Source organism: Nelumbo lutea, chromosome 2 (genome assembly GCF_056320005.1).
Source record: "Nelumbo lutea isolate HS-2025 chromosome 2, American lotus-T2T, whole genome shotgun sequence".
Lineage (NCBI taxonomy): Eukaryota > Viridiplantae > Streptophyta > Magnoliopsida > Proteales > Nelumbonaceae > Nelumbo > Nelumbo lutea.
In genome coordinates, this window is record NC_142685.1 from 47,078,377 (window position 1) to 47,222,555 (window position 144,179).

The window sequence follows — 144,179 nt, forward strand, 5'->3', positions numbered from 1 at the left end:
GAGCTACTGTGCAAAGTCCGGCACCCCCATCTGATTAGCATGACCGGAGCCTACGCCGAGCGGAGATGGCAGCGGTCCCCTCCCGATGACCAAGATTTCGCGGCGACCAAGATTTGCGGTGGTGATAGCAGCGGTCACCTCCCGATGACCAGGATTTCGCGGCGACCAGGATTTGTGTCGGTGATAGCAACGGTCCCCTCCTGGCAACCAAATTTTTGCAGCGATCAGAATCTGAGGCGGTGATAGCAATGGTCACCTCCCGACGACCAAGTTTTCGCAGCGATCAGAATCTGCAGCGGGGATAGCAGCGGTCACCTCCGATGACCAAGATTTCATAGCGACAAGGATTTGCAGCGGTAATAGCAGTGGGTGGAGCCTCGTACCGGCGACCAAGATTTCACAGCGATCATATCGTCAAGTTTATCACAGATCGGTATGCTCTGATACCATGATAACTCGAGTAGACTTAGAAACTCTTCCTCTTTTTTCCTTCTTATTTATTCTATAGGGTTAAAAATATATATACAAATATCTCCTAATTCTACATAAATTCTTGTTGTACCTCTCCTAATTACATACAAGTTAGGATGAAATTTATCCTGAATTTAAGGGATATCCCATATATTTACAGCTCACGCAAATAATTCCAACAAAGCAGAGGGGTCGCATCAGTTGAAGGTTTTTCAGGGGTTTTGTATTTGCTTTTTGACACTATGTGAGATTAAGCTTTCGTCAATTCGTTGTAAGTTTGTAAACCGAAGCTCACAGAGAAACGCTGACCCAAGTTTTATCGGCAGCTCTTCTGTGATGATATCTCAGCTTACCAGAGGTTGGTTGTAACATGAACAAAGCTACAACTTGTTGGGTGCGCATTGTACACCTTCTGCTCTGAATCTAGAACTCCCCCAGCCCAACTGTCTCTCCACCTGCGATCGTTATCCCGACCAAACCGTCACTGGCTTCTGCCCTCATGTTTATGCGAATCTTGCTTGTTTGGATCCAGCAACCTGCCAGAAGAGCAGCCCCTCCTCCTCCACTTCCACAACCGCCTCCACCTTCAAAGCCATCTTCAATCGCTCCAGCGTTGTTGGAGACACTAGCACCGCCACTACTAACTACAGTAACAGCATTCGGAACAAAGCCTCCTCTTCTTCCTCTTTATTCCCCGAGCTCCGCCGAAGCAAGTCCTCCGGTCCGAGAGGCAGGGTTTCCCCGGCGTGTTCGAGCCGCAGAGGAAATCCTGCGACGTTCGAGTACGGAACACTCTCTGGTCTCTGTTTAGCCTCGACGACGAACATAAGGCTGAGAGAAAAGAGGTCCGGGGTGACGTTGGGGCCGAAATCAGGACCTTAGGGTTTCCCAGGGTTGGAGGTCTCGTTTTCGAGTCCAGAGAAGAGGAGGAAAATGAAGAGGAAATTAAGGTTCTGGAGGATGCTGCCACCGTTTCTAGCAATTTGAACGCTGTCGTTGTTGAAGAGACAGACGAGGAGATCGAGAAGGAGGACGACGAAGAGGAGGAGGAGGAGGTGGTGGTGGTGGTGGTGGTAGTGGAGGAAGAGAAAGCGAAGAAAATGAAGGATCACATAGATATCGATTCGCATGGTAAGAAGCCTCCAGGGAAGGATTTAAAGGAGATTGCAGGCAGTTTTTGCTTGGCCGCCTCGGTTTTTAGCAAGAAATTGCAGAAGTGGAGGAGAAAGCAGAAGATGAAGAAACGCGGGGCGATGGCGACGGTGCCTCGACTACAATGCAGGCCGAAAAGCCGTCGCGTAGGCAGTTCATGGAGACGCAGTTGGAAATTGCAGATTACGGGTGTGGACGGAGATCCTGCGATACTGATCTCAGATTCTCCCTTGATGCTGGTCAGATGTCTTGATGATTCACGATACTCATGGGACGAGTCCAGGGCTTATTGGGATGGTTATCTCATTGGAAGAACGTTTCCACGGCTCCCCCCGATGCTTTCAGTTGTGGAAGATGTTCCTGCTCCGATTAAACGATTTGATAATCACATTCCTTCACATTTCTCTCTTTTCTAAAAAATCTTCTGTTATTCGTGTATCGTGAGGTCGGGGAACAAAAAAAAAGGAAAAAGAAAAAAAAAAAAAAAGAATCCATTAACTAATGTTGATCCCAACTATCTGTCTAAGTTACAAGTAGGGATGAAATGGATACGATCCTAACCTTTAACAAATTTTTGCACACAGTGTGCCTTTCAAACTTGAACTTCCATTTTCACACTTCACAACCAGAGATTTTACCATTACACCACGTAATGGGCCTTTAGTAAATATTTGCCATGACTCCTCTAATCTTTGGGTTAGAACTTCGAAAGCTAAGTACCATTCTTATGAGCATTTTCTAAAGGTTAAGAGTAGGAATGGGCACCCTTGGGGGTAGGAAAGTGTACTAGAAGTTTGAAAAGTGCTGGAGAAAGGTATTTTTTGAAAAGTTAACAAAGGTGCAAATATTTTGGTGCGAGATGATCGCTAATGTTTGGTCCTAGTAGCCCGGATCTTATAAATCAGGACATCAGAAAGCTAATTCTATTTTCTCTCCCTTTATTGTGGAGAAAATTAAAGAGATGGATATTTCTAATAATTTGTGGGAAGAAAAATTACTTTGGGCTTTTAATGATAAATGTCTATTTACTGTGAAATCTGTTTATAAAGTTGCTTATGACAGGGTTACTAAGGTTGATATTGTGAGCTCTCCATCTATGATTCCCCAAAAGGTCTGCAAATTTTATTTGGAAGATTACTGTAGAGCAGAAAATTTTCAATTTTCTTTGGAAATGTTGTTTAAACAGCATTGCTATAAAGAACACATTTATTAGTAAAATCTCTCCATCCCCTACCTGTGAAAGGTTTAACTCATGGTCTGAATCCAATCTCCATACATTGGTTTACTGTGATAAAGTTAGGTGCATTTGATTGGGGTCTGGCATTAGCACTGATTTGAACTCTCAACCATTTTAATCGTTTTGACAGCTGGTTTGTGCACTTGTTAAAAGATCTTTAGTTAAAAAAAAAATCAGATAACATAGCCAATTGTGCAATTTGATTATGGGAGATATGGAAGGATCAAAATACTATCTATTATGAAAAGGTTGATACCAATCCCCTTGCTATCATTTCATCTATTTCAAAGTCTATAGTGGAGAGATCCCAGATCTTGACTCAGATGGAAAAGCTCTGTAAAGGCTGATGGTATCAGTTCATCCTTTTGGATGCTACCTGACAAAGGTTAAAAAATATCGTACAAACCCGAAACAAATCGAATCATCTTCTTCCATTAATTTGGTTAATTTATATTTAATATCAAATCCCACTCATTAATGTCATTTGTTACTTCTATAGTTATGTCTAACTTCTTCTTCATTAATTAGTTAATTAGTCCTATATGTAAGACAATTTTAAATTCAAATTCGAATTTTAACGCCTAATTTCAATTCTTTCATTAATTCGATTAATTAATGATTCTCTCTCTCATTAATTTCTCTTGTAAAAACTTCAAATGCTAACAATAGCAAGACTTAAACCTTGGTTAATTTGGTTAATTTATATTTAATATCAAATCTTACTCATTAATGTCATTTGTTACTTCTATAGTTATGTCTAACTTCTTCTTCATTAATTAGTTAATTAGTCCTATATTTAAGACAATTTTAAATTCAAATTCGAATTTTAACGCCTAATTTCAATTCTTTCATTAATTCGATTAGTTAATGATCATCTCTCATTATTTTCGCTTCATTAGTGTAAAAACTTCAAATGTTAACAATAGCAAGACTTGAACCTTGGTTAGATTTTAACACCCATAACTTCGCCACTAAGACACTCTAATTTGCTTGTTATAATTATATACATCTTTAGTTTTAAGAAAATTTTATCTTTTCTTAGTAGTGCTTATTAATAAGTGCTGAAATTAATTATTAAAATTTATATACTAATAAATATTAAGATAAATTATATTGGTTATTTGAAAATTGATGTGTATATATATATATATATATATATATATATATATATATATATATATATATATATATATATATATATATTCACATTTTAGTTTTTTTTTTGCTTTTTTCAATGATTACTAATTATATCTTGATATGTCATATTTTAAATTAATATTAAAATATGTTTTTTACATTTAAATGACTTATTTACAATAATATAAAACTTGTAATTATTATTACTAATATATTTTTTATAATTTATTTGAATTTTTTATCATATTTATGTGTATTTTGATTTTTCATCCGTATTTATATGTATCTAAAATGCATCCCGATATATTTCTTAAAATTACATTTCCGATACTTTAAATCTTACTACCTGAGAATTAATTTCGTCAAAGCAAATGTGAATGGTGACTGTTAATTCAAATGAGGCTTCTTTTAGTTATGTTTAGTTATGTGTTCAGAGACACTATGGGAGTATGTTTGGTGGCCAAGTTTTGGTCCAGTGCAGGCTTCCTCATCGCTAACTGATGAAGTAAAGGCCTTTTTAGAAGCGGGGAAAAAGAAACAAACCATTTAAATATCCATACGATCAAAGAAACAAACAAAGCATTTAAATATCCTTTTCACCCAAAGGATATGAAGACTCGAGGTTAAAAGGAGAGCCTGTCAGTCCAACTCAACTAGTCTTGTTCAGGATATGAATGTCGAGTAGGAATGACAACGGGGAGATTCAGGGCAGGATCATATTCCCCGTTTCTGACCCAAATCTCTGTCTAGGATAAAAGTCGTCCTTTCATCCCCTATCCTCAACAGGGATAGGTTCCTGTGGGGACGTGAATTCCCGAAATTTTTTAGTTAATAACATTTTTTGAATAATAAATTTATTTAAAATAAATAGCATTTTTAAAATATAAATAATATCATATATATAATAGCATATATTTAATATGGATAAATTGGGATTAAGGCAGGGACCTCAATCCCTATCCCCCATCTCGACTCCGATTGATGAATTCTATTAATCCCCAACCCTACTCTGTCAAAGCAATTCCCATCCCCAATGGAGTAAGATAAGTACACGTCACGAATGGAAAAAATTGTAATCTCCATGTTGGAGAATATCAGAAGGGAAATTTACAAATTGGTGCCTTGTACTTAGGCAGTTGTGATGCTAAAAGGGTGTCAGTTTTAAAGTGCGACAACCAAGTTTCTTAAACTTACAAAAAAAAAAAAAGAAAAAAAAATCAATTCTAAAGTCCAACCATGAGCATTTCATTAGTTGTTTATAGCACATGATGTTATGAGTCGCCTTAAAAGAGACCGAATCAGTAGGTTTTAATTTTTTTCAAAAGAGGTTTTAATTTTTTTTTTCAAGGATAGGATGGAGTATTTTAAGGTACAGGTGTCAAAATATTTTCTACTAGCTTATAAAATTGTGACTACCTGATCCAAACAGGCCTTAAAACATTTTGCATTTCAAAAATCTCCAAACTACCCTTTACATAATTTATGAGATTTCACAAAGGCTATTTTGAATCCTATCAAAGTGACCATTAAAAGTGTAAATAGATTGAATTCGAATTAAATCAAGCAATATCAGAATTTGAATCTAATTAGAAAATTTGACATCCAAATTCAATTCGATATTCAACAGATATCGAAAAATAACATTCAAGTTTGTTTAAATATTCAAATATTCAATTTGATTAAAACTCAAGCAATTAATTATTTTAAGTAATTAATAAATATTTCATATATTATACATAAGAATTAAATAATCAATTAAATTCAAATATTTATCAAATCAAATCAGGTCATATCTAAATTCAGTCGATTAGATATTTAAATTATGTAAGTTTGATTAGATTATATCAAATCTCGAATTCAAAATCGAATTTTCAAATACAAACGACACCCCTAGTGACCTTACATCCAAATTGATCATTAAAAAATTCACTTTCAAGACTACCTAAAAGAAATTTAAAATGAGTAATTTGCTAGTTGTACTGCTCACCATGATGTTGGTTGACAGTGCTGGATTTAAGTATCGATTTTTGAAACCAGGCACTTGGTGGTCCCACTTAGGGGTCATAAATCCTAAATAACTTTCCCTTACCAAATTCCCAAATCCATTACATTAGTTGTCCCATCATCTTACTCTATCGAGTGAAATTTACTTTAACACCCCAAGCTTATCTATCTATCTATATATATTAAAATTAGTCCTGCCAGGTCAGAATAATAGCTCTCCTTTGTGAGAATTTATTTATCGGTTTTTTCATTTTTTTGAATTTTTTATTTTTTTAATTATATATCATTTTTGAAACAACTAATGAGATGCACTTTCCCAATAACCTAATTAATCTCTTCTCCTAAAATTACTCCTAAACTATCCCCCACTATCCCTCACTTTCTCCAAAATTATCTCTAATTCCTATTTATCTTCTAAATTATCTTTAATTCCTATTTATCTCCAAAATTATCTCTAATTCCTATTTATCCTCTAAATTAGCTTTAATTCCTATTTATCTCCAAAATAATCTCTAATTTAGTAGAGATTTTCTCTCCTAAATTATCCTCTCCCCTACTTTTTATCTACATCTATCTAAACAAAATTTGGATTAAAAATTTAAGAATTATTTAAATATTCTAACAAAATTAAAATAACTTTAAAATATTTACTAAAAACACAAAATAATTTTATATTTTTACAAAATGTATCACAAAATTATGTACTAACAATTTAAATTACATTTTCATTGATTATCAATTTAAATGTTTTGTAAATATTTAATAATATGTAATAGCTTAAAATAAATAAAATTCAAATAACAAAATTTTTTATAGATTATTTAAATAACTAAATATTTATCATAACTATATTTCAAATAGTTAAAATAACAAAATTATGTAGTCAATTTAAAAAATTTCTCCAAAGTAGAAAATTTATATAATCATAGTATAGTATAATTATAACATAATAGTTAAATTAATAATAATTTAATATATTACAAATTTAATAATGAAATTATGTAATCATACTATAAATTATGATTTTATGGATAATTAAATTCAATAAATAATTAATATTTTAAAATTTAAATATTTTACATATTTACTTAGTATTTAAATAACTAAATATTTTAAATAACTAATATAAATAAATTATGTAATAAATATAAAAAATCTAAAAAGTAAAAAAAAATTATGACATAATATTGAAAATAATAATTTAATATTTTTACATAATATTGTAAATAATTAATTTCACTTATATCAAGTAATAATTCGAGAAAACAACTTTCAAAAAAATAATATTTATTAATAATAATTTTAAAATCTTAATATATATTTATTATATAATTATATATACTAAAATTAATAATTATTGCTTTTGTGATAAATGTGTTTTCAATAACTATGTATAAATTTATTTTGTTTAGTTATTTAATAGAAAACTTTCAATAATTATTGGAGATTAAATTACTATTATTGAAATTTTTAAATTTAATTTATTATACTTTTTGTATTTATTGTTTTTTGTTATAAGTTATTGATTAATATTTAGTAGAGATTAAACTATTATTTGAGATTATATTATTTATTGACTAAGTTAATATATTTTTATTACTTATTGTATAGACTATTAATTTGGCTGAAATTATGAGTGTTCATAAGTTGGTTCCGTGTGGTTGTAGGATATTTAGCCCACCAAATTGACATGATCAGGTTAGGGAGTTGGTAAATTAAAACCGACTAACCTTTTGTGAAAACCGATCCACTCAAAGTGTATTGGTTTGGGTTGATGTTTTGGTTTGGTCATTTTGTTCAAAATATTTAAACATAAAAATTTAATTTAATTTTAAAAATTATAGTGTGATTATTAAATGATAAATTTAAAAATTAGATTTATGATATAAAACATTTTAGACTAAGAAATATGAGAAAATTCTCACTTTTTCATACTAAAAATTATATTTAAAATATAAAATATTAATATATATCCATGGTTAGGTCATTCGATTTTTGTCGGTTTACAAATGGCCAAAGTGAAACTAATCCAACTTAGTCGAATTGGGATATTTTTTAACCAAAGTCAACTTAAAATACTAGAAAACCGACCAACTTGGGTCGAGTTAATTGGGTTGTTTGGTTTCATTAGTTTGATAAATAAACCAAACTGAAATTAATAATTGTTATTTTTGTATTATAAAAAATTTATTAAAAGTTGTATATAAAATATGAATAATTATTAATTATTTAAAAAGTTGAAAATATAAAATAATTGTATACTCTTATGTGTTTCTATTAGGGTCATTTATTAGAACACACTTTTAGAGATGTCAATTTTCCCCATCCCCAATAGGGACCTAATTTCCCCAACCCAATGGGGCTGGGGATGGGGATTGTTTTGGTAGGGTAGGGGCGGGGACGAGGATAAATAGGAATCCCTGGTTGAGGTTGGAGTTGAAGATGGGGATTGAGGTCCGATTGAATGGAAATTTATTAAATCTTTCAATTAACAATAATAGAAATTTACCATGTGATTGATGCTCAATATATCCTTTTGATAATTTCTAACATCAAATTGAATATTGGATTAACGTAGACAACATTTACAAAACTAGATCAAACCAGATGGTTAGACCAAAAAAATTGGAAATCGGACACCGTTTCACCTCAAAACGGCTTTTTGTCCAAAAATTGTTTATTTGATTAGCGAATTGTTGACCTGGGTAATCGAACCATCAACCCGGATAACAGTTTTTGTCCTTTTTTTGTTTTTCTAATTTTTTTTGTTAGAGCGAGTCATCCGTTTGGACCAAACAATCAGACCATTCAACCCTAGAACGGTTCCCTATCCAGTCCAATTTTAAAAACCTTGGATGGGGAGTGGATGCCTTGCCTTGAGCTTGGCTTGGTGTGTGGCATACATGACTCGGGATGCCTTGTGGGCCAACATGGCATGACTTGCACTTTGTGCAAGACCAATGTGGATCGTGTTGTGCCGACCCAGCATGTCCCAATTTACACCTCAACTTGAACCCACCCAATACTAGGGACGAAGTAAGAAAATTCAAAGATTCTCCATCCTTCATGAGGAGTGGGTACCTTGCCCCTGAACTCATCCGACATTGAGGAGTGGTTACATTGCCCTAAACCCACATAACACTGGGGACAAGGTGGGGATGGGGTAGAGTGTCTTGACAATGAGGTAGGGATGGGGTGCCCTATCCTGAACCCACTCCATTGTCATTCCTATATAATTGTTAATTATTAGTGAAATTAATAAAAATGTTAATTTTTATAATTATTTCCATTTATCTAAAGTTAATCAAAAATTTATTCAAAAATAATAAAAATTATTAAAAAAACTAAATTTATTAAATCTTTAATCTTTAAGATTTCTCATGCATCACTCGAGTCCCTACTAATATATATATATTAAGAATGACAATTTCTATCCTACAGCCCTATCTACATCAATGGAGAACGTTTATTTGCGGATAGATTTTACGAGTATTAGGCTAAAGACATGAACTTATGTATCAAATGTTAAATTTAATAATATTTTGAACTTGAAGATGATTGATAGTTTGTATTTTTACACGTTTTAATCAAATAATTAAAATTTTTTTTTATGTTTATAAGAAATTTAGATGCAAGTTCTGCACCAAACCTAGCCACTTCGATATTTTTCCATTCCATACCGAATCTAGATTCAGGAGGGGGGGGGGGGGGGGCAAGACCAATAAGCTAGAGGTTTTTGCTTAAAATTCTTTATGGCTTTTATGATTTTTCTGCATTTCAAAAAAAAATATTAAATATGATACTTAAACTAACCCACAACCATTTCAATGTCCTTTTTTATCAGGAACCCGAACCTAATTACAATGGCCATTTTAATACCAAATTACCAATCCGTGCATATCACCTGTATTACTTTTAGCAGAGTATGAAAAAAACTAATTGACAAGATTGGAAACGAGATCATCCATGCGACAAGGCAAGAGTTATAGCCACTAAACCATAATACAAGGTGCTAAATAGATTAGTTTTAATTTTTTTTAACACCTTTGTTCTACTACTTTTTTCCAACCTTTTTTCAAGAATTTAGGTATTTCCCAATATTTCACACTTCACAAAAACTACCCGAAGATGTATTTCTTATGATGAGCTTACAATTATTAATAAGGTTCAACATATCAACAAAACCATATTTAGATTTCAAAAGCATGTGTGCATTTAATAATTTGAACGAATAAGGGTCTATTCCTATTTGATCCAATTATCAGCTGAAGTGGCTGGACTGAATGGCTTGCTTCTTTGCCACTTAAAGCATATTAACAGTTACCAGCTGATATGTCCCAAAGACTGTTTAGTGTTAACCTTAATTCGGCAATAACATGAGAAGAGTTCTGAAGACAATGCTAAATATAACAGGTCTTGAACCTGAGTTCCACAATGAGGTTAAAGGTGTATTGTAAAACAATTTGACAGGGGGCATGGAACCTGATGGAATACAATAGAAGAACAAGATTCTTTTATATAGTGGGAACAAGGATTTGTTGAGTTGTGTAGGTGAGGTGAGGTCACGCAATCTATGAAAAGTGCTCTAAGAGAACAAAGATGGGTTGCATGTTCAAACCCATTCTTACACCGACGTTCACAAATTATACATCAAGCATCTATAGTTCTTCCTAAAATGTGGATTCAAATAGACTGTATGTTGGAATATAAAATTCGCAAACTGTGGGTTAAGGCTTAAGAATAACTTTGTTATTGCAGTACCTAATTTAGGTACCATATGAGCAAATATAAATCTCATGAGGTAGACACCGCCCTCTAAATAGATAGTTCAAAGTTTAGCAGTCATTTCCAATCATCAGCCCTTTCTCACAGAAAACATAATTTAGAGTAACAAAATAGAAGTATGCACGAACTAAATCAAGCAAAAAGGTGATAATAATTACTAATCAGAGCACGAAAATCCCGAAAATATAAATCGCTAATCGTAAGACAAGCCTAAATTACTAAATTCATTAACAACATCATGAGGAAGCATTACTAGAAAAGTGAAGTTAAGCAATAATAAAATCACATTTCCAACTGTCAGCATCTTGAACAGGCAAATTGGGGGTGGGGGGCACGACTCCAAACTCTGAAGACAAAAACCGCCATGAGCCGAACTCAAGTTCTACTTGGATCGCTGCCTCATCTTTCGGCGCTTCCTCTTCAACCTCCTCATGCGCTTCTTCTTCCACTGTTAAATGAAACACGAGAAACGAATAAATAACATGAATCAATCACTATCTCAACCGAATAACAGATAATTTCTTTTTGGTAAGAAAAACGAAAAAGCAAATATAGCACAGTTCATACCTTAGCTCTCATGGTAGGTGTCTGGAAACCCAACCAGTCCCTTCTTCAGATCTCAGAACCCTAGTCGGCCGAAAACAACTGGGATGAAAGGAAGGGGTGCCTCGGGTTCTAAGATACTAGGGGGAGGTGTAATAATTTATACTATCGAACCCTAATTTTCTGTGGATGGTCGCCGGTTCGAATCTCCGGATCTGTTTTATTAGAGTTAACATCGGCGTCCCACAGGCGCGCCTCACAATCTGGTTCAGTTAAGACTTAAGAGAAGCTATAGTGCTAAACTCTGAAATCTAATTGGTTTCTCCTGCCAATAAAACGATTTCCAGCACCCTATCAACTATCAACTCGATCTGACACCGCACATCGCACTATCAAATTGGGTCCATCATAAAAGTTAGACGACATCACATTTCCACCACACAGAGAGTCTCCCCACAGAACATTTCCGTCGTGTATTGAGAATATCTCCTGATGATGACATCATCAAGACTGAATTCTCATGATGTTCTTAATACACGGCCCGGATGTACCGTGGGGTGTTGTGGGCAGAGATGTCAACTCGAGTGAGACCTGCAATGTATGAGATGTATGGTATCAAATGATGTGATAGGGTGTTGGAAGGTATCTTGCTTCTCTGGCCATGGGCTCGTGGGCTGGCAATACTTTGACACATCATCCTAAATTTGTCATGAGTGTGGCCCAATTGGCTTCCCCGCAAAAAGGGAAATTTGGGTGTAATTCATCTTGTTTAAGAATCTTGTTTTTGAGGACTAGATATATGAATAAGACAATTTTCTATGGGCATTTTAAGCCGTGTTTGGTCAATTCTAATTTTTTTTTATTCTTATTTAAGATAAAATTATAAAATCAATAAGAATGGATAAAAATTGGTAGAATGAGAAAATATTGCTATGAACCAAATGTTTTTTCCTAACAAATGATTTATTCCAGACTGACAATTACCCTTTGTTGCTCACTTTCATTCTAAGAAAAATAAAAACTCTGTGTTGGCAATCATACACTACCGGCCTAGGTTTCCAAAATGGTTGGTATAGATGTTTATTGGCCAGTGGCCAATGGTTAATGTCTGTTGGTGTAAGTTTTCAAAGAAGTCTGCTAATAAACATTTATGACAACAATTTTGTACACATAAGCCAACGGCTTATGATTGTTGACATAGAGTTTCTTTAACAAATGAAAATGAGCAAGATGGGGCATGATCGTTTTTCATGTGACTAACAACTTGAATGTCTTCATCGGAAAATCTACAGCACAGCACCTTCAATACTCTTCACTAGCACACACCGATGGAAGCAGAGATATCTCCCTCTTCCCATGTTGATTCCCATCGTCATTTTCACCTCCATCAAATAACCTGAAATATAGTGCTTTCATGGGGAAATCTACAGTGCCTCTGATTCTCCCCATTGGTGCACACTAACGGAAACAGAGATATATCACTTCATTCCTTTGTCGTGTCTTCTTCGTCATACTTATAAAATTGTGAGCTGCTATAACTCGAAAAAAAAAATAGGTATTTTAAATGTCGGTTGCATAGGGTTTTTTTCGAATTCATTTAACATATTAGTTGGATTCGAATATATGTTCTATGTTGGGTATTTTTTGTGGTGGATTGTGGATTTGGTCTTCAATGAAATGTATTGGTTGTTTAACCAAGTGGTGTTCACTCAACATATATTGTTTATCTCTTTGATATTAAGCATTAGAGATGCATTTGCTTTCCCTATTGAATTCTTATTCATCTAATCTAATCCTTTATTGGTTGTTGAGTGTTTTTTTAAATGTTTATGAATCTTTTCTTTGATCTTGAATTTGTTTAAATCTTCCATTGCTTTCCCTAGAATCGCATTGATTCCATATGCAATTTGGAAAAAGTAAATTGGTCTTATTTTTCAACGGAAAGAGAAATAAATAACCCACCAAAGCAGTAAGTTCAACCATTCAATATATACAACCAAATTAAAGGAATTATACTATACATTATATTATTTGGTTGTAATGTTGTATGGATCTATATTATCTATGTGCATCAGGGAAATACTTTCAAACAATGGCATCTAGGGAAATTGGCACGAGATGTTCCCAGAAACAGTTTAGGAAACTTACTGCAAGGTTGCTCTTGAGAGTAGAGCATATAGAAGCAATGGAAGCCACTCCGTTCGGATACTTCCTGCATATTCTACATATCATATTTGATAAGACATTTATTCTTGAACTAGTTCAATGTTGGGATTCGGACAATTGCTTGTTCAATCTAGGTGGTGAATTCATGCCTTTTATGGAGCATGACAATTTATTCATATTGGGTCTGAGACTACATGGGCAACCCGTGGATACAAAGATGGATACTATGAACTCTGACTTCATTATTCACTTGTTTGATGGTAGTGTTAATGTTTTAACACAATTGTTGTAGACTTTGGTGGAGGAGAAGGTTTTGGATATAGTGCATAAGGAGTCACATGAAGCCATTGAAGATGTGGTGAAATTGCTTATTTTGCATCTTTCTAGTTCGGTATTGTTCCCTCAAGGTGTCCCTAAGTGAACCCTATTTGGGTGGAATATGTTAATGACCTAATCCACATTTGAGATTATTCATGGGCACAATGTGTGTATCAATTCCTAATACATGCCCTTGATAGAGTTGCTAATGATGCCTGCCAGTCTAGTATCGATGGTCGAACATTATATTCGGACAATGTGTTTGGTTGTGTTGTTGCTTTCACAGTGTGTGTTAGTCTCTCTCATATATATTTCAGTTTAACTTCTCATATTATATGGCATGGAACAATTTTGTTTTTGTTGTTATTGAAAGAGTAAAATCTTTAATTCTCTTCACTTGTGGGCATGGTTGTACGAGCATTGTACAACGTTCAAGGCCACAGACCCACTGCCATGTTACGATTATTTAAATGGGGCAATATGGTTATTCCTTTGCCATGATAGAGGAATCGAATTAAGTGGAAAGGGGATCGATAAACGTCAAATTTTGCATCGCCGTCCTTGTGTGTCTTGCCATAGTAGAGGATTAAGTGGAAAGGGGAACTAGATCTACATAAAATTTTGTACTGCTAATCTAATTCTATGAGTGTAGTTCATCACCATCTATGCATATCCCATTGTGGGTTCTGATGAATAAAATCAACTAAACCCCCTTGCCATCCCAATATCCTCTTAGAAATATTGGAAGTGAATCCATGTCATATAAATCAAATTAAGTAGAAAGGGGAACTAGAGGTACGTTAAATTTTACACCGTTTAATATGATTTTGTGAGCATCATCCGCAAGGGGCTACGACGAATGGGTCACATAAACCCCACTTACCATCCTAATATCCACTTGGAAGCATTGGTGTTGAAATAATGTCAGGGGAATCAAATTAAATTGAAGGAAAAACTCATTGCACATCAAATTTTGCACAATAATATGATTTTGTAAGCATCGTCTATCACCATTCATGTGTATCCTATCACAGGGTTATAACAAATTGGTCACGTAAATCTAAATTACCATTATGTTATATTTTTAGAAGCATTGTAAGTGAATTCATAACATATGAGAGGAATAAGTGGAAAGGGGAACTAGATGTTTGCCAATTTTTGCATCGATAGTCTTATTTTGTAAGTATCTTTTGTCGCCGTTTGTGTGTGTCTCACCACGGTGTTGTAACGAACAAGTCAAGTAAACACCCCTTACCATCCCAATATCTTTTTGGAAGCATTGGAAGTGAATAAATGTCAAAGAAGAGGATTAATTTGAAGCAAGATGTATGTAAAGTTCTATATGGGAATCTGATTATGCGAACGTTGTTCGTCATCTTCCTTGCTTCCATTGTTGTGAATTGCGGCGACCGAGTTAGGTAAACCCCACCTACCAGAGGAAATGATTAAGTGGAAGGGGAACTAGATTTATGTAAAATTTTAACTGAAAATATGATTCTATGACTATTGTTCACTGCCCTATGTGCTTGAATCGACTTACGTTTCTACCTATATGGTGGAGTAAGTCTTGCATTGCCAACTTTAACCCCACTAAGAGTGTAAGGCGAAAGTTGAGGTCACTCGCTCAAAGACAACTACATCAATTAACCTCATTATCATCCATAGGATCAAGGACAACAACGAACACAGATGACATATTGCTATGTGCTGGGGCAAGATCATTGTTCACTAGTTATCGGTGTTACTGACCTAAAGGGCGCCTCTTCCACCATCCCGACATTCAAAGGGTATGCATTTGCAGAAGCCCATGCAAATGTATGTCTCAGTCCTACAAAATTGACATTTTCCCAATCTCATCTTCTTACATAAACCTGACTTTCACTTTTAATTATGGCATCAATTAATCCTATTCTCTTATTTACAAGATGCTAAATGGAAGATATGAATTAGAGGTACGTGGCATCGTCAATAGAGAATGTATTATTACCATATATTTGTTTTTTACAAAAAGAAAAAAGGAATAAAACAAAATGCATTACTCATATTTCTATCTAAAGCTTATTATAATGTTCAAAATTTAAGTTTAACAAAATAAATGCATAAATACTACATGAATAATTGGTTATGCATAGATAATATATGCATTACGATTCACCTTCTAAAAAACATGATGATTTACTGGTGGCTTTTAAATGTATATAAAAATAGAATTAAAACGACAAAGGAAATAACTATAAACCTAATTATCTTCATCCTTTTCAATAATAGGTTTTGAGATGACACCATGGAATCCATCTGTTTGTGACACTAAGGGTCTGTTTGTTTCCTCTTAACTCTTAAGAGGAATATTTTAACTTTAAGAGAAAAATTGTTGTTTGTTTCATACAATATTTTATCTCTTAAAGTGTAATCATACAATTTTTTGTTTTCCAATGATACCCCCAAAAAGATAAAAAAAATTCTCATATATGGGGTCAAAATGGATATTTGATAATTTTCATAATTCAGAATTCAAAGTTCAGAACAACATTCTTTGTATTCAAAGTTCAGAAAAAAATAAAAGTTCACCAATATCAATATACCTCTTAATATAATTATTGCACTTTTAGATGTCAGACTTCAGAGCAAACGAATAGGCCCTAAGACACCACTCTCTCTAGCTCAAGAATGTGGTAGCCAATATTCCCGCCAATGTTCATTGGATAAGTAATTTCATCTACAAAGCTATTGAAAATTACCCAACAAAAAAAATTGTAATGACCATTGATGTGTTCTTTTATCTAACTCGCATTTCAATTGCCTATGAACTGGCAGATTCCCTTACTCACATTCAAAGAAAAAAATATCAATATGAATATTGAAGCTCTAAATATCTAAGCAATGAACAATATTAGGTGGCAATATTAGTTACATCAAGATTGTTAGGGTACGAGTAAAAGATCCTATTGGGATTTTACGGTGTTTCGACACACGAATAATATATTTCCTTTGGCACTTGAAATACTTCACCTTGTACTTTAATTAGTTGTGGAGGAGGGGATAATATACTTTTGAGTAAATTTCTTAAACTACCCTTATGGTTTAGCTAATTGACTAAGTGTATCCTTAGTGTTTCTAACAATTGACTAAGTGTAGTCTTAGCCATTAAACATGGATGGAAAAGGCCAAGTACCCGTTTTACCCCTATGTGAAGTTACATTTTTGTCCTTCATTTTAATTAACTCATAATCCCTCTCAGACACTCACCCCATATGTCGAAAGAGAAGAGGGAGGAACACCATCCAGCCACACGACCATCACCAACTACGATGGTCGCTGCAAATACCGAACGATGGAGGTCCGGTGGAGGTCGATGAGTTTTTTTCACCAAAAATAGATCCACGCTTGTTATCTCGCTGATGCAAGTCAAGCTAAAGGACTTGGGGTCAGGTTCAGCTCCACCATCATCATCTACGTCGACTCCCTCTCACACTAGCACCTTCGTGGCAAGATCGGCGGTAGGTTGGAGATTATTTGAAGGAGCTGGGCTTGATCTTCATCACCAGCAGAAATGCCACAATGCCTTGGGCAAAAAGACAACTCTTCAAGCGATTCCTCTCGTATGCAAATCCTGGTGGGAAGTCGCTGCCAGACCCTATTGTTGGACTGACATTAACGTCGAGTAATTGTGCTATCGATGTAATTGCTACAATCTCATCAACTCTCAACTTATAGTGTAACTATTTTTTTTCCCTCTATTTCATCTCTTGTTCAAAGGGGTTACCATTGCCATCACTGAGAGCAAGAAGAAAGAAAGAAAGAGAGATGGGATTTTAGAAGGGGGTTGTTGATGCCATCGTCGTCGCCCAGAGGAAGACGAGAGAGAAAGAGAGATGGGAGTTCTAAGGGGGTTGTCGCCACTGCCGCTATCACCGTCGTCGTCATCTAGAAGAAGAAGAGAGAGAGATTGGACTTCAGAGGGGGTTGCCGCCGCTGTCGCCCTTGTTCAGTTCGCTCATACCGCTTCAGTTGTCGCTGCCGCCACCGTCGTCGCCCAGAGGAAGAAGAGAGAGAGATCGGACTTCAGAGGGAGTTGCAGTCGTCGCCCCAGTTTGCTCATACCGCTTCAGTTGCCACCGCCGCTGCCCTTATTCGGTTCACTCATTCTCTGCTTCCTCAACAGAGCACCCCACTTTTGAAGAAGATGAAGGGTGTGCTGGTTCACTTGTTCATTCTCTACTTTAATTTTTTTTTATTCTTTTTTGTTCTTGACTGTAAAAAGATCGACATATGCTTTACTATTTTTTTGGGTTTTTTAGTTGATACCGTGTAGTTTTCTTGGTGATCTAGTGTTGGTGGAGAATGTGGGAGGAAGATAGAGGGAAGAGAGAGAGGCCAGAGGAGGAAAGGTGTGCCCAGTCGAGAGGAAGGGGATAAGGGTAGAATTGGGTTTTAAAAATTTTAAATGTCATGTGGTGTCACATGTTTATGGGTTTTGACAGAAAGTTAACGGAGGTTAACGGTAAGGATAGATTTAGTCAATTGTTAGAAACAATAAGATAGCATTAGCCAATTTTCAAAGTAAGGGTATACTTGGTCAATTAGCTAAACCATAAGGATAGTTTAAAAAATTTGCCCTATACTTTTCACTAATAACTCATAGTTTTAACATAAACAACATGTCAATTGACTATAACTTACGTACTATTAAAAAAACTTCAGTGCATAGTTTACTTTGGATCGGCATCATGCAGATAGCATATCTGAAATAAATACTTAAAATGCACGAGTCACCTTCCGTCGTATAACTCAAGCCGCATAACATTTGCGCACCATGAATACATAAAAAAGTACCCACAATGTTAATCAATCAACTATGCATTAAATATTATAAACAGAAATATACAAAATAAATTCACACTAATAAACATTACCATTAACCATAGCAACCAAACTCTGCCTATATTATCATTTGTTATAACTTGGAATAAAAATAATATACATTCAATTATAGAGATGGTTTTTACTGTTGGACAAATTCTTATTATGTATAAGGCACATAAAACTTTCAAACAATTAGTGGCTTTCATTAACTTCAATGTACAATTTGGCTTAAATTTAATAATTCATGTGCTTAGGATCACATGGTCAATAGAAATTTCAGAATTCATTTATAATTTCATAATTCATTTGAGCCACCTAAATTTGTCATTGAAATTGCTATAGACATTTTTGCCTATTTGGCATTAGCTTTCCTGGACCAGAATTCAATAGAGAAAACATAGATAAACAATATGCATTGGGCAAACACCACTTTGGTTGATCAACAAATTCATTTCATTGATGATCGGATGCATAATCCACGCCAAAAATCAAATGTAGAACATATAATCGTATCCAATTGATATTTTAAATGAATTCTACATAAGCCTATGTGGCACAAAAATTTCAAATACCTTGACTTCGAGTTTCAACAGGTCATACTTCTACGCTCATTGTCTAACTGGGGTCCGGCATAGAAGACAACAAAGCAAAGAAGGGATATATCTCTGCTTTCGTTAGTGTGCAACTGTGCACCAGTGAAGAAGACCAAATGCGTGAAAACGAAGATGAGAATCAATGGGAGGAAGAAGGAGATGCCTTCGCTTTTGTCGATGTGCACTCATGAAGAGAATTGAAGGCGCTACGACCACGATTGCATTCAAGCTGTGTTCGAAGGAGGTGAAAATGAAGAGGAAAGGAAAATTACCGCACACGTGTGAAATGGACATTTTGGAGATGAGGTGGCATTTCTTGATGTACATTTTAGGTATTCCTGAAAATATGAATGACGTGGGATTTATATAGGTGGCCAATGGTGTGAATTGAGTTTTAATCTCGTTCTAGGGTTTCAACGATAAATTTTTCTGCGGGGCCTACTGCGTAAATTTCCCTGATTTTAAGGTTTTAGCGACAATAGGAGGCGAACACGTCACCTATTTAAAACCCATCTTAACGTTAACGGGCTTTTGGGCGTTAGTCAATTGAATTCGGTTGAACCGGACAAAAAAAAGGCAAAAAGGCAAAAAAGTATTCCTTCATTTGAATTATTTGGGTTTTGGGAGCTCATTCGAACTCCCTCCCATTTTCTCCTCCGAGCCCTAACCTTGAAGCAAACCACAGGCGATTTCACTGTACAGCCGATGCCCGTGAGCGTGAAGTACACCGGTAGTCATCAGTCTTCAGAACGAAGGTCCACCGGGGAAATGAGTACTATTGCTAATTAGACCCAGTCTTAGAGTTTTGTACTGCATTGGCTGGCTTACCATCATGATCTTGTGCAATAGAAACATCCTCAAGCAAAGTTTCATTTATTTTGGGTTGCCTTCATGAATGCAATATCTGGGTAAACTCTATGAAAGATCATGGTTCATGTTTGTTACACTGAGTTATCATCTTTGCTATGGCTTTGTTGTGTGCTGGTGACAACAACCACTTATTCCTTCATGATTTGATTCTCTTCTTCAATGTCTGCAGTCCAATACTTACCGGCCGGCGTGGATCACATAAATGAAATTATCTTTTCTACTCGCACTTTTGTGGCATCACTTCTTGGGTTACTGGTAGTACAGAGGGCCATAGTGAAATATGGTAGGGCCTCCATTGTATTCTCAGTCTGTACAGTTATGGCTATAAGTATTGTTTTGATTACTAGCTTTGGAGCCTTTGGATTCCATGGAGTATTCTACTCTTGTTTTTATTATGCCCCTGTTCTTATTTTCTCAGTAACTTATAACTATGTTACCTCTATGAAGTTTCTTTGTATTTACATTACCATAATGAATTTGTGTGTGAGTTAAATGTCAACTAATGGAGCGCAATCCGGTCGGTCTTAACTGTCAACGATTTCGCCTCTGACTGGAGCGACGGGGAGCCTGAAACGGAAGAGATGAGGGAACTCCGGGGGGAACCCGATGAGATAACTCCGAAGCTCAAGTTAGTACTCTCAAAGGCAAAGTATAGACCAGATGGCGCAAAGTTCACATACCTTGTTGTTGGGGGTAGGGGCTTTTTATAACCACTTCGCGCACCCGCTCCGAAGCCCTTGTCAGGTCGGGTATGATTACCCTTGCTTCTGTCAGTTCGGGCGTCGTCCTTTCTACTGGGACAGAACCGTCACTGCTTTTTGTCAGAACCGTCTCTGTAACTGGAAATGGCGGTGTCAGGAGGCGGTGGCAGGTGGCCGTTTGGAGTGCGGCCGTCAAGCGTCAGATCCCAAGTCGGTCAGGTGCGCCGCCCTTGGGTACGGACTTCCTCGGTGTCAGGCATGGTACGGTTTGTTTGGTTTTGGTGTCTTGAGGGCGATGCGGTGGAGTGGTGAGCGAGGCGAAGTCTTGAGTTCGGAGGTATGCCCTATATTGATATAGGGTAGGCCAGTTCGGCGATGTGTGTCCCGAATTGCTAAGGCAGGCCAGTCCGGCGAGGTGTGTTCTGAACTGTTACAAGGCAGGCCAGTTCGGTGAGGTATGTTCCGAACTGTTACATGCAGGTCAGTTCGGATTACTGTCTGGTTTGGGGCTGCAGGGTGAGTTCGGGCTCCTAATAGGGAGTTCGGACCGCTGGTAGGGGAGTTCGGTCAGTCGGTTTCTCCCCTTGGTGCTTCGCGCCTTAGGCGTGCTTTTGTGCCGAGCTATTGCCTTTGCCACGTGTTGCGTAACTGTGAGGTCGGGCCAAATCTTCCTTCATCAATTGCCCCCCCACTCCTCGCGCCAAGGGTCTTGCCTTGGCGCGGGGAATTTTGCGAGGTGGTAGGTGGATTTGTCCCGTTCTTCGAATCTTGACTGCGTGAAGTGCTTTGCCAGGGTTCTCCAGTTTTCTGGAGCGTCCGAAAAGGTGGGAGATGTGCCTACTGCTTGTGAATGTTGACGGACGTGGCAGCGTGCGTTTATTTTAAATTTCAAAAAATCGCGCCGCTGGGACGTGACAGCGGGTCTTTTAATTTTGAAAAAAGCACGCCACTGCCATTTTGAGGAGACGTGCGTTGGTAGTTGTCAGTTGCAGAGACGTGTACGGCATGTTGTTAGTTTCCAAAAGACATGCGCCGACGCGTCGTCGGTTTCAAAAAGACGTGCGCTGATGTTTCACTCTTTTTGATAGCTCAGACGATTCTTCAAGTAGGACTGATGTAGGTTCTACGAACCGAGCCGTATCCCCCGACTGCTTTAATGATCCTAAGGTGAAACTTGAGGATGACTTTGAACCTGTAGGCCGAGCCGCTTCAGGCAGTTTGGCGTCTACCTCTCGTCAAGGTCGGATGCTAGACAGGTTTGGTCCTTCGACCATGACGCCTGAGGGCCTCCAATCTCTACTTATTTCTTACAATCTGCCTAGGGGGTATACCTATTTCATTCCTTCGGGTAGTTTTCCTTGGGAACACGGTCCTAATGAGATCGTGATTTTTCGAGAGCAGCTCACTGCGGGGCTGCGACTGCCTTTCCACCCACTTCTCGTCGAGGTCATAAACCACTTCGGCATTACCATTGGCCAGCTTCATCCAAACTCTATTCGGAACCTAGTGGGGACAGTCTCCCTTTTTTGCGAACATAACTTCCCTATAGACTTTGAGATATTCTCCTCTATCTTAATGCTCAAGAAACAAGCGGGTTCTCTTCTTGGGGAAAGACGAGCGTATTACATATCTCCTCGCCTGGGCTTTAAGCTTCTGCACGAACTTCCTAACAAGGTCCCGGCGTAGAAGCGGGACTATTTCGGGGTGCGAAGTGCACAAGAGTGGCCTTTTCAGACCGAGTGGGGTGAGGCCGCTCCTAATTCTGGTGTCACTCTCGATAAAGAGACGGTGAAGGGCCTCCGACAATGGGCACGACAAGGTTTAAAGTGCCATCAGTACTTAATGGAGGCCAAGCTTATTGCGGCCGGCCTGAGTTCGGATAGGTTTCTAGATCAGAGGTTTCTCGTTTGCTTTGTTCCTTCGTTTTTTCTGATGTCGAACTCTTTTCTACAGGTGTGATGGACGCAGAGAGGACTTGTGGGGGGCGCCTGTTCCAAGGCATGAAGAGGAGGAAGTGGGTCGCCAAGCGAACTCGTACCGAGCTGCCCCCGGATGAGGAGCCTCAAGTTCCAGGCCACACGACAGAGGATCTGCCCAAGGAGCCCAAGGTGGCTCATCTGATGCATGAAGCGGCCGGAGCGCCTTATGTTGAGACCACTCACACGGGTGCTCTTGCTTACTCCAATGCTCCTGCTCACTTTGGGTTTGCTCATACGCGGGCTGGGCCCTCGGGTTCGGGAGCTCAAGGGGAGTTCAGGAGCGTATTGTCGCTGAACTACACTCTTCAGAAGAGTAGGGAGGCTATTTTCCCCGAGGAGATCGCGACGTGGACCAATCTTCCTTTGAATCAGGTCGCCTGCCGTGCCGTAACTCATGCTATGGTGGTAAGTCAGATTTCGTCTGCCTTCTTCATTTTCTATCCTTCTTGTTGTTGTCGCTCACTTGTTTCTTTTGGTAGGTGAATTCTTCTATTCACGCCTTAGCAGCCCAGGTGGAGAGGAGCTCGCGATAGGTGCGGGCTGCTGAGGCGGCCGCTCATGCTGCCGAAGAGGCTTTCCGTGCCGCTGGGGCGAATACCCGAGCTGCTAAGGCGGCCGCTTATGCTGCCGAAGAGGCTGCTCGCGTCGCTATTGCCAGGCAGGCGATGTCTCAGTGGGATGCCGAGGCCATGGGGGTAGTCGTCAAGCACATGGTGGACTTGAGGTTGGACCTGCAGCATCAGGTCGAATATCTTCAGGAGGACATCAGGGAGAAAACGTAGATCTTTTCCCAAGGTATTGAAGACACCAAGAAGAAGGTTGTTGAAGACTACATTGCCTCTCCGTGTTTTGACGACCTGATGGTGGATTCTTACATAAGGGGATTCAAGCTGAGCAGATGGATAATCCAGAACACGTACCCTGACCTCGATGTTAGTGACATATCCACTTCGCGTATAACTCAGGAGATGGCCAATGCTGTCGTTGGCGAGCCGGATTCTAAAGGAGAGGCAGGGCTTTCGGGTGTTGTTGAAGTGCCTTCTGATGGGGAAGAATTAGCTCCGGGCATGTAAAATTTATTTATTTATTTATTTATTTTTGAAGTGCCTTCTTATGGCCAATGTACTCTCCTTTTTCTTGCAACAGAATAGACAATCTTTTCGGTTAAAGTGTTCTTTTTCCCGAACTGATTTTTTGTCGAACTGGTAATATGCCAATCTGTTTCTTGTCCGGGTTATTGTACTCACGCGACCTGTTTCGGCCCTAAGGCTCTTGTAGCGAACTGATTTTTTGCCGAGCTAATAATATGCCTGACTTTTCTTTGCTTGCTTATGCTGAGGTTCCTCTTGTTTGCTCTGCATCATGGCCCTAAGGCTCTTGTAGCGGTTTCGTCCACTTCGCTTGGCGGTTTATAGGTAGTATCACCTTAAGTTAACAATGTTCCATGCTCGGAGTACTTGTTTGCCTTCTAAAGTTTCGAGCTCGTATGCCCCCCCGAGCGCTCTCTTTACTTTATAGGGCCCTTCCTGATAAATGAAGATTTGGCCCGACCTCATAGTTATGCGACACATGGCAAAAGCAACAGCTCGGCACAAAAGCAAGCCTAAGGCGCAAGCACCAAGGGGAGAAACCAGCGGTCCAAACTCCCTACTAGGGGCCCGAACTCACCTTTGCCCCAAACCAGAAAGTAATCCGAACTGGCCTGCCTTGTAACAGCTCGGGATACCCCTCGCCGAACTGGCCTGCCTTGTAACAGCTCAGGATGCACCTCACCGAACTGGCCTGCCTTGTAACAGTTCGGGATGCACCTCGCTGAACTGACCTGCCCTATACATACCTCCGAACTTAAGACTTCGCCTCGCTCACCACTCCACTACATCACCTTCAGGGCACCAAAACCAAACAAACTGTACTATGCCTGACACTGAGGAAGTCTTTACCCGAGGGCGCCGCACCTGACTGACTTGGGATCTGACGCCTGACGGCCGCACTCCAAATGGCCACCTGCCACCGCCATCTCTAGTTGGAGAGGCGGTTAGGCAGTGACGGTTCCGTCCCAACAGAAAGGACGACGGCCGAATTGACAGACGCAAGGGAAATCATACCCGACCTGACAAGGGCCTCAGAGCAAGTGCACGAAGTGATTATAAAAGCCCCCTGCCCCCAACAAATAAGGTATGTGAACTTTGCGCTATCTGGTCTACACTTTGCCTTTGAGAGATTACTGACTTGAGCTTCGGACCTATCCCACCGAGTTCCCCCCGAAGTTCTCCCATCTTTTCGGTTTCAGGCTTCCCGACGCTCCAGCACAGAGGCGAGTTCATTGACAGATAAGACCGGCCGGATTGCGCTCCATCAATTGGCGCCGTCTGTGGGAAAACTTCCAAAAGCCTCCCTCTAAATCTCTTTTACCTACCCTTCTTTCAAAAACTCCAACACCCACTCCAACACTGAAATGGCCTCCTCCAGCAGTGCCGGGTGTGGAACCGAAACAGTCACTACTGGAGAACAACTTCATGTTCCAGCGGTGTGCATTGAGCAGTTCACCATCCCCCTTTCAGTGGATGGGATCCAAAGTCTGAATGTGCCACAGGCGGTGGCACCTCTAAACACTCCCTCGCTGAACATTCCCCTTCCACCCCCCATCAAAACGAAATTCGCGGAACCAACTGTTGTCCCACTAGCAGCCCGCCAAAACCAGCTAGATGACCTCATGCAATGCATGCGGGCAATGCAGCAATTCCAGCAGCACCAACTCCAGCAACACCAGGTGTTGCACCACCTCTCCCAACACCATTATCAACAACAGTTCCCTCAGCTACCCTTGAACCAACCACTGCTTCCACCCCGGCACCCCGTTTCAAAGCCGGTCAAGGCCTCCCCTCAAAGTGGACGACCTCACCAAGGAGAGGCTTCCTGACCACAGAACTCCCCTAATAGTCAGGCCTCATCCCCGGGCCGAAAGCAAAGAAAGATCACCCCCACCTCGCAGCCCGTGAGTGGGTCAAGAACCTCGCCAACAAAGTCACCTCGGCCCTCCAAGCCCGAGTTCCCACTCACGAAGAACCGCTTCAGCGCCTTAGCAGCAGGCCAGCATTCCGGGCCCATCGAGCTCGGCAACACGGAGGAAAGCAGCGCCAGCACCAGGCCCACTCAAAGAAGGCACCGGCGAAGTCGTCGAACTGCTACCCGCGTGCTACCCGAGCTCAGAGGCAAGGAAGAAACGAGCTCGGGCGAGGTAAAAACCGTCCCCATTCTCTCAGTTCCTTCCCCCCTTTCAGCAAAACTTTTGGCAGTCCCCTTGCCTAGAGATTTCAAACTCCCTTCTCTGGACAAGTATGATGGGTCCTTTGACCCCAACGACCACGTCGACGCGTTTCAGTCGCAAATGCACCTTGCTAGGGCAAGCGAGTCGTGCATGTGCATGGCCTTTACCACCACCTTTAGAGGGGTGGTCCGCACCTGGTACCGGAACCTAGCTTCTGGGTCAATAAGAAGCTGGCCCCAGTTCGTGCAGATCTTCACTGTGCACTTTGTTATCAACAAAAGGTGTCCCAGAACCAAGGAAAGTATCTTCGGGGTAATCCAAAGAGAGGGAAAACCCATCCGGAGCTACATCAAACGGTTCAATGAGGCATGTTTGCAGATCCCTCGGTTAGACCCCGCGGTAAAGCTCTCCGCGGCCAAAAGAGGGGTGATGCACAAAGAGTTCAAGTGGCACATGGTGGCTAGCCAGCCAGCAACCGTGGCCGACTTCCTCAAGCTCGCGGACAAGTTTATGAGAATAGAGGAAGAGATAACCAGAGAAACGAAGGCGGGGTTGAAAAAAGAAAAAGAGAAGGCGAGCCCTCCGGTAGGCTGACGAAGTGGGCCATCGAACTCAACGAGTACGATCTCCAGTACAAACCACGGACTGCAATTAAGGCCCAAGCTTTGGTAGATTTTATCGCCGAGTGCAATTTCAGCCACGAAGCCCTACAGGTTGAGCCCGAGGTCCCTAGTTCGGGCGAACCCGAAGCTCCCGAGCCAATGGAGTCTGAACCCCGTGAAATAGCAGCCAGTGTAGCATCTCTCCTGGTCAGGCGAAACGCGAACTGGGATGAGGAGCCCTGGATCCTTTACGTGGATGGTCCTCGAACAAGCAAGGCAGCGGGGCTGGAATAGTCTTATGCGGCCCGGGCGGCACAAAATTAGAATATGCACTACGCTTCGAGTTCGCGGCATCCAACAATGAGGCAGAGTACGAAGCACTGATAGCCGGGCTGAACCTTGCGAAAAAGGTAAAGGCAAAGCACTTAGTCATCTGTAGCGATTCCCAGCTCATGGTAAACCAAGTTATAGGCGAGTATGAAGCACGCGAGCTCTCCATGATCGTATATTTGGCGAAAGTAAAAGAGGCCCTACTCAACTTCCAGTCACACTTCATCAGGCAAATCCCGAGGTCAGAGAACACTGAGGCCGACGCTCTGTCCCAGTTAGCCAGCACAAGTCACAACAACATGAGAACCGTGTACATAGAGGATTTACCTTGGCCTAGTATTCTCGGGGGGCAGAGGAGGTCGCTCCCGTCCTCGAAACAGAGCCGAGCTGGATTGACTCACTTGCGAGCTTCTTGATAGACGGAACCCTTCCTACAAAACGCAATGCGGCCAAGAGGGTGCAGCGCTAGGCAGCCAAATACGTCATAATAGACGAACGGTTATACCGACGGTCCTACATGCTCCCCTACTTGCATTGCCTACGACCTGCCGATGCCGAGTTCGTACTCCGCGACACTCATGAAGGCTTGTGCCGCGGACACTTGGGGGGCAGAGCACTCGCCCAAAAAGCACTTCGACAAGGATATTACTGACCAATGATGAGGGCAGAAGCTGTCGAGCTCGTCAGAAAATGCGACAAGTGTCAGAAGCACGCCAATATCCACCATCAGCCTGCTTTCGACCTTAAATACCTCGTCAGCCCGTGGCCCTTTGCAAAATGGGGCATCGACCTCCTGGGGCCATTCCCGCCAGCAACAGGTGGAAGAAAATTCCTAGTTGTTGTAGTAGATTACTTCACGAAGTGGATAGAAGCCGAACCTCTGGCAACTATTACGGCACAAAACATACAGAACTTCTTTTGGAAGAACATAGTATGTTGTTTCGGGTTACCTCGGGTACTAATTTCCGACAACGGCAAGCAGTTCGAGTATATCAAGTTCCAAGATTGGTGCCAGGACATGGAGATTCAACAAAACTTCACATCAGTCGCGCACCCGCAGGCAAATGGTCAGACGGAAGTAATGAACAGAGCTATCCTGCGCGGACTGAAAGCACGTCTAGATCGAGCTAAGGGATTGTGGGCCAAAGAGCTACCAAGTGTCTTATGGGCTCACCGAACTACAAAAAAAACTGCCATGGGAGAAACCCCCTTCAACCTCACCTACGGCACTGAAGTAGTGATCCCTGTAGAAATCGAAGTACCAACATTGCGACTAGAAACATACGACGATCGAACAAACGGAGAGGAATTACGTACCAACCTTGACCTACTTGATGAGGTAAGGGACCTCGCGCACATCCGGATAGTGGCCTACCAGCAGCAGGTAGCTCGCTACTACAATGCCAGAGTAAAGCAACGAAGCTTCCGAGTCGGTGACATGGTCCTTCGTAAGATTATGGTGCCCGAACCCGGCGTGGGCAAAGTTGGACCAAATTGGGAAGGGCCCTACAAAGTAAAGAGAGCGCTCAGGGGGGGCATACGAGCTCGAAACCTTAGAAGACAAACAAGTAACTCGAGCGTGGAACATCGTGAATTTAAGGCGATACTACCTATAAACCGCCAAGCGAAGTGGACGAAATCGCTATAAGGTCCTATGGGCCACGATGCAGAGCCAAGAGGAACCTCGGCGTAAACAAGCAAAGAAAAGTCGGGCATATTATCAGCTCGGCAAAAAATCAATTCGCTTCAAAAGCCTTAGCGGCAAAACAGGTCGCGAAAGTATAATAACCCGGACAAGAAACAGTGGCATATTATCAGTTCGACCAAGAGTCAGTTCGGAAAAAGGAACACTTGGGCAAAAAGATTATCTATTCCGTTGCAAGAAACAGGAGTACATTGGCCATCAGAAGGCACTTAAAAAAATATGTCTTTACATGCCCGAAGCTATTTCTTCGCCATCAGAAGGCACTTCAACAACACCCGAAGGCCCTGCCTCTCCTTCAGAATCCGGCTCGCCATCGGCAGCATTAGCCATCTCCTGAGTTATACACGAAGTGGATATGGCACTGACATCGAGGTCGGGGTACGTGTTCCGGATCATCCACCGGCTCAGCTTGAACCCCCTTCTGTAAGAATCCACCATCAGATCGTCAAAACGCGGAGAGGCAATATAGTCTTCAACAACCTTCTTCTTGGCGTCTTCAATGCCTTGGGAAAAAATCTGCGTTTTCTCCCTGATGTCCTCCTGAAGATATTCGACTTGATGCTGCAAGTCCAAATTCAAATCCGCCATGTGTTTGACGACTACCCCCATGGCCTCGGCATCACGCAGAGACATTGCCTGCCTGGCCATGGCGACACGAGCAGCTTCTTCAGCAGCATAAGCGGTCGCCTCTGCGGCTCGGGTATTCGCCTCGGCGGCACGGAAAGCCTCTTCAGTAGCATGGGCGGTAGCCTCAGCAGCTCGCGCCTATCGCAAACTCCTCTCCACTTGGGCTGCTAAGGCGTGAATTGAAGAATTGACCTACCAAAAGAAATAAGTGAGCAACAACAGCAAAAGCGATAGAAAATGAAGGCGGACAAAATCTGACTTACCACCATAGCGTGTGTTACGGCGCGGCAGGCGACCTGATTTAAAGGAAAATCGGTCCACGCTGCGATCTCCTCGGGGAAAGTAGCCTCCCTACTCTTCTGAAGAGCATAGTTCGGCGTCAACACGCTCCTGGACTCCCCTTGAGCTCCCGAGCCCGAGGGCCTAGCTTGCGTATGAGTGGACTCAGAGTGAGCAGGAGCACTGGAGTATGCAGGAGCACCCATATGAGTGGTCTCAGCGTAAGGCGCCCCGGTAGTTTCATACATCGGTGGAGTCACCTCGGGCTCCCTCGGTAGATCCTCCGGCGTGTGGCCTGGAACTTGAGGCTCCTCATTCGGGGGCAGCTCGGTACGAGTTCGCTTGGCGACCCGCTTCTTCCTCTTCATGCCCTAGAACAGGCACCCCCCACGAGTTCTCTCCGCATCCATCACAACTGTAGAAACGAGTTCGACATCAGAAAAAATGAAGGAAAAAAGCAAGCAAGAAATCGCAAAACTAGAAACCTACCCGAACTCAGGCCGACCGCAATAAGCTTGGCCTCCGTCAAGTACTCATGACACGTTAAACCTTGTCGTGCCCATTGTCGGAGGCCCTTCACCATCTCTTTGTTGAGATTGACACCAGAATCAGGAGTGGCCTCACCCCACCCGGTCTGAAAGGGCCATCCTTGCGCACTTCGCACGCCGAAGTAGTCCCGCTTCCATGCCGGGACCTTATTAGGAAGATCGTGCAGAAGCTTAAAGCCCGGGCGAGGAGAAAGGTAATACGCCCGTCTTCCCCCAGGAAGAGAACCCGCTTGTCTCTTAAGCATCAAGATGGAGGAGAATATCTCCAAGTCTAAAGGGAAATTCTGCTCGCAGAAAAGGGAGACTGTCCCCACTAGGTTCCGAATAGAGTTCGGGTGAAGCTGGCCAATGGTAACGCCAAAGTGGTTTATGACTTCGACTAAAAGGGGGTGGAAAGGCAGTCGCAGCCCCGCGGTGAGCTGCTCTCGAAAAATCACGATCTCGTCAGGACCGTGTACCAAGGAAAACTACCCGAGGGAATGAAATATGTATACCCCCCATGCAGATTGTAAGACATGAGTATAGATTGGAGCCCCTCGGGCGTCATGGTTGAGGGACCAAACCTATCTAGCATCTGACCTTGGCGAGAGGTAGACGCCAAACTGCCCGAAGCGGCTCGGCCTACGAGTTCATAGTCATCCTCAAGTTCCACCTCGGGATCACTAAGGCAGTCGGGGGATACGGCTCGGTTTGTAGAACCTACATCAGTCCTACTTGAAGAGTTGTTTGAGCTATCAAAGCTAGACATCAAGGAAAATAGGTGGATTCAGGAAGGTACTCACTGGAAGAAAGTTTTGAAGTCTCCGGAGACGGGAACAAGCCAAAAAACCTTGGAGGCTAAGTAACCAGCCTAGACGCGAGCTGAAAAAACTTGGATGCGAGCTGAAAAACTTGGATGCAAGCTGAAAAGTTGGATGCGAGCTGAATAGGCAAACCGCAGAAGTGACAAATCGACTGGGGTCCCCCACTATTTATAGCTACAGTAACCAAGAACCGACCGTACAGATCAAAGACGATCCGGTGACCCACATTCGCGCTGACCACACGTCCCCTGAGGTCGAGACGTGATTGGCACACGTTTTTCCGAAAAGAGCGAAACGTCAGCGCACATCTTTTGAAACCGGTGTCGTGCCGGCGCACGTCTTTCTGAAACTGACCGCGCCGCACGTCTCCCTGCAACTGACAAAAACCGCCAGGCCACGTCCCTTCAAAACGGTAGTGGTGCACTTTTTTCAAATTTAAATGACCCGCTGTCACATCCCAGCGGCACGAATTTTTGAAATTTAAACGCGTGCTGTCACGACCGTCAACATTTATGAGCAGTAGGCACGCTTCCTGTCTTCTCGGAACCGAAGAACCCTGGCAAAAGCAACTCACGCAGTCAAGATTCGAAGAACGAGACAAATCCACCTACCACCTCGCAAAACTCCATGCACCTAGGCAAGACCCTTGGCGCAAGGAGTGGGGGTCAATTGATGAAGGAAGATTTGGCCCGACCTCACAGTTATGCGACACGTGGCAAAAGCAATAGCTCGACACAAAAGTAAGCCTAAGGCGCAAGCACCAAGGGGAGAAACCAGCGGTCCGAACTCCCTACTAGGGGCCCGAACTCACCTTTGCCCCAAACCAGAAAGTAATCCGAGCTGGCTTACCTTGTAACAGCTTGGGATACCCCTCGCCAAACTGGCTTGCCTTGTAACAGCTTGGGAAGTACCTTGCCAAACTGGCCTGCCTTGTAACAGTTCGGGATGCACCTCACCGAACTAACCTGCCCTATACATACATCCGAACTCAAGACTTTGCCTCGCTCATCACTCCACCACATCACCTTTAGAGCACCAAAACCAAACAAACCGTACTATGCCTGACACTAAGGAAGTCTTTACCCGAGGGCGCTGCACCTGACTGACTTGGGATCTGATGCCTGACGGCCGCACTCTAAACGACCACCTGCCACCACCTCCTGACACTGCCATCTCTAGTTGGAGAGGCGGTTAGGCAGTGACGGTTCTGTCCCAACAGAAAGGACGACTGCCGAATTGACAGACGTAAGGGTAATCATACCCGACCTGACAAGGGCCTCAGAGCAAATGCGCGAAGTGATTATAAAAGCCCACTGCCCCCAACAAACAAGGTATGTGAACTTTGCGCTATCTGGTCTACACTTCGCCTTTGAGAGATTACTAACTTGAGCTTCGAAGCTATCCCACCGGGTTCCCCCCGGAGTTCTCCCATCTTTCCCGTTTCAGGCTCCCCGACGCTCCAGCCCAAGGGCGAGTTCGTTGACAGCTAAGACCGGCTGGATTGCGCTCCATCAATTGGTGCCGTCTGTGGGAAAGCTTCCAAAAGCCTCCCTCTAAATCTCTTTTACTTACCATTTTTTCAAAAACTCCAACACCCACTCTTGTTTGCTCTGCATCATGGCCCTAAGGCTCTTGTAGCGATTTCGTCCACTTCACTTGGCGGCTTATAGGTAGTATCGCCTTATGTTAAGAATGTTCCATGCTCGGGGTACTTGTTTGTCTTCTAAGGTTTCAAGCTCGTATGCCCCCCCGAGCGCTCTTTTTACTTTATAGGGCCCTTCCCAATTTGGTCCAAGTTTGCCCGCACTGGGTTCGGGCACCATAATCTTACGAAGGACCAGGTCGCCGACCCGGAAGCTTCGGTGCTTTACTCTGGCGTTGTAGTACCGAGCTACCTGCTGCTGATAGGCCGCTATCCGGATGTGTGCGAGGTCCCTTACCTCGTCCAGTAGGTCAAGGTTGGTACGTAACTCATCTTCGTTCGTCTGATCGTCATATGTTTCTAATCACAATGTTGGTATTTCGATTTCCGCCGGGATTACTGCTTCAGTGCCGTAGGTGAGGTTGAAGGTGGTTTCTCCCATGATGGTTTTTTCTGTAGTTCGGTGAGCTCATAAAACACTTGGTAGCTCGATCTAGGCGTGCTTTCAGTCCGCGCAGGATGGCTCTATTCATTACTTCTGTCTGACCGTTTGCCTGCGGGTGCGCGATTGATGTGAAGTTATGTCGAATCCCCATCTTCTGGCACCACTCTTGGAACTTGATATCCTCGAACTGTTTACCGTTGTCGGAGATCAGTACCTGAGGTAACCCGAAGCGACATACTATGTTCTTCCAAAAGAAGTTCTGTATGTTTCGGGCTGTAACTGTTGCTAGAGGTTCGACTTCTATCCACTTTGTGAAGTAATCTACTGCCACCACTAGGAATTTTCTCCCACCTGTTGCTTGCGGGAATGGCTGCAGGAGGTCGATGCCCCATTGTGCAAAGGGCCATGGGCTGGCGAGGTATTTGAGCTCGGAAGCAGGCTGATGGTGGATATTGGCGTGCTTCTAACACTTGTCGCAATTTCTGACAAGCTCGACAGCTTCTGCCTTCATCGTCGGCCAGTAGTATCCTTGTTGAAGTGCTTTTTGGGCGAGTGCTCTGCCCCCCAGGTGTCCGCCGCACAGACCTTCATGAGTGTTGCGGAGTACGAACTTGGCTTCGGCAGGTCGCAGGCAACGCAAGTAGGGGAGCGTGTAGGACCGTCGGTACAACCGTTCGTCAATTATGACGTATTTGGCTGCCTGGCGCTGCACCCTCTTGGCCGCATTGCGGTCTATAGGGAGGGTTCCGTCTAGCAAGAAGCTCGCGAGTGGCTTGATCTAGCTCGACTCTGCTTCGAGGACGGGAGCGACCTCCTCTTCCCCACCAAGAATACTAGGCCGAGGTAAGTCCTCTATGTACACGGTTCTCATGTTGTTGTGACTTGTGCTAGCTAACCGGGACAGAGCGTCGGCCTTAGTGTTCTTTGACATCAGGATTTTCCTGATGAAGTGTGACTGAAAGTTGAGTAGGGCCTCATTTACTTTCGCCAAGTAGGCGATCATGGAGAGCTCGCGTGCTTCGTACTCGCCCGTAACCCGGTTGACCACGAGCTGGGAATCGCTGCAGATGACTAAGTGCTTTGCTCTTACCTTTTGCGCTAGGTTCAGCCCGGCTATCAGTGCTTCGTATTCTGCCTCGTTGTTAGATGCCGCGAACTCAAAGCATAGTGCGTATTCCAATTTTGTGCCACCCGGGCCGCATAAGACTATTCTAGCCCTGCTGCCTTGCTGGTTCGAGGAACCATCTACGTGAAGGATCCAGGGCTCCTCATCCCAGTTCGCGCTTGGCCTGACCAGGAGAGTAGCCACACTGGCAGGTACTTCATGGGGTTCAGACTCTATTGGCCTGGGAACTCCAGGTTCGCCCGAACTAGGGACCTCGGGCTCAACCTGTTGGGCTTCGAGGCTGAAAGTGCACTCAACGGTAAAATCTGCTAAGGCTTGAGCCTTAATTGCGGTCCGTGGTTTGTGTTGGAGATCGTACTCACTGAGTTCGATGGCCCACTTCATCAGCCGACCGGAGACCTCGGGCTTTAGCAAGACTTGTCTTAGGGGTTTGTCGGTTAAGACGACGACGATGTGAGCTTGGAAGTACAGGTGGAGTTTTTGAGCTGAAATCACTAGTGCGTACGCTATCTTTTCTATCTGCGGGTATCTCGTCTCTGCTCCCTGCATAATTTTACTAACGTAATAGACGGACCGCTGGACCCGATCTACTTCATTTACTAGTACCGAACTGACCACCTCGTCGCTCGCCGAGAGGTACAGTTCTAAGACCTCGCCCTCCTCGGGTCTGGCTAAGGTTGGCATAGTGGCGAGGTAGGTTTTTAGCTCGTTGAACGAGAGCTGGCAATCTCGGGTCCATTCGAACCCTTTGCCTTTGACTGCCTTAAAGAAAGGCAGGCAGCGGTCTGTCGATTTTGACATGAAGCGGCTCAAAGCGGCTATGCGGCTGTTTAGCCTTTGAACTTTTTTTACTTTCCGGGGTGGTCTCATATCAAGGATGGCCTTTATTTTGTCCGGGTTGGCCTCAATACCGCGCTGGTTGACAATGTACCCTAGAAACTTACCCGAAGTGACACCGAAGACACACTTGTTTGGGTTTACTCTCATTTTATATTGATGCGAAATTTGGAAGACAGAATCCATGTCTTTTATTAATTCTTGCGAGAACTGTATTTTGACGACCATGTCGTCTACATAACATTCTACTTTCATGCCGATTAAGGGCCGAAAAGGCTTATTTACAAGTCTTTGGAAGGTCGCCCAACATTCTTTAGTCCGAAGGGCATGACCTTGTAACAGTACAGGCTGAACTCGGTTATGAAGCTGGTTTTTTCTTCGTCGGACTGGTCCATCTTGATTTGGTTGTAGCCTGAGTATGCGTCCAGGAAGCTTAGCAGTTCATGTCTCGAGGTCACATCCACTAGGCGATCAATTCGGGGCAGGGGGAAGCAGTCTTTTGGGCAAGCTCAATTCAGGCCAGTGTAGTCGACGCACATGCGCCACTTGCCGTTTGCTTTTTTCACCAGCACTGGGTTGGTTACCCAGCTTGGGTAATGAACTTCCCTTATGAAGTCCACTGCAAGGAGCTTTTTGACTTTCTTCGTCGACCACCCTCCAGCACTCCGGGGCTAAGTTGCGTTTATTTTGTCTAATGAGTCTGAGTACAGGGTCAGTGTTAAGTTTTTGAGTTATAAGGCCAGGGTCAACATCGGGCATATCTACCGTGGACCATGCAAAAATATCTAAATTTTGAAGTAAGAAACTCACCAGTTCAGTTCGCAAAGGCTCCTTGACGGAAGCACCGATCTGTAGTGTTCGCGTCGGATCCGTAGCCGAGGTCGGGACTGTGACTGTTTCCTTAATGGGCGAAGCTCGTTCCTCGCCCTGCTCTACAGGCCGCTCTAGTTCAAGGTTGTCGGCTGCCTTGGTTTTTCCCTTTAGGGCGGCAACATAGCATTTGTGGGACTCAAGTTGGTCGCCCCGCGCTACCTCCACACCGAAGTCCATGGGGAACTTCATTGCCAGATAATAAGTGGAGATCACTGCCCGTAGAATATGCGTAATTGGTCGCCCTATTATGGTGTTGTATGGGGAGGAGGTCGTGACTACCAGGAAATCGTGGTTGTCTTACCGCGCACGGCCATGTGCCGACTTCCACAGGTACTGTTATCTTCCCCAGGGGCTTGACTTCCTCTCTGCTGAAGCCCACCAGAGGAGTGTGCGCGGGTTTCAACTCGCTTTTCTGCAACTATAATTGGTCGAACACCGATTTGAATAGGATGTCCGCTGAACTGCCTGATTCCACAAGTACGCGTCAGACTTCGAAGTCCCTGATCCTTAGCTTTATGACGAGCGCATCGTCGTGGGGATAGTGAACACCTCGCGCGTCTTCTGTAAAAAAGATTGGTTCCTCTGTCTTCGGCCTCTTGGGAGGGTTCTGCTCCTCTCCGGCTGCCTTGCAAACTAACGTCCGTGCTGTTGCCGAAGTGCAACATGCCACCACCGAACCGCCCACTATCACATGGATGGTTCATCGAACTGGCCTCTCTTCTAGGGGAGGTCGCTATAAGGCTTCGGCCGGTCTGCTACTAGACTCGGGACATCCTTCCTATGTTCCCCTTGCCGTCCTGCTTTATTACTATTGTCACTATGTACAAAATTTCTCAAGTACCCATGACGGATGAGTCCCTCTATCTCGTCGTAGAGATTATTACATTGCTCGGTACTATGATCTTGATCTTTATGAAAACTATAATATAGATTTTTGTTCATTTCGTTTGGGTTGCTCTTTAGGCGAGGTGCCCACTTTATGTAGGGGGCGTCCTTGATCGTCATCAAGATCTCGGTCTGCCTTGTGTTCAACGGCGTGTAGTCCGTCCGAACTGCTAAGGGAGCTCGGGACTGTTGGCTTGGCTTCGCCTCTCGGGTCTGGCTTCTTCTGTCGCCGGGTTTGGAGGGATCGCCTTCTCTTTTTCTTTTTTCAACCCTGCCTTCGGTTCTCTGGTTGATCTCTTCCTCTGTTCTCATAAACTTGTCCGCAAATTTGAGGAAGTCAAGTACGGTTGCTGGCTGGTTGGCCACCATGTGCCATTTGAATTCTTTGTGCGTCACCCCTCTTTTGGCCGCAACGAGCTGTACCGCAGGGTCTAATCGAGGGATCTGCAAGCATGCTTGATTGAACCGCTTGATGTAGCTCCGGATGGGTTCTCCCTCTCTTTGGATTACCCCGAAGATACTTTCCTCGGTTTTGGGGCACCTCTTGCTGGTAACAAAGTGTGTGGTGAAGATCTGCACGAACTGGGCCCAGCTTCTTATTGACTCGGAAGCTAGGTTCCAGTACCAGGTGCGGACCACCCCCCTGAAGGTGGTGGTGAAGGCCACACACATGCATGACTCGTTGGCCCTAGTGAGGTGCATTTGTGACTGGAATGCGTCGACGTGGTCGTTGGGGTCAAATGACCCATCATACTTGTCCAGAGATGGAAGTTTGAAGTCTCTGGGCAAGGGGACTGCCAGAAGTTCTGTTGAAAGGGGGGAAGGAACTGAGAGAATTGGGACGGTTTTTACCTCACCCGAGCTTGTCTCTTCCTTGCCTCTGAGCTCGGGTAGGACACGGGTAGCAGTTCGGCGACTTCGCCGGTGCCTTCTTTGAGTGGGCCTGGTGCTGGCGCTGCTGGCCACCGTGTTGCCGAGCTCGATGGGCCCAGAATGTTGGCCTGCTACTAAGGCACTGAACTGGTTCTCCGTGAGTAGGAACTCGGGCTTGGAGCGCCGAGGTGACTTTGTGGGCGAGGTTCCTGACCCACTCGCGAGCTGCGAGGCAGGGGTGATTTTTTTTTGCTTTCGGCTTGGGGATGAGGCCTGACTATTAGGGGGGTTCTGGGGTCGGGAAGCTTCTCCTTGGTGAGGTCGTCCATCTTGAGGGGAGGCCTTGACCGGCTTCGAAACAGGGTGCCGGGGGGGGGAGCAGTGACTGATTTAAGGGAAGCAGTGACTGATTTTTCTTTGCTTTCGGCTTGGGGATGAGGCCTGACTATTAGGGGGGTTCTGGGGTCGGGAAGCTTCTCCTTGGTGAGGTCGTCCATCTTGAGGGGAGGCCTTGACCGACTTCGAAACAGGGTGCCGGGGGGGGGGGAGCAGTGACTGATTTAAGGGTAGCTGAGGGAACTGCTGTTGATAATGGTGTTGGGAGAGGTGGTGCAATACCTGGTGTTGCTGGAGTTGGTGCTGTTGGAATTGCTGCATTTGGGCTTGCATTGCCCACATGCATTGCATTAGATCATCCAACTGGTTCTGGCAGGTTGCTAGTGGGACAACAGTTGGTTCAACGAAGTTCGTTTCAATGGGGAGTGGAAGAGGGATGTTTAACGAAGGGGCGCCACTGCTTGTGGCACATTCAGACTGGGGATCCCATCCACTGAAAGAGGGATGGTGAACTGCCCAATGCACACCGCGGGACACATGGAGTTGCTCTCCGGTGGTGGCTGTTTCTGTTCCACGTCCGACATTGTTGGAGGAGGCCATGGGTGTTGGAGTTTTTGAAAGAAGGGCAGGTAAGAGAGATTTAGAGGGAGGCTTTTAAAAGCGTTCCCACAGACGGCGCCAATTGATGGAGCGCAATTTGGCCGATCTTAGCTGTTAACGATTTCGCCTCTGATTGGAGCAACGGGGAGCCTAAAACGGAAGAGATGAGGGAACTCCGAGGGGGACCCGGTGAGATAACTCCAAAGCTCAAGTTAGTACTCTCAAAGGCAAAGTATAGACCAGATGGCACAAAATTCACATACCTTGTTGTTGGGGATAGGGGGCTTTTTATAACCACTTCGCGCACTCTCTCCGAAGCTTTGTTAGGTCGGGTATGATTACCCTTGCTTCTGTAAGTTCGGGCGTCATCCTTTCTGCTGGGACAGAACCGTCACTGCTTTTTGTCGGAACCGTCTCTGTAACTGGAAATGGCGGTGTCAGGAGGCGGTGGTAGGTGGTCGTTTGGAGTGCGGCCGTCAAGTGTCAAATCCCAAGTCGATCAGGTGCGCCGCCCTTGGGTACGGACTTCCTCGGTGTCAGGCATGGTACGGTTTATTTGGTTTTGGTGTCCTGAGGGCGATGCGGTGGAGTGGTGAGCGAGGTGAAGTCTTGAGTTCGGAGGTATGCCCTGTATTGATATAGGGTAGGCCAGTTCGGCGAGGTGTGTCCTGAACTGCTAAGGCAGGCCAGTCCGGCGAGGTATGTTCCGAATTGTTATAAGGCAAGCCAGTTCGGCAAGGTATGTTCCGAACTTTTACATGCAGGTCAGTTCGGATTACTGTCTGGTTTGGGGCTGCAAGGTGAGTTTGGGCTCCTAGTAGGGAGTTCGGACCGTTGGTAGGGGAGTTCGGTCAGCCGGTTTCTCCCCTTGGTGCTTCGCGCCTTAGGCGTGCTTTTGTGCCGAACTGTTGCCTTTGCTACGTGTTGCATAACTGTGAGGTCGGGCCAAATGTTCCTTCATCACCTACGATGCAACTTGTAACGCACTAATGATTTAATAATCATAATAATAATAATAATAATAATAATAATAATAATAATAATAATAATAAGATTTGACTAAACACAAAACACATCAGCTCTGTACATATCAGGTATATCAGACTGCCAATATAATCGGCCTCCTACGAAGATTCAAAATCATTTATGAGGCAGTTACCCATGTTCAAGAAAAAATGCCAATTGATAAAATACAACTGGAAACTTGATCCTGCACTTGCAGACATGGTGTAATGGAAAACCAGGGGTTTGACCATGATACCCGAAAAACTTACATCCAAGCAACAGGTGTCAAAAATGTGAACCAATCAACTAGTATTCATTAAAATGAGAGCATTCAATTGATAAATAGTATTGAGTTTTGTCCGCAAATGATGAGGCAATGATCTAATATGACCAATGACCAAGTGAAAATCGAGACCAATACAATGTCTGTCATATGCTGCACAACAATGTCTGTAGGACCTGTGCAAAAAACGGTGCTACCAAGTTTTGAATGTTAACTGTTAACATTCAACTTGGGCTCAAATTTTTCAGGTGGCCTATCTAGAAAACAAGCTTCCATCTGAGTAGTTCTATTTGCCTCTTGGCGTTCAGACAACACCACGCATGGGACAATAAAATTAACCCAAGGAACATAATGATTCTGAAATGAGCAACAATAGCATATGCAGATTAAATATCCAATGAATAACATTGATGTGCCAAACACACAAACTAGAATCCAAAATAAATTACTTGGATCCGATTTTACAAATGAGCAAAAATACCGGGTTAACAAAATTACAAAATTCCGAATGTTTTAAACCCATCTAATCTGGTTATCTTTTATTTCCAACTAAAATGAAGTCAATAGGGAAATTTTCCAAAAAAAAAAAAGATCAAAGACACTGAACATTTCTTCAGGCACATTAAGGCTAATAATCTATCACCAAGATCTTCCAGCTTAAGCAATCGGGGGACAGAGAACATGATCTTGTGAGGCACCAATTGCAGCAGGTGGCATGAATTGCCACATGGCAACTCTAGGGTACCCAATGAATGACATCAACTTGTTTCCAGTAGCTTGGCCTTGCTTCTAGTAGCTTGGCCTTGTTTCCAGTACCTAGTATCTTGAAGAGGCCAGCAGACAGAACTCAACAATTAGAAAAGCAATGGTGTTAAACTTAGAGAATGTGGAGCAACATCTAATGGAACTTCCTCCAAAAACTAAACTTCAATAATGAAAATAGGTAAGGAAACAAAAAATATAGCTCATACTAAACTTCAACTCTTTGCACTTCTGTAAACAAACTAATGCATTGCTTGGTTTAATGTGCTAAAGCATACTTACCAAAGCTAAAGCAGCATTGATCTTCATGACAGGAAACTAGTACGTCTTGTGAAACCAGCAATTTCTAGTAAGGAGCTAGCTTGAATTTCATAATCAAGAGACCTGTATCTTATAGCAGTCACTATAGTTTCAGAAAATTATTTAAAAAAATCAAGCAACACGACACTAATGTAACTTCAAGTGTATCCACAGTGGGGACCGGGGGAAGTAATGTTCGTGATGTACCATTTGGATAGAAGCTTCTCATGGATGTCGGTTGGTGTTGGTCGCTGATGATTTGGTAACAGGGTAGGGTTCGAAGGGTACGGTGTGGAGAGTACCTGTTCCCCTGGTGGACCTTCGTTCTGATGGTTGATGACCGCTGGCATCGGAATAATGAAAGAATACCTATCGCCGGTTGGTTTCTTGCCGCCGGTGTACTTCACACTCATGAACGTCGGATGTACAATGAAATCGCCTGTGGTTTGCTTCTGAGTTAGGACTAAGAGAAAATGGGAGGGAGTTCAAATGATCTCCCAAATCCCAAATAATTCAAAAGAATTTTTTGTGTCCGGTTCAACCGAATTCAATTAACGCCCAAAAGCCCGTTAATGTTAAGATGAATTTGAAGTGGATGACTATTAGAGGATGCACGCTTTCCGTGAACCCAATGATCCACTGAATCCGGACTCGTTAACTTGGGTTATGGCCTTTTGAGAAGTTGACGGATTGTCGTCAGTCGTCCCTTGCGACAATCACCTGCGCCCCACAAACGCCTTATATACATGCGTTGGGATTTGGGAACATTCAATACATGGTTGTGATATGCTATGCGGCGTTTGTGAGGCGCCTTCTGTGGGGCGCAGATGTGAACTCCCGTTTCGTTCGTTGAGTTCAGAGTTGTTTTCTGCTTCGTCCAATTTTTCAAGTCGCGAATTCACGATAATGCGTAGTTGATGAGACAAAAGCGGTGTGACAGGTTCCGGATATAGCCAACACCACCACCGGCACCTCTCTAGTTTTAACTCAACAGCCTCAACTACTATTCAACCTTCTGCTGCTGCTATCGTCTTTCTTTTTCTCGCGGTTTTATTCTCAGTCTCTCAATCTTAATCTAACTGCATCCACAAAAACAAAGAGAGAGAGAGAGAGCGATCGTATATATCTACATATAAATCTTTGAACAAACGCAACGAGTTCATATTATATTGATTCAATCCGGAATCGTGGAAGTAACTTCCAGAGATAAGGGTAAGAATGGGGGCCAGTGCCTCAAAGAACCCGGATAGCTCTCATGGCGGCGACCGAGAAGATAGCCTGGACCATCCAGGTGGACAACTGTACGTCTCCTTGAAAATGGAGAATTACAAACTCAAAGGCGACCTCATCCCTCACGTTTATGGCTCCGTCCCTCTCGTTGGCTCTTGGGATTGCTCTAAAGCGGTAACCACTCTCTCCACATTTCAACTGAACTCCAGCTTTCCTTGTTCTCGGTATATTCATTTCTCTGTATTTCCATTTTACTTGTTTTCATTACTGTGCATGCACATGATCCAGCTTTCAATGGAGCGCGAATCAAAGTCGATGTGGGAATTAAGCTTTGTTGCTCCTTCGAATCACGGTTCGTAATGGTGCTCCTATTCTGCACGGAGTTTTTTCTTTGGAATATTTTATTTTTAAGGCGTTTGGGCTTAGTGTTTTGTTTGACCTCCTGTTACGAATGTACGATTGTAGAAACTTTGGATTTCAAGTTCCTTTTGAAGCCAAAGCACGTTAATGTCCCCTGTATTGCTGAGGAGGGTCCCAACCGGCTCTTTACCAAGGGAACTTTGCAGGGGGATACTAGGCTGGCCTTGTTTAGGCTTAATGGTGATGAAGTGCTTGAGTATCGTGTCTTCATCAAAGCTGACAGGCTCTCGCCGTTTGATCTTGCGGCTAGTTGGAGAGCTTATAAGGAGAATCTTCAGCCTTCAACTGTTCGTGGAATCCCTGATATTAGTATCAATGCAACACCTGAAACAGGTGTTGAGGTATGAAGCATCTTCCCTTCATTCAGAATTACTTGTTTGAAGTCATTGCATCTGCAAAGCCACACCTGTGAAGAAAGTATGGAAGAAAAGTAGGGACACCTGAAAACATGTTTAATGAACTCATGCATGTAATTTATTTGTTATTTTTTGTCTACATTTGTTATCTTATTTTTATAATATGATATTGTTATATTGCTCATGCATCTACCAGGAGTAGAAACTAAGTTGTTTTAGAATTTCCAATGAACTAATGCCCCAATTTTGTCAATAATTGATGATAGATCCACCTTAGACGATGGGCTCGTGCTTTAATGCCAAGTAAAGCTAAATTGAAATGACTTATTTTGCAATACTTCCAAATACCGACTTAATTGATAGAAGGATAGTCTTTCTTATATTTGTAATTTGTATGCACAATTCTTGTTGAACAAAATATTTTAAGAGAAGAAGATTAAATAAAAAAATGAATTTCTTCACCCAAAAACAAGGCAAATTGCACAAATAAAAAGAGAAACAACCAACCACAAGTGCTTTGCACCTTATGAAACCTCTGTACAGGGTTCTGCATATCTCACTAAAGTTGCTGAAGAGACTTCCTGTTTTTGTAAATATTACTTTCTATTCCACTCAAAGAAAACTAGCAAATAACAGTGATTATTGTTCCTCTATTCTCAAAACTAACCATATGATGTATTTCATTGCCTCAACACAGACCCATCATAAAAAAAAAATCACAGACCCATTATGGTTGAATTTATTTTGCAGTCCTGTTCAGTGCTTGTATCTATATGTATTTTTCCGTGCTGGATAAGATGTTCTTTGGAATCCGTAAAGAATATTTGTAGCAAGTCTTATCATCACTATCATCATCATCTCTTGTTCCTTCCAATATAGTTTCTTCAATGTGGCAGGGAAAGAGTTCTCTGTGTCTATCTATTCTGGATATTTCTTCATTATCATCCAATTGGTTGGGCTTTCTCTCCCCTATTCAGATAAAAAAGGACCATCATGCTTGTCGGCCCAAGATTTTACCACCACACCAAACAATGATCCCTTCTCTCCTCTATTTGGTTATCATAACAATTAGGCCTTTATGTTACTTTTGAAGATGGCTCCCCTAGAACTGATTAGGAAGGTACCTTCCAGATAGGTACCCTGTACTTTGGGGGTAGTGACAGATAGGTACCCTGAACTTTCAATTGCAACACTTGGGTCCATCTGTTAGTATTCCGTCAGTTAAACATTGCATAATGTCAAAAATACCCTTCCCGTGTATTGTTGAGATCATTCTACGGAGTAAAATCATCACTAGAGAATGCTGTCGTCGAAAAATTTGAATATGTTATTTGCTGTCCATGTGAGATGAAACATCATCATGGGGAGACATTCAGTTACCTTAGAATGATCTCAGAAATACATGAGAAGGGTATTTTTGGAATTATGCAATGTTTAGCTAACAGAATACTAGTGGATGGACCTGAGTGTTTATTTTTGAAAGTTCAGGGTACTCAAGTGTTGCAATTAAAAGTTCAGGGTACCTATCTGTCACTACCCCCAAAGTAAAAGGTACCTATCTGTAATTTACCCTAAATTATTTTGGGAAATAATTGAATCAAAATTTAGTTGTCTGAGAATTCGTCCTCTCTAAAGGCACCATTCCATAAACTATATTTTTTCACTTTTTCGAAATGGAGAAGAAGTACTTAGTGGGTATTTATGAATTCTTAGTTGCTTCTTATCAATCATAATTAACCCAGTCACTGCTATCTTTCGTTTTTTTTTTTTTTTTTTTTCTTGCAGAATGGCTCTGCAACAAGTTTGGAGCTTGATCTAGAACATTATGTTATTCCAGCTCCAGTGACTTCTGCAAACTCAGACATAGTATATGCAGCTAACATGACAGAGAATCCAAGGTCATTAACTTGTGGTGGGATCTTCTCCAACAGTGATGGCTCAAGCAGTGATCCACATTCAAACAAGGCTAGTATTGCCTTAGTCGATCAACCTACAACTAAAAAGGTTTATCCTGTAGTCCTTCCTGCACATTTGTAGGCCATATTAGTGAAAAATGCAATGGGTTTTATAAACTAATACTTTTGATCTTTTTATGGTACTTTATATGAGTCAATTTAGTTTGTTGATCAATATTTTGCTTCATACATCAAGGTCTAGTATGACTAGGAACCCTGGGTTTTTTCAAATTTTATTTTTCGCATAATTTTTTGTAATTTCTTTTGGAACTTATATTTTTATCTTCTTGTAGTACTCTTTTTTATTTTTTGTTGATTATCATGCATCATATATCAATTGATGTGATTAATTAGGTTTGTCATATAGGAAATGGAGGTCATAGTTCCAGATCCTTCAAAAGCTTATTCTACCTCTAGTATGGTTGAATCAAAGTCAGCCGGAACATTTTCACCCTCTCAGAAGCAGGATGTTTTAAGGGGACTCTTTGTGGATAGGGGTGTAGGATATCCTAGGCTTGCTAAATCAACTTCTGCAACTACTTTGGCCACTGAAACCAAGGTTGGTGCACATCTGATGGGTGCCATAGGTTCTATTTTTTCTTCTTCCATTTAGTATTTCTTACATCCAATTGATAATTGTATTCTTATCAAAATCACTTTTGTTCCAATTGGTGGTTCTTATATTTTTTTTTTTGCCAAATTCGTAGAATGCTATGCCAGCAGCTGCTGGAGCTGTTGCTGCTGCAGCTATAGCAGATCAGATGCTTGGGCCAAAGGAGGATAGACATTTGGCAATAGTTCTGGTATTTTTCCATATTAATGGTTAGGCTTTGTTAAGTTTCTCAGTCCTTTGATGCTTTCTTTCTTTGTTATTTATCTTTTTTCTTTCTTTTGTTGAGTGAAGAAACTTGTTGAAACTGGAAAATGTAATGTTATTATCATTTAGCTGACAGATGCTTGGGCTAAAGAGAGTAGGTATTTAGCAATAAATCTGGTATTTGTATCTATGAATGGTTAACCATAGCAGCTTAATGCTTTCTCCCTATATCCTTTCTCCTTTTTTTTCTCTTGTTGAGTGAAAAGCCTAGCAAGAATGGAACATGTGATGTTAATGTTATGTCCCTTCCAGGCATGACAACTCTGTTTACTTCATGGGTAGGCACCTAAGTCCTGTAGGAATGACATGATCTAATTTAGCATATTTTATGAGCTACTGAGTCCTTGTTGAGGATAGATGATTCTGATAAATTGTTCACACTCCTAGGTTGGCTTGCCAGCTCGAGGCAAGACTTTTACTGCAGCTAAACTTACAAGATACCTCCGATGGTTGGGCCATGATACCAAACACTTCAATGTTGGGAAGGTGATTTATTTTATTTTTTAACATAGTTATGCTTCCTGCTCCTGGCATCAGTCATGACTGTGATAAGGTCTTGATATGACTTAATTCTTGGTTGTAACAGTATCGCCGTCTCAAGCATGGTGCAAATCAGGTATGTTTAAAATATATACTGTATTGTCACAAAATAGATGCATATTTACAACACTCTTAATTCATTTACTAGTATGGATGTTCCAATTGTGGTTGTTGGGAGTAGAAAATAGAAGAACTTCATTTTCTCATGAGGATATGAGTTCCTCAAGGGAACTTGGATTTCCTACTTTTGCTAAGAACATCACAAAAATGGTTGTGGTGTATATAATTGAATGAAAAAAGAGATTCATTACGTGGAAAAGGAAGACTATTCATATTTCACCCCTTTAAGAATTTTCCAATTAGAGAAACAAACTTAAAATAAATTAAAAGGAGAAACTGAAAAGAAAGAGAATCAGAATTTGAGCTATGTATATTTTAGGAATCTAAGAGGAAATTATAAAATGCATAAGAAAATAAGTGTGGACGTTAGAGTGGATTAGGCATGTGGATGCATATCTTTAGGATTATGAGTTTGAGAAGATTTTAGACGTTGGATTAGGGACTCAAGAACTCATTGAAAGGTTTAGTATATTGAGACTGTGCATTAAGACAAGAGTCAAGATCATGAATATCAGAATAAATAAATGAAATAATAAGGGGCTGTTTGATAACATCTGAACTGAATGACTTATTGATTTGTTTGTTAGTGGATAAAAATAATTAAATAATAAAATATTTGAGTGTATATCAATCCAATTTTAGCTTCAGCCATCAGGAGCTTCTGGCTTCCTGAATAACTTAAGTAATAGGTCATTCAGTTCTGTTACCATAAGGCCTCCAAGAAAGAGATGGATAATGAGAATGGGATAAAATGAAGGAGTCACACCTCTCTTCTTGAAAAAGAATTATACTTTCACCTTTACTTGAATCAAGGCCTCAATGGGATTTAACCACCTAGAGAGTTCTTGAAAGTTAGTCCAGTTCAATGCTAATGTTGTATAAATATATTTGTAAGTTCTATACATGTAAATATGTAATAGTTTTGCCACAGAAATGCAATACTTTTTCCTTTCCCTTAAAAAATGGTATTTGTATTGTGCTCTTGCATTTTACTATACTGACTTTAGTCTGAGTTTCATCACCTACTTCATTTATTTTTATGTTGAAATTTATACAATGTAAATAAATGGTTGAAATACATGGAATATAACCTACTATTGTTCTGTGTATTAGATAGATAGATAGGTTAAATGCACAAATGAGTTATATATGGTATGTAATCAAAATATAATACAAATACCACGATTTACTAGAATGGACTAGGGACCATAGACCCAGCAGCCTGGCCTAGGCCTGCTTGGAGCCAAGCCTGGGCCTGTTATCTATTTCCAAGATCTAGACTGTGCTGGGCCTAGGCTTTCCCTATTCCTCTTATATGCAATGCTGAACCCAACCCTGCCCAATCTGTGATTACCTCTAATTGAAATTTCATTTAGCTTCTGTTGCGCAAAACCCAGAAATACAGATTCAAATGGCACCCAAAAACGAAAGAAAAACAGAGATAAAGAGAAGCAAGCAAAGAGGACACACAAATTATGTGGTTTGGCTATAGCCTACGTCCACGGGTGAAGGAGGAATGGAAATCCACTATGTAATCTGTAATTGAGAGGAATACAGAGCTATGCACTCACAACCTCACTCACAGAAAACCCTAAACCCGAAATACACCCCAAGTCTCCCTCTTCTCTCACAAGACAAAGACCAAGTATACAAGAGAGAAAACCCCCGAAATACATTACTCTTCGTATTCAATTTGGATCCATAAGCTGAATATGGATCGGGTCCATACTGCCACTACGCTTCCACCAAAACCTCTATGAAATTTTGCCTTCGGGTTTTTCTCAACTTAATTCAGAGCAGGCTCATGAAACCGGTCGCAACAAAGAATTCAAGGCACAACCATAACAGCTTCCATATTGTCATATGTATTGGAAATGAGAAATATTTTACATTCTTTCTCGGAGATTATTCAGAAAGATTCAAATCCATAAATAAGAGTTTTAGAATGTCCTACATTTTGATTGCAAGAAGTTCCTTCCACCATGAAAGTGCATTTATTTACTTGTTTTGTGTTGGTCAATGTGTATGTCCACATGTTTGAGACAGAAAAAAAAGACAATAATATAGAAAAGAATCTTATGGTGGAATGCATGGATATGGTGTATAATTACTTCATTAGGTAGGGTTGTTTGAATGGTTTTTACATGTAACTCCTTTACCATGCTCTGAGCCTGTCATAGTTATTGGTTCACTATGATGTGTTATAAAAGAAAGTCTCTCAACAAACCACTGCTGAAAGATGATATTTTTCCAAAGTTGCTTGAGTATTCTCTTTGTTACATTGCAATCCTTTAGACATGGGAGCTTTAATAGAGAGTACACTTTCTGATGCAGTCTGCTGATTTTTTCCGTGCTGACAATCCAGAAGGTATGGAGGCACGCAATGAAGTGAGTATCCATCAAACAATCCTATTATCCTAAAATTCCATTTGTTTATGTCCTGTCATGTTCTCTTCCCTTTCAAGTGAGCTTACATTCTTTTTTTTTTTTTTAATTTTTTCGATTTATACTTTTGTTTTTATGACACTCTTCTATGGAGGCTATAGAATTTTGATTCTGATCTTCATTTTACCTCTTATTATGGCTTCACAGAATTAATATATTTCCATAGCATTCTAAGGTTCTAAATTGTAGATTCTGTGGACAGTCTACAAATAATTGCAGAAAACCTGAGGGCTGAACTCCCATTATGATCAGTAACACCGAGCAATTTCCTATTGTCAAAATCTGGCATGATAATGGTCGTAGCCATATAATCTTTTGCATTTTTTTTTCATGGTCATAAATATGATAAATGGTCCATACGGATATCTATAGAATGAATGGCAACAATAATCTGAATGGGCCAACTTTTGGTTTGGATATCTCTTTTAGTGGGTTTGTTGGCTGTATTGGTTAATGGATATAAAACATGAAATAACTGCATGAATGTTACCTGTACCCTTGAGTGTCAATTTAGGCTTTCCTCAGGTTGGTCCAGATGAGCACCATTGAATTGCTTGAATCCAATATCTAGAAACCAACTGCAGTTCAAAGGATGGACATGTCACCTTAATAGCTTATTCATTAGGGAGAAATGACAAGAAATATATTCTTAAATGCTGAGTTTGTTCTTACTAAGGTGATTGCATTTTATTTTTATTTTTTAGGCATTGAAATGGTTCATTTCACACTTGATTAACTGTTTCTTCCTTGGACATAATCTTAATATAAAACATGCCACTAGGTAGCAGCCCTGGCAATGGATGATATGATATCATGGATGCAAGAAGGTGGCCAGGTAAGAGGCTCCTATGTTTAGTTTCATAAGATTCACCAAAATACTTTTGTTCTTATTATTCTGATTGAATCATAGGTTGGAATATTTGATGCCACAAATAGTAGCAGGACACGAAGGAACATGCTTATGAAAATGGCTGAAGGGAAATGCAAGGTACCATAATCTGCCAATGGTCATTCAAAGGTAAGTATGTAAGATTCTCATCATGCGGGCATCACAGTCCATTCGCATACACAGTTGGAGGGATACCCACAAAGCCACAACCATATATTGGTTCCATATAAGGAGAGTTTTAGCAAAAAGTTAACCTGATGGATAATTGCTGTTACCTCTCTTCTTAAATTCTTTTTAACAACTAGAATTTTATTAAAGAATATTTCTTAGGTGGGACTCATTGAATGGTGGTTCCATTTGCTGCCTGTGCATTGTTGGTTGACTGCTGCTACAGGCTAGCTGATGTTTATGATTTGTGATGCTTTTGAATTGTTTTAAGTTTTGGTTGGTTAATAAGTTCTGCTTTATCTTCTGAAGCTTAACTTGTAAAAACAGATATTTCTTTTTTGAATCGTTAAGATGGAAAATTTTGTTAAACAGGATGAATAAAGGGACAGAAATAAGAAGAAATAAGAACAGTATCATTGAACTAAAGGGAATTCAATTATTACACAAGATTTTGTTTTTCCATTCTATTTATCTTTCCTAAGCTAAATTGATTATACTGAATTCATGAAATAAACAATTTGGTCTGTTCATACTTTTGATGGGAAGATAATTAATGTTATAGCATGTTGTGTTATCATGCTTTCAACAAAGAAGGTCAGAAAATATTGAGATTCCCTCTCCCATTCTCTTGGTTCTAGATGAACGCAATATATTGTAAGACTGTGCAAATAGCTGATAATAAGGTGAATCTTTGATTTTTTTCTTCAATAGATAGTATATCCAATTACCACAAAACATGTTTTGGAAGCCTAAAGAGGTTAAGGTTTAGATGAGAAAGTTATAATTGATGCAGATTTCTAATTTATTTACCAAAAATGATACCGCCATTCAATTTCAATAGCATTAAGATACATTTATGTTCTTCCATCTTACCTTTTTAGTTGATAAATATCTTAGGCCATGTTTGGGAGTTCTTAAGTTAAAACATAAGTGCTTAGAAATAAGTGCTTGTTCAAATAAGCACTTATTTGCATTTGGCACCCAACTTTTTCAAAATAAGCACTTATATTGGGCTTTTGGTAGTCTTTTTCTCTAATAAGCACTTAAATAAGCATTTGTGACTATTTTGTCCTTCATTTTCTTTCTAATTTTCAAAATATAACCTTTGAAAGCATTTTTATAAAAGTACTTTTATGAAAACACTTTTGCGAATTAAAAGTGCTTTCGTAAAAGTACTTTCATAAAAGTGCTTTCATAAAAGTACTTTTATAAAATTCAACTAGGGATAATTTTATAAGTGGTATTTTAAAATTCAACTAGGGATAATTTTGGAAGAAAAAAATTGAATAAGTGCTTATTGTATAAGCACTTAAAAAAGTTGGAAAATTGGGCTTAAAAAATAAGCCCTTATTTTTAAAATAAGCACTTATTTCGAGCTTATTTCCCAAATACCAATAAGTGCTTAATGGCACAAATAAGCACTTATTTTAAATAAGCCTTATTTTTAAGCACTCCCAAACCTGGCCTTATATAGAAAATACAATAGTTATTGAATACATGTTTTGTTTATTTGGTTTCATGGGAATGTCTTTCAAAAGGCGCATACCTGATGTGCCTTGTGCCTCAGCCTAGGCGTGTGCCTTTTGAAAGTTTGACGCTTTTTTGCATTTTTTTTTGAACCTAGCGGTTGGGCCAGGGGCTCCGCCCCTGGACCCTCGTGCCACACCCCTCAAGGCAACACAAGTCCATGTTAGGGTCCTAAATTCTTATTTCACTCACTTCGCTCGCTCATCGAAGCTCCGAGAACCCTCTATTTGGTAATGTTGTTCATTCGTTCGTCCTATTAAAATATCTTCTTAAATAGCAATTAAAATTATAAAATCATTATTTTTTTTTTGTGTGAGAACTAAGAATTTAGGACCCTAACATGGACTTGTTTGGGCTTGCCCCGAGGGGCGTGGCACAAAGGCAGCTCGTAGAATCTGGAATGTAATATGGTTTACATCACATTAACTACTTTAAGTAATGCAATTGAGGAAAAAAAGAGATTGTGGGTTTTACATGCTTGAAAATGTTTTATATGTTTGATTTTATTTTTAAGTTCACATTTGAATATGCTTTACATGTTATGTTTATGTATTTTAATTTTAGATAATAGGTTTTTTAAAACATTTATTTTAAAATTTAAAAGTAATATTTTTTATTAATATTATGTTTAATAATTTTTTTTTGCATTTTTTGGCTTTTTTTTATTTTCTGACAATTTTTTTTTGTTTTTTAGCATTTTCTTATTTTTGTGCCTTGCTTTAAAAAGGCGCGCGCCTTGCCTTGCGCTTTTAAAACAGTGCTGTAATTTAATTCCTAACTGATTACATGTTTGACTTTTTCCTCACAGATGATATTTTTGGAAACAATATGCAATGATGAAGGGATTATTGAACGAAATATACGCCTTAAAATTCAACAAAGTCCTGACTATGCAGAAGAGTGAGTTGGCACATAGCTTTGGCTTTCTGGGGCTGGGCATTGCTTAACATGAAATTGTCATTATTGAAATTTAAGTTTTATATTAAATTCTTATCTTAATGTAAAATTGTGAATAAAGCTACTCGTATTCTGCAGGCCAGATTTTGAAGCGGGATTACAGGACTTCAAAATAAGACTAGCTAATTATGAGAAGTTAAGCTTCAAATTTATTAGATACTTGTAGTTATTGTTTATGATATTTTTATTCTGTTTCTGGTGCATGTACTTGATAATCTTCGCTTTTGCACCAGGTTTATGAACCAGTGGAAGAAGGGTCATACATCAAGCTGATCGATATGGTTAGTGGACATGGTGGGCAGATACAGGTAAGTTTGGCCTTACAGATTTATCTTTTTAATTATATTTTGGCAGGGTATTTGCATGTATCAACTGGATTTCATCTACTGTATTTCTCTGTTGGCCTTTTAAGTAGTATTCTTGTCTTGATATTTTATATCCTAGATTTGGTTGTAGCAGATGGTCCAGTTCATTATATAAGACTAGGTTTGATTAAAGGAGTTGAATATGCAATATTCTTCCAAGAGTCATAATATAAGACATATCTTTGCTTATAAAGAAATTGATGTAGCATATTCATGAACCAAAAAACACCTCTCTCATCAACAAGGAATTGACCACACCCCTTCAGTTCAATTAATTGGAGCACTTTGTTTTGTGATATTATCTCTTACAATAAATGCACCATAAGCTATTATGTCATTTACCATGCTACACTGTTTCTACAGTACATCACGGGTTCCCATTGCAATTTTTCCAAATGGAAGAAAAGACTAAAAATGAAGAAAACAAAACCAATGCAAAGAAACATATTCAAAACATTATAAACCCAAGAAAATAAAGCAGAATAAGGGAACAATTTCTTACTTGATTCTACATGCATATATATATATATATATATATATATATATATAAATATATATTGGAAAATGAAATAATAGGCTCCATTCTACAATTCAGAAGGCTCAACGACAATGGGAAGAAAATTTTTGTTTTAACCTTGTCAATTGCTTTCAACAATACAGGGTTTATTGTAATAGGGAGGAAAGAAGGATTTTCAATTGCTTTCCCAAATTCATGTGGGTTCTTCTCAATTAGGGATCTCAAAGTCATTTGTAGGTAACATGGTTCTTTTGCTTGGCACTTGATTTGGGCTCCCAATTTTCCATCAAAGGTCTGTCTTTTCTATGTGGACAGTATCTAAACAGAACTCTCACAATTGAACATCTCATTTCTAGACAAATAGATTCTCCCTTTTTGTGATTCTTGTAAGGAATCTCTAACACCTTATCCTCCAATTGGATTATTATCTTCAAATCTGGTCCGATTTTATTAGGTTGGTTGGAAGGGATTTTTGTAACCAATGTTTTAAAGCACAAGGCATGGCACAAGGCATTCCGTTACCTAGAGGCGTTGTGAGGCATATTTCAGAACATAAGAGGTGTAAGCCTCCTTAAGAGGAGGGTGAGGAGGAAGGAGAGAAAAAGATCTTATCTCTTTTTTTTTTTGTTTGTTTCTTTTTTATGAAAGATGTCTTGTATTAAGAACAATGAAGATGCATAACACTAGATGAAGGTTGGGAGTTAGGACCTTATCCAGTCTATCCGTCCCAACACCCAAGATGGACTTTTACCAGATATTATATAAATATATTTGTCAGCCATAGGTGTCTTTTGTTCCTCTCAATCCTTTCTCAAGTATAAGGTTTTCTTTCTTTTATTTTCATTAAAGTTCTTTTGATTGCTTTTACTAATAAACAAGATGCAATTAGATTCTTTCATAAATTTTATTTGGTCAGAGCAATAAATTTATAATCATTAAACTTGGATTCAAATAGGCCAAGTCAACAAGTTTAGTCATTTTATAAGGGTCTGAGGTAAAAAAGTCAGACAACTCAGGTAGGTTTGAAGAGCCTAGACTCAGCCAAGTCACTTTGAGCCATTAGCTAATGTGCTTAGCTGGACAAGTAATCCCAATCAAACTGAGTTTGATAGCAAAAATGGATAAAGAAATCTTGTATTGTGAAATTTTCTTTAACTTTTCTTTCTAATGACTCCAGATCAATTAAATCCCACTGGATCTCTCATGATTTCCAATGCTCACTGTCAAATCTCACTAAAGTTTTCAAGTCTTGCCATTGGATCCTTCTGGATCTCTGATGGTTTCCATTCAATCTCTCTTCCCTTATGTCATGTTGCAGTCAGATCTCACAGATTTTTTCATGATTTGCAATGCTCATTGTTGGATCTCTCATGATTACTGCCAGTTCTCTTCCACTCTGTTGCATTGCTGTTAGATCTCACCATTTTCTATGATTGGAGCTGAACCTCTTTGGGTTTTCATGGTTGCCATTGGGATCTGTTTGATTCTCCTATATTTGATGCTGATCAAAGTTTTGATGATTGATTTGATCCAAACGAAGTTTTGATGAGTGATAACAACTGAAGAGGAGGCTACAATTATAAAGTTTGGGTTTTTGAGATCAGGAATTTTTGGTTTTAGTACAGCTACAAAACTATTAATATCTAAAGATTGTTGTTGAGTTGTGGGCTGATTTTACTTGTTTTTATTTACATAACTTAGTTAGGTAGTTTTGGGCCTTAGGCCCATTAGATTATGTTTAAGTCAAGCGTGACTTTTAAGCTTCTTACAAGTAGCCGACTTACTAAGGGCATACTTGTGCTTGTACACTCTTTTACTTATGAGTATATAATCTAATGAAAGGGCCGTCCAGATTCCAATTTTTTTTGGCTTCTCCCCCATTCTCTTCTATCTCTCTTCTCTTTCTTTCTAGCAGAAACCTTTTCCTCTCTTCTTTTTCTTCTTTCTTTTACAAATTTTATATCAAAACAGGTTATCAAAACCTTTCAACTTGGATGAAGATGATCAAGACTGCTATCAGTCTTGGACACTAAGGAATTTCAGGTTTGAACAGAAGAGAAAGTGAAGAAGAGAGAGGAGAAAGATTAGTGAGAGAGCAGTAGAACACAGGTTTGAAAGGAAGGACAGATTCTGAATGATCTGCCGCCGCCACTTCAATTTAATATTTATATATTATGCTAGTTACATGAAAGGACATATTTGCCCTTGGTGTTTACATCATAACACTTAACAATATAAAAAACTGAAAAGTAGATAACAGAACTAGAATAACAGAATAACATAGCAGATAGACTAGGTATATTCTACCCTACGGAGTAAATGTTTATCATTCCCCCTCAAGTTGGGAGTAAATGTTTATCATTCCCAACTTGGATAGATCCGCTTCTAGCTTCTTTCTTGATACAGCTTTAGTGAGGATATCTGCTAGTTGCATACTGGATGTGATGTAAGGGAGGCATATTTCTTGAGATGAGACCCTCTCTCGTACAAAATGTTGGTCAACTTCAATGTGTTTGGTTCTGTCATGCTGCTTGATTATCACAATACAGCATCAGAGGCTTCTCATACTCAATACCCAACTCCTCAAGTAGAGATCTTAACCATAGGATTTCAGTCACTCCGTTGGCCATGGACCTGTATTCTGCTTCAGCACTAGACCGGGAGACAACACTTTGTTTCTTACTTCTCCAGGAGAGAATGTTTCCTCCCACAAGGGCACAATATCCTGAGGTAGACCGTCTGTCATCAACACTCCCAGCCCAATCGGCATCTGTATAGACCTCCACCTTCATGTGGTTATTGTTCTTGAACAATGTACCCCTACCCGGGCATCTCTTCAAGTAGGCTAAAATTCTTTCTGCCGCAAGAAGATGTGTGGTTCTAGGAGAATGCATGTACTGGCTGACAACACTAACAACATAAGTAATATCCGGTCGAGTGAGGCAGAGATATAGGAGCTTTTCTACCAATTGCTGCAACATAACTTTGTCTTAAAGCAGCTCCCTACTCTCTGCACTAATCCTATGGTTATGTTCAATGGGTGTATCTGTAGGTTTGACACCCAACTTTCCTATTTCAGCCAACAGATCTAAAACACCTGTTTAGATCTAGCAACCTCTATGCCCAAAAAATACTGTAGTGTACCCAGATCTTTCACCTCAAACTTTTGATGAAGGAGCTGTTTAAGGGACTCAATCTCATGGCTGTCATTTCCTGTCACCACAATATCATCAACGTATACTGCAAGTAGTGTCAGTGAAGACTCCACCCTCTTGATGAATAGTGTATGATCTGACTGGGCTTGTACATAATCGAACTTTCCAAGAGCTAGTCTGAATATGTCGAATCAAGCTCTAGGTGATTGCTTCAAACCATACAATGCCTTATTGAGCCGGCAGACCTTCTTACCTATCTCTGTATCATAGTATCCAGGAGGCAACTGCATGTAAACCTCTTCCTGCAAGTCCCCATTCAGGAAGGCATTTTTAACATCCATTTGGTACAAAGGCCAAATGTGGCTTGCTACAAGATATAATAGAACCCGAATGGTGGTCATCTTGGCTACTGGGGCAACTGTCTCCAAGTAATCTATACCATAAGTCTGAGTGAACCCTTTTTGCAACTAGCCGAGCTTTATACCTCTCAATGGATCCATCCGCATTGTGCTTCACAGTAAATACCCATCTGCATCCAACTGGTTTCTTTCCTTTGGGCAAGTCAACTATCTCCCAGGTATTATTTTTCAACAGGGCATCCATTTCAACTTGCATTGCACCTCTCCACTCCGGGACTGATAGGGCCTCTTGTACTGTTCTTGGAATAGGGACATTGGAAATGGAACTAAGGTAGGACCTGTAGGTAGGAGATAGGCGATCATAGGATAAAAAATGGGAAATACAGTGAGCTGTAGATGTGGTACAATGTCGTTTCCCTTTACGGACTGCAATCGGAAGATCAAGGTCATTTGTAGGAGGTGAAATGGCAACAATAGAAGAAGTCTCTATGGGTCCTGGGACTGTAATGTCTGGACCTGGAGCCGTAGATGAGATTGGAGCTGGCCTGGACTGCTGATGATCGGGATCAACCTGCCTACACCACCTGTGATAGACCCTCAACTCCTGATCCCTTTGGCCGCCCTCACCATTGCAGCTCCCATCACCCAATGGAATAGGTAAAGGAACTACCCCACTCTCACTGCTCTCCCCCTGAAGACAAGGACTTAAACCCCTACTCTCACTGCTCTCCCCCTGAGGAGAAACCCAAGGATAATAGGATGTCTCCTCAAAGAAAGTGACATCCATGGAGACGAACTTCCTCCCTGTGACAGGATCATTGCAGCAATACCCCTTTTGAGTTTGTGCATAACCAAGGAAAATGCATTTGGAGGCCTTGGGTTCAAACTTGGAGTGGTGGGGTCTGAGAAGCTGAACAAAGCAGGTACAACCGAATGTTTTAAGCGGAATAGAAAACAACTCCTCATGTGGGTACAGAAGGGAAAAAGGAGATCACAAATCAAGAACCCGGGAAGGAATCCGATTAATAAGATATACCGCCGTGAGGATAGCATCACCTCAGAAGCGAATAGGGACATTGGAGGTAAACATAAGACTTCTAGCCACCTCCAAGATGTGCCTACTCTTCTTTTTTGCAACCCCATTCTGCTGAGGTGTATGAGGGCAAGAGCTCTGATGGATAACCCCATGAGTAAGAAGGTAAGATGCCAATGACTTAGCAAAGTATTCCTTTGCATTATCAGATCTAAGAACTTTAATCTTGACATCAAACTGGGTTAGGATCATTTGGTGAAAGTTTTGGGTCAGGGCGGGAACCTAATCTCGTGAACGCATAAGATAAACCCAAGAAAACCGGGTATGGTCATCAACAAATAACAAAAAATATCTGTACCCACCCATAGAAGGAATGTGATATGGCCCCCAAACATCCGTATGCACAAGATCAAAAGGACGATTACTCCTTTTATTACTCAATGAATAAGAGTTTCTACAATGTTTAGCAAACTCACAGCTTTCACATTGCAACTGGGACAACTCAACAGACTCAAACAAAGTAGGAAACAGACTCTTTAGGGACCGAAAAGGCAAATGATTATGCCAAAGTATAACCGAACTCACACTCTGGGAAACAAGTGACCTCTTACCCACTGACTCTTTCTGATGAGAACTCTCCCCGAGCAGATAGATTCCATTCGTCTCATGGCCAGTCCAATCAACTTCTTCGTCTCCAGGTCCTGAAAAACACACCGGTCAGGGAAGAAAGTTACTGAGCAGTTCATGTGTTTGGTAATACTACTGACTGAAAGGAGGTTAGTATCAAGCTCAGGAACATGTAAGACAGAAGACAAGGAGATCGTATCTGATAACTTAATGTCCCCCTTCCCAGAAATAGGAACTAGGGAGCCATCAGCAATAGATACTTTATCCCTACTAGATGACAAATGGTAAGAGGTAAACAGTGAAGGCAAGCTAGTCATGTGGTCGGATGCACCTGAATCTATTTCCCAACAAAGTTCAGTAGTACTTGGAGCTGAGGCATGGTAGGCTGAAGCTAGAGTACCTGAATTTACGGTTGTAATCTAACCACCCATCTCAGAAACACTGCCATAACTGATGCCTCCAAAGCTGCCTTCCGCCTGATTTTTAAACTCCATCTCGGTCAAGTCTTAAAACAGCACTTGGACTACCAATCACAATCAAAAACAGTATAGGCCTGATCTGTATTCACAGTGTATGTGCACAAAACTGGGATAACTCTGATCTGAAATCAACTAACAAATAAAACAGTGGCTGTCCGTAGAGCTCTAACCCCTTTAAGAGAGTTCGAGAACCCCAAAAAACTCTGGAAAACAGCTTAGAAGGAGGTCTGATTTGCCTTTGCAGAATTAGGGTTTAATCAGTCCTTAAAGTGATCAATTCAGTTGCACAATCTAATCAGTACTGTATAGATAGACTTGCAGTAGGGTTAATATGAAACCCTAGAATCTGATCAATGCTAACAATAAACTTGAGGACAGCTCTAGATAGATCACAAGATTCAGTCCAGCACTAGGGCTTGCCGCAAGATCACTTTCAAACTCTAGTGCAGAAAGAAACAAGGCTGAGACAGTTCGGTGTAAAACAATAAGGTTTTAATCACAGCAGAACAATAGGGTTTGCTGTAAAACCCTAGTGAATCGAAGAGATGAAAACCTAGAATGGTTCAGCCTTCCTCTCCAGATAGGTCCAACCTATCTTTTCTTAGAAAAGTAGATGACTTACAAGAAAAAAATTGTTTGCTGCCTTCTAGGGTTACCCGAACCCTAGTCTTCTCTGATCCTTCCTGACCACCAATACTCTGCAACCATAACAAAACTTCCAACAGCTGCTAGCACTTCTGGCGATCTCCAAGAATCAGTCTGCGAACCCCACCTTTTCAGCTTCTAGTCCTAGGGGATTCTCATGTGGTCGGCTGGTATTAGACTCACATAAGAAACCCTAACTTGGCTCTGATACCATGAAGATGATCAAGACTGCTATCAGTCTTGGACACTAAGGAATTTCAGGTTCGAATAGAAGAGAAAGTGAAGAAGAGAGAGGAGAAAGATTAGTGAGAGAGCAGTAGAATACAGGTTTGAAAGGAAGGACAGATTCTGAATGATCTGCTGCCGCCACTTCAATTTAATATTTATATGTTATGCTAGTTACATGAAAGGACATATTTTCCCTTGGTGTTTACATCATAACACTTAACAATATAAAAAACTGAAAAGTAAATAACAGAACTAGAATAACAGAATAACGTAGTAGATAGACTAGGTATATTCTACCCTACGGACAGAGTGGCCCCACAACATCAGTTTCTCTACAGTATCAAAGCAAGTTTAAAGATTTCTTGGGCTGCTCCATCATGCAGCCCTAGATCGGCCGACTGCATGATGAGATAAAGGGCTGATCGAAGACTTTAGGTAAGCCCAATTTTTTGGATTTTTTTGGTGGATTTGCAATCCCTTGTAGCTGGTCTAGGGTTTAACACCAAAATCAAGAAGAACTGGAGACAGGGGGAGAGTCCTGATTTAGGACTCTTCAGTTTTGACCTAGGAAGTGCCACTCTAGTTTTCTAGGGTTCCTTGAGTTTTTTCTAAAGGGGGCGGTTCAAGTCCCAACTTTTCTGGAGGCCTTTGGAGGGAGCGGTAGCCTCTTCTCTCTCTTCTCCCACTCCAATGGAAAATGGAATCTTTGGAGGAATGGGATTCTAGGTTACCAGAAAGGTGTTTGAGGTTTCTGAAGGAGATAAATACCTCTCTTTTCATCTCAAATTGATTTCCTAATCCTTTTTGGGAGTTGTGGAGTTGAAAACAAACTTGGAAGTGAAATGAGACAAAGGAGAGGAGGTGCTGGAGACCTCTTCGAGGCTGAGACCATCACTACAGTCAAGTTAGATGGTACACACTACCTAGAGTGGTCACAATCTACAAAGATGGCTATTGGTGCTCTTGGGAAATTGGGGTATGTCACCGGTGAGGAAAAGAAACCTGAAACTAACTACTCCCGGTGGGTACATGAGAACTACATGGTGATGACTTGGTTGTACAATTCCATGTTGCCCCATATAAGTAAAAACTTTTTATGGGCTAACATAGCTAAGGAGATTTGGGATGGAGTTGTAGAAACCTATTCACAGAATGAGAATGTTGTTAGAGCCTACCAGTTGAGAAACTAGGTGATTGCTACTAGGCATGGGGATAAACTTGTTGCTATTTATTTTTCATCCCTCAAAACCTTATGGTAGGAGATAGATCATTTGGAGACAGTGGTTTGGGAAAGTAGCAAGGATGCAACAACTTATCAGAAGTTGGTAGAAAAGAATAGGGTTTTTGAGTGTCTAGCTGGACTTAACCCTGAGTATGACATTGCACGATAACATATTCTTTCCAAAAATAGTGTAATTCTCTCTCTCAGGTATATGGCTTTGTGTCGGGAGAGGAGAGTAGGAGGAATGTGATGATGAGGAACCCAAGCCTTGAACAGTCAACTATGATTAGCACAGTGAAGCCTAAGCTGAGTGGAGACAAGGGTGGAAATGAACCTAGGAAGGAGCTTGTTGCAATAGCTATAGTGAATATGGCAGTGACTGGTGACTTATGTGAATATGTGAATATGGCAGTGACTGGTGACTTATCAGGACCACCTACTACAACTTTCCTAGAGTTTGTTGTAGTAGCTGCAGTGAGGGCCGATTTGGAGACATGGGTAGTTTCTAAATCAGAGGGATACAGTTAGTTCCAACTCATTATCAGGCAGACAACAAGGTACAGGTGGATTAGGAGGTAGCCATTCTACTTCGTTTGCACGTACAGGTAGTTCACATGCCATCGCAAATTATGTTTCCACTACAGGTAAGGAGAGACTTCCTTGGATTATAGACTCAGGAGCCTTAGAACATATGCCCAACATTTCCACTTCTCCTCATACCACCTCAGCTCTGGCAGAGATAGAGTTTCCATAGCTGATGGCTCACATGTTCCCATTGCTGGGAAAGGGTCTGTAAAGATAACCAATACCATCACCTTACCCTCTGTTCTTCATGTCCCTAGGCTGAGTACTAACCTTTTATCTGTTAGTAGCTTGGCAAAGAATTTGAATTGTTCAGTGATTTTTCTCCTACCATTGTGTTTTGCAGGATTTAAAATCAAAGAGGACGATTGGGAGTAGTCGTGAGGTGAATGGAATCTATCTTCTTGATGTGCTTCCTAGTCATCAGAGTCATCATGTTAGCAGGGGTATTGAGTCAGAGTCATTGGGTCAGATTATGCTTTGGCATAATCGGTTAGGGCATTTGTCTTTTGCTTCTTTGCATTTCTTGTTTCCGAAGTTGTTTAAGTTTGTTAGTTTGTCCAGTTTGGAGTGTGAAGGTTGTATACTTGGAAAGCATTGTAGACATTCCTTTAAAACAAGTAATAAAGATGTTCTTCTACTTTTGATATTATTCACACTGATGTGTGGGGGCCATATCGTGTTTCTTCTATGGGTGGCTATCGGTATTTTCTTCTGTCTGTAGATGATTATTCTTGATATTCTTGGTTATATTTGATGAGTACCATCTTTGGTTTGACGGTTTCATCAAATGGTGTTGATGCAGTTTGGGGTAGGAGTGAAAGCATTTAGATCAAACAATGCTAGTGAATACTTTGAAAAAAACCTGGCATCATACCTATTGGAGCATGGAGTAATCCATCAAAGCAGTTGTTCATACACTCCAGAACAAAATGGTGTAGTAGAAAGGAAGAATAGACATATTGTGGAAGTTGCAAGAAGCATGATGTTGAGCTTTACTAAATTCAGTGTTTTTGGATCATTCTTGTCCTGATAATAGAATTTGGTCTAAAGAGTCCTCCGGTTGTTTTTCATGCTCTTCTTTCTTCAATGCTTTAGTGTACTCTTCCAATTTATTTTACTATTTTCCTATAGAAGAAGTGTGGAGTGCTCCAGTACCTCTAAAGGTGAGGGCTTTTTGTTAGGAAGTGGTTCTCCAAAAAATCAACACTTTGGACTTGCTTCAGAAAAAAAGACTGAATAGGTTCTTATCCCCTCATGTTTGTAGCCTTTGCTTGAAGTGTGGTGAGACAGTAAATCATTTACTAATATCTTGTCCTTTTGTTACTCTTATTTGGGATTGGTTTTTCTCTCTCTTTGGGTGCAGGTGGGTTCCTCCTACAAGCGTGGTGGATCTTTTTGAATCTAGTTTTTTCCGTCAGTCAAAGAAAAGAGGAAGGGTAACGTGGAGAGCAACGAGGGCAGCAGTTGTTTGGGCAGTGTGGGAAGAGAGAAATAATAGAATCTTTCAAGGGAAAGAAAAATTAGCACATGAAGTCATAGAAGGGATCACCATCAAGGTCATACATTGGCTGAAATCGCTGGATCTGTTCAAGGACTTCTCTGTAGATGACTTAATTAGAGGGTGGAGTACAGTAGCAGCTTCTTCCTGCCCCTCTTTAGCTATCCAAGAGGACTGGTCGCCCCCGTTATCTATGGCTGTTAAGTTAAACTTTGATGACAGTTTTGTAGGTAATCCAGGCCCCTTTGGAATTGGGGGTGTCTTTAGAGATGGGGGAGGAAATGTCTTGGCCCTTTATATTGGCCTGATAGGACTGGGGGACTCTCTTAGAGCAGAAGTTCTAGTACTCCTATAAGGGATCAAGCTGGCTAAACAGCTGGGTTTTCAGCAGTTGGAAGTGGAAGGAGACTCAAAACTGGTAATGGGTTGGATGCAAACAAACAGCTTAGGCGCCTGGTCCCTTAGACAACTTGTAAGGGAGATTATGCAACTAATAAGGGAGCTTGAAGTCAGGTTTAAATGGACTAGGAGATTAGCCAATGCAATGGCTGATACTTTAGCAAAGCAAGGAGTTAGTATGCAGAACCTTTTTTGGGCCTGCTTGTAATTTGATGCGGAATCACCTTGTTTTTTGAAGGTGACAGTTGTACTAAGTTTCTTAAAGAATTAATGAAAGTAATTGTTTCCAATATAAAAAAAAAGAAAGATGTTGATCTCTACTGTTTTAGTTCGTTTTTGGGGTGATGCAGTTCTTACAGTAGTTTTCTTAATTAATCGGGTGCCTTCTCGTATTCTTGGATATAGCACTTTGTTCAGCCTTCTTTTTCCTGAGGGAGAGATGTTCCATATTCCTCTAAGGGTGTTTGGGTGTGTATGCTTTGTCCATGTTCTTGGTCCTCACTGCTCAAAGCTGGACCCTAAGGTGAAGAAGTGTGTCTTCCTTGGATATGTAGGAAATTGGAAGGGGTATTGTTGCTATGACCCAGCCTTCGGGAGTTGGTGTGTTACAATGGATGCCACTTTTTTTTTTTTTTGAGTCCACATCTTTTTTTTTTTTTTTTTTTGTAAAGGGTTCTTCTCACGGGGAGTGTTTTGGGGAAGGAAGTGAGCAATCTATACCACTTTCGGTTCCAGCCCCTTTGTCCACTCTAGTGTTTGACCCACCTATTTCACCCACTTTACCACCTCCCTTGCGTCTTGTTTCTCAGTGTCACAGGGAGGTTGATTCCACGGTAGAGGACCCCGCATCACTCCCTATTGGCTCATCAAAGATTCCAGGTTCGATTGACACTGACCCAGGTATGTCCCTTGCTTCCTTTGATGTTTTAATTCCTATTGACATCACTCCCTAAAGGCAGGCCGTGTCAGCACGAGGGCCTGGGCCGGGCCGGGCTGTAGGCCGTACCATGGGCTTGGACTATGCCGTGCTGGGCCACAGGGCGGGCATTGGGCCTAGCCGAACCGGGCTGCACTGTTATTTTTTTAATTTTCTAATTTTATTTTTGAAAAGTTTGATTTCTTTTCTAAGTAAAATTGTAAAACTAAAATATTTAATTTTTCTATGAACTATTTAAAAAATTAAGAAATGAGAAATCTAAGTTATTTAATACACAAATGAAAAAAATACTTAACCAAATTGAAATAAGACTGATGGAATAACAAATTGGAAGAAAAATAGGAATTTTATTTCATTTAAATTTGAATGGTTCAAATTAGTGAATTACAAATACAATGATTGGATCATTGCATACTTGGATGAATGAAATATAAAATGGAATAAATTAATAAAATATAAAAATACAATATGGTTACAGAAAATACAAATTTACATTGTTAAAAAAAAATCAAATAAATTAAATAAAATTTAAAAGTTTTACAATAATTTGAAAAAATGAAAAATTCTAAAGTAGTCAAATTCATGAATCATCATTTGTTACTTTCATCATCTGCTTCGGGTGAAATGTCCGGTGTTGTATCATGCCCTCCTTTGTCTTGTAATATATCTTCTACATCTAGCCAATCCTTGAAGTAAATGCACATCTCTATGCTCTCATCGTTCATGCAACTTCTTTTGTCATTCAACACCCTAGCACTTACACTAAAACAAGACTCCGATGGAATTGTAGACACCAGAGGGGTTAGTAGATCACGTGCCATGGTGATGAGAACCAAATAATTTTTCGAGTGTTCACTCCACCAGGCTAAAATATCAAAATTATTTGATACTTCACCTAAATTTGAAAAATTTGCTTGCAAATAAAAATTAAGTTAAGTAAATGAACTTGTTGTAGAACTAGTAGATTTTTACCTTCTACTTATTAAATAAAAAGGCTTTTCTCTTCTACTACTGGGCTCAAAGTCAAAAGGAGAAGAAGAAGAAGATGAACAAATTCATACAAACTGTACATTTCAAATAATAAATTATTAATTTCTTTTTTTTTTATTTCCTATATCAATACTCATATTTTCATAATATGTTTCAAGTAAAATATCTAAACCATATTTCCTAATCTTAGGGTCTAATATTGTAGCTAAACAATAAAGGGGAGAAATGTTCTCCCAATATTTTTTAAATTTATTTTCCATAATTTCAACAATACATTGAAATTGTAGATTATTTCTATATTTGGCAAAACAATCGTTAATTACCATTAATTCATACGGTAAATTACAACTAGTTGGATAATAAATTCTAGATAATTCATTTGTTGCATCATAAAAATGTTTTAAAAAATCTCTTTATACAGATTGCCATTTCCCAGTCTTCCTCAAATATCATATCATTAGGCATTTTTAAATTATAAAAATTAGAAAGAATTTGTTTATGAGATATACAATTTTCTAACATTGCATAGGTAGAATTCCACCTATGCTTTACATCTAATATAAAATGTTTATATTTTAAACCGTAATTTTGGCATAAATATTTAAATTCTTGTTTTCTTGCCCCTGAACTTTTTACATATTTAATACAATTTCTAATTTTTGAAATATGATTCGAAATAATATTCAAGGCATCTTGAATACATATATTTAAGATGTGACATGCACATCTAATATGAAATAATTTACCATTTAAGCATGGTTTTAATTGAGATTTTAAAATATTTATTGCAGAACCATTATTACTAGCATTATCAAAACTAATATCCATAAGCATGCAAAGTATTTAAAATACTTGCAGCAATAGCTGGGCCACTATGTGGCTATTCAAGCCTAGTAAAACGTAAAATTTTTTTATTCAAAAGCCAATTTTTATCAATGAAATGGCCAGTAACATAAATATAGCAAATATTAAATTTGAATGTCCAAACATTCGAAGTAATTGCAACTTTAGAATTAAGATTTGCTAACAAAGAAATTAAATTTTGTTTATATGAATAAAAAATTTTTAAAGCATCAGTTCTTATAGTATTCCTAGAAACTTTTTTATATTGTAGGTTTATAGAACTACGCAACCATATTTCTAGCTTTGTATCTTTAGTTAAAATAAATGGTTGTTTTGCATGTAAAATATACTTAGCAAGTTCTTGTCTCACTTTTTCTTGTGAATATCTAAAAGTACCAAAACTAGTTATTGTAGCAACTTCTTGTTGAAAGTCGGAACTTCATAAAGTTGAGACTTGAGAATTGGAGAATGCAGAATCAGACAATCAGCTAATCAGAATTTCTCAAATTGCAGATAATTGAGAATGTATGAGTATGAGAGAGAGAATTAAGAGAATTGTTGAATTGGTGTGATGAGAATGGTGGAGGATAGGGCTATTTGTTGGAATTGACCATAATTCAATTGCCCAAAATACCCCAAAAACTATCCGTTATTTAGTTGTTGGGGGGGTATTTTGGTCATTGTAAAGCTACTTATAATTTTACCCAAAATACCTCCCTAAACTAGTTATATAGCTGTTGGGGGGCATTTATGTCATTTTTTAACCCCCATAAGCAAAATATAGAAATACCCCCCCTAATATGGTTGTTTATAGCTGTTGGGGGGTATTTCTGTAAGCCCCCCCAAAAGCTAAAACTAGCCGTTGGTCCCCTTTGGGAGGGGGGCCCAACGACTATATTCTCGAGCGGGCTGAGTGCGGCCCGTTATGGGCCTACTGTCCCATGGGCGGCACGGCACATGCTGTCGTGCCGGCCCATGGGCTTCGGACCCTTGGCCCAGCACGACATGGACCTCCGTGCCGGGCTTGGCACGGCCCGGCCCGATTTACACCTCTAGGTTTATACAATGAAGTACAAGGTTGATGGGAGTATAGAAAGGTATAGGCGAGACTGGTTGCAAAAGGGTACACTTAGACTTATGGCATAGATTACTTGGAAACTTTTGCACCAGTGGCAAAGATGAGCTTAGTCCGGATTCTTCTATTACTAGCAGCTACATACTCTTGGCCACTCTTCCAACTTGGTGTGAAGAATGCTTTTCTCAATGGGGATTTGCAAGAGGAGGTGTATATGGATCTTCCCGTTGGTTTCTACAATGATGTGGAAAAGGGAAAGGTATGCAAGTTGAAGAAGTCTCCATACGGTTTGAAGCAATCACCCAGAGCTTGGTTTGACAAGTTTAGAAATGCATTGGTTGTATGTGGCTATACACAATCTAATCATACTTTGTTTGTGAAGAGGAAGGGGTCACTGGTGTCAGTTTTGATAGTGTAGGTGGATGACATTGTAGTTATAGGAAATGATCTGAATGAGATTGATACCTTGAAGAAGAATTTGCACAAAGAGTTTGGAATTAAGGATCTTGAGGAGCTGAAGTACTTTCTAGGTATTGAGGTGGCAAGGTCCAAGTGGAACCTTCATCTCACAGAGAAAGTATGTTCTGGATCTACTACAGGAGACAGGGAAACTTGGGGCAAAGGTAGCTGATACACCTATTGATCAGAACCACAGGATAAATGCTTCAGAAGGTGAACTGGTGAAGGATGTAGGGAGGTATTGAAGATTAGTGGGACAGTTGCTATACTTATGTATGACACGACTAGGCATCTCTTATGTAGCGAGTGTGGTGAGTCAATACATGCATGCCCCAAGAGTTCAGCTTTGGGAGGCTATCGACAGGATACTTTCCTATTTGAAGGGACACCCAAGTAGAGACATATTGTTTGCTGATTGGGTAGGGTGTCGATAGGACATCTACATCGGGAGTTTGCACTCTTGTTGAAGGTAATCTAGTATCATGGAAGAGTAAGAAATAGATAGTTGTGGCAAGGTCAAGTGTAGAAGCTGAATACAGAGCCATGGCACATGGTGTTTCAGAGCTCCTCTGGATCTGTTCCTTGTTAGGGGAGATTGGAGTTGAGGCAAAAGAACTTGTGAGGCTATACTGTGCAATGTTTTAAAACACAGAGGTGTGACGTGAGGCATTCGACTACCTAGACGCGTGAGGCGTAGTTCAGAACACAAGAGGCGTAAGCCTCCCGAACACAAGGAGGTGTAAGCCTCCTTAAGAGGAGGGGGGTTAGGAGGAGGAAGGGGTGGAGGATAAAGAGGAAGGGGGATCTCATTTTTTCTTTATTTTTAATAAAAATCTTTTATATTAAGTAGAATAAATATGCATAACATTAGTTGAAAGGGCATTTTGGGAGTGCCTCGCCTGGAGGCGCGCCTTCAGGTGTACGCCTCCCACGCCTTTTAAAACATTGGTACCGTGACAATCAAGTAACTATTAACATCACCCACAACCCAGTTCGATATGATAGGACAAAGCACATCGAAGTGGACAGACATTTTATAAGAGAAAGGGTGATCTCCGGAGAAGTTTGCTTGCCATATGTTGCATCTGACTTGCAACTTGCTGATGTTCTTACAAAAGGTGTTGCAAGACTAGAAGTTCAGGACTGTTATCAGTCTTGAACCCTAATGAATCTCAGGATCGAAGATAAGAAGAAAGAAAGAGGAGAGAAGAGAAAGAGGGAGAAGAAGCAGTAGAACACAAGGGTTGAAAGGAGGAACAGAAGCTTCATGTTCTGCCGCCGCCACTTTAATTAATATTTATAGGTTATGCTCATTACATGGAAAGGACAGATCTGCCCTTAGTCTTTACATAACAAATAGAGTAAAACAAAGACTGAAATAAATAACAACTGAAACAACTAAATGACCAATAGCTAACCCTAGGCAGACTAGAATATCTTCTACCCTACGAACACAGTGGGACCGTAGCTGTGGGGCCCACTTCAGTGTTCTCTACACTCCCCCTCAAGTTGGGAACAAATGTTTATCATTCCCAACTTGGATAGATCTGCCTCTAGCTTCTTCCGTGATACAACTTTAGTGAGGATATCTGCCAGTTGCATATTGGAGGTGATGTATGGGAGACATACTTCTTGTGATGAGACCCTCTCTCGTACAAAGTGTCGATCAACTTCAATATGTTTAGTCCTGTCATGCTGCACTGGGTTGTGTGCTATATTAATAGCCGCTTGATTATCACAATACAGCATCAGGGGCTTCTCATACTCAACACCCAACTCCTCAAGTAGTGATCTCAGCCAAAGAATTTCAGCCACTCCATTAGCCATTGACCTATACTCAGCTTCAGCACTGGATCGAGAGACAACACTTTGTTTCTTACTCCGCCAAGAAACCAGGTTACCTCCCACAAGAGCACAATATCTAGAGGTAGACCTTCTGTAATCAACACTCCCAGCCCAATCGGCATCTGTATAGACTTCCACCTTCATGTGGTCATTGTTCTTAAACAGTATACCTCTACCCGGGCATCTCTTCAAATATGCTAGTATTCTTTCTGCTGCTAGAAGGTGTGCGGTTCTAGGAGAATGCATGTACTGACTGATAACACTAACGGCATAACTGATGTCTGGTCGGGTAAGGCATAGATATAGGAGCTTTCCCACTAACCGCTAGAACATAACTTTGTCTTCAAGTAGCTCCCCACTCTCTGCATTAATCCTGTGGTTCTGTTCAATAGGTGTATCTGCAGGTTTGACACCCAGCTTTCCAGTTTCAGCCAAGAGATCTAACACATATTTCCTCTGAGAGACAAAGATCCCCTGCTTAGATCTAGCAACCTCAATACCCAAAAAATACCGTAGTGTACCCAGATCTTTCACCTCAAACTCTTGATGAAGAAGCTGTTTGAGGGACTCAATCTCATGGTTGTCGTTTCCTGTGACCACAATATCATCAACATAAACTGCAAGTAGTGTCAGTGACGACTCCAACGACTCCACCCTCTTGATGAATAATGTATGATCTGATTGGGCTTGTACATAACCGAACTTCCCAAGGGCTAGTCTGAATCTGTCGAACCAAGCTCTAGGTGACTGCTTCAAACCATACAAAGCCTTATTGAGCCGACAAACTTTCTTACCTGCCTCTGTATCATAGAATCCAGGAGGCAACTGCATGTAGACCTCTTCCTGCAAGTCCCCGTTCAGGAAAGCATTCTTAACATCCATTTGGTGCAAAGGCCAAGTGTAGCTTGCTGCAAGAGATAATAGAACCCGAATGGTGGTCATCTTGGCTACCGGGGCAAATGTCTCCAAGTAATCTATACCATAAGTTTGAGTGAACCCCTTTGCAACTAGCCGAGCTTTGTACCTCTCAATGGAACCATCCGCATTATGCTTCACAGTAAATACCCACCTGCATCCAACTGGTTTCTTTCCTTTGGGCAAGTCAACTAGCTCCCAGGTATTATTTTTCAACAGGGCATCCATTTCAACTTGCATTGCACCTCTCCACTCCGGGACTGATAGGGCTTCTTGCACTGTTCTCGGAATAGGGACATCAGCAACAGAGGTGAGATAGGACCTGCCGGAGGGAGATAGGCGATCATAGGACAAAAAATGGGAGATGCAGTGGACTGTAGATGTGGTGCAATGCCGTTTTCCTTTACGGAGGGCAATGGGAAGGTCAATGTCATCTGCAGAGGGTGAGGTAGCAACAATGGAAGGAGTCTCTGTGGGCCCTGGAACTGTAATATCTGGACTTGGAGCCGCAGAAGAGATTGTAGCTGGCTGGGACTGTTGATGACCAGGATCAATCTGCCTGCATCGCCTATGATAGACTCTCAACTCCCGATCCCTTTGACCACCCTCGCTACTACAGCCCTCATCATCAACTGGAATAGGTAAGGGAACAGCCCCAAAGGTATTAACCCTGTCCTCATTGCACTCCTCCTCCCCTTGAAGAAAAAAACCCAAATCTCCACGCTCACTACTCTCCCCCTGAGGAGAGACCCGAGAATAGTAGGGTGTCTCCTCAAAGAAAGTGACATCCATGGATACAAACTTCTTCCCTGAGACAGGATCATAACAACAATAACCCTTTTGAGTTTGTGCATAACCAAGAAAGATGCATTTGGAGGCCTTGGGTTGAAACTTGGAGTGATTGGGACCAAGAAGCTGAACAAAACAGGTACAACCAAATGTCTTGAGGGGAATAGTGAACCACTCCTCATTGGGGTATAGAAGGGAAAAAGGAGGTTTCATATCAAGAACCCGAGAAGGAATCCGATTAATAAGATATACCGCCGTAAGGATAGCATCACCCCAGAAGCGAATAGGGACATTGGAGGTAAACATAATACTTCTAGCCACCTCCAAGATGTGCCTATTCTTCCTCTCTGCAACCCCATTCTGCTGAGGTGTATGAGGACACGTGCTCTGGTGGATAACCCCATAATTAAGGAGGTACGATGCCAATGGCTTAGCAAAGTATTCCTTTGCATTATCAGATCTTAAGTACTTTTATCCTGGCATCAAATTGTGTTAGGATCATTTGGTGGAAGTTTTGGGTCAGGACAGGCACCTCATCTCGTGATCGCATAAGATAAACCCATGAAAAACGGGTGTGGTCATCAACAAATAGCAAAAAATACCTGTACCCCCCCATAGAAGGAATGTGATATGGCCCCCAAACATCAGTATGCACAATATCAAAAGAACTATTACTCCTTTTATTACTCAATGAATAAGAGTTTCTACAATGTTTAGCCAATTCACAGCTTTCACACTTCAACTGAGATGACTCAACAGACTCAAACAAAGTAGGAAACAGACTCTTCAAGGACCGAAAAGATAAATGACCCAATTGGTTATGCCACAACATAACCGGACTCACAACTTGAGAAACAAGTAACTTCTTATCCACTGACTCTTCCCGACGAGAACTCTCCCCGAGCAGATAGATCCCATTCGTCTCACAGCCAGTCCCAATCACCTTCTTCGTCTCCATGTCCTGAAAAACACATCGGTCAGGAAAGAAAGTTACTGAGCAGTTCAAATGTTTGGTAATGCTACTGACGGAAAGGAGGTTAGTATCCAGTTTAGGAACATGCAAGACAGAGGACAAGGATATAGTATCTGACAGTTTGATGTCACCCTTGCCAGAAATAGGGACAAGAGAGCCATCAGCTATAGATACTTTATCCCTACCAGAAGATAAGTGATAAGTAGTAAACAGAGAGGGCAAGCTGGTCATATGGTCAGATGCACCTGAATCTATTACCCAACACGGTTCAGTAGTACCTGGAGCGGAGGCATGGTAGGCTGAGGCTCGAGTACCTGAGTGTGCAAAGGCCGATGTAGCTGGAGCTGATGATGACTGCGGTAACTGAGCTGAACTGCCAACTTCCTTCTCCAATTGTGTTAGAGCTGCCCGAACTGCAGCTAAGGTCTCTAATGGTGTGCCTCTCGTGCCAGATGAGGATGCTGAATCAGTAGTCGTAGCCACATGAGCATTACTCCTTTTATTTCTCAACTTTGCCGGGACCAAATGTGGATGCAGCTTCCAACATGTTTCTTTTGTGTGTTTAGGTTTCTTGCAATGTTCACACACCACATCCCTTTTATCTTCCTTCTTTCTGTCCCTCTTTGAATCACCCTCTGTTTTGGGTTTGACAGCTACCAAGGCAGGTGTAAGCGGCTGAGGTTGCATCATGACTTTCCTCCTGGTCTCTTCACTGTGCACTAAGGAGTATGCTTGAGAGAGGGTCACACTATCTCTGGTCAAGATCTGCTGCCTCACAATATCATATTCTGAATTCAGTCCTGCCAGAAACTCAAACACTCTGTTTGTCTCAATGTGCCTTCTATGTATCTGAGCATCTTTGGGACTCTCCCACTCAAGAGTCTCTAAGTGATCAATCTCATGCCACAGGGACTGCAAGTTAGAGAAATAGACCGACACCGGTTTCTCTCCTTGTTTAAGGGCATTCACCTCACATTTCAACTCATATGCTCTGGCAACATTAAGCGGTTGGGAGTAGGTCTCTTTCATCACATTCCATATCTCCTTGGCTGTCTTTGCCCATAAGTAATTTCGGCTGATATGGGGCTGCATTGAATTACAGAGCCATGTCATAACCAAGTAGTTTTCTTGGACCCACTTGGTATACGTAGGGTCTCCCTTGGAAGGTTCTGCTACATCTCCCGAGAGATACCCTACTTTGCCCCTTCCCCCAATAGCCATCATGGCTGATTGGGCCCATTCCAAGTAGTTTGATCCATCAAACTTTACGGTTGTAATCTGAAAACCTGTCTTAGAACCACCACCATAACTGCTGTTCCCAAAACTGCCTTCTGCCTGATTCTTAAGCTCCATTTCAGTCAAGAACCAGAAGTATCAAAGATTATGGTTACTACAGTCAAAACCAGCACTAGAAGTCCCAACAACAGTCACAAAATCAGTGGAGAACCAATCTGTACTCACGATAGATGTGCATGAAATATATATAAGACTGATCTGAAATCAATAACCACACACAACAGCAACAGTCCGAACTGTTTTCACCCCTTCAAAAGTGTTTGAAACCCCAAAAGAAGACTGAAACACAGTTTGAAGGGCAATCTGATATGCTGAAGCCAATTCGAGGTTTTAATCAGTCCTAAGAGCCTTACGGATAAGGTTTGTATTAGGGTTAATATGAAACCCTAAAACTGATCAATGTTGAGAATTCTAGGGTTTGCCGTAGGAATAAGATCACAAGTTTCGGCCTAATACTAGGGTTTGCCGTAGGGATAGGACAAAACCCTAGAGAAACTCTAGAGAATAGAGAGATAAAACCCTAGAGTAGTTCGGCCACCCTTACTGGATAGGTCCAACCTATCTTTTTTGATGTTACTTCTCTCAGAAAGTAAAAAACTTACAGTAGAATGCAGTTCGCTGCCTACCAAGGTTACCCGAACCCTAGCCTTCTCTGATTCTTCCTGATCACCAACTTGCTACAACTGTGATACTTCTTCAAACAGCTGCTAATCCTCTGGAGATCTCCAAGAACCAGTCAACGAACTCTGCTTTCTCAGTCTTCCAGCCTTAGATGGTTCTCATGTGGTCGGCTGGACTAGACTCACATGAGAGAACTTGGCTCTGATACCAACTAGAAGTTCAGGACTGTTATCAGTCTTGAACCCTAATGAATCTCAGGATCGAAGATAAGCAGAAAGAAAGAGGAGAGAAGAGAAAGAGGGAGAAGAAGCAGTAGAACACAAGGGTTGAAAGGAGGAGCAGAAGCTTCATGTTCTGCCGCCGCCACTTTAATTAATATTTATAGGTTATGCTCATTACATGGAAAGGACAGATCTGCCCTTAGTCTTTACATAACAAATAGAGTAAAACAAAGACTGAAATAAATAACAACTGAAACAACTAAATGACCAATAGCTAACCCTAGGCAGACTAAAATATCTTCTACCCTACGAACACAGTGGGACCGTAGCTGTGGGGCCCACTTCAGTGTTCTCTATAGCAAGAAACAAGCTGGAGTATGACCTACGCAAGTTGGGAATGTGTGACATTTATTCCCAACTTGAGGGGGAGTGTTGAATTGTAGGCTGATTTTACTTGTTTTTATTTACATAACTTAGTTAGGTAGTTGTTGGGCCTTAGGCCCATTGGTTTATGTTTAAGTTAAGTGTGACTTTTCATCTTCTTACAAGTAGGCAGCTTACTAAGGGCATACATGTACTTGTACACTCTTTTATTTATGAGTATATAATCTAATGAAAGGGGCGGCCAGATTCAAATTTTTTGGCTTCTCCCCCATTCTCTTCTATCTCTCCTCTTTCTTTCTAGCAGAAACCTTTTCCTCTCTTCTCCTTCTTCTTCTTCTTTCTTTTACAAATTTTATATCAAAAGAGGTTATCAAAACCTTTCTACTATTGTAAACAATTTGAAGATATAAATATAATATATTATACTATATGATCTCACTTTTGCTTGTGGTTCTTTTCTGAATCATCCTAAAAGTCTTGGTTGGATCAATTATGAGCCCTGAGTTTCCCAGCAAGAGATTAAATTTCTATTTGTCCTGTTTATATGTGTTAAGTGGTCCAATTGTATATGTTAAAAGACTGTCTTAGGTTCAGTTTTAGTGCCACAAGGGCAATATTGTACTTTTACTTTGTTTTTGATCGCCCTAATATAAATACTAATGCTGGTGCCGCCAACACGACTTTTTGGCCCTCAATCTTTTTCTCCTCTCTTCTCTTCTCTCCTCTCTTCTCTTCTCTTATAACTTTCTTATTGTTCTTTGTTTAATATGGTATATCAGAGCAGGCCTATTAGGCCTGAAAGCAAGATTTATTAAGCTTTCTTATTCTCTTTGCTGGGTTTCTTTTTGGAAAAAACAAAGAAAAGCATCGGACTGATCTGAGAGGTGTTTTTTCAGTTTTTTTTCTCTTTTCTCTTGGTCCCATACCAAGAAAAAAACATAACAGGTTTATGTGCGGGGGGAGAGAAGTCTTTTTGTGTATTACTCAGACCTGACCTCCATTTGGAAGGAGTTGTACCAGTATTCTGCCCACGGAAGCCAGTGGGTCCACTGTCTAGGCTTCTCCCCTATGAAGCATCTAAGGTAGGCTTCTAAGCATCGATTAAGGACTTCAGTCTGTCCATCAGTCTGCGGGTGATAGCTTGTGGATGGGTGCAGTTGGGTTCCTTGCAATCGGAAGTATTCCTTCCAGAATGAACTCAGGAAGGTAGGGTCACGGTCCGAGACAATGGATCTTGGTGTTCCATGCAGTTGTGCCACATCCCGTATGAAGATGTCAGCCACCATTGCTGCGGTGTAAGGGTGAGGCAATGTAGAGAAATGGCTATACTTGGTGAGACGGTCAACCACTACCATGATAACCTCCTTCCCTATAGAATGGGGAAGTCCCGTGATGAAGTCCATGGAGAGGTCTTCCCACACTTGCTCTGGAATCTTGAGGGGTTGTAGAAGGCCCGCGGGAGACTGTGAGGAGTATTTCTGCTGTTGGCAAGTTTGGCATTTGGATACATAGTGCAACACATCCTTGCGCATTCCTACCCAATGGTAGTGGCTGCTGAGTCTCTTTAGGGTCCGTAGCACCCCTGAATGTCCCCCCAACGCGGAATCATGAAACAACCTTAGCTGTTCAGTTTTGTGGGTGGAATTTGGAGCAACCACAAACCTGTCCTTAAAAAAAAGATCAGGTCCTACAATTTGGTAACCCGCAACCTGGGAAGGGTCACGTCTCCACTTTTTCCTGATGTCCTGTAGCTGCGAATCAGATCTGGCTTCTTGCCGTATAGCTTCAAACAAGGGAAAACTGGGCTGAGAGCAGGTCAATTGGGCCAACTCTTCTACCCGTGATAAGGCATCAGCTACTTTGTTGGCGGGCCCAGGTTTATACTCTATGTGGTAGTCAAATCCCATTAGTTTTCTAAGCCATTTTTGCTGCTCCGGGGTGTGCACCCTTTGTTCTGCTATGTACTTCAAACTTCGTTGGTCTGTCCTTATGATAAATTGGCATCCCAATAGGTATGTATGCCATTTCTGTACTGCCATTACCACAACCATCATTTCCTTGACATAAGTGGACCGATTTTGGTGAGCTGCTGAGAGAACCTTGCTGAAATAAGCAATGGGTTGCCCCTTCTGCATTAGGACGGCCCCTACCCCTACACCCGATGCATCACACTCTATCTCAAAGGGCTGAGAGAAGTTCGGAAGAGTGAGGACTGGAGGGCTAGAAACTGCTATCTTCAAGTCTTCAAAGGCCCGTCGGGCATCATTAGCTCAACTGAAAGAATCTTTCTTTAACAGACGCGTTAGAGGGGCGGCCATAAGCCCATACCCCTTAATGAAGCGCCTATAATAACCGGTAAGCCCAAGAAAACCCCTAAGAGCCTTTACAGTAGTGGGCTTGGGCCACTTTTGGATGGAATCTATCTTTTCTGGGTCTACCATGACCCGCCCTACTGCAACCACATGGCCTAAGTGCTGAATTTGTCTTTGTCCAAAGGAACACTTTGTCATTTTGGCATGTAACTGGTGCTCCCTTAGAGTTGTGAGGGTAAGTTTCAGATGTTCCATATGGGTGTCCCAATCCCTGTTGTAAACTAGAATGTCATCGAAAAACACCAGAATAAATTGCCTTAGGAATGGCTTGAAGATGTCATTCATGAGGGCCTGAAAGGTGGAGGGGGCGTTGGTGATACCAAATGGCATAACCAGAAACTCATAATGGCCTTCGTGGGTCCTAAAGACTGTCTTGTGGATGTCAGCCTGGTGAACTCGGATCCGATGATACCCAGACCGCAGGTCTAGTTTGGAGAACACTTGTGCTTCCCCTAACTCGTCCAACAATTCATCAATGAGGGGTATCGGGAACTTGTCCTTCACTGTAATCTGATTCAGGGCCCGGTAATCTACGCAAAAACGCCAACTACCATCCTTCTTCTTCACTAGGAGTACAGGGGATGAAAACGGGCTGGTGCTGGTCTGTATATGCCCCTTGTCCGATAGCTCTCTTACTGCCTTCTCAATTTCCAGCTTCTGGAAATAAGGGTATCTATATGGCCTCACATTGGCCGGTTTGGAATTTGGTAAGAGGGGTATCTGATGGTCATGGGCCCGGGGTGGAGGTAATTGGTTCGGTTCCTTGAATATGTCACCAAACTGATCGAGTATCGAACATAGGGCCTCGTGTTGGGCTTCCGTGGGTTGGTCACAGCTCTGATTGTTTAAAATTGGAATTGTGGGCCGAATGCCTAAGTGCATAAACAAGGGCTGTCCAGCATCCTTGGAGGCCTGTATCATGGAAGCTAAAGTATCACCTCGGGGACTAGGGGGCCACACCCCTTGTAAATGGCAAGTCTGTCCATCCTAGTAAAAATCCATTGTCATTTTGGCCCAATCACACAATGTAGGACCTAGGCCACGTAACCAATGGATTCCCAAAATAATATCAGCCCCCAAGAAATCCAATGGGTGGAGATCTACCACGAAATTATGGCCCTGTATGAGGATCTTTTCCTTCTTACATACACTATCACATAAAATCTGATTCCCATTAGCCACATGGATCGAAAAGAGAGGAGTGGGTTGTATAGTCATACCTAGTTGCTTTGCCAAACGACAAGTGATGAAATTCAGGGTAGAGCCACTGTTAATCAAAATCATCACAGACCGACCAACCAATCTTCCTTCTACTCGCATGGATTGAAGAGGGTTGAGGCCCATGAGAGCGTGTAAGGAGATCTCGGCTTCAACAGGTTCTGGTTCGTCTGATATCAGTTCACAGTCTTCTATGTGCTTTGGTTCTATCCCCTCTGGCTCTTCCTCTGTCTGAAGGAGAAACACTCGCTTGACCCGACACTTATGGCCTGGCCCAAACTTGTCATCATAGTTGTAACAGAGGCCATTCTCGCGTTGGGCCTGCATCTCAGCCCATGAGAGGCGTTTGAAGGGCATAGTGGGCCTGGGAAAAATGGGCTTCTGAGAATCCCCAACTTGTTTCATGGGTTGCTGTTCGGCCCGTTGGGTAACCTTCACATTTGGGTAGGACAACTTGCTGGCTCTGCGCATATTGTCGATTTTCTCTTCTTGTAGGCGAGCCAAACCCACCGCAGCCATGACTGTCGCCGGACGGAGAGCCCTCATCTCCAGGTGGATGTCCTCTCTGAGGTCTCCCACAAAACACCCTACTAAGGCCTTCTCCGGCCATCCATGTACCCTAGTCGCCATTCTCTTGAACTCGAGCTGGTAGTCTGCTACCGTCCCAGTTTTCTTTAACCGAGTGAGGAGTTCATCGTAATCCACGAACGCCGTCGGCCCAAAACGAATGCACAGGGCTTCAGTGAACTCCACCCAAGTTATCTGAGGATGGATTTGACGATACCACTGGAGCCATAGAATCGCGTCTCCTTCTAGGTGAATGGAAGCGATGGAGACGCGCTGGTGTGTAGGGGTTTCGTGGTACTCGAAAATTCTTTCTGCTTTGAAGATCCAAGGAATGGGATCTCCACCGGAATAGTTGGGGAAGTTGATCTTGGTGTCTTTTCCGACGGGTTAACCCCCAGTTCCTTGGTTGCTGGAAGTAGAGGCTTCCGCCCCTGCTGGGTGACTAGTCTCGCTAGATTGTTGCTGAGAGGCGATGTTGGAGACGACCATCTAGAGTTCCCTGAGTTCGTTCAGCACTTGGTGGAACCCAATCTCAAGCTGGTCGACTCTATCATCCATGGTAGAGGAACGTGTCTACGGCATAGCTGGCCTGCGATCTGGATAGCCTGGCTCTGATACCAACTTGATGAGATACCGCTCACCTCGGAAGCCCCTTCGAGGGTGGCTTAACCTCTTGAAACAGAAGATGGAGGGGAAGAATAGAAGGGACTCAGTGAGAGAAAAACGAAGGGATATTCATTAACACCTTTCATTATATGAGTATGGCCTTATATAGCTGGCCTACAGGTGTAATCATAGAGGGAATATCCTCTGATTTGCAGGGTAACTAACTCTGGAAAATATCATGGAGGGAATATCCTCTGGCGACAGAGTAACCAACTCTGAGTGTAACTAACTCTGGGGCTCTGTCGCATGTCCTTTTTGCCTCCTTGTGAACTGCTGATGGGTGGTGGTCTACTCCACTCCCATTGTTGGGTTCGGGGGGAGTATTTGGGTCTCAATAGATTCATTAATTCTTTCCATGACCATATGGAGTTGTATGGTAGGGCAAGTTGTTAGATGGATATTGCCCCACCTCCCCCCACTTCCTTTGCGTCTACATCGGGTAACTTTGCCACAACTTTCCATGTGTCTTCTCATTCCTCTGGCTCTCCTTGGATAATTGATTTTGGAGTCTCAAACCATATGACTGATAAGTTAAAATTGTTTTTAGTCCTATCATCTTCTCTCTGGTAAGGACAAAGTGAGACTAGCTGATGGCTCGTTCTCCACCATTATTGGTCAATGAACCATTGCCCTTCCCTTTGGCCTTACTCTTTCTAATGTTTTGCGTGTTCCAAAGTTGCCTATTAACTTGTTTTCTGTTAGTAGTATTACTAATTTGTTAAATTGTTTAGTGACCTTCTTCCCTTCTTCTTGTGTAATACAGGATTTGGCCTCGGGGGAGACAATTTGTAGAGGCAGTATGGTTGACAGGCTCTATATGATGGAGAGCAAGGCTAGTCTTGCGATCATAGTCCAAGAGTCAATCTAGTAAGAGTCAAATCTATTTGTGGCACAATCGTTTTGGTCATTTGTCTTTTGAGTCATTGGAAATTTTGTTTCCAGAGTTGTTTAAATCAGTGTTAGTGTTAGAGTCATGGTTTTCAAAACCAGACTGGACCGGACGGTCAGACTGGAAAAATCGGGAATCTGTCAGGTGACTAGTTCTGTTTTCCCCAAAAATCGGATTTCCCTCCAAAACCGTTGATTTTGGTTAGCAAAATGTTGAACCAGGCGGTTAACCGTTTGAACGGTTTTGACTGTTTTTTATTTTTTTGATTTTTTTTTATTTTCTTGTCAGAACGGGCCGAGTGGCCATTGATGAAGATTCATAGCTTGGGAAAAAACCTGAAATCCTACCTTCCGGCATTGCGATAACATTCAGGCAAGCCGCCCGGTGGTGTGGTACGTAGTGGGTTTAGTACGCCCCGCCAAAACGGCTCCGAAACAAACTAACTTAAAGGTGCGTGCCGCACTCACGCAGTGCGGGAAACTCGAGTCCAATACTTTTGGTGGGTAAAACCTACTTTCCAAACCCTCATCTAAATAACTTTTCTTTTCTAAGAAGAAGAAGAAGAAGAAAAACATACCTGACCAGTCCAGTCACTGGGTTGGTTTTAAAAACCATGGTCAGAGTTTACGTGTCAAACTTGCCAATTGAGTAAACATTGTAGAACTCGTTTTTCTTCAAGAGATAATAAATCTAAATTTCCTTTTCATATTATTCATTATGATGCTTGGGGCCTCGTTACTTTCCTTCTAAGATTGGTTATAAGTATTTTATTACACTTATTGATGACTATTATAGATATACATGGGTGTATTCAATGCGATTAAGAGATGAAGTGCCAAAATCGTAAAAGATTTCCAATGCATAATCTTCACCCAATTTCAAATCAAAATCCAAATCTTCCAACCCGGTAATGTCAAAAAATATTTTCATAGTGATCTCATGGAGTTTTTTGCTTCATGTGAGTCCTTTGGCAGCAACTCTTATGCCCAAACACCCCAACAAAATGGCGTTGTTGAAAGAAAGAACCACCATATTCTTAAGGTTGCTCGTTGATTCCTGATACATATGAATGCCCCAAAATGTTTCTGGCTAGAGGCTATTTTGTGTGTTGCATATCTCATTAACCATATACCATCTTGTTGGTTAGAGTACAAGGTCCCACATCAACTCCTGTTTCCCAAGGCTCCCTTATTTCCTATTCCTATATGTGTGTTTGGTTGCCATTGTTTCGTTCAAGGCTTGTCTCCCACTCGTGGTAAAGTAGATCCTTATGCTATTCCCTGTGTTTCCTGGGGCTTACCGGGTATTCCTTATCTCAAAAGGGGTACCTGTGTTTTGATCCTGTTTCTTGAAAATATTGCGTTTCTATGGATTTCTCTTTCTTTGAGATTGGCTCTTTCTTTTATTGTTTCTCCTCAATAGAGAGTAGGACTGAGCATGCTTAGGTTTAGCTCCCTCCTCTTCTTGATTCTTTTCCATTCCTTGTTTTCTTTCATCGTCACAGAGGCCAGCCAAGTTCAAGGGCCGTGGAGCACCTAGAAGCTGTACCACCAATGCCATCAGATTCCTCAGGGGTTGATCCAATCCAGTTAGGTACTTTTATCCCTATCAATGTCTATGATATTATTGCTATTGATACCTCTATTGCTAATGACCTTGACCTTCCTATTTCTCAAAGGAAAGGGGTTAGGTCTTATACCACTAAGCACCCCATTTCACATTTTGTCTCGTATGAGAATATCATACCTTCTTTCTGTGCCTTTCTCTCTTTTATTGACAATGTTCCTATTCCTAAGAATGTGGCAGAAGCTCTTTTAGTGCCTGAAGATCACACCTTCTTTCTGTGCCTTTCTCTCTTCTTCTAACAGTGTTCCTATTCCTAAGAATGTGGTAGAAGCACTTTTAGTGCTTGAATGGACAGATGCAATGAAAGAAGAGATTAGTTCTCTACATAAAAATGGCACATGGAAATTGGTGGATCTTCTTGAAGGAAAGAAACGGTTGGATGTAAGTGGGTGTTATAATAAAGCACAAGGTTGATGGCACTATGGAACAATATAAAGCTCAATTAGTGGCAAAAGGGTTTACTTAAGTGTATGGAGTAGATTATGTAGAGACATTTTCTCTGGTTCCTAAAATGAATTCTATTAGAGTCCTTTTTTTCCCTAGTTGCAAATCTTGATTGGGACATTCATTAGTTGGATATCAAAATGCCTTCTTGAACGGTGGTCTTGAAGAAGTTTACATGGTGTAGTCCCTAGTTTTCATGCTCAAGGTAGTGAGCAAAAGGTGTGTAGGCTGAAGAAGTCCTTATATGGCCTAAAACAATCACCAAGGGCCTTGTTCAACAGGTTTCATTTAGCTATGCAACAAGAGAGGCTACAAGTAGTGTCAATTTGACAATACATTGTTTGTGGAAAGAGGGTAAGGTAAAATTGCAGCCCTGATAGTATATGTTGATGATATAGTTATCACTGGTGATTGGAAATGTGAAATTCAGCTGAAGGAGTTCCTTGCCACTTAGTTTGAGGTGAAAGATTTAGGCCCATTAAGGTGCTTTCTTGGAATTGAAGTTGCCCATTCACTAAAGGGGATCTTTATTTCTCAGAGAAAATACATCCTAGATCTGTTACTAGATTCAAGAAAGCTGGCCAGACATTGTTTATGTTGTGGGTGTTTTTAGTCAATTCATGCATACCCCTAAGACCACCCACCAAGAAGTTGCTCAGAGAGTCCTAAGATATCTTAAGAAATTCCTAGGTGCTGGTTTGTTGTTCCAGAAGCATGGGCATTTGAATGTTGAGGTGTATACAAGTGCAGATTGGATAGGATGAATTGATGAAAGAAAATCTACCAGTGGTTACTATACCTTTGTGGGAGGGAACCTAGTCACATGGAGAAGTAAAAAACAAATGTAGTGGGTAGGTTCAGTGATGAAGCTAAATATAGAATAATGTCTCATGGAGTGGTTGAGATCATGTGGGTAAAAAAATTTGCTGGGTGAGCTGGGATCTACAGTTGATAGTCCCATGACTTTATATTTGTGATAAACAAGGCTGCCATAAACATTGTAGCCAATCCAATTCTCCATGATAGAACCAAGCATATTGAGGTGGACAAGAATTTTATCAGGGAAAAACTTGTGAGTGGGGAAGTGTGTACACCGTATATCAGTTCTGAAGAGCAACTTGCAGTCATCTTCACAAAGGGCCTACATCACTTGCGGAATAATGATTTATGTGGCAAGTTGGGCATGATTGACATCTATTTCCCAACTTGAGGGGGAGTGTTAAAAGATTGTCTTAAGTTTAGTTTTAGTGCCGTAAGGGCAATATTATACTTTTACTTTGTTTTTGATCGCCCTAATATAAATACTAATGTTGGCGCCACCAGCACGACTTAGCTCTCAATCTTTTTTTCCTCTCTTCTTCTCTTCTCATACAGATTTCTTCTTATTGTTATTTGTGTAATAGTATATATTTGACCTTTTAACATGTTTCTTTTCTAGATGGAAAGCTCTTATGGTTTTTGGCTTGTATCACTAACTTCCAAATACTTTTACACAACTCAACTCAACTAAGGCCCCATTTGGGAGGGTCAAGCTTTGGTTGAGTTGCTTTATTAGTTGAACTTCTTTGAAGAATCCAATAAAGGAAGTTTCAACAGATAGACATCTAAGCTTCAACTGACTATTGCTAGTCAGTTCGGTCTTTCTGGATTTTTCACCTAACCATTGCTTATAGGCTTTCTAGGTTGGCCTGGCCCCAAGGTTGAAAATTTCAATATGATATGCCCCATATTGGCTGTATTGTATTGTATTGGTGTCCCATCAATACATCCAAGGTTCAAAATTTTGATATGATATGCACTGTGTCGGGCATATTGTATCATATCAGTGGCCAATCGATATGCCTTTTTTAAGGCTTTTCCAATAGGGGTGATATTAAACATTAAATAACAATAAAACCTTTCCCTGTAAAAATATGAAAGTAAAAACTAAAAATATAGTTTTTTATTCACCTGGAAAACCTGATGCGCATGTTCATGCATATTGAGTGTATTGATACTTTCAACCTTGGATATGCCATTTTTAAGGTTTTTCCAAGTGATATTAAATGTTAAATGACGATAAAACAATTCCAAGTAAAAATATGAAAGTAAAAAGAATAAAAAAAGTTTTTTATTCACCTGATACACATGTTCATGTGTATTGGGTGTATCAATACATTGAACCTTGGTGGACCCCACCTCACAAAACCAAAAGCAACAACATGAAATCCCTTCCAAACAGGCACTAAGCCTTGTCCCAACTATATGGGGTCAGCTAATTGAATCCTGTTATGCCATTCTGCCATATTGCTCTGGTTTGCTACATCTGTTAATCATATACTATTGATTTTTGTAATCATAGCTTTCACACTAAGATAATTGAGAAATCTTCTCTGTTCAGGTTAACAATATCAGTGGTTATCTTCCAGGAAGGATCGTATTTTTCTTGGTATGTGAAAACATGTTCAAGATGTCGATTATAATTTGACATCGTATATTTTTTCTTTGATTCTTTAGTCAGAAAGGCAAACTAGTTTGTAACTTAAGGAAACAACTTTGTGCATAAGTTTCTGCATATGGGTCTATCATTCAAAATTTTGTACATATCTGAGTTATTTTTTTCTCCTCTATACAACCATGAATTGAGTTAGCTTAAGTGGATATGGAGCAAAAGGAATATCCTGAAATACATTTATAATCTGTTGCCTCACTTGGGCTAAGATGCCAGACTCAAATGCAGATCTCCTTTTTCATCAGCTACTTCTGTGATTCATCAATTTTGTTTTAAAAAATTGTTGTCTTTTCTGAATCGAATTTCATGTAATTTATTTCTTCACAGGTAAATATGCATCTCACACCCCGACCAGTATTTCTGACTCGACATGGAGAGAGTCGGGATAATGTTAGGGGCAGAATTGGAGGAGACACAGTTTTGAGGTGCAGTGTATTATAAAGTATAATGGTGGAAATTTTTAAAACCTTTTACTGATATCACCAAAAGTAAAAATGTTCACATATGATTGAATTCTTCTTCATGCATTTCATACAGAAATAAGAGCTGCAAGCCTGCAACCTGCAATTGTGGAATGTGCATGATGTTTACAACGACTTTGGTAGATAATTTTTATAGAACCTCCAAGATTGCGACTGGTCATCATTTTTAAGATTTCTAAAATTAATATCTTTCAGTAATTGGATCTAAATTTTCTCCAAAAGTAAGCCTTAGGAAGAATAGGCCCTTAGTAGCAATAGAAAATCACCCAATATTGGCAATAGTGTAATAAACATGAGCATGTATATCAACCATATCCTCAAGGAACCCAACAAGGGTTTTGTGGAAGTTATTTTTTAATCAATAGATACTATGTAGAAATAAAATTGTCATTATAAAATATGCTTCTCTGAAGCATACTAATAGCCTCATACCACTACAAAATATATATGTAGAGAACACTGATGCGGGCCCCACAGCTACGTCCCACTGTGTTCGTAGGGTAGAAGGTGTTCTAGTCTTCCTAGGGTTAGCTGGTGGTCAGTTAGTTATGTCAGTTGTTATTTATTTCAGTCTTATTTTATTCTATTTGTTATGTAAATACTAAGGGCAGATCTGTCCTTTCCATGTAATGAGCATAACCTATAAATACTAAATAAAGTGGCGGCGGCAGAACATGATGCTTCTGTTCCTCCTTTCAACTCTTGTGCTCTACTGCTCTCTCTTCTCTCTTTCTCCTCTCTTTTCTATACTTTTCTTCTATCTTCGAACCTGAAATCCATTAGGGTTCAAGACTGATAGCAGTCCTAAACATCTACTATATAAAAGGTAGAATGCCTTAAACTCATAGAACTTATTAAGAGCATGTTTACTTTATTTCATAAGGATGGATGAATAAGCTGCTAAGGTGAAAGTTCTAAATCTCAAATGATATCTTTAGGCATGGTATATTCTTATAGACAAAAGGGTAACTGCCAATACCAAATTCAAGACTAATATAACTATATACACAGAGATATTAAAATAAAAAAATGCCACAAAGAAAAGAAATGTCTTTCATCTCTTCAGCTTTGTATATAATTAATACTTGTGTGTACTGTGGCTAAATTGGTTAAGCTGCGTTTGAATTGCGGCAGAAGTGGAAATGAGCAGCAGAAAAGTATATATGTCCACTCTATTTGGCTTCAAAAATGATGAGGAAAAACATGGAAGACAGAAAACTTATAGATGTGTTTTCTGTAGATTTGAGGAAAAAGGAACGTTCAGGGGGATAGTCTTTTCCATTGTCCATTGAATAATCGAATCTGTGGCTTCCACTTCTGTTCCACAATCCAAACAGTCTTATTGAAAATTTAAGTGTCATTGCCATCATTTTATGTGCTGTTACTCTGAAAAGGTCTATATTCTAAATTATGCATCTACCATCCCTGCAAGTATGAAAATTAGGATATGTGCAACGGTATATTATCCCCAGTTTTCTATATCTTTGCTACCCTTGGGTCCTTATAACTTAGATCTGATGGTTGTTAAAGTCTATTCCATGATCACATTTATGCTTCTGTTGTTCCTTTGACTATTTTTTTCTTGGTGCATTCCTAATTACCTACAAAGCTTGTTCTTCTCAATTGTTTCTTTAATATTGTTTGATTGAGCAGTGAAGCCGGAGAACTTTATGCAAAAAAACTTGCCAACTTTGTGGAAAAACGGCTAAAATCTGAACGTGCTGCTTCTGTAAGCTTCTGAAAAAAAAATCCTTTTAATTATTTTACTATAGAATTATTTATTGTTTATTTAGTTATTTTATTTATTAGTTCACCTCTCAATATGAATGTTTGTTTAAGTCATTAAGTAGATTGCTTGCATCTTCTATCATCATTGTCTAACCCTTATCCCAACTATATGGTGTCGGCCATCTGAATCCTATTTCACCATCCCATTCTGTTTAACACGATAGAAATTGTAAAATTATGAGCACTTAAATCATTTCTTACTCCTATTCATGTCATTTTTGGTTTGCCACTAGCCCTTCTAGCCCCTTATGGGTTCTGTAGATGGTCTTCTATGCACCTATTGCTTATACTTTTTATAGTTTTTTCAAATTATTGAAGTAATTTGTCATTCCTCCTATCATTTTGCCTAACTTTGATACCCCCTATAAATGTGTATTGGTTGTTCTATGTATTAAAGCTTAGTATTCTATGTATTAAAGAGAGATCCTAATTCTCTTTTTCCAGTCCAGATACTATAGCTTTCACTCGTCTACATGTTTATCCATCTTGTGGTTAGAGAGAGAGAGAGAGAGAGAGAGAGAGAGTATTATCAAGTTGTCATTGAAAACGAAAATTCTATAAGGGAGCATACTAATAGAAGAGAATATTATTGTCTGTGAATTGTGGCTTCAATTTGCTAAGGCATCTCTGGATTGAATACTTGCTTTATACAACTGTAAGTAGTGCTTATTGTATTGCTGTTGAACTTAATCGGTTCATAAAAGTTCTGATGCCAATTCAGGTGGTACCAAGGGATGCATATAGTAGAAATAAATAATGAGGTGAACAATGTCTTTGAAGCAGTGATGTTCCCCATATTTTTTCAAAGACTGACGAGCTGAGATGTCTCCATGGATCAACCCTTGAGAGGGAGGGAGGGAGGGAGAGGAGGAAGATCTCTATAGGAGTTTGAAATACTTCACCAGATCCAGATCTCATTTATTAATTGTTAGAGCTGGCCGAATAAGGGTAGATTAGTCATTTTACTTCTGTTAAGTTATGTGCTTATGTGGCAGTCTTAATAGAGACTTCCTGTCCCATACTTAAGTGGGGGCAGTTTAGTCTTTGTACTACTAATTAGAGCCTAATCCATATTAAGGGTCGACTGATAGGGTTTAATCTATCATGTTCGACTGTTCTCTTCATCTTCTTCTTCTTCTTCTTCTTCTTCTTCTTCTCCTGGTTCGAACTACTATAGCTACAGAGAAAACACGGTATCAGAGCAGGACGTTGCTCTCTAAAGCTCCTCACAGATTCGTGACCTGCTCCTTTCTGTTCATGACCTCTTCCTTTTTCTTCTTTCTGGGCTGAAAATGGAGAACACAGGTTCGACCTAGGTCTGAGAACACTTCTGTTCCTCTTTCTCTGCACAGAACCTGTTTTTTTTTTTTTTTTTTTAAGAGAACAACTTCAGCAGTGAATGGTCGACTGAAGCTCTCAAAAGAAGGTTGGTTACCTCCTTTCTTTTTGTGCTGTTGGTATTTCTGGGTTGAAAGCCTTCAAAATCTGTGGGGACTGATCAGAACCTAGAGAACTAGGTTGTTTATAGCCTTGGTTCTTGGAAAAAGGTCCAAGAACAGGCTGTGTTTACAGTGGCCGAATGGTGTAAGGGGTACTGCAGGTAGCTGAATGGTGTAAGGGGTACTGCAGTGGCACTAGTTGAGTTTTCTTTGGACTTGTAGTGCCCTCTGAAAAAGGTCAGACAGGTCTGTACCGTGTGTGACAGCTATGACTGTGTGGTGGTGCTTGTGATGCACAATCTCTATTGAGTAGCTTCAAGAGGGCTTGTATGTGGTCAGTGAGTGCTGAATTAATGTCATTGTGATTCATGGTTTTGTGAAATCAGTAGTGGTGTGAACAAGAACAAAAACTTGTGTACCTATCAACTGTGTTTGGGGACTGATTGATTGTGACTGACTGTGAACAGTAGTGATTGATCGTGACTGGTTGTGAGCCTATCATTGTGTTTGGGGACTGCTGTAGTGTCTGGAACATCAAACTTCTGACAGCAATACTTAGTTGGTGATTGGGAATTCAGATTAGAAGTAGCATTGGAAGAGCATCATGGCAGCAACTGGAGATGGTTGTCGTGATCAGAAACCTAGTGTGGTGATTCCCTCTGACTATCTGGGTGTGCAGATGACTTCAATTAAACTTAATGGTGAGAACTATGTTCCGTGGGCCAAGTCAGTGGAAGTTTTTCTCAAGGCAAAGAGGAAAGTGAAGCATGTGAAGGAAGATAAACCACCAGCTGACTCTTCAGGGTTTGATGATTGGGAACAGGAAGATGCCCAAATCATGACATGGTTATGGAATAGTATGGAACCCAAAATAAGTGCCAACTTTATGTTCTTAGATACAGCTAAGGACATATGAGAACATGCCAAGAAGCTTTCTTCTGGGTAGAGTAATACTACAAGGGTATATCAGCTCTATCAGGAGTATTCGATCTACAGCAAGGGAATAAAACCCTAGAAGAGTACTATGCCGGTATGAAGAACCTCAGAAATGAACTCAATGTCTATCATCCCCTCACTCCGGATGTTAAGGTTCAGCAACAACAGAGGGAACAACTAGATGTCACTAGGTTCTTAGTGGGGTTGAAATCATAATATGAACCAGTTAGGTCTCAAATATTAGGGGGCTCTACTCTTCCTACACTTGAGGAAGTGTTTACACGACTTCATAGGATTTCTTTGGGACCTACAGAGAATCCCACACAGTCTGACAGATCAGCATTTGTGATAGCCAGAGGAGGTGGACGAGGTACTAAAGGGGGAGGACATGCCTCTCGAGGAGGTCGTGGTGGTTCCTTATTTGTCCGTGGTGGTGGTCGTGACTCAGGGGGAGGCCGTGGTAAAGGAAAAAGTAACTCTACAAGGAAGTGTACACATTGTGGTAGGGATGGACATTCGGTGAATTTCTGTTATGATCTCCATGGCCCTCCTTCTACATGGGCCAATCATGCAGTAGCTGGTTGGGTTGATGTCAGTGATAACCAACAGGCAGATCTAACTCCTTCCACATCTACATCTGTTTCCGGGAAGGAGATGGTGAGTGTACCGCGTGATGAGTATGAGCGGTTCCTCCAGACTATTTCACAGCATACTACTGCCACCCTTGCCCACTCAGGTATAGCTTGTCTGTCATCCAAACTCAAGTATAGCCTGTCTGTCTCCATGGATCAACCCCTGAGAGGGAGGGAGGGAGGGAGAGGAGGAAGATCTCTATAGGAGTTTGAAATACTTCACCAGATCCAGATCTCATTTATTAATGATAGAAATCCCAAACTTTACCATATGTTAGATGGATCTAACTTGAGAATTGATAACAAACCAATGAGGATTGCAGACTTACAGTGGTCCAACCTACCTTCAAACAAGCTGACACGATCCATTTGAAAAAAAAAAAGGTTACAGAAAAATCAACCCTTACATATAATTTAAGCAACCCATGCAACAGTATTTCAACCTTTATTTTGTCCCAGTTATAGTCCATGGTCTATTTTGTCCTATTAGAGTTTTATGAGGCACAAGAAGTGATTGTTTGGATCAAACTAATAAGAGAGTGTAAGAATTCCCAAATGCAATTTGGATGCATGTTATACTACTCTATATATTGTATTATGTCAGTGTGTGTGCGCACGCACACGTTTTTGTTTGTTAAAATATTAATTTTTTCTTGCTCTGCCATAGTCTTCCACATGCATTTCATTCTGATTCCCATTTCAGAGTCCATACAACACAGTTTTGGAGCCACTTTTTATGAGAAATTTTCAAGGCAAGATATTCACAGTTTAAAACTGTTATGAAGAGCTGAAGTTTTTAGGAGCCATATTGGAAAACATGGTTGAGAACCACAGTAAGAATATTGGTTGTGTATGTGTGTTGCTGAAATCAATTTCAGAATTGATGAACTATCACCACCATTTATCATTATGTTATGATATAAAGCTGTACTAGTGTTGTGCTTAAGAGCCCAGGGTAGATGCTCTACCATATGGAATTAGATGCTAACAAAGGGATGACAGGAGAGATTCTACTAGCATATCAGGAACCATTGACTCTGGGACTCGGCCAAAACAGAAAGGAGTTTACTGCTTACTGAATGTAGAAATGGATGAGTGGAAAAACTAAAGAAAGAGCATCTATAGCAACAGTGAAAGAAGTGACCTATTACTATTACAAGTTGAAGGGTCTAGAAGAGCTAGGAGCAGACCAAAAAGGACATGGGGAAGTAGTGAGAAATGATTTAAGGACCCTTAACAGTATATATGGGCACTGAATAGAGAGGAAAGGAAGAATAGGATTCATGTACTGCCCTACATAGTTGGGACAAGGCTTAGTTGAGTTGAGTTGGTTACTATATGTGGTAGTTCTAGAATGTTTTGACATATACTTCCAGATGGTCATAGGATGATACCTCAGAGATGACGTGGAGGGTCTGTGGGTTCTTTTTTATTAGGGAAGGTTGAGCTCTAGAATTTTAAATATCTTGTTCAGATGGATTCAAAGATCGACTAGGTTCTTGGTTAATAGCCTGGCATGTAGTAGTTTAGGCAGACATTACCTGTGCTTGGGAGCCATCCTTCCAAGTTAGTATTCTTGTTGTATGAGCATGTACTAATGGTGTTTTTGTTTGCTACCATAGAGATGTTTGATTGTTTAGGGCTCTTGATAGAGAATATCAGAATAATGATGGGACAGGATTCATGCAGCTGACCCCAAATAGTTTTTTTTTTTTTTATATCTTTTGAAGGGCTACAAAACGGGGGGTAGCCCGTCCCCCAACCCATAATCCTCCCAACCCAGGTGCAGGCCGGATTCAATCCCAAGTCTCCACTATGACCAGCAGGAGACCTTACCAACCAGCTGGTTGGCACCTTGCAGCTGACCCCAAATAGTTGGAGTACCATAGAAAGGTTTGATGTGTTACACTTATGATCATGTCTAACAATTGCATCTTCCATTCTTTCCTTTAGGTCAGGAAAAATCTCTGATCAGTAAAAAAAGAGGCAATGCCCAAGTGATGACATTTATAGCAAAAGAGTTCTCTTTTTCTGGATGGCAACATCATAAAGAATATCCCTTAGAGAAGTTTTAAACTGAAAAATCAATTTGATATGATGGATTTCTTCCAAACAGCCCTTATCAATTAATTCACAGTTGATTTAAAGTGAAACCTAAATGCAAGAATCTTAGCTCAGAGAATAGCTTTTGATTCATCTTCAAGTTTCAACATAATGTTATTAATAAAAAGGACATTAGCATTAGTAGGTCAGTATCTGCCTCAGGCAGATTTATACCTGAGGAATTATGCTTATTAATTGGACCTGAGTATAAAAAAAGTACTAGGACCAGTCATTTTCCATTTAACTTAAAAGTTCTGTTAAAAATAAACTAGTTTCATCTAATTTCTACTTTATTTTCTTTTATCAATATTCCCAAACTTGTGTATGGAGAAATTTGATCTATCTTCACCATTTTTTATGCTTAAAATTTCTCAGGGATAGGTAATCATGATGTTGTTCATTCATGCTATACAAGTAAATAACAGTTATGTTACTTCTGGTGGTTTAGATATGGACTAGCACATTGCAGAGAACAATTTTGACTGCAAGTCCAATTGCTGGATTCCCAAAGGTTGTTTCTAAACCACATGTGTCATTTGTTTGTTGAATCTCTATATTACATTACTTGCAAAATTTTGGTGGATGACATGTGCATCCTGGAAAATTTAGCAGCAAAAAAAAAAAACTGTTTCTATAAATTTTTGTAGATTCAATGGCGTGCACTTGATGAGATAAATGCTGGAGTATGTGATGGAATGACATATGAGGAGATAAAGAAAAACATGCCAGAGGAATATGAGTATGTTTTTATGTATCATCTGAACATTGTATACCGAAAATTTCCATTCTTTATTTATGTGGTAATTATTTTATTTGTAATATCTCTCTCTCCAATTTCAATTTCATTGGAAGATATCTGTCTGACAATGGATCCTTTCGTACAATAGAGCAGTTAAATAAGCATATAACATTTATTTGGCTTTTTCTGGGGTTAAAAGGAGGAGAAATCTAGAGTTGGATTATAAAAGGAAATTTGCTGAGATGTTAGGTTTTGATGGGTGATTTTTAAGGGGATTTAGGGCTGAAAGAAACAATTGGAATGGCATAATATCAGCCTATTAGAGAGCTGCAAAACATGAATGGAGGTATAGCTGGAAGTGGTAAAGAGGGAAGAAAGAATTGGAAAAAGAGAAACAAAGAGGGAAAGAGATATGAACGGATTAAGCACTATTAAGGGTAAAGCATGGCACTGAAGCAGTCCCTTGTTATGTGCCTTAGGAGAACTCACCCCTAAAAGATAGCTGTTAGAGGGAGGGAACCCAAGCACATATATACCCCACAACAGCATCCTATTTCTACCGATGTGGGATACCTCACATTAGCATCCCATACTACTAACATGGGACAAATGGATCGTAACATCCCTCTATTGATTCCAGTGAATTCAGGAAATGATGAAAAGTGAGAGGAATCACCTTTGTAAATCAATACAAGGTGAAATCCTTAAAGAAAAGTTACATTCATCTAAAGAGTCTAATCACATGGCTTTATATGGATGTGCTTAGAAGAAGCCCTACTCAAGCAAGATTATCATTACTGGCATCCCTGCTTTAATTTGCAAGGAAAATTTTCCTAAATAATTAAGCATGATTCTGAAGTATATCACTAAACCAAACTGCTTGAGAGATAGAATCCAAGAGAAGAGAATAGGAATTTTGGGAAGGGAAAAAGAAAAATACCTAAAGCATACTTTTTTTTTTTTTGTAATAACCTAAAGCATAATGAAGCCAATCAAAATAGTTGGGATAAGGCTTTTATTGGTTGCATGTGGGCTTGTAAGGCTTGACTAAGGCCTCTCTCTCTCACTCTCTCTCTTCTATATTTTCAATGTATGTCCATATGAAATTTGTCCATCATTTGTATTTAGCACCTCCACGATTCTCTGTACCAATGTTTAATGATTTTGAATATTGAAATTAATGATTGAGCCTGTTCATTATCTTGCAAACTCTATCTCCAGCCTTTAATTTTACAATAACTATCCCTCTTTTAATGCATTAGTATGTTCAAAGAAACACATCCAAGGGTGTCTTCGTGAATAACCATTAGCTAAATATGGCCTTCTGCACATCTACAATATTTTCGGTCTTTTTTAAAGATGAAATTTACCTCAAGTTTACTTTGTTGAAGTAAAGAAACATAATCAATTACTTTAGTACTTTACTATAAAGATAAAGAGAACAAAGTATGAACTTACTTTTTCCTACAAGTAGCACTACTTCCAAGCACAAGGTAAACTCCAAATATGTACGGTAAAAGGTGGTTTATCCTTCAAAAGGTGGTAAAGAGAAGTTAATTAAGAGTTCCAGGGAAATGTACTACCAGAAAGAGTGCAGGACAGTCGTTAATTGACTGATCAATGACAATAGCAGCCAGTCAGCCACTTGTCATGCTAGATACGGTTTTAGCATTGTCATGAAATTCAAATACGAGACTAGTAGGGGTTAAACTGGACCCATTTATTTTTTGCTGTTCTCTGTGGACTTTCAACTAAGATATGTGGATACCTGTACATGTTTTGTTGGATACTTCCATTTGTAAAATTCCATATCTGACACCTTGTGCAGCTGTGATTTTACAATATCTGGGTAGCATAGTGGGGAATGAAACATTGCTTGCTGAAACATGGAAATTAGTCCTTTTTCTTTATTTCATATTTCCATCGAGTACTTTGGACTTCATTTCATTCTTGATTACAAGGATCTGTTCTGTTACTGCAGGTCTCGTAAGAAGGATAAACTGAGGTATCGTTATCCTCGTGGGGAATCTTACCTAGATGTTATCCAAAGGTTTGCAGCTTATTGTTTTTCAATTTCAATGAGTAAACATGTTAGTTTGTGTCTTTCATTTTTTTAATTAGCATGCATTATAATTCCATTTACAATCTTAATGCAGGTTAGAACCTGTAATTGTTGAGCTTGAACGACAACGTGCACCTGTTGTGGTGATCTCTCATCAGGTTATACATTTTTATTAAAGTCCATCTTATTTTGAATTTTTTAAGCTTTAGAAGAGCTGCCATGTAACATGCTCTTTTGTATCTTTATAGGCAGTACTGAGAGCATTATATGCATATTTTGCGGACAGGCCTTTGAAAGAAATTCCACACATTGAGGTAATCCATAAATACTGAATATGCACTCCCAGAATGATTTGGTTTTGGTCTTGTGTAAGAAGCAAAAAATAATAAGAATAAGCCATTGTCTGTGCTTGTGCTATACATATAGATGCATAGTATGCAGCTCTGGGGAGGGGGTGTTGAGTGTGGCATTGGGAGATTTTCAAGGCCACGAACTAGGCAAGGGATTGAAATTTATATACTGTCACCTAACCCATTGATATTCCACCTATTAAATCTGCTTCATGTAGCCATCTAGATGTTGCATCCAGCTGTTATATATCAGATTATCAGGTGTATGATACGGGCAGCAAAACATCAAGCCTCGAAACCTGGGCGATGTCCATTATTTGCATCCTGTGAACACATCCATTCGAACAGGTTGTTAGACTCAGACCGGACACAAAACTGTTCTGGTCATTGGGTCATGGGTAGACCGTCCGGATTGTGTTCAACTCGCCCAAAAGCATGCACTGAAAGAAAATTAAGTTCCTGTTTGGTTTGTGGGAATAGGGGTCTGGAATTGGAATCAGAATGGCCTATTCTGATTACAATTGTTTGGTTTGACGGAATCAGAATCCCATTTTCATTCCTGGTGGAATGGCATTTCCCCATTTGAGGGAATGGCCATTCCCTCCCCCTCTCTTGGGAATGAAATCCCATTCCAGTTTATTTCAATTCTCATTCTGATTCTTTTTTGAACCAAACAGATTATGGGAATAGACCATTCTCAATTTCGATTCCAAAGGATTTTCATTCTGATTCCGATTCCGAGTCCGACTGTGAACCAAACGGGCCCTAAAAAATAGCATATGGTTTCAGATTATCTTTTAGATCCATTTTACTTCAACTTAAGCTTAACGTGAAAAATATTATGGATTATAACAGATGTTAACACATTTATATCTGAGGTGGGTTTGACCGAGTCAACATTTTTAAGAACTGGACAACCTAAAAATCATTGTTTGCCGGCTCCCGGTTCTGAAAGTCTGACTCTAGTCTTGTCAAAGTTTGACAACATTGGTTCAGAAAATGCGCATTACTTTCATCCTATGAACATATTTAGAACAGAACCAATTTCCTACCAAGCAGAAATTCAAGAAAAATCCCGTCACTAGTAAAAGGATTGCATCATGTTGTTTGAGCACTTCGCTAAATGTTATGGTATAAATTGGTTATGACCGAGACAAATTTTCCATTTTCAGGTTCCACTTCATACCATAATTGAGATACAAATGGGGGTTAGTGGTGTGCAAGAGAAAAGATACAAACTTATGGACTGATTTTGTTTTAAGAGATCTTATGTTTTGTAACACATTGGCACATCAAACGCCATATGCAATGCCCATCGCAGTAGTTGGTCCATTTAATTTTCGTTCATTGACAAGATGTGAGACTAGAGAAAATGCATCTTACTGTTTGTAATCATTATAGCTCTTATTGTTGAAATGGATACGTTTTTATTTATTGAATATTAAACCATTCAAAAGAGCTGATCCAGTTGATATTCTTAACTTTTTTTAGGTAATTAGTTGGTATTATTTATTTGAACTGATACAAACTATCCTACAAAACTTGTGATTGAATCATTAACTAGTTCCAAGTTCCAACCACAATCAACAAAAGAGGCTATTATCTCAGTTTAAAATTTAAACTGGGGATGGCTAAGAAAGGGATATTGGGCATATTTGGTTGCACATCTTCCTAAATTAGTGCAAATAAGAAGCATATCCTGAATCTGTGCCCATGTTTTAGTCAGAATTCGTTGGGACTATGATGGTTACCGTAACATTCACGTGTTACCGTTGGATAGTAGTTTCAGTTTTAGCATTGAGAAGAGAGACTAATGGGGAAAATTTTTCACTCCCCATGAATTTCAATGGGGCCGTCCCATGTCAGTCACCGCCACGTACTTGGATTTCTTGCTCTCAAAAAGCGAAAAGAAAATAAAAGTAGGCAAGTGGGAGATAGAGAGAGTAGCAGTACTTGTAAGCTCACACTTCAGACGCCCTCACATGGGAGTGAATAAATTCACTCGGGAGACAAAAGGGGACCCCGTAGTTAAAAAAAGTGGAACCCAAGAAGAGAGAGATTTATATTGATATCTAGGGATCCATCCCACCCGTTAAGATAAAAATAAAGCCTTCATGAAAATAATTAAAACCATAGTTGCTTGCCGTCACCTTCACGAGACTTTTATTTCAGTCTCTGGTCTCTCACTCTCTCTCCTTCAGGTCAAAGCAAATCCCTTTATCCAAGGAACCAACACTCATGCCCCTTATCATTTATCAATGTGTGTGGAATGGAGAGGGAGAGAGAGAGAGAGATTGGGTAAATTAGATGGAAGAAAAAATCAGAAAGAAAAATAATCAATAAGGGTACTTGATCACTTATACACGCAAACGCAATGTAGAGAAACGTGGAAACCATCCCCGTAATTCAATCCGTTATTAACGACTTCATTTTCACGTAAACGTTTTCCTATAGAGATTCCTTTGGGACCTTTACCTTATGGCTTCATCTTCCTCGTCAGAATTTCGTCTTCTCTCAAGTATCAAGTCTTATTACTTAGTACCGCCATTCTGCCACCACTGCCTCCGTTGCCACTTCTTCTCTACTGAGTGGAAGAAGCAGCATTCATCGAGATCGATGATGGGCATGGTTAGTTCACCGGAGTCGTCCACAGAAAGCCCTGACGGGCCGAGTCAGATCTTCCCCAGCATCTACTCCTACGATGGGAAAGTCATGTTAGCGGCCATTGTATCCTTACTCCTCGTAGTTTTCTTTGTCTTGCTGCTTCATGCGTACACCAGATGGTTACTGGGACAAGCCCACCAAAGGAGGGGACGCTCTATATCTATATCACAGGTATTCGGCCCCGCCCGATTACATCATGTTCGTGCATTTACTTACGATGATACCCACACCGGTTGCTCGGCCGACGGTCTCGACTCTTCAGTCATAGCTTCCCTTCCTATCTTCATCTATAAATCTGATCATGATGAGAACAAGAACGAGTTGGAATGCATAGTTTGCTTGAGCGTGTTTGAGGATGATGAGACGGGAAGGAGCCTACCCAAGTGCCAACATGCCTTCCATGTAGAATGTATAGACATGTGGCTGCAATCGCACTCGAGCTGTCCCATTTGTAGAGCTCCCGTGGGACCCGACAAGTTGATCGGAGTTACTCCATTATCATCTGCAAGTGCAATGTTACCCAGTGAAGAGGGCGGAGAACCCGTCGACACAACTTCCGGTGTTTCGGCTGCTTTTGAGGGGACTTCTCCTTCGGATGCTTCAATTGAGATACAGGTAGACACAACTTCAGCCCCCAAAATTTCCTCATCGTCGCCACCGCAACCATCATCTCCGTCGTCGCTGGCTTCGTCGTCGTCTTTGGGTTGTTCGTTGAAGAGAATGTTGAGTAGGAATAGATCAGAGCGCAAGGTGTTTCCTTCGTCTAATGCAAATGAGCTGAGCGTTTGATTGCAAAATTTTCCTTGTTGAGGTTCCGAAAGTCTTCCTCTTAATTAGAACTACTGAAGTAGATGCATATAATATTATATTATATATGTTATTTGTACTTTGTACATTTTCACTTCATGCTTACGATCGATCCATCTCTGTGCATTTCATGACTGATGTTTCTCCCTTGCTCTGGTCCTTCGTCCTCGACTCGATCTCCAAGCCTCCAACTCCAAGTCCGACTGATGTAACGCGCGCGAGCACTACTCTTTTTCTAGGGACGGGTTCGTTTGGTCAAATTTGATTCACCCGGTTCTCTAAATAAAAACAACTTTGACTTTGCTAAGCCGCGCAGTTTTTGCTTGATAATCCCAACATTCATCTTTCTGACTGAGTTACTGGGACCAGTGAACACAGCCGGAGTAGCTGAACTGAATGAATGGTTTATTATTAATTTGTCCTTTTGGTAAAAAAGTGTTTAAGGAAGTTGAGATTTGAGAACTCTTCATTCAATTGTGGAAACCGATCGAAATTGGGTTCAGGCGTTCAGCTTCGGTAGTTAGCCAGTAGCCACTGTGCCATGATGGGGTTCTGACTCAAGGAAGTTGAGATTTGAGAACTCTTCATTCAATTGTGGAAACCGATCGAAATTGGGTTCAGGCGTTCAGCTTCAGTAGTTAGCCACTGTGCCATGATGGGGTTCTGACTCAAGGAAGTTGAGATTTGAGAACTCTTCATTCAATTGTGGAAACCGATCGAAATTGGGTTCATGCGTTCAGCTTCAGTAGTTAGCCACTGTGCCATGATGGGGTTCTGACTCTGTTAGTGTTGGAATCTCGGGAACCCTCCATGCCTGCTGGGGAAGGAGAGAAAGGAAGTGCTGGGTACACGGTTCGGGTCAACCCGTAAGCTATGGTAGTGACTTGACTTGAACGAAGGGATCTTGTATTGTTTGTTGTACATATATAGCCCCGGTCCAAGCTCCAAATTTCAATTGGTGTAAAAGGGGAAAAACCAAACGCAACGGGCCTTACGCGAAATGGGAAAGTTGGGTTGGGACTGAGGGTTGAAGTTGAAAGTGGGCCAGATTCCTGGAGTAAGACTCACAAGGCCAACTGGCCACGTAAAAAAACTGTTTGAGCAGATGGATTGAGCACTAGCAGTTCTTTGATCAAAACCATTTCTTTGGTCTTTTCATCTGACACATCACTGTCCTGCGTTTTGTCTTCTATTATTCCCATCTGCCCTCTGCCCACTAAAGATATAGTGGTAGTGGGGGCTACAGGGATAGAACTGTAGCAGTCCTATTCTTCCACGTGTCTATCTCACCGGATTTAATAGGAAGAGGACAACCATTTATGCATCCTCATGCAAATAGAAGAAGAAGATCCATCCTATGAAGTTTCTTGAGTTGATACTTTAATTCCATGGTGGACTTATTTTCCATGTTTTCTGGCCAATATTTGCAGCATTGTCCCCAAATAATAATCCTGGATTCACGTCAAGGACCTGTTGGTATTATAATGCTAATACTTGCCTTGGGCTTCACATCACATATAGTCCACCATGCCAAAAATATAAAATTCATTTATTTATCACTCTTTCTCTCTCCACTATTTTTCGAATTCATCTCTCTCTTCCGTTCTACACTTGCACAAAGGATCAATTAGATTGGCCACATGCTCAAACCTACAGTAAATATCCACTATTTGGCTCACTTTGTATATTACTGGTCCTTGGTCCAAAATCATCTCATTTGAACGCCAGATGAGGAGATATGTGGGTCCGCTTCATTTGTAGTTGAAATTAGAATCGGAATGGTCTATTTTTATAGTCTTTTTAGTTCAAATAAAAATGAGAATGAGAATTCAAATCAGTAAAAATGAGGTTTCATTCTCAAGGGAAGAGCAGAGGTTATTTCTTGATCAAATTGAGGAATATCATTCTAATAAAAATGGGAATGGAATTTCCATTCCCCACAACCAAATAATTAAAATCAGAATAGCCCATTCGATTTCAATTCCAAACCCCTATTCCCGTGAACCAAATGGGGCCTGAATACCGTATATGGTCAGCCTTGGGTTCCTCTAGATTTTGATTTCATCCATCATAAGAATTATTGCACTACTACATGAGACATAAAGTAGAGACTAGAAAAGATGGATTTGGACATAATTCGTGATATGGATTTGAATAAACTTGAGCCATGAAATATATAGGCTGTCTATCTTTGAGAACCATCTTTTTTTTCTTTGTTTTGCCAGTTGTATTTATTTATGGGTTCGACTATGTTGCCAGAAATATAATACTGAAAAAACTTACAATCAATGAATCAACATCATAAAATAAGAATTAATCAGGTGGTTTTTACCAAAGTTAATGGGATTGTGATTGGTCAAAGCATTTCCTGTATCATGTCTTTTGGCATCACAGATTTTCCCTTTATTTATATTTACATTTAGGCACGAAACCTTTTTCCTATATATTTTTTAATTTCTCTTTATCGTTCTATTTTTTTTTTTAATGAAATGTCTCCCAAGAGACTATTTTCTAATTTGAAGGTTTATTTATGTCTTTCAATGGCTTTATATCTCTGAATTCGACACTTCGCTTCGAGCACTTGTTAACATTGCGCTATTCTCGCTACCACCGGTGACTTCAATTCCGAGCAGCAGAGGTAGTGCTGGAGATGGCATGGAAGCAGCTCCCTTTGTGTCCTTGTTACTTTGTCTTAATTGTCTTGAGAGATCTTTCTACATTGTGGTTTTTTCCATTTTGGAGCTGGAAATTCTCAAGAGGTGCTTAAGGTTCTTGATATGGGATTGATGAGTAAGAGGGACACATGTGCCGGGATTTGGATGTGGCAATAGAAAAAATTTCCACAAGGTTGAGTGTTTTGTCTACTGGTAAGAATAAAGATGAACGAGGGAATGGTTGTCAGGAGGGAGTAGGGGTGCAACTTGGGTGGGCTCAATCCGAACCTGAATCGGTTCAGTCCAAAATTTTACATGAGATGGGCTTAGATTTTTGGTCCTCAGGCTGGGCTTGAGCCCAAGAAATCGAGTTTTTTTTTTTATTTTTTGGGCCAGGCCTGGGCCTAGCCATTAAATAGTCCGAACTCAGCACATCCCAGCCCAACTATACACATATATGTGTGTATATATATACATACATTTGTGATTTGTATACATATTTTCCTATTTAAATACATATTTGTATAAATGCATATATGTATAATTTTAGAGTTGGTTCATTAATTAACCCAAGCCCGGCCTGGGCCCAAGCCCAATCCGACTGCATCAGACTACAGTAAAAGATGGGTTCGGGTTGAGAAAAACAAACTTGATCTCGGGTCTGAATTGACCATAAACCCGACCTAACCTGCCCAATTTACATCCCTAGGAGGGAGAACAAAGCTTATTTTTAATTAGTTGTGATGGTCCGAACGAGGCGGAGGGGACATCCGTTCTCCTTTATACATCTATTTCCTCTTCTTAATGTCGTTGTCAATTCATTTAACTTGGTGGATTATTATTGGTGAAAGAACAAAAAAAAAAAAAAAGAATTTAAATGGGTAATATTTCTTGTCCCTGTTATTGATTAGATGACGAAAGGAGGAAATTATCAATTTATTTAAATCTACAGTGGAGGTTTTTGTTTTAATCAAAATATAGGGAAAATTTTTATAATTGTCAAAAAAATTTAATTGAGTTGGAAACGAGGGGAAGTATACATGGAAAAATAACCACTTATATGAAAAATTAGGTAGAATTTTGGTGAACAGAGAGTGGTTGAGTAGTTTTCCGACGGCCTATCAAGAGTATCTTCCGTCTCTAAGTTTGGATCATACTCCTATTGTCGTTCATGATGGTCAAAACTATGATTTTGGGCCTATACCCTTCAGATTTGAAATAATATGGAATAATCGATCGAGTCGATTTAGACCAAATCATGGATAGAGCTTGGAGACAAAGACGATGGATCAAGAGGACAATAATTAAAAAAAAAAAAAAGAAAACATAACGGCAATGGAAATATAAAGATGGAAAAAAGAAGTATTTGATAATATCCATGAAAAGAAGAGAAATAAAGATAGTTCAACTAAAACTAGAAGAGAAACCCAATAAAAGAGAGCTAGTCAATAGAGATTGAGCTCTTAAAAACAACTAAATAAACTCCTCCTTAGAGAGGAAATCCACTGGGCCCAAAGTGACACGAGAGTTAAATAAAACATCTATTGCCCTTGTACCTAAGACTGACAATCCAGACAGAATGAAAAATTACAGGCCTACAAGTCTGTCTATAAATAGATCAAAACCGATGCTAGGGGATATTGTGGCCCCATTCCAAATTGCTTTTGTGTTGGATAGGCAAATTATTGATAATAATATTAATATCCCATGAAATGATGAATACGATGAAGAGGAAGAAAGGCAACTAGGGGCTTATGGCCTGTAAAATTGACATGGAGGAGTATGATAAACTAGAATGGGTCTACATTGAAGAAATCATGAAGAAAATGAGTTTTCATGAGAAATGAATAAATTGGATTATGCAGTGCATTACCAAGCCTCATACCAGATTCTCATAAATGGGTCTCCTAGAAGAGAACTTTCAAACCCAACAAAGGAATCAAACAAGGTGGCCCTCTATCAACCTACATTTTTGCTCTATGTAGTGAGGCTCTGTGTAGGATGACATGCCATATAAGCTAGGATTCTATAGGAAAAACCTAGGATTCAAGGCTTTAAGAGGGGTCCTAATATCCCCATATTACAATTTGCTGATGACTATTATTTTTGCAAAGGCTACTATTGATAATGAAATAAAAATTCGAGAGATAATGGAGGTGTTTGTGGGAGCCTTGGGGGACAGAGCCCTAGTTTTAATAAATCCACCTTGTTCTTTTCCAAAAACGTTCACCCTAGTTTCAAAAAGTTAATTGCGAGACTTCTCAAAATTTCATTAGAAAGGAAAGAAGAGAAATATTTGAGAGCCCCAAATATTGAGGGTAAATTGATGAAGAAAATTTTCAAAAAGATGAGAGGAAAATATTGAGAAAAAGCTTGCACGATGGAAGATAAGAAGAGAAATATTCATCCTGCCCACATTGTGAGGAAGAGGAAGATATTGATCATATGTTAACTACACTGTGCGGAGATAAAACAAATCTGGAAAGAGTTGAGCATCATTGACATAAAACCCTGGTTAGGTGAGTCCACTAAGGATATATTAGTGGGATAAAGTAGTGATTAAATCGAAGATTAATTAATAACTTATGGAATCCTGAAATTGGCTGTATAACGTATGGCACATATGGAAGAAGAGAAATACCAAGCTCTTCCAAAATAAAAACATGCTCAACCAGCTCCTCCTTGAGAGGATTGGGTTGTTTGTAGATATGGAATTAAAAATCTTCACACCCTCTCACAAGGTGAACCTTAGGTGGAAAGTGGAAACCGCGTTTCAAAATCAACTTTGACGCTTCCAAAAGTCAAATGAAGCCCCCATGCAGCATCTACAACCTCATTGAAGAATGTCAAGAAATTCGTAAGAGACACATCCCCAGTCTTTGTTTCTTGGGAGCATATCATATCATGCTGGAGGGGAACTTTGCAGCGGATCGTCTTGCATTTCTTGTTCATACTCTTGATCAAATTCGTGAATATCTGATGTGAAGCTCTCCTATATTTGTTATTTTTGATGCGTGGGGTGGGGTCAATTCACCATGCATCGTGATTCTTTTTTTCTTTTGTTATTCTCCCAGGGTCATTTATTAAACATTCCTATAATTAAACCTACCCCATAGTTTTATTTTGCTAAAATCCACTATAGTTTATAACCATTTACTTGATCAATATTTCGTTAAGAATTCTTTATTTTGCCATCTGAAAATAGTCTTAAATTAAGTGAAAAATGATTAAGGGCATGGACCCATAGTTCCATAGGTTTGATCATGCACCTCCCATTGCAAGGATACCGAGTAACCATCTTGACTATGGGGTCATAGGGCAGAATAATCTCATAAAATAAGGGTAATTTCGAGTTTAAAAAATGTTTAAAGGATTATCATATGATGTTAACCATGGTTTTGAGAATCGGATTGGACCCAAAAATCCAGAAACCGATCAGGTAATTAGTTATATTTCACCCTAAAATCGTTTTTTGGTAAAAAAATTATTGATTTGATCAACAATCCATAGACCTAAACACTCAAATTGTTGATCACAACAGTGATTTTTGGCCATTTATCCGTTCAAATCAAACAGTCGGACCCTTCAAACTGAGAACCGATCCCAGAACGGTTTCATGTCCGATCCGATTTTAAAAACGTTGATGTTAACCGACTTAATGTTAACAATGGAGGGTTTCTAAAAAGAAAAAAATAAAAATAAACATACAGTAGCTGCAAGGGAACAGTTTTCTGGTGGGAACTGAGAAGTAAATGCCAGGTGTAGCTGTTCTTGATGGATGACAAGTGACAACACAGTAGTTACGCATGCCGTTGCGATAGGTGATAGAGCACCATTTGCAGGGAACAGTTATTGCTTTTGGGTTTATGTCAGGCCTGGGCCTAACTTTGGCCCAGGATGGACGGCCCAGGACCTTGCCTAGTAACCCAGTACATTTACTGAAAATTAATGAATTATTTTATTTATTAAGAAATATATTTTAAATTGATGCTGCTAAGATATTATTGTATACACATGCATTACATCTGAATAGCATATATAGATCTGTTTAATACACATTTCTTGTGGCATCTCATTTGTGAGGCTCGTCTAGGTTAGTTGGAAGTTGGGAAACTGCTTCCAGTCAGTGCAAGCCCCATTCGTCGCATTCGAACAGTTTTTATACTTGGAAGTATTTCCCCATAAAATAAACGAACAATTATGAAGCAGAATTTTGAATTCTAAAATAAAACATAAAAGTAGGGAGATGTTTTCAATACAAGACTGTAAAGACTGTTGAAACACGTTTGAGTGGAATTTGCACTGACTCAAGCTGATATCGGAAGTTGGAACTATTTAAAAGCATTTTTTTTTTCTTTCTCCAGTTTTTACAGTTATTTATTTATTTTCAAGTTAAGGTAAATATAGGGACAATTTAAAAAGCATAACTTATGTAGGCGCCTTTTTTTCCGTATTTTACCTAGTTTTCACAATTTGGATGATTTTGCATCTATTCCTAAAGTGCAAGTATGGTGATTCAATCTCAGATATAGAGTAAACCAGAGCCTTATACCTTAAATGAAATTCTAAGCTATTAATCCACAGTTATCCTTGTGATAATAAATCAAATAAAATAAATTTTATTAACTTCTGTCTCTGCATGCGATTTTTTGAATCTCTATTACAAAAAAAAAAAAAAAAAAAAAAACTCTATCTAAAATTTCAAAGCGAATACAAAAAAAAAAAAACTAAAGTTTCAAAAGAAAAATATTCAAAAACAGCATTTTATAAACTAATACAATAAATAATCTATCAAATCCATGTTTATATAAAAAATGATTTTTAATATCAAGAAAATTATACAAATAAAATATTAAGAATAGAATAATTATTTTAATACTTAATATTTATAAATTTGCAAATGATATGCATATTAAAATTATTATATATTTACAAATTATTAATTAATATTTTAATTTATTTTAATAAGTAATAACAACATATTTATTATTTATAAAAAGAAAAATATTATTTATAAAATATTTAAGAATATAACATTAAATTGAATTTATCAAATCCATTAATCTACATTTATTTCAAAAAATTATTTTTCATATTAGAAAAATTATATAAATATAATATTAATAAAGGAATAATTATTTTAGTAATTAAAAATTATGAATTTTTATATGATATGCATATTATAAATTTTAACAAATTTGATATACATTAAGTTAAGATTAGATTTTTTATAAATTATTAATTAATATTTTAATTTGTATTTGAGAATTTAATATTTAGTTGACTTTTGTTAATATTAAAAAGTTAAAAAATAAAAATAAAAATAATTTATATAATAGTTAAAATATAATAGGTGCATATGTTTAGTGCCTTGGACTCTTGATTGATGCATTGTAAATAAAATTATATGATATCTATGCATCCTAATATATTAATTATAATATATTTCTTCATATATGTCACTAAAATATACATTTCCTATGTATTTATATACTATTTGTGATTATTTTGATATTAAATTTAATGATATTATTTTATTTATGGAATTTGTATGTATTTTTTAGTGTATCCATGCATTTTATATTTTTTGTCCATATCCATGGATTTCCAAAGCATATCTGCATCCGAGTTGTCTGATAAGATACCCGATACTAATACTTTAATCCTTGCTTCCACTAGGCATTGCTCAGTGAAATATGTACCTCGACTCGAAATGCTAAATAAGGTGGCTCACTTCTTCATTGCTCGACATACTTTTAGAGATGGTAATTTGACCCGTACTTGTGAGGCCTCGCGTCGCCTCGCCTCAATTGGGGCGGGTTTTTTCACCATTGATCAGGGCTTGAAGTGGATTCAGAGAAAATCCAAAACTCTAGGGTCGGGGACAGGGCATGGATGATATTTGTCCACCTTGGCCCGACTATATTATATAACATATATATATATAATTATTAATATAGGCTATTATATTATATTATTATTCATTATATTATACTATATTATATTACATAATGTAAAATAGTTCTACATAAGTTTCAAAAAAAAAATTAATAAGTATACAAGTAAGAATCACCAGGGTGGGGTGGGGCAATGTTGGGGATCCCCATTCCCCACGGGGACGAGGATGGGGTTAGGATTTTTAGCCTTATTAGGGTTTGGGGTAGGTATAGGCAGGGATTTTGAATTCGGGGTAGAGTATGGGGTAGGTAGAACCCACCCCGCCCCGCCCCGCCCCGCCCCGCCCCATTGCCATTCCTACATTCTCTCTCCATCTCCGGTGTAAACACATGGCCGCATTGTCCTTGTTTCATTGTGGATGTGTTGAATTTGGATGTTAGTTAATTTTGAGCAGCTTTATTTGTAAGTGACGTTAGGCATAAAAAAAACAAAAAGAAATTTATAATTCAAACCATGAAGTAAGGCCCCATTTGGTTCGCAAGAATAAGGGTCTGGAATCAGAATCGGAATGGGCTATTCCAATTCTAATTGTTTGGTTGGGCGGATCGAAATCCTTGGAATGGCGTTCCCCCATTTGAGGGAATGACCGTTCCCTGCCCCTCCCTTGGAAATGAAATCCCATTCCTGCTGATTTTAATTCTCATTCCCATTCCTGTCAGAACCAAACAGACTATGAGAATGGACCATTCCAGAAGCATGAATTCTGGGTTTTTCCCATTTGGCAATGAAAAGATCTATTGGGAAAAAGCTCTTGCCCATAAAAGAGGCTGACAGTCTGAATTTGAGCTTTTTCAGGAAGCTTTTACAATCTTTTAGCATCTTGTCTTCTTCGAATGTGTGGCATGATGCACATGCTTGGGAGAAAATGGGTTATCTTTCCACAAAAAACTATTTGAATGTCTAAGTGGGACTTACCGATGGTATGTGGGGCCCACCTTGGAAAAATTGTATGGCTCACATTAGGTATTATATGGGCCCCACCTTGAAAAATGTATGCGGGCCCACATACATGTCCACACATGCATGTCCACCAATGGCATGTGGGGCCCACCTTGTAAAATGCATGTGGGCTCTACATTCATGTCCACACATGGACCTCACATGCATGTCCACCAATGGTATGTTGGGACCACCTTGTAAAATGTATATGGGCCCCACATGCATGTCCAACAACGGTATGTAGGGCCCACTTTAAAAAATGCATGTGGGCCCCACATACATGTCCACACATGGATTCCATATGCATGTCCACCAATGTCATGTTGGGCCCACCTTGTAAAATGTACGTGGGCCCCACGTACATGTCAACACATGAACCCCACAAACATGTCCACACATGGACCCCACATGCATGTTCACCAATGGTATGCCGGGCCCACCTTGTAAAATGTATGTGAGCCCCACATACATGTCCACCAATGGTATGCAGGCCCACCTTAAAAAGTGCATGTGGGCCCCACATACATGTCCACACATGAACCCCGCATGCATGCCCACCAATGGTATGTCGAGCCCACCTTGTAAAGTATATGTGGGTTTACCTTAAAAGAATGTATGTGGGTCCCATGTGTTAAATGAAAGGTTTATTGGCCTACACACAAGGCATTCATATATACATAACACATATTTTCATCACATTACTAAACAGTCTTTTAACTTTTATGGTCTTTCCTGAGATCTATGAAAAATATTTCAACCAAATGATCTTTAGTCTTCCAAGATTTATTTCCCAAAGCGCACCCTACCTTTTAACTAACAGATCTTTTTATTTTTATTTTTGCCCAACAGCAACTTCCTAAACCAAGGGGCAAACCTGCGAAAACCACCCACCACCCCTGCCATTCCTTAGCGCTGTCAATGGATTGGGTCAGCTGGTTAGGGTTAGAGTAGACCTAGTTCCAAATCCAAAAAGTAGTTGCATAGAACCAATTTTAGAAAAAACCCTATAGGGGTGGGGCAACGGGATTCTCTGCAAGCAAAAAATCTCTACACATTTTGTAATCCAGCCATACATCAGGAACATCCTATAAATTTAACTTACATATACGAGAGATATTTCCAATATGAGGGTGGTTAGATGTTAGGGATAAGTGGACTACAATCCACCTCAGAAATCTGAATTGTTATGTGCAAGAAATTTTTGTTTGCTGGAGGGCTCCCTAGGCTAAATTTGGTTTGAAGGAAAAGTAGGAAGGAAGAACAACCTGTACAAGGGTTGTATAAGTTTTTCTCTACTCACTTTTCCTCACCTTTCCCTTCCTTTTCCTATTTTTTTCCTTCAAATCAAATACAGGGCTAGGATCTTTCATTGATAGACCCGAAGGCATGATGTCCGGTAAAAAACACAAAAAAACCTTACAAACAAACAATTTACAAACAAACAATCAAATGGAATCACAAAAGTGGGAGCCAATTGTGGTATTCAATAAAATTCATTGGAAGCTGAAATCAAAATTATTCTCTATTAATCCGTAGGGCACCAGTGCGCCAAATGTTTTTTTTTTTTTTTTTTTTTTATTGGTAAACCGTGCACCAAGTGCTCATAAGCTCTGTTGGCTCTACTTGTACACACATCATGAGCTATACTATATGGGCCATGATCAGATTTAGAGTTGTAGCTAGATACGTGGCGCTATTACAAAGGTATTGAAATTAAGCATTTACTTATAGCTAAAACTCTGTTGGCCCTTTAGACTTCTGCTGGTATATCAGTTTTTGAACCTTGTAATATGCTATATAGTAGAAACTAGTAACATTTCTCATGTTTAAACAGTTACATTAGGTATATATGCATATAAATGATGGTTAGGTGGACAATGATTAATTAAACACTCATGGTGATTGGAGCTATGATCCAGAGGTAATTGAAGTCTCAATCCTTAATTATTTTAAGTTCATCTTTACTACTGTTTGTCCAGATTTTGATGATCTCAATGAACAACTAATGCCTTGCACTACTGAATAAGAGAACTCAATGTTGTGCACTCCACCCCTAAGCCTAGAAATCCAGCAAACTCTCTTTAGTATGAACCCATTAAAGGCTCCTGGCCCTGATGGCCTACATGTTCTCTTCTTCCAGATTCTGGTTGGAATGTTATTGGGGAGGACTTTTGTCATTTCATTTGCACCATTTTTTATGAACCTTTCTGCATTGCTTCCATTAATGATACCTTAATTATTTTTATTCCAAAGAAAGGAAAGGTGGAAACTGCAAGTGATTTCCATCCAATTGGACTTTCAAATATAACGTATAAAGTTGTTGCAAAATTGATTGTAAACCGCCTAAAACCACTTTTGCAGAAAATTATCTCTCCCTTTCAAAATGCATTCATACCTGGGAGATAGATAATTGATAATGTTGTGGTAACTCACGAATTAATTCACCCCATGAATAGGAGTAATTGCCGAGAAGGTTTTTTTTTAATGAAGGTGGACCTTTCAAAAACCTACAATCGGGTGGAGTGGCATTTCCTTATTCAGTGTTTGAAACTGTTGGGTTTTTCTGAATCTGTTTGCAAGTTAATTAAGGCGTGTATTTCCTCTAATTCTATGAAAATTTTGATTAATGGAAAATCAAGCGAAGGTTTCTCTCCGGAGAGGGGCTTAAGACAAGGTTGTCCCCTATCACCCTATCTTTTCATCATTTATTTGGAAGTTCTTTCTCGGATGTTATCTAATGCTTTGGAGATTGGAACCTTAAAAGGCTTCAGATTCGGTAGGTCAAGTGTGAAAATTAATCACCTATTGTTCGCTGATGACTATTTATTAGTGGGAAAAGCTGAAGTTGAAGAAGTCCAGCACTTGAACGCCACTTTACAAAAATTCTATGATTGGATAGGACAAGTGATTAACTTGGATAAATCATCATTCTTTTTCAGCAAAAATACCCCAATATCTACACAAAACTCAATTAATAATTTGTTGGGTGTTGTTGATATGAAAAAAGATGATACTTACCCAAGTGGCCCACTCGTCGGCGTTAGTAGAAAATTCTCTTCTTGGCAATTTTTATCGGATAAAGTTAAATGAAAACTTAAAGGTCGAAAGGTGGGGTTCTCTCTCATGCAGGAATAACTACACTAATTAAATCTACTCTTGCCTCAATATTTACCACATGTTGTCTTACTCTATGCCCTCAATATTTTGTAAGGAACTAACTGCCATTTGTAGACATTTTGACTTGGTTAATAAAGCGCTCATAACGAAGATTGCTTGGTGTTTCTTAAAGGAAAATAACTCTTTGTGGCCCAGGTGCTTCATGCAAAATGTCTACTAGACATTTTGACTTGGTTAATAAAGCGCTCATAACGAAGATTGCTTGGTGTTTCTTAAAGGAAAATAACTCTTTGTGGCCCAGGTGCTTCATGCAAAATGTCTACTGAATGATACTTTCTGCCATCAGAAAAGAAAATCTGGTGGTATCTCTTTGGACTGTTGTTCTAGATTGCAGAATTGATATAATTAAAGGGCATAGGTGGATTATTTGTAGCGGGTGGAATGTACATATTTTTTATGATCCTTGGCTACCAAATGGTTTAATAGATAAACCTATAACTTGAAACCATCCCATGAACATGGTGGCTACTCTTATAGATCAGATTTCTCATAAATGGAGTAATTCTATTTTTACACAAGGTTTTAATGAGGAGACTGTTAGTAAGATTTTGAGAACTAGTATCCCATCTACTGCTCATTCCCAAGAAGATACCCTGGTTTGGACTTTAACTCCACATGATAACTACACCTGTAATTCTGGGTACAAACTTATTTCCAATTCACAAGAATCTTCAAATTCTATGTGGGTTTGTCCAGGACTGAGCTAGAAATCTTTTTGGAAGACAGAATACATCTTACCTAGAATAAAAAATTTTATTTGGCATTGTTGTAAAGGTGCCCTCCCTGTGTCTGTTGATTTAGCCAAGAGATCGAATCACATCGGTCCCATTTGTAGACTTTGCCATGAACATCTTGAAACTATGCAACACTTATTTTTTCATTGCCCTGTGGTTCAATCAATTTGGTTTGCCTCATCCATGGGATTGCGAGTTAATAGTTGTAATGATCAAGGTATTTTTTTTTTCTAGTTGGAGGAATGGAAGAGAATTGATAACAATGTTGAAGAGGGGTTTGATCTCTCCTTATTAGCTAGAGGCACTATTCTAATGTGATATATTTGGAAGGCTAGATGTCAAACCTATTTTAATGGGAAGCAATTCACTCATTTTGCTGTTCTCATTCCCTATGATTCCCACCTTGGAGACATTGCAAATCTGTGTGGAAGAAGTTGGATGACCCAGTCAGGAAACTTGGGCTCGGCACCTCATTCATCTATTCAAATTACCTCAACAATTTGGAACAAGCCTCCTCATCTACACATCAAAATCAATACAGATGGAGCATGGACTCCCTCAAAAGTTGCAATTGGTGTTATTGCTCGAGATGAATTTGAATCTCTGTTGGTATCCAGAACCTTGATGGTGACGTGCTCTTCTCCCAACGAATTTGAATTCAGAGCAATTCTAGAGGGTCTTCGGTTGGCAAAATCATTCTCCATGAACTCAATTATCATAGAGAGTGATGCAAAGGTTGCTATCTCTTTCAAGAAATTTCTGTTAGTTGCCCAAATCTCTTTCAAAAAATTTCTCATCCTATATTTCGTATCATACCCTTTGGTCCTATAATAGAGCAGCCATGAGGTAGCCCAATCTGCTCAGGATGAGATGTAATGTTTCATGTTAAAAGTTAAATAAAGTTCTTGGCTTATGACTTAAAAAAAAATTAATTGAAACTAAATAAAGAATAAAAAGCACTTAGACACACTTTAATGGATTTTTCAGTATTGAGCGTATTCATAATTTAGCCATACTAACCCCCCACCCCCACCACCAATAAATAGATATACGGGCAATTAATGAAAAAAAAAAAACAATTCAGATGATATTATATTTCCATCATTGACCTGTTTGTATTTTCATTGGAGTCATAAGGCAGTGGCAGCAATTGTGCTCTCAATTCTCAAATTTTGTGAGATAATTTCTCGTCATTTTGGTCATCTCTAGAACAATGATCTAGAACTTGATGAAATGTGGCAGACCATAATGTGTCGTCCACAGCTTTCCTGCCTAGGAATTTTTCTTCTTAATGTTTCCTCCGTTGAGTTGCTTTTTTACTTTTTCGCTGGATAAATAAAATTCCTTAAGCTATCATCAAAACAAAATCCCTTTCAGCGTGTTTTGAATGCTTTAATTTATATATAAATGTGGCAGACTATACGTGCATCTGCATGTGTTAATATTTGTAAGATAAAACTATTTGTTATTTATAGACAGTTTTTGAAAACTTATAAATGGTCACTTTTTAAACAGTTATAACAGACAGTTTTTAAAGTGAGAGTAAAAGACATATATATCTTCTTTATATCCATGGTTTGCTTAAATAAGGGGATAGAAAGTGTTTAATAAAAATTGCAGAAAGAAGGGACATTCGCTCTTTTATTGATAGTATAGATTTCCTTTCAAACTTGTTTCATTTCAGGCATAATACCATTAAGTTGGTGTTTGGCATCGATGTCGTTGCTTTAGAAAATGGTGACACATCGGTGTCACGTTGGAAAAATCGGTGCTCTAGAAAATAGTAACATGTTTGAAACCTAATGGAGGATGATTTGACCCGATCTATGAAATGATGACACGTGGACCTGACTCAGCATGGGCGACAACTCAGCATCATAACCTGACCACGGCTAAGTAACGAGCCCATAAAATAGCTCGCTATATCATAGTTCGCTGTAGGAGTTCGCTACAATACGAGCTTCGGGTTCCCCGAGCTACCTAGAAGGGGATACTCCAAGACTGCTTTAGCTCGCGTACTGGGGAAACCAGCTCGCTCCAGCCCCCGAGTGGTCACCCCAGAGAACAACCTTAGTAAGGGTAACCCCGAAGTATTCCTAAGCTCGCGAGTGAGCGGCACAAACGTTTCTCAAGAAGCTTCTACTTGAGAAACCGTACTGATCAGTCAGCGCAACGTTTCTTAATTGACGGCCCAATCCCTGTCCTTTCGACAGTTTGCACCCACATCTCTCAGTAGGCGAAAGCGTGCCTGCCCCTTTAAGACGTGTCACTCATCCAAGCAAGAGGTACGTTGCAATGATTACCTGCGCAGCCCTGGCAAGTAACGACTGCGGCAGGGGCCTAGTGGCGGTTACACTCGATTTGACAGTAATTCCCCTATAAAAGCCCTTGAGGCAAAAGAGAAGATCTCTCAGAGACTTTTGAATACTTTCGCACTCATATCCTCAACCTGAGTCTTTACTTGCTCGCGAGCTAATCTCTCGAGCACATTGATAAAGCGTGACCTACACTCTTGGTTTTTGCACTCTCTTTCTTCTCTTTCCCCAATGTTCTGACTTAAGCTTCAGAGTATTCCCACCGAGTAAATCCCCGGGAATCCTTCTTTCCATCTTCTCAGGTTTCGTCCGTTTCAACAAGGAGCCAGTCAGCAGCCAGCTAGGAGTGCCTGGATCGTGCCGCATTATTTGGCACCATCTGTGGGAAACGCTTCTAAAAGCCTTCCTCCAAGCTTTTACAGCACTTCTCTCCCAAAAAACTTAGCATTCTTCATGGCTTCTTCCAGCAATGCCGGACATGGCAACAACCAAAATGCTAGTGGGGAGCAGCCCCAACTTCCTATTGTCTGCATTGGACAGTTTACCATCGCTCTCTCAACGGACGGAGTCCCCAACCTGAATGTAATGTGCCTCTTATAGTGGCACCCTCCATTGCTCCGCTCCCTTCTACTGTAGGAGCAACCCTTACTGAACCCTCGATTGTGCCCCCAGCGGCCAACCCGAACCAACTGGAGGACTTGGTGCAACTCAAATGCAACAGTTCCAATAGTTTCAACTCTACCAATAGCAAGTGCTGCACCAGGTCTCCTAGTACCAGTACCAGCAACAATTTTCCTCTCTTCCTCAGGCCCCGGCGTCGCTTCCACCTCGGCACCCACCCACGAAGCAGGCCAGACCAACCCACCAGAGTGAGCAGCCTCATCGGAAGAAGCCTCCCAGGTCCAAGATCTAGCCAAGAGCCGTGCCTCTTCCCGTGGCGAGAAAGAGAGGCTGACTGCCATCTCGGCACCCGCCTCGCAACCGGTGGGCGGGTCAGGGGCCTCTCACCCAACAAAGCCCGTGCCACTACAACCTTCGCAGTTCGAGTTCCCGTTAGCAGACAACCCGTTCGAGGTCCTAGCAGCGGGCTACAGACAGGGCCCTTCGGTCCAGAGCCGTCACCAACAGTCCAAGCCTATTGAGCTCGGCAACACCGAGGCATCGAGCACCAACTCCAAACCAGCAAAGCAGCAGCGAAGGCGCCGGTGAGCTCGCCGAACTGCTTCCAGAGCCTCTCCTGAGCTCAATGGAAAAGAGGAGGTGTGCTCGGTTGAAGTGAAAACTACCCCCCTCTGCTTGGTTCCTTCCCCGTTATCTCCAGAACTCCTTGTTGTCCCCATGTCAAAGGATTTCAAGCTCCCTCCTCTGGACAAGTATGATGGGTCTTTCGATCCAAATGACCTTGTGGGCGCCTTCCAGTCCCAGATGCACTTGGCACGGGCTAGCGAGTCTTGCATGTGTGTGGCCTTTTCCACTACTTTCAAAGGGGTGGCCCGCACCTGGTACTGGAACCTTGCGCCAGGGTCGATAAGAAGCTGGGCACAGTTCGTGCAGGTCTTCGTCTCTCACTTCATCACCAGCAAGAGGTGCCCGCGAACCCAAGAGAGCCTCCTCAGCATAGTGCAAAAAGAAGGAAAGTCCATCCGGAGCTACATAAAGCGGTTCAATGACGCTTGTCTGTAGATACCCGACCTGGACCTTGCAGTTTGCCTTACGGCAGCCAAGTGAGGTATCATCCATAAGGAGTTCAAGTGGCACGTAGTTATCAACCAACCCAAAACCGTAACCGAGTTCCTTAAGCTCGCGGATAGGTTTATTGGGACTGAGGAGGAGATCAACCAGAAAGGCGAACAGGCCCCAGAAAAAAGAAAGAGGGAACCAAAACCCCCGTCTCAGGGCAACAGCAAGAAGAAGGACATAGCTCGGGGGGGCGAGGCCAATCCAGCCTTCCCGAGCCCCAGTAGCAGAAAGGGACTACACGCCCCTCAAGACCAAACGGGTTGAGATCCTTATGGCGATCAAGGACACCCCGTATGTGAAGTGGCCACCTCGGCTGAAGGCCGACCCTAGCACCCGAAATAAAAATTTGTATTGTAGTTTTCATAAAGATCACAGTCATAGTACCGAGAGTTGTAAAAACATTCGCGATGAGATAGAAGAGCTCATCCATCGCAGATATTTACAAAATTTTGTACAAATTAATAATAGTAATAATAATAAAGCAGGTCGATAGGGGGAGCAAGGCAGAGACGCTCCCGAATCCAGCCGACAAGCGGAGCAACCACAGAAGCAGCCCCCCGAAGAGAGACCAGTTTGGGGGATCATCCACGTCATAGTCGGAGGATCGATTGTCGCGGGTTGCACTTCAGCAGCAGCTCGCGCGTCAGCTCGTGAATCCAACAGGGAAGAGCAGAACCCTCCAAAACGACCAAGGACAAAAGACCCCATCTTCTTCATAGAGGACGATGCGCGCGGGGTCCACTACCCTCATGACGATGCGCTCGTCATAAAGATGAGGGTCAACGACTTCGAAGTCAAGCGAGTCCTTGTTGATTCAGGTAGTTCGGCGGATATCCTCTTCAAAACGCCCTTTGACAAACTCCAGCTTCAAGAGAGCGACCTAAAGCCCACAAACACTCCCCTGGTTGGCTTCAGCGGAGAGGAAGTTCGGCCCCTAGGAAGAGTGACAGTACCTGTGGAAGTCGACACCTGGCCTAGCGTTGTAAGGCTCAACTACGACTTCTTGGTGGTCACCCCCATACAACGCCATAGTAGGTCGGCCGATTACCCATGCCTTACGAGCTGTGGTGTCCACCTACTACTTGGCCATGAAGTTCCCTACGGACTTCGGTATCGGGGTAGCGAGGGGTGACCAGCTTGAGTCCCGCAAGTCCTATGTTGCCGTCCTCAAGGGAAAAGCTAAGGTGGTCAACGGCCTCGAGCTGGAGTGACCTGTGGAGCAGAGCGAGGAACGAGCTGCGCCCACGGAGGAGACTGTCTCCATTCCGACCTCGGCAAAGGACCCTACCCGAATGCTTCAAATTGGCACTTTCGTCGAGGAGCCCCTGCGGTCCGAACTGGTACGTTTTTTACTTAAGAATTTAGATGTTTTCGCTTGGTCCACGGTAGAAATGCCCGGTATAGACCCCAGCATTATAACTCATAAGCTCAACATTGATCCTGTAGTTAGGTCCGTTAAGCAAAAGAAATGCAACCTAGCCCCAGAGCGGTGGAGGGCAATCGACGAGGAGGTCAGAAAGCTCTTCGCAGCCGATTTTATCAGGGAAGTCCATTACCCGAGTTGGGTGGCCAACCCCATTCTGGTGAAAAAGGCTAACGGTAAATGGTGCATGTGCGTTGACTACACCAACCTAAATCGAGCTTGCCCAAAGGACTGCTTCCCACTCCCCAGGATTGACCGCCTAGTGGACACGACCTCGGGGCATGAGTTGCTGAGCTTTCTAGATGCCTACTCAGACTACAATCAGATCAGGATGGACACAGCAGACGAGGAGAAAACTATTTTCATAACCGAGCTCGGCCTGTACTATTACAAGGTCATGCCCTTCGGGTTAAAAAATGCTAGGGCGACCTTCCAAAGACTTGTAAATAAATTGTTCGAGCCATTAAGTGGCCAAAAGGTCATGCCCTTCCAACTTTATTATGATTTAATACAAGACTTTAATTTAGTTTTTGAGATTTTGCATAAATTTAATATGAAGTTGAACCCAAACAAGTGTGTCTTTGGAGTCTCCTCAGGCAAATTCTTAGGGTATATTGTGAACCGGCGCGGCATCGAGGCCAATCCGGACAAGATAAAGGCCATCTTAAATATGAGATCACCCCGAAAAGTGAAGGAGGTTCAGAGGTTGAACGACAGGATAACCGCTCTAATCGCTTTATGTCCAAATCTGCAGACCGCTGCCTGCCATTCTTTAAGGCAATAAAAGGCAAAGGGTTCAAATGGACCCAAGATTGTTAGCTCGCGTTCAACAAGCTCAAAAGATACATCGCCAGTATTCTGGTTTTAACCCGGCTTGAAGAGGGCGGTGTTTTAGAGTTGTACCTCTCGGCCAGTGACGAAGTGGTCAGCTCAGTACTAATAAAGGAAGTAGATTTGGTCCAACGACCTATCTACTACATTAGTAAAGTGTTGCAGGGGCGGAGACAAGATATCCAGAGATAGAAAAATTGGCCTACGCACTGGTTACCACAACCCGAAAGCTCTGCTCGTACTTCCAAGCTCATACTATTGTCGTCCTCACCAACAAACTTCTAAGGCAAGTCTTACTCAAGCCCGAGGTCTCCAGTCGACTCACGAAGTGGTCCGTTGAGCTTAGCAAGTATGATCTCCAATATAAGCCGCGAACTGCTATAAAGCCTAAGCCTTAGCGGATTTTGTTGCGGAATGCACTTTTGGCTCCGAAGTCCCCAGGCTAGTTGAACCCAAGGCCCCCAGCTCGGGTGAGCCCGGAGCTCCTAGGTCGGTCAAGTCTGAGCATTGTGAGGTTGCAGCGAGTGTGGCACCTCTCCCAGTTGGGCCGAGCGCGAACTGGGATGAGGAGCCCTAGATCCTTCATGTAGATGGCTCCTCGAACTAGTAGGGCAGCGGGGCCGGAATAGTCCTGCATGGCCCAAGTAGCACAAAATTGGAGTACGCACTACACTTAGAGTTCGCAGCAACCAACAATGAAGCAGAGTACGAAGCATTGATAGCTGATCTAGATCTAGCCAAAGAAATGAAAGCCAAGCACATTATCATTTGCAGCGACTCCCAGCTCGTGGTCAATCAGGTCACAGGGGAATTCGAAGCTCACGAACTAACCATGATTGCTTACTTGGCCAAAGTACAAGAGGCCCTGCTTAACTTCTAGTCATACTTCACCAAGAAAATCCCAAGGTCGGAGAACGCTGAGGTCGATGTCCTATCCCGGTTGGCCAGCACCAGTGATAACACCATGAGGACCGTGTACATAGAGAACTTGCCTCGGCCTAGTGTTCTCGGGGAGGGGGGGGGCAGAGGAGGTCGCTCCTGTCGTTCAAGCAGAGTAGAGCTGGATCGATCCGCTCACAAGCTTCCTACTACATGAGACCCTCCTTGCGAATCGCAATGCCGCTAGAAGGGTAGAGCGTCAGGCGGCCAAATACGTCATAATAGATGAATGGCTGTACCGAAGATCCTACACGCTCCCCTACCTGCGCTGCTTGCGACCTTCCGAAGCTGAGCTTGTACTCCGCGACACTCATGAAGGCCTGTGCGGTGGACACTTGGGGGGCGGGGCCCTCGCCAAAAAGCATTACGACAAGGGTACTACTGGCCGACAATGAAAGTAGACGCCATCGAACTCATCAAGAAATGCGACAAGTGCTAGAAGCACACCAACATCCATCATCAGCCCGCTGCCGACCTCAAATACCTCACCAGCCCGTGGCCTTTTGCACAATGAGGCATCGACATACTTGGGCCATTCCCACCAGCGACAGGCTAGAGGAAGTTCCTAGTGGTAGCAATGGATTATTTCACCAAGTGGGTAGAAGCTGAACCTCTTGTAACAATCACAACCCGAAACGTCCAGAACTTCTTTTGGATGAACATATTGTGCCGCTTTGGTTTACCTCGGATGCTAATCTCTGACAACGGCAAGCAGTTCGAGGACATAAAATTCTAGAACTGGTGCCAAGGCATGGGGATACGGCAGAACTTCACTTCGGTCGCACACCCTCAAGCGAATGGTCAAGCAGAAGTTACGAACAGAGCTATTCTTCGCGGACTGAAAGCGCGCCTAGATCGAGCTAAAGGGCTATGGGCCGACGAACTACCCAGTGTTTTATGGGCCTACCAAACCACAGAGAAGACCGCCACAGGAGAAACTCCCTTCAACCTCACCTATGGCACCGAAGTAGTCATCCTAGTCGAAATTGAGATTCCCTCGTTACGACTAGAAGCCTACGACGTTAAGGAATATGAAGACGAGCTATGTACCAACCTTGACCTACTCGACGAAGTAAGAGAGCTCGCATATATCAGGACTGCAGCTTACCAACAAAGAGTAGCCCGATACTATAACGCTAGGGTCAAGAAATGGAACCTCCGCGTTGGCGACCTGGTCCTTCGGAAAGTTATGGTACTTGAGCCTGGCATTGGCAAGCTCAGACCAAATTGGGAAGGACCCTACTGAGTGAAACGAGTCCTCGGGGAAGGAACATATGAGCTCGAGACCCTCGAAGGGAAACAAGTACATCGGGCATGGAATATTGTCAACTTAAGGCGATATTACCTGTAACTACTGAGTAGACCACGAGTCACTCTAAGAGCCTAAGGGCCAAAAAAGCTGAGCTAACACGACCTCGGCACAATGAGACCCAGTTGCCTCTATGGCACGGGCGAACTATTGAGTAGACCATGAGTAACTCCCAGAGCCTAAGCGCCAAGATGCTGAGCTAACATGACCTCGGCGCAAACAAGAACCAATGGCCTCCACGGTATGGGCAAACTTTAGAGGCAGACTATGTCACCCCCTCAGCCTAAGGGTTAAAACACCAAGCTAACAAAGACCTCGGGATCAAGAAAGACTCACCTCAGTGGCAAAGGCAATGTATGAAATATCAAAGGCGTAAGCAGCTCGGGTTTAAACCCCACCAAGCATAGCTCATCTCAGTACGTTGGTTGAATTAAGGAATCGCCGACAAGCGTATAATTCGGGCCTACATGGTAGCCACTTCACGGTATATCATAGAGATGCCTTAAATGGTAAGGGACAGCTCAGGATAACGACTACCAAAAAGTCCTATTTCGAGTATGCAGTGCTAACAGCTCGGGCGGTGAGATCGCTTTGGCAAAAAAAAATAAAGGGAGCACGCCATACTTCGAACAAAAAAGGAATTTCATTACTGTCTCAAAAAAAAAGAGAAGAAAGAAAAAAGCAACAACTGAGCTAAAAAGCCTAAAATGTCTAATAAAATGGCACAATCGCCCAACAAAAGATCCTGTCAAGACCGGGTTTATGGCACCCGGGAGCCACCAGAAGTAACAAGAGATGATCAAACGCCGCCGAAGCCTCAGGAATCCGCCTCCTCCTCCTCATCCTCCGGAGAGTCAGGCTCCTCTTCCTCTGCCCGGTCCGCCGTCTCGGGAGACAGGCCCTTCCTAGTGATGACGTCGAGGTTGAGCCCAGAGAATTTCTTCTGAACCAACCACCAGCAGAACTTGAACTCGGAGCGGTACGAACTTGAGCCATACTCTACCTGGAGGTCATGATATTCTTGGGAATCTTTGAAGTCCCAGACCGCCTTCTCTCGCTCAACCTCCACCATGTTGTCGAAGTTCTGAGTTCGGTCCAGAAGAGTGGACTCCAAGTCCCGAACCTGTTGGCGAAGGAGCTCTCTCTCCGCTCCACCCTTGATGACTCCTCCCTGTAGCGCGTGCTCTCTTTAGAAAGCCTAGCAATCTGTGCCTCCTGGTCTTGGACGAGCAGTTTCAGAAAGCCAGGCAATCTGTGCCTCCTGCCCTGAAGCTTCTAAATGTTGACCTTCTGGTTATGAGCGTCGCAGAAGTGGACATGCGTCTGGAGGGCCATGGCATGTATGGCAATGTTTACCTGCCAACAAGAGACTAGAGTCAAAAGACAATAAAAAAGGAAAGAAGGACGAAGGAGGATAGAAGGACCACTTACGACCATGTAGTGAGAGGCAGCAAGCGCGGCAAGATCCCTAGGCTCCCCTGCTCCCCACTTAGCAACCTCCTCGTTGCAAATCGTTCTCTGGCTACTCCAACGAGCCATGCCGAAATCGTTTACGCCCTCCTAGTTCCCCACTGGGAGCCACAGATAGGGAAACGACCGAGAAGGACCAGGGGGGACTACCTCTTGCTGCGGGAGTTCACCCTCCTCGAGGCTGGCCCTGCCGGCACCCCCTTCGGATAGAGGCGGCGGAACTTCGAGCAGCGGAGAGGTGAAGCCCGACTCAGTAGACCCGAATTCAGTACCCCTAGAGGGGGGAGTCTGGTCGGGGCGTGCCCTCTTCACTTTGCGCCTCTGGTTGCTTGAAAGAAAACGGTGTGAGTCAACACTAGACATGATGGCTGTCAAGAAGAAACCATAAGGTATTAGTTCGGTAAGAACAAAGCATATGTATATACACAAAGGTACTATGTGACCTAAAGAGGCAACCTACCCAGGCTCAGGCTGGCCTACACGAGCTTCTCCTCAGTCAAGTAGTCCGAACAAAGGAAGCCAACTGATGCCCAAGACAACATCATTTTTTGAGTGTCAGGGTCCAGCTCGACCCCGGAGTCTTGGATGGCGCCCCTCCAAAAAGTAGGAAAAGGCCACCCTTCAGGGTTGTGGACCAAAAAGTAATCCCGCTTCCAGGCGGGAATTTTATTCGGAAGCTCGTATAAGAGTTTGTAGCCACGACGGGGAGAGAAGTAGTAGAGATGTCTCTCTGGTGGAGCCTCGGGAGTGGCATTCTTTATGTAGAGGATAGCAGAAAAAATGTCGAGGTTCAAAGGAAGACAGTATTCACAGCACAAGGATATGGTCCCAACCATATTCCGAATGGCGTTGGGATGAAGCTGATCGATAGTGACATTAAAGTGGTTTAGCACTTCCACTATCAAGGGGTGCAGAGGGAGACGTAGGCCAGTCTCGAGCTGCTCCTGATAGATAACTATCTCGTTGGGACTGTGCTCCCACGGAAAATTACCAGTGGAAAGGCAGTAAACAAGGTCCCTAGGGAGGTGGAAATAGCTTATTAGAGACCTAAGTCTCCCCTCTATCATAGAGGAAGGGCCGAAAGTATCGGGCTCCCTTCCCCGGGAAGTGGAGGCTAAGTCACTGGAGGTCTCCCGGGCCCCCGAGATCTGTTCCCAGGCTCCCCCCAAGCTCGAGGGAGCATCGTCACCTTGATCACCGCCCCAGGGGCGACTATGGTACGGGTACCCAAACATGTCTCATAGTGATCGAGACACTGAAAATGATGGGATGAAGTAAAGTGAGGAACTCGAGTAGACTTGACAGATGCGTGACCTTAGAATCTGAACACAGCAAGATGGAGTGAGAGAGTGAGACCCAGAGGACCCTCCTATTTATAGACTCTGCACCTCCAAATCAACAGTCTGGATTAAGGTAGATTGGACGGTTCGCAGGTGTGCTGACCGCACGCCTTTTGAAACTGAAAAGCGATTGGCAGCACGTCTCCCATGATTGAGGTAACGATGGCTGCATGACTTCCAGAGTTAAAAGCCACCTCAGCACGTTTTCGGAATACGAAATGTCAGAAAATCTCCCAATTCCCGTGAACAGATTTAATGTGAGCAGTCAATCAAGTTTTAATTTCGATCAAATCAGTCCATCATACTTCATGAACTCCTTGCGCTAAGGCAACACTCTTAGCTCGAGGAGTGGGGGGCAATTGATGGAGGATGATTTGACCCGACCTATGAAATGATGACACGTGGACCTGACTCAGCATGGGCGACAACTCAGCATCATAGCCTGACCATGACTAAGTAACGAGCCCATAAAACAACTTGCTATATCATAGTTCGCTGTAGGAGTTCACTACAATATGAGCTCCGGGTTCCCCAAGCTACCTAGAAGGGGATACTCCAAGACTGCTTTAGCTCGCGTACTGGGGAAACCAGCTCGCTCCAGCCCCCGAGCAGATAAGTCACCCCAGAGAACAACCTTAGTAAGAGTAACCCCGAAGTATTCCTAAGCTCGCTACAAAGTAGCTCGCGAGTGAGCAACGCGGACGTTTCTCAGGAAGCTTCTACCTGACAAACCGTACTGATTAGTCTGTGCCACATCTCTTAACCGACGGCGTAGTCCCTGTCCTTTCGATAGTCTACACCCACGTCTCTCAATAGGCGGAAGCGTGCCTGCCCCTTTAAGACGTGTCACTCATCCGAGCTAGAGTTACGTTGCAACGATCACCTGCGCAGCCCTGGTAGGTAACGGTTGCGGCAGGGGCCCAGTGGCGGTTACACTCGATTTGATAGTAATTCCCCTATAAAAGCCCTTTAGGCAAAAGAGAAGATCTCTCGGAGACTTTCGAATACTTCCGCACTCATATCCTCAACCTGAGTCTTACTTGCTCGCGAGCTAACCTCTCGAGCACATTGATAAAGTGCGACCTACACTCTTAGCTTTTGCACTCTCTTTCTTCTCCTTCCCCAACGTTCTGACTTAAGATTCGGAGTATTCCCACCGGGTAAATCCCCAGGAATCATTCTTTCCATCTTCTCAGGTGTCGTCTATTGCCAACAAGGAGCCAGTCAGCAGCCAGCTAGGAGTGCCTGGATCGTGCCGCATCAAAACCGTTTTTTCATAAAAAACGGTGCTCCAAACTATGCATTGAAAATCGAGAAGGTGTGGTATGGGGAAACACCGAATTTGACGTTTTCTCAATTTGGAGATCGTTGATACCAATGAAGAAATGATGTGATAGTAACGTGGACTTCGTATAATGGGTACCAATGCCGAAAATAGATATGGAGTACTGGTACCAAACACAAGGTATTGTTGTTGCTCCCGGAAACATCATATTTGACAGCAACGTTTCCAAACAAAAAAAAATAAAAAGACATACTTCCAACCCACACATATACAGAAAAGACTCCGGATCTCCTGCCCACATTTACCCACAATACATCACCCCTGTGAATTGAGAACATCTCCCCCGGCATAATACTATGCCAATGATGAGATATTCTCCATGTGTGACTGCCATAAACGTGGACAGTACGTTTTATTAGTTAGATGAACAAATGGCCTTTAGACGTCACTTCACTAAGACCAAATTCAATCTAAAAAGAATAAAAAATTATGCTTTAAATTTATTATCGTAAGTGGCTTTTGAGTTCAAAAAAGCACAAGAGTAAGTATTGGAATTGAAACTGCATGCACAGGAGATTCTGGCTCATATATGGTCTCCACCAAAAATGCGCATGAATTGATTTTGATTTGAAGTTGTTCAAAGTGAAAATAAACACTCCAAGACTCCAACCACCCACTGGTTTCAACACACATGTTCCAATGCTCAATAACATAAGCCTTTTTATATACATAATAGTCATTAGTCAACCACTCAACGTTCCATGAGACAGAAAAAAAGAAAGAAAAATTTCAGACTTACACCGACCCACCTCCCCACTTCCTTCAAGAACAATCTAAAAAGAAAAATCGGCATACGATCAGGATTTAGGAGTTGATTATTAGTAAACATGCAATGAATATTAATTGTAAGAAATCAAAGAGGAAGGTAGGAGTCGTTCGGTCACAACGGAACCCCACTATATTTGTTTTCTTGCGAGATGGTGAAAGCTGCATGCAAAGTGGAAAGCAACCAAAATGACCATATCTTTTGTCGCGTTCAGCAACTTCATGAAGTTATAGGCTTGTAGCTGCTTAGAGAAGAAGAAGAATCAATACTAGAATAGGAAGCGCTTTCCTCTCAATTTTTTTTTTCTTCCTTCCCTTTTTGAATTCCCCACCCCAGTCAACTTTTCTAATGCATTATTATAACCCAATACATGGTGTTGGCGTTGGGCCGCGGATGGAATGAGATAATGAGATAGTAGACTAGACTCTTAGAGTGCGTGCTCTCATCACTTGTTTGTCTTCTGCTTCCAATTTGTGGTTCACACGGTCGCATTGACCAACCAAAATTAGCCCAAGCGCAGCCAATAGCAGAGGATGATAAGGACACGCATGACATCATGTACACGTGTTTGGAGTTGAACATTGTATATAACTCATAACTAATTAATTTAAATATTTAATAATTATTTTATAATTAAATATCCCCCCTCTTTAGTTTCTAATTTTAACGTTCTCTTGAGCTTATCCTTACTTTTTCATGCCTCTCTATAAAGCCCCTCTCACACACTTAAAAAACACAATACCTTCTGTGGAATCAAATATTAGGGAACATATAACATGACGAAATTAAAATTTATATTATAAAAATACCCCTTTATTTCTCTCCTCTATTTCATTATTAATAGAGCTGTCAATGGGTCAGGTTAATTATTATGATAGAATCCAACTGATATGTTATTTTTGGTTATGTGGTTTGTGTCTCAATTAGTAATTGTATCAGATCTTGTTCAAGCTGAGGAAGACGAGTAGTAGATGAAGGGGTTGTTTGGCATCGTTGCTGTTTCTTGGAGTAACAGCGCTACATTAGTATCATATTGGAAAAACAGTGCTTCATGAAATGGGCATTTGTTTGGAATTTTATTTTTTTTATGAAAAAATGATGTTCTAAGTCATGTTTTGAAAATCGGGAAGTCATTGGTTTGAAGCAATGCCAAATTTGGCATTTCTTGGAGCTCTAGCTCGTTATTGTCAACAGGGAAATGATGTGGCATTGGATAATGGGTACCAGTGCTGAAAACGTTTCTTGGAGCAATGGTACCAAACAGAAAAAGTTGTTGTTGCTCCAGGAAACGTCCTACTTAGCAGCAACGATTCCAAACAAAAATAAAGACACCATTTTCTCTACAAGCCATACATCAGCATCAATGCTAAACATATACAAAAAGGTCCTACTGAGTTGGATGAGGCAATTTAACTCTTAGCTATATTGGACAAGTGGTGTCAGATGATATGAGTAGGACGAAGTGATGAGAGCTCGATGACATACTAAAAACCAAAGTGAGAGGCGTTGAGGTGATTCTTTGGGAAAAGACACTCACGATGCTTAAATTAGTAAGGCAAAGAGAAGGTCAGCTAGGCTGAATTGGTCTTAATTGAACAGAGCTGAAGAGCAAGAGAAAGCAATAAAGCAAAAATGCTAAAAAAGTAGAATAAGAATAAATAACTTGAGGAATTATAAAGGATGCAGGGCATCCTCACCATCATGGGGAGTTGTAGAGGATTTATCGTTTCACAACGGACCGCTCTTCACCTGGGGTTTTCGATCTACCTTATAGGTGTCGCTCCACTCGTGGCAATGATGCGGACTGATGACACGGTCAGGCAAACATTTGAATTATTTGCCACGTTGGGTCCAAGGTGGCAAGCCAACTAAGCCCGGGAACAGCCTCATCAGTATCAGAACCGAATCTTGTTTTGAATTGATTAGATCATGGTTTTTAAAACCGGATTGGACCGGACGATCGGACTGGAAAAACCGGGAACCGGTCAACGGACCAGTTTTATTTTCCCCCAAACCCGTTTTTCCCCTAAAACCGTTGATTTTGGTCAGCAAACCGTTGAACCGACCGATTAACTGTTTGAACCATTCAAACAATTTTGACCGTTTTCCAATTTTTTTAATTTTTTTGTCAGAACGGGACTGTTCAGGTCAAACAGTCAGCCGTTCAAACCGATAACTGGACCCTTGACCGGTTCAGTCACCGATTCATTTTTAAAAACCATGAATTATATGATTGATTAATAAGTAATAAAAAAGGTTTCCTATTTTTCTTGAGACTCTTGTTATATTTAATATCCAAAAGGGTAAATTTTATAGAAAGCATATAAGATGATTTGGGTTAAAAATACTTTATTTTATAAACAGATAAACAACAGGTTTACTATTTAATATGTTATATTATAAAAAATAAATTTCAAGTACATATGCGTCTAATTGCATAGACCCGATTGTCCTGGTTAATAATTGATTTATTCTACATCACTCACAACGTCAACCTCCAAGTGGTTTAATTCACTCACCTAAGAGTTTAATTTGAGTTAATGAGTGGACCTATTTATAGAATATTATAAATAATTTAGATTAAAAATGACCAAATATTATATATTATTAATAAATGAACTAAAAAATGACTTTAAAAGTATATCGTGTATAAAATTTGAACCTATGATAATTTATTGAAAATACAACTTCTTAATATAAGAAAGATCTAAATTATATTGAAAATGCTATCTTAAGACAAATATAAATGAATTTTAAATGTATATATATGGGGTTCGAGTATGATATAGAAAAAATATGATTGAATCAAATCAGATTAATGAATTCAGAATCCAATTATAAATAAATTATGAATAGATTTTGATTAATCAAAACTCTTTTTATACTATATCTTTCCTGTATCATAGATCCCAATAATCGAATTCGGATCGGCTATTTATTAATAGGGTTGAATTCGAATTCGGATAATCGCAAACCGTTTGTAGCCCAAAGATGTATAAAACGAGTTGCAATCTTAAAACACCGTTACTTTTATAACGGCAAATTTCTGGCAGGGGTATCTGTCAAGAGTCGGTATAAGTTTGGTAAAAGCAGTGAAGGGTTCATAATCATAATAAATTAATAAAACTCTTGAATTAAAGATCTAGAAGAAATCGACTTAAAAAAAAAAAAACTCTGGAAGAAATCGTGGGTCGTTTTTATCTTTCCCCTGGCGCGGTGGCAATTTTGTTCAACGGTTCTCTTCTTCTACCGGTGGCAATTTTGTTCCTCTTCTCTCTTCTTCTTCCTTCTGTTTCTCAATTTCAACGGGCAACGGTTTTGCTCTGTCTCTTCTTCTTCATCTTTTTCACAATAACGAGGCAACAAAGTTCAAATTTCGAGTTGATGGGTCTCATAGCCCCCGGAACCACCATCAAACCGTAGATCATACATCTCATGGGTTTGCCTCACAATCACCTCCAATGAGATTTCCACTCTTTTTATGGCTCCTCATGCTCCATTCTCTCTCAGTTTTCTCAATAATCTCTGGCGTTTCTGTCCATGGAAGATGTCTTCACGACCAGGAACTGCTGTTGCTCCAGTTAAAGGGAAACCTTTCTTTCTCCACTGCTGTTTCTATTGCTCCTGCTTCTGCTTCAAATCTTTCCTCCTGGAATGCAAGCGATCACAGTGACTGTTGTTATTGGGAAGGTGTCTACTGCGACGCGGACGGCCATGTCATCGGTCTCGATCTCAGCAGCAAATTGATATCAGGGGGAATTGATGATTCTAGCAGCCTCTTTAAACTTCACTACCTTGAGGACTTGAACTTAGCTTACAATACCTTCAACGCTTCTCGGATTCCGTCTGGGTTTAGCCAGCTCCTCAACTTGACTTCTCTTAACCTGTCCAATTCAGGTTTCGCAGGGCAGATTCCGATTGAGATCTCACGTTTGACAAGGTTGGTTTCCCTTGACCTCTCTAGCTTATTCACTGGACAGACATCATTGAAACTTGAACAACCGGATCTTAGAGCGCTTGTGCAGAACTTAACAGGGTTGACAACTCTTTGTCTCGATGGAGCAAACATTTCAGCGCAGGGGACTGAATGGTGCGGGGCCGTATCCTCCGCACTCCCTAACCTGCAAGTGCTGAGCTTGTCAAATTGCCATCTTTCAGGTCCTCTGGATTTATCCCTATCAAATCTTCGTTCTCTCTCAGATATTCGCCTTAACCTGAATAACATTTCCAGCAATGTACCTGAGTTCTTTGCAAGCTTCACGAATTTGACATCCCTGCATCTTAGCTCCTGTAGGTTGATTGGAGAATTCCCAGAGAAGATTTTCCAGCTATCAAAGTTGCAAACCTTTGATTTATCCCTCAATCCCCGTCTCAGGGGTTCTTTCCCGGAATTTCCTGAAGCCTCGTCATTTCAAAACATGGTTCTCTCTCACACAAGTTTCACTGGGGCATTGCCGGTTTCTATTGGGAACCTCAAGTTCTTGTCCAAGTTAGAGATCGATGATTGCAATTTTTATGGGTCAATTCCATCTTCGTTGGTTAACCTTACTAAACTTGTTTCTCTGGATTTCTCGTTTAACAATTTTACTGGACCAATTTCGGGGTTGCCTGAGAATATCACCCAAATTAACCTTTCAAATAATCGTTTAAATGGTTCTATGTCATCCTTTCGTTGGGACAAACTTGTGAAACTTGTGGATCTTGACCTGAGAAAGAATTCGCTCAGCGGGACAATCCCCTTGTCTCTTTTTACACTCCCATCTCTGCAGAAGTTACAACTCGCACATAATCAACTTGTTGGTTCACTGAGTGGATTACATAATGCATCTTTGGCACCTCTGGAAACATTAGATCTGAGTGGCAACAAGTTGGAAGGACCGATCCCACCATCAATTTTTCAGTTCCAGGGTCTTAATATCCTCGTACTTTCTTCCAACAAATTCAATGGCACTGTACAGCTCGAAATGATTCAGAAACTCAATAACCTTTCGAACCTTGACCTTTCATATAGTGGATTGGTTTTTAACACGAGTGCTAGCAATTCCACCTTGTTACCATTCCCTCAAATTGGCACATTGAAGTTGGCTTCTTGCAATCTGACAGAATTCCCTGATTTCTTGAAAACAAACCAGTCGATATTGAGTCATCTAGACCTTTCTGCTAACAAAATTCAGGGAGTAATCCCATCTTGGATTTGGAATATTAGTAATGGGGTTCTGATTCATCTAAATCTTTCTTATAACTCCTTGGCGGGCCTAGAGCAACCATTGCCGAATCTTAGTTCTAGTTCGTTGGCCATCATCGACCTTCATTCCAATCTGCTCCAAGGATCAATCCCAATTCTGTCATCAGTTGCTACCTACTTGGACTACTCAAACAATAGGTTCAACTCCTCCATACCAAGCAACATCTCCTCCTACCTCATGTACACTATTTTCTTCTCCCTTTCCAGCAATAAACTCGTTGGAGAAATCCCTGAATCAATATGCAATGCCGGTTATCTGCAAGTTCTTGATCTGTCTAATAACAGCTTGAGTGGCACGATCCCCTCCTGTTTGGGTAGCGTTTCCAAGACACTAAGGGTACTGAATCTTCAAGGGAACGACTTTTCTGGAAGTATACCTCAGACGTTTCCGGATGGCTGTAGCTTGAGGACGCTCGATCTCAACGGGAACAGACTAGGAGGGCGTGTCTCAACAACTCTTGCCAATTGCACAATGCTAGAGGTTCTGGACCTTGGGAACAATCAAATAAATGATACCTTCCCCTTCTGTTTGGTGAAGTTGCCTCAACTGCGGGTCCTTGTTTTACGGTCCAACAACTTTTATGGTTCCATTATCAATAATAGTCTAGAGGCAAATCACACATTCCCAATGTTGCAGATCATTGACCTTTCTTCGAATAAATTTAAAGGTTATTTGCCCTCAGGTTGCTTTATGAGCTGGAAGGCAATGAAGGTTGAGGAGGATGAAACCCAGTCAAAGTTTAAGCATGACGAATTGAAATTCAGGTTCCTGGAATTCAGTCAGGGGGGGTTCTATCAGGACACAGTGACGGTTACTAGTAAAGGGTTGGAAATGCAGCTAGTGAAGATCTTAACCATCTTCACTTCCATTGACTTGTCAAGCAATGAATTCGAGGGGGACATCCCGCAAGTGATAGGAAACCTCACCTCACTCTATGTTCTCAACTTGTCACACAATGCTCTGTCAGGTGCAATCCCGTCGTCTCTTGGGAACATTAAACAACTGGAGTCGTTAGACCTCTCAGATAACATGTTGACTGGGGAAATCCCTTCAGAATTGGCGGGCCTTACATTTCTTTCATATTTGGACCTCTCATGGAACAATCTCGTGGGGATGATACCACAAGGAAGTCAAATGCAGACATTTACAGCAACTTCTTTCCTAGGGAATTTAGGTTTGTGCGGGCCACAGCTGCTGAAAAATTGCACTGTTGCTGAGAATTCATTGCCACAGCAGCGGTTATTGGAAAAATCTGGGGTTAAGTTTGATTGGGAATTTATATCAACTGGATTGGGGTTTGGAGGAGGAGCAGGAGTGGTTGTTGGGCCCCTAGTGTTTTGGAAGAGGGGAAGGAAATGGTATGACGAACATGTTGATAGGCTTCTGTTCATGATTCTTTCATGGTTGGGATTGGTTTTTGCCGATTGTAATGATGGGAGGATCCAGGTGGAGGAGACCATGGAAGAAGAGCTTACGGAGATGACAGGTGACTGTGACGATGATGAAGAGGAAGATGGGGATAGGTGGGGTGGCCGATTCTGTGTGTTCTGTTCTAAACTAGACATCAGCGGAAGGAAGGCCATACATAATCCCAAGTGCTCCTGCTATACCTCGTCTTCTCTTTAATTTCAAATTTTCAAATCCTGGAGTTTTTAGCTTTTCACTTCTTTATTATTTGTGTATACACCATGTAAATACAAAATTCAACACCCCATGAAGAGGGTAATGAAACAGATGCCATTCTGAATTTATCAGTTTCTGTAATTTATTCTTCAAATAATACAAGCTCTGTTGTCTGTTCTACATGATATAAAAACTGGGTATGTTTGTTGTTGTTGGCATATTACAGTTTGCAGATCAAACATGGAAAATAATTAACAGATGCTAAGATGTAAGAACATCCAATTCAAAAAATCCCAGCTTAAAATTTTGTCATTCAATAAAAAACCAAACACTCTGCAAGGTTCTGTCCTGTTAAGTCTTAACGATACCTTAGATTACCTAGTGGCACTGTAAAGATAAAAAACTGGTGAATTGGCCTTTTGGCAATTGATACACAATGTCACAATAACAATTCTTCGTGGATTCAAGTATACAAATAAAACCAATTGACTGATGCATATAATTAATTACATAAATTACCGTTCTGTTACAGTGCCTCTGGTTTCTGTAGATGAACTTAACATCGGTATGGTTATATGTCACCTCAAAGTTCATCTCAATTGTTGGGTAAAATTCCCAAGAGGGAGTTCGATTGAGGTAGGCATAGTTGAATGAAATGTCTTTTTTTTTTGAAAGAGACCGGGATAAGATCGAATGCAAAACCCCACCACACCTTTACATCTTCAAATTACAAGTTTCAGGGGTAGCTTCTATCTGTTATTGGCAAGCCATGGAATATCATCTCCAATATCCATTGATCCGTTATGCTTGAAACTCATATGTTAGAGAGAGAGAGAGAGAGAGAGAGAGAGTCATATAACTTTCTTCTTCCATCTATAAAAAGAGGCCATATACAGAAGATTCTTGCATCTATAAATCATTTAACTTACGAGGATTTTTAGAAGAAATAAAACAACTTTACAATGCGAAAATTTTCCAGAAAAGAGATAGAGGGAAAAAGGAAGAAAAACTGAAGGAAAAAAAAAAAAAGATGAAACAGCTTCAAGCAGCTGAAATGAAAAGGGGAAACTTGGTAGCAGCCTCCTCTTCTGTGATCATCAGGTTCATCGTTGTTCACTTCATAATTGATCAATTATCACGGAACAGCCGTGTCGACACGAAGAGACGATCTACAGAGTGGGCAACTCGAATGGGTCTTGAGCCACTTGTCGACGCAGTCAGGATGAAAAGCATGGAGGCATTGAGGCAAGACCTTGACATTGTCTTCATATTGGAATGTGCAAAGACATATGGAGCATTGAGCCTCATCGCTGGCGGTCGTCAAGGTTCGGTGCAAGAAAATTGGAAAGCTCTGGATGCTAGCGGGGTCGAGGCCAAGTGAGGGAGCTGGCGGAGGGGTTGGATGAGCGGCGTAGCTAGAGATGGAAGGGGGGCGATGGCGATAGCGATAGACCCATCTGGCGTAAAGGCACAAGATGGTAAAGAAGAGGAAGAGGGAGAAGAGGATGATCATGAGGAGGAGGCCTCGGCCGTGGAGTTGGAAGTTCTTGTCGTCGAGCTCGTTGTAGTGCCAATGAAATGGGTGAGAGTCCTGATAAGTGGCCATCGGATGGCAACCGGTGGTCTGACTTCTGAGGAGCTAGCTGTGTTCATGCGTTGGTGGGGCTTGTGGCTGAGTGCCGAGTTATAATGCCATAGCTACCGATGGCCCATCCACTCCACTCCAGTAGTTGCCCACCCAGCCCCAAAGGCGGCCGGAACTTCACATAACTTTAAGAACTTTGCTCTCTCTCTCTCTCTCTCTCTCTCTGAGGGAAAGGCAGTTCGGAGCTTTTATGGCGCATTTCTATGTATTTGGATTTTTTGAAAAATGAAATTAATTTCTCTAATCATAAATAAAATCGATTTTGCATGCATTGACTATTGACTCCATGATGTTGTTCGATATTATCCAGTTGGCCGACAAGATGATTTTGACCATTGGATGAATAGTTTTGCTGATTATAGTATCTGAATTCTTAGACACGAAAACATCTCTAAATTCTGCCAGCCACAGAGTAGCATAATCATTACTCTAATGAACCACCACGATACAAGAGAGACACGTGGAGGGCATACAACGATCCAAACGGGACTACGGATCTACGTATGCTAATAGCTGTTGGAATCTTCACTAATTGTAATCACCACTGTTACTTGTGCCTTGCACCATACCATGTAAATCAAAAACAATGAATCATTTTTGTCTTTCTTACATTATATATGTTTTTTTTCTGACCACATATTACATATATAAATAGTGATGAGTTTTTCTTTCATTTCCATTTTTTTAAGGCAAAGAACGATTTAACAGAAGTAGTAGGAGGATGTGGCCAAAAATCAGTCCCTGTTCTAACTGTCCATTATCTGTCTTAATTCATGTATATTACTAGATATATATATATATATATATATATATATATATATATATATGTGGGAAAATCACTCGTCTCTTAATATTTCTTTTAATTAGTTAATCAGGGGCCTCGCCTCACTATGTTTAGAAAAATATTATATTTGGTTATTTAATTACGATTCAAGCAAACAATAAACAAGACTGATATTAATTCTAGTGTGAGAGACAATTCTTATATATCAACTGATAAAAAAACATATATAACTCGGAAATCTGGTGGTGGAATTGGAAAAAAAAGATGGGCAATGATACTTGTTTGTATTTTATTAATAAAATGAATTTTAAGGGAGGCCTGATGACTTAATCTCACCAGTCACCACCAGATACCAAGCCAAGGCAATGGAACCTAGCTAGCTAGCTCCTAATCCAGTGTATTTCTTGTTCTGTGTTGCCAATATTAGTCGGTAAATTAAAAGAATTTAATATTCGTTGTCTGTTTCCCTTGTAAATTGATGAATAAGCTCTCGGTTTTACAGGTATTACTGGGTTTGGGAAAACAAGTGGAGCACATGCAATGATCTCCGCTCTTCAAGAACCAAGATTCTTTCTACCAAGAAAGAAAGAATTTCTCGTAACTGAATTTGATGAACTTTTCTATTTAATGTCATGTCATTATTTTATTTTGTTTCTTTCCTTTTCCTTGGAGTCAGGGTTGTCTCCACGCTTTGGTTGCCGAGAAAACACAAAACAAATTCATCAGATCCACATTATTTTCCAGGCCTTATTTAATAATCACTACAGTAAAGACGAATCCCAAAATCACGAGCTAAGGTTGACTGCATTTGGCATTCTTTATTTTAAGTGCAAAAAGGAGATAGAGCCCTTGAAATAAGAAATGCCAACTGCAGTGTAAATCCCTTTGGGTTAAAGTATATGCTGCTCTCAATGCTCTAAAACATATATTTCATCAAAACACTATTGATCATATTCTATAAATACAACCAAACATGTCAAATAACAAATGATATGATCCCTGTAGAAGCCTTTAAATATTCATCTACATACAGCCATACAGGTGGTTTGTTAAATAATTATCAACATCATCCATAAATGTAATTCCATAGAAATCTATATGAAAATTAAAAATTCCATTTAGATATCAGTTTTATTTAGCTTTATGGGATGCAATTCTTGATAAGAACGAATTATGTTTCTGAAATCAATTCCATAGAATTCAATGCATCATCCTTTAGATGCTTATTTCCAAAAGCAATATGGTTCGGACTTCAAGTGGGGCTACACTATTGGGCTGAAGAAGCAAGGACCGATGCTCTGTAAAGTTAGAGATTGGTAAAAGTTGTTGTTGTTTTGAAGCTGATATGGAAAGCTCGAAACATGAAGCTGCATGAAAATGTGTCAAGGGATAACGTCTGGCTATCACGTTATCCTATCCTAGATAATATTTATCTCATGGTTGTTGTACATAGCTTATCTTATCTCTTTTAGTTCTTATCTTTGTAACCTACACTTGTATATATATTACTGATGTAAATCAATCATAATGAAGTTCCTTAATTTATGGTATCCGAGCAGTCATTAGACCCATGTCGTCACTCCTCCACTCCCTTTATGGCTACAACAATGTCTTCCTCACAGACTCAAGGTAGTTGAATCTCATCTCTGTCAAACTCGACAGACGCAATTATCTTCTTTGGAGTGCGCAAGTCGTTTCAGGCTTCCAGCCCTCCAAGGGAATCAACTTCTCAGATATGTTGATGGATCGTTTCCATACCCAACTCAGCACCTGGATGATCTGTCCAATCAATAAGTTTTGAATCCAAACTTCTCCGCCTGGGTTGAACAGGATCAGTTGATCCTCAGTTGGATTCTTTCTTCATTCTCACTGAACCTGTATTGGCATAAGTTGTTGGATGCACAACTTCGAAACAAGTATGGGACCGACTCAACCGTTTGTTCTTTTCTTCAAATAAATCCAGAATATAATACATGATCTCAAACTCGATTTGGCTCATGTTCAAAAAGGTGATTTAATTTATCCATCGCTGATTACATTTAAAAGGTGAAGTCTTTATCTGATGCCTTGGCTGCATCGAGTTACATCGTCTCTTACGTTGATTTGATTCATTACATTCTTGATGGTTTGCCCTCTGAATATGATACATTTGTTATCTCTGTTATTACTCGTTTGGATGAATTGACATTTTCAGATATCCACATTACTTTTGCAATCGCAAGCTTCACTTTAAGGATCTGATGCATTACGAGATTCGAACTAACTAAGTAAATCATTATTAAGTTGGCATCGATAATCCATCTTAGTTTCTTTTTATCAAGTTGGTGCCATCGTAGAGTTTCTATCTTATTTCATATTTACCAAGATAGCGTTACAATGTGATATACGAATTTTTGTATTCAATTAAGATTTTCTTTTTTGAAGAGATTTAGTAGGATTATAATAATGACTATTTTATTAGATTAGGAAACGTTCTTGTAGGAGGCATAAGGGTGTAAAGGTGTATATACAAAGATTAGCTAGGGAAATACTAGGGGAGTTTATGTTGATTATTTTCTCTTAAGTATTCAGTGGAGAGTTCTTCCTGTTTATTTCGACCTTTGCTCTTTTCTTTGAACCTTCTTTGAACGTGGTTAATTTGTTTTTGTACTGCATCAGTTGGTATTAAAACTCATGTTTAATCCTTCTTTGGATTATGGATCCTAAGAAAAAACAAGTGACTCATATCATGGAGCAATAACTCGACAATAAAACACAAGAAGAGGTGGTAGAATTGAGAAAACAGGTCAATGCACTTGCTCAGGAGTTAAAATCGTTGCAAGGGGATATCAACTTTGCTGCAAGTGTTTTCGTTTGTTCATTTTCATCATTAAGGCAAGCATCCAAGTCAACTGTAGTTGCGGATAGTGACCAGAAACAGTGAAAAACGGGTTTCAATATTGAGATCCCAAAGTTTCATGGAGGTTTCTCTACTTGGCAAGCAACTGAGTTGGCTATAGTTGCAAGTGGTGAACATAAGCGATGGGAAATAAATATCAAGTTTGATTTCTCGGAGTTTAATGGAGGAATAGCATCAAATGAATTCATGACCGGGGTTCCATGGAGAAATTAGCAATTTTAGAGTCTAAAGGTAACGGAAACCTTGTGTGGCCATTCTCCTCAACATCTATTGAAGAATTACATATTGGTTGGACCAAACCTCCAATCTATATGAAGAACCCATTGTTCAAGAGGAGTATGTTTTTCTTCATAATGAATTTTAAGATGATGAAGATAATACCTATCATCATGGGGTTTATGATCACATAGTCTTCATATTAGTTAATGAAGATCCATATTGGCAAGTAGTTTTGCAACTCTTAGAATGGTCATTAAAGGAAGAACCATTTTGCATGAAGTGTAGGAGATATATTCCAAAATATAAGATATATGATAAAGATATTCCAATTTGCATCGAAGGATTGCACCACCAATTATTTGTCAAAGGGTTAGAAACAAAGAACCATAGCGAAAGTGCAACAGCATATGTTGGTAACTTCTCACATGATAACTTGAATCCGATGTCAGATTCTCTCCAACCACAAGAGGATGATGTAGTATAAGATTCAAACTAACTGAGTAAATCACTACTAGGTTGGCTTCGACAACTTATGCTATTTTTTTTTTTACCAAGTTGGTGCCATCGTAGAATTTCTATCTTAGCTTGTATTTACCAAGTTAGTGTTACAACGTGTTTTCCGAATATGTATTCAATTAGGACTTTCTTTTTTGAAGAGATTTAGTAGGATTATAATACGAAGTGTTTTATTAGATTAGAAAACTTTCTTGTAAGAGGCATATGGGTGTGAAGAAGTAGTAGTTAGGGCAATACTAGGGGTGTTTTATATTGATTTGCGATTAAGTACTTGGTGAAGAGTAATTCTTCTTGTTTATTTCGGCTTTTGCTCTTTTCTTTGAAGCTTCTCTGAACATGGTTTATTTTTCGAACTGCACAAAGATTCCAACGTGATTTGTCAAATTTGTGGATATAACGACCACTTGTAGAATATTTGGAACTTCTTGGCAACGTTTTCGAACCACCATTGACGCGGACAGTTCGGACCATTTGGCCTGAGAACCATCTAGGTAGTTGGTTCTGTTTTACCCAAAACCTAGAATCTGGTAAAAAACTGTTGAAAAAGTCTACAAACCATTGACCTGAGTGGTCGAACCGTCAACCTATTCAACGGTTTTGACCTTTTCTATTTTTTTAATTATTTTTAATTTTACTGCGAGAACGGATCATCCATTTGAACTGAACAATTGGACTGTTGACCCAAAAACTAGTGGCCAGAACAGTTTTATTTTCGAGTCATTTTTTAAAACATTGCTTCTTGGTGTGGAGAAGCCGACTAAGAAAGGCTCTACACTCACGGGATCTTTTGGTTATAATTCCAACGACCCGGCTTGGTATCCAAATTCCGGAGCCTACAATCATTTGATCGATTGATCGCTTCACTTGAGAATCTTTCCATCCCATGAAATCACTAATGGTAATGGCTCTCATTTATCAATTTTACATGTTGGTTCTTTTACGTTTCATACTGAACGTGGTTCCTTCTCATTGAATAATATTCAATGTGTCCCCTCTATTACTAAAAATTTGTGGTTTGTGCGCCAAATTTTGTAAGGACAACGATGCTGAATTTATTGTTGATTCTGATGAAGGCAGATTTGGCCCTTCAGTGAAATTGTGACATGTGGCACCTCGTGCCAACTAAGTATGGCCTCCAGGCAGCTCACCACAGGTAGCTCGCCATAGGCAGCTTGCCACAGGCATAGGCAGCAGCTTGCCATAGGCAGCTCGCCACAGGCAGCTCGTCATAGGCAGCTTGCCATAGGCAACTCGCCACAGGCAACTGCTAGGGCTTGCCACAGGCAGCTCGTCACTTGTAGAGAAGCTCGGTACAGGAGTAGTTTGGCGTACCGTAGTAAGATCTCCTGCCTGATGACTTGGCCCAGACACTGACCCGCCGACTGACACGGGCGCCGACCTGACAACCTGGCCCAGACACCGACCCACTGACTGACGCAGGCGCCGCCTTGACAACCTGGCCCAGGCGCCAACTTGGCCGCCTGACACAAGCGACAGCCTGACGACCTCGAGGAGTTCACCACCGTACCCCGGTTCTGACGGGATGTGACGAGTCTTACCGTTTTGAAGCTTTTCACCCACCTAACCCGCGAGGACTCTGGTATATAAAGACCTCACCCCCCAAAGGGGAGGGGGGGGGAGATGGAGGTAATCCTTGCTCTCTAGCTCTCTCGTTCTTCCAATATTATCTTCAAAGCTCTTTACAATCAGAGTGCTAACTTAAGCATTGGAGAACCCCCGCTGGGAAACTACCCCCGAGTCCTCTGATTCAGTTCTCGCAGGTCCCTTAGCTCCCGCCGCCTACAAAGAGGAGGAAAAGATGGAGTTCTTGCATGTCCCTCAGCTCCTGCCACCTACAAAGAGGAGGAAAAGATGGAGTTCTCGTAGGTCCCTCAGCTCCCACTGCCTACAAAGGAAAGAACACCTCATGCTGAGGGCAGTCAGGTTGCGCTGCACCAGGGAGCTCCACCATCCTCTAAGTCACAGGTTGCCTAGTAGGGAGTTCGCCACCAGGTAGCTCTCCACTAGGTAGTTCGCCACCGGGTAGTTCGTCACCAGGCAGTTTGCCACCAGGGAGCTCACCACTAGGCAGTTCGCCCCCAGGCAGTTCTCAACCAGGCAGTTCACCACTAGGCAGTTCATCACCAAGTAGCTCATCACTAAGGCACGTCACCACCGGGTCAAATAATGAGGTACTTAGCCAAAAAATTTTTACATCACAAAACATTGGTACGTGGCCGAAAACGGTTACATCAGATTCCATTGGCTTTCATGTTAAGGACCGAAGGACGAGGAATCTCTTATTTCAATGACCGATTGAGAATAGATTATACAAGGCTTCCACTGTACGTAGCTCTTCTTGTCTTGTCTCTGCTTTTGTTAGAAGAGAATGCACCAACAAGGAAAATTTTATATTTCAAGTAAAAAATATAAAAAGTTTCAATATTTTTAAATAAAAAATAAATATGCATGAAAACACAAAAAACGATAAAAATTATTTATTTCATGTAAACCATTATAAATTATAAAATAATACAAGAAAATTTTATAAAAATGAAAAAATTTGTAAAAAAAAGTACAAAAATATAAAAATAGACATATATTTCAACTAAAAAGATAAAAAAGTTTGAAATACATTTTAAAATATAAAATACATAAAAACACAAAAAATGATAAAAATATATATTCCATGTAAAACATCAGAAATTGCAAAAAAATATAAAACAATGAAAATTTTAAATGAAAATATACAATTCGGACGAAGAATAGAAATTGCAAAAGTATAGAAAATTGTAGAAATTGAAAACCAAAATCAGAAAATAGAAATTGTAGAAAAACAATAAAAATAAAAAAACTGAAAATTATATAAAAACATAAAAATTGCAAATAAACAACAAAAAAAGAAAAAGTATAGAACTATAGACTATAGAAAATAAAAACAAAAACAGTAATTGTAGAAAAATTAGAGATGGCAATGTGAACCATCCCCATGGGGCCCTACCACGCCCCGCTTCAATCAGGGCGGGTTTTTCGACCACCAATTGAGGTTCGTGTGGGTTCAAGGAAAACTTGAAACTCTGGGGTTGGGGATGGGGCACAGATGGTATTTGTCCACCCCACCCCAACTATATTATATAACATAATATATATAATTATTAATATTTGCTAATATATTATATTATATTATGTTATTATATATTATATTATATAATATAAAATAGTGTTAGGTAGGTTTCAAAAAAAAACTAATTAATTAATAAGTATACAAGTAAGAATGGTCGGGGTGGGGCAGGGAAAATTTGGAGATCCCTGTTCCTCACGGGGACAGGGATGGGGTTAGGATTTTTAGTCCCATCGGTGTTCGAGTCGGGTACAAGGCGGGGAATTTGAATTTGGGGTCGGGTATGGGGCAGGCAAAACCTGGCCCCACCTTGCCATTCTTAAGAAAAACTACAGAAAATGACAAAAACTAACCAAAAAAAATGCAGTTAATACATAAATTGATAAAATTTGAAAAAAAGTATTCATATACATAAAGTGTATATATATATATATATATATATATATATATATATATATATATATATATATATATATTTCAATTTTCAATAAAAAACGAGAAATTTTAGAAAAACAGAAAAAAATGATAAAAGAAATTTCCAAAATGATAGTTGCGATATAAGCTGGGGCAATTCAAAATTTTTAAGTGGATATTAGAAATTAATCGTCCGCCACTAATCCCAAAAGTTTTGAAATTCATATAAAATCCCGAAAAAATCGATAGAGATCCGATGATTTCCATAAAACTTACGAAACAAACCACTAAATGGACTGCTCTGCAACTCAAGGTTCAAATTGTTGCTTGCTGCTTTATTGAGTTTATTCTGCTGCAGTAAAGTTTCTGGACCCAACGAAGAGATCATTTGTTGCAGATCGGTTTTTCCGAAACAGATTGTTATCCTCCATAATGGTGGTCGTGCGATAGTCGTTCCATGACAGATGGGAGTCTATGTTCCATTTTAAGCGAGATTGACAATATTTCAGGTGCGGCAGTGATGATGAAGACATGAACAACGAAAAATAGTGGTGGCGGAAAACAACGGCGGTGAGAGTGGTGGTGGCGAGAAACTAACATCAAGAACAATGCCTCAGGGGAGAAGATGAAGCCTTCGAAGGAAGCCCTAAATTGTATACAAAAAGAAGCTTTCGATAGAATAAAACCAAGGGTAAATTTTTAAGCTATCCTCATGGTTTAGCTAATTGATTAAGCAAGAACAATGCCTCAGGGGAGAAGATGAAGCCTTCGAAGGAAGCCCTAAATTGTATACAAAAAGAAGCTTTCGATAGAATAAAACCGATGGTAAATTTTTTAAACTACCCTCATGATTTAGCTAATTGATTAAGTGTATTTTTAGTGTTTGAAATTTGACTAACGCTATCTTATTGTTTCTATCAATTGATTAATTCAACCCTTACCGTTAGCATTCGTTATTATTCCGTCAAAATTCATATACACGTGAGACCATATAGTGTTTAAAATTCTTTCAAAACCCAATATTACCCCCTCCCTCATTTCATATTCATTTTCAAGAGAATCGAAAAAAACACTGATTCATTCTCTTCCCTGGGTGCCCACAAATATGGAATTCTTTAATAAAGCAGTGATCGGTTGTACTTGAAAGATGTTGAAGAAGAGGAAGAATGTCGTTCTCCCCAGTGGAATGAATTGTTGAATTGGCCATTGGATGAGCTTTCTTATGATTCATATCAAAGATTACTTCATGTTTAGCACAAAGTTCCAACTCAATTGGATTCATCTTACGTCAAAAGAAAGTTGAAGATCACGATGCCATTACCGAAAACATAGTGTAATTCAAGACAGAACACCCTCTACCCTATAAGGAGCTTTCAATGTGTATGAGCGAGAGATTTCTAGAAAAATTGCAGCATAACCAGATAAACCTAAGCTTTTTATGTGAGAAATAAATGGAAACAAAGCCAAAAGAAAAGAATGATTTAAACAGAGACGAGGTGGGTAGGGGGAGAAAATCGTTGTTGTTGTTCGATGCCGAGAGAAGGAAGAAGATGAACAGAAAAAAATGAGTTGCTGGCGAAGAAAGACAGAGGAACTCTGAACATC

At 40.7% G+C, this 144,179-nt stretch overlaps 3 protein-coding genes, 3 long non-coding RNA genes and 1 pseudogene across 8 annotated transcripts; 5 read left to right on the forward strand and 2 right to left on the reverse strand.

Annotated features, from left to right (window-relative positions):
* Positions 1–2,476, forward strand: part of LOC148870407 (protein OCTOPUS-like) — a 2,479-nt pseudogene extending 3 nt beyond the window's left edge.
* An 8,438-nt stretch (positions 2,477–10,914) lies between these two features.
* Positions 10,915–11,456, reverse strand: LOC148870408 (uncharacterized). Its single transcript, XR_016107578.1, has 2 exons — positions 11,354–11,456; positions 10,915–11,234 (listed from the first exon to the last, which is right to left on the reverse strand). It is a non-coding gene; the product is annotated as an uncharacterized LOC148870408 (long non-coding RNA).
* An 8,449-nt stretch (positions 11,457–19,905) lies between these two features.
* LOC148870409 (uncharacterized) lies at positions 19,906–20,602 on the forward strand. Its single transcript, XR_016106866.1, has 2 exons — positions 19,906–20,177; positions 20,309–20,602. It is a non-coding gene; the product is annotated as an uncharacterized LOC148870409 (long non-coding RNA).
* Positions 20,603–40,269: 19,667 nt separating this feature from the next.
* LOC148870410 (uncharacterized) lies at positions 40,270–41,291 on the reverse strand. The gene is made up of 3 exons (XR_016108019.1): positions 41,156–41,291; positions 40,931–41,032; positions 40,270–40,709 (listed from the first exon to the last, which is right to left on the reverse strand). It is a non-coding gene; the product is annotated as an uncharacterized LOC148870410 (long non-coding RNA).
* On the forward strand, positions 41,189–97,152 carry LOC148870411 (6-phosphofructo-2-kinase/fructose-2,6-bisphosphatase-like). 3 transcript variants are annotated; one of them, XR_016108018.1, is made up of 23 exons: positions 41,189–42,352; positions 42,467–42,530; positions 42,644–42,939; positions 44,740–44,958; positions 45,277–45,468; positions 45,617–45,712; positions 46,174–46,272; positions 46,373–46,402; positions 48,781–48,834; positions 49,673–49,726; positions 49,802–49,879; positions 52,284–52,375; positions 52,511–52,566; positions 52,664–52,740; positions 85,055–85,102; positions 85,493–85,590; positions 87,301–87,376; positions 92,994–93,056; positions 93,193–93,284; positions 95,266–95,334; positions 95,441–95,504; positions 95,599–95,660; positions 96,869–97,152. XR_016108018.1 is itself a non-coding variant. In XM_088973238.1 (23 exons), exons 1-23 carry the CDS (start codon positions 42,167–42,169, stop codon positions 96,944–96,946), a joined length of 2,247 nt encoding a protein of 748 aa, XP_088829364.1. In that variant the 5' UTR covers positions 41,189–42,166; the 3' UTR covers positions 96,947–97,152. The 3 variants fall into 3 exon arrangements, 2 of the variants coding, with proteins under 2 accessions (XP_088829364.1, XP_088829365.1); XM_088973238.1 differs by having other exon boundaries at positions 95,595–95,660; XM_088973239.1 differs by having other exon boundaries at positions 41,633–42,352; positions 44,740–44,919; positions 95,595–95,660.
* An 838-nt stretch (positions 97,153–97,990) lies between these two features.
* Positions 97,991–100,570, forward strand: LOC148870412 (uncharacterized). The gene has a single exon (XM_088972225.1). The coding sequence runs from the start codon at positions 98,175–98,177 to the stop codon at positions 99,147–99,149; it is 975 nt and encodes a 324-aa protein (XP_088828351.1). The 5' UTR covers positions 97,991–98,174; the 3' UTR covers positions 99,150–100,570.
* A 28,685-nt stretch (positions 100,571–129,255) lies between these two features.
* On the forward strand, positions 129,256–133,169 carry LOC148870413 (receptor-like protein 7). The gene has a single exon (XM_088968080.1). It carries the CDS (start codon positions 129,569–129,571, stop codon positions 132,977–132,979), a length of 3,411 nt encoding a protein of 1,136 aa, XP_088824206.1. The 5' UTR covers positions 129,256–129,568; the 3' UTR covers positions 132,980–133,169.
* Positions 133,170–144,179: the final 11,010 nt, after the last annotated feature.

Excerpts from the sequence above, each read along its gene's own strand:
- LOC148870412 (XM_088972225.1), top strand. The coding sequence starts at position 98,175 with ATGGCTTCATCTTCCTCGTCAGAATTTCGTCTTCTCTCAAGTATCAAG.
- LOC148870411 (XM_088973238.1), top strand. The coding sequence starts at position 42,167 with ATGGGGGCCAGTGCCTCAAAGAACCCGGATAGCTCTCATGGCGGCGAC. Across the intron at positions 42,940-44,739 it reads CACCTGAAACAGGTGTTGAG|AATGGCTCTGCAACAAGTTT; the intron begins GTATGAAGCATC and ends TTTTTCTTGCAG. Across the intron at positions 45,713-46,173 it reads GACATTTGGCAATAGTTCTG|GTTGGCTTGCCAGCTCGAGG; the intron begins GTATTTTTCCAT and ends TCACACTCCTAG.
- LOC148870413 (XM_088968080.1), top strand. The coding sequence starts at position 129,569 with ATGAGATTTCCACTCTTTTTATGGCTCCTCATGCTCCATTCTCTCTCA.